Source organism: Erythrolamprus reginae, chromosome 2 (assembly GCF_031021105.1).
Source record: "Erythrolamprus reginae isolate rEryReg1 chromosome 2, rEryReg1.hap1, whole genome shotgun sequence".
Lineage (NCBI taxonomy): Eukaryota > Metazoa > Chordata > Lepidosauria > Squamata > Dipsadidae > Erythrolamprus > Erythrolamprus reginae.
The window spans coordinates 93,389,485-93,511,380 of NC_091951.1; the positions used below are offsets into that span (position 1 = coordinate 93,389,485).

Consider the following 121,896-nt stretch of genomic DNA (forward strand, 5'->3'; position numbering starts at 1 on the left):
GTCGTCCTAGATCATGTAACAGCAGGCTACATTTCGCAGACCAGGAAACATAGTTTGTTCCATCCAACTGGGTTATCAGGGATAATCTAATTGACTGTAGTTGTGCCATCATTAATACAACAAATACAACTTTAACTGTCTGATTATACAAACTGAATATTCTCACTACTAACTATCAATACCTCACTGGAAATACCATTCTGGGAATACCTCACTGGGCCCATAACCAGTGTTAAGAAGTGTGCAGAATGCTTGGGTTATCAAGGACATGCACAAATATGAGTAATTATTCAGTCATACAAAATAGATACATTAAAGTGTATAAAATAGTGTTTGCTTTAGAAATAGCATAGTCAAGTTAAACAGTCTGGTCATACACATTCAAATCATTCAATATCTCTCAATACAATAATAATATTAGAAGCCTGTCTTTGTCTTACATATCAGACATACATTACAGCTTACAAATACCTCATTTAACACAGAGCTTACTCCATCAGTCACAGTGAATCAGCAGAGAGAGAATTATACTTTTTAGCTCCCTCTTATGGAAATTTGCAATACTACCTCTTAAAGCTATACATATAGACATTCATTGTTAGTTTGTTTACATATTTCAAACCCAACTGTTTGTACATAGTACTAATAGATTTCCAGGCCCCTAGAATGAGAAGTATCTTCATAATATAATGGACTTGCTAAGTGTGTTTTATAAAACATTGAAATATTATTGCTAGGCTAACAAAGGCAATATATCCAGGCTACAAAAAAGTAAAATGGTGAAAGGGAGACAGTCCTAGCTGAAAGAACCATATATGGAACTTGGCATGAGGCAGATCAAAGACCAGCTGCGTCTCTGCTGGTTCTATGCCCGGAGGAGGCTGACAGCGAAGAGGAGGGGGCTGGGCAGTCAGAGGGGGGAGAGTACAGTCAGGAATGTGACGAGGAAGAACAGCATGGGAGCCCCGGGGAGGGGCTCTCCCCAGCCAGTAGCTTGGAGTCTTTGGAGTCATTAGGTGACGAAGCACAAGCTGTCATTAACATGCGACAGAGACATTTAGATCAAAGGAAGGATCAATTGAAGAAATATTATCAGCATTGAATAAGGAACACCAGGGCTTGGGTGTGGTCCTCATTAGCAGGGAAGGGTTTATAAGGCAGGCAAGCTCTTGAAGCCATGTGGAGTATTATCAGTTTGGAGTTGCTGTAACCTGCATTGTTTCTCGGCATCTCTGTTCCTGGCTTGTGGCCCAGCAGTCTTGAAGACCCGTGGGAGGTGTATGTCTGTTATCTACAGCCTCGTCTTGGCAGCAAGAATCCTATATTGATGCATGGACAATTGCCTTTGTGTATATATTTAGAGTTCCAGTGTTTTCCTGCTTTGTAAGGACATTTTCTGTTAGCTTTGTTTCTCTTGAACATTATAAAACTGTATTTGAATTTTACCGGTGTGTCTGGCTTATCTTTTTGGGTTGGTCATAGCTTCCGGAGTGACCCAGACAGAACAGCATGTAGGCTTCTTGCAAACTCCTCTTGCAATAATAACTACAGGGCTGGACATGATTGCAAGTCACATAGTCTTTTGCATAGAAAGCACTATTATCTACACCGCAGTTGAAGACACAGGAATACGCCTCTAAGTCACTCCCATGGCTGAAAATATCTTCTCAGAATGCTTTTAGTCAACTTAGCAAACAGAGATGCAGGCGAGGGAGCACTTTGAATGGTGACATAGCCATGAGTTTTCAGTACCGTTAGTTGCTGTTGTTAATTATAATAGTAAATAATAAATCCAATACTATACGGCATTTTCCCACATTCAGAGGAATTCATATGCATTATTTTGGCTGAGACTATATTATTACAGTGGTGCAGAGTGCAGGAAAAAGACTGAAATATTTCTTGCAGTTCAGTCTTTTAGTTACTGCACAATGGCCTTGCTTTGATAAAATATGTGCTACCATTCTGCGATTTCATAAAAGAAAGCCATGGTCATTCTTCTGTCATCATAGTGCTTTCTTATATTAGTTGAATTTCATAATAAATAGTATTGATGGAAAAGTGCTAAGGAAAAACGTAATAATCTTAAACTGTTTAATAAAAATCCATCAATCCATATGCTGTGCAATGAGATTTAAAGTATCATTTCAATTTTGGAATCTGCTGGTGTCTATTTTTGAAGAATTAGGATTTTCTTTGCCAGAGGGATTTGAAAGAAAAATAAAAGCTTACATACTAAAATGACATAAGGAGGATTTATGTTTTAAACTTCCCCTCTCTCTTACAACAGTGTTAAAAGATTTAGTTTTAAATGTTTAAATGTACTGCACACAGACTAAATGCTTCAGGCTTTGATAGCAGACACATTATGAGCCATAAGATGTGGTTAATCCTTGTTTAAAGTGAAAATCTTACCATTAGCACACTTATCATTTCCATAACAGAATTTATTCCAAGCACATCTTCGGTGAAATACAACATGAACAGCCATGCAGAACCAGCAGCCCATCAGTTTGTGGGGGATCCTCTTGCCTAATTGGTGATAGCTGCCTGTCTCAGCTTTCTATAAATTGATCATCCAAACAACTATCAAGAACCTTTATACATACATACATACATAGAAAAAAGCACATTGCAATAATTGAGGGACTCCACTTTCCATAAGAGTTATTCACTTTTTCAGAAAAGGCCAGATTTCAAATAAAATACTTTTCCAATATAGAAACAACAAATGTATTTGATTAAAGTTAAAATGGGATATGTTCTGGCTATTGTTTGTTTGTTTGTTTGATTGATTGATTGATTTCCATCCTTCTTGAAGCGACTCAGGGCAATGTACAACATAATGAAATCTAATTATTGTTTAAAAAATATTTATAAAATCATTAAAAGCCCCATATGCAGTCATTCCCATTCATTTAATTCAATCAACAAACAAACAACGGCCAGGGACAATCTTGTCTCAAATGGCCCGCATTCCCGCCAGAAGAGGTAGGCCTTCAGAGCTTTATGAAAGACCAGGAGGGGGGGGGCGGTACGTATCTCTGGAGAGAGTTCGTCCCAGAGGACTTTCTGTTCTAACCAGGACTGAAAATGTTGTTTTATAGATTTGTTTATCAGTAAGAGATGGAACATGGAATGAAGAAATGTTTATAACTTTAGAGAGGGTGAGGAGTTATCAAATTTGTGTGTGTGTATATATATATATATATATATATATATATATATATATATATATATATATATATATATATAATTGTGGTGAAGTTTGGAAGTCACTTCTTTATATATTTATTTTCTCTTTGTTCTTACTCTTCTCTTTTTCCTTGCACTTTTTTTACTACTTCTCTAATCTCTTTTCTTGCTCTAAATTTAGTGTGTATTAGTTTTTACTTCTGTACTACAGTAAGGGGTATGCATAAATGCACCAGCGTGCCTTGCATCCCCAGTCCTAATGTTTCTTTACATATTTTTACTAGTATCATGTGTATCAATATTTTTTAATTATTTTTTATTTTGATTATAATACAAAGGACAAACAAAACAAGACATATAAACATACTTATATATACAGATTGAATTGCTTAATGTTTAATACTTTACAATTCTGTTTTTATTAGTTCATTTCCTTCCCTTAAATATTAGTTCAATTTTTTATTATTATTTTTTTCTATCCAATTACAGTATATAGCTTCCCCCAAACTGTATAGATTAGATTAGATTAGATTTATTGGATTTATATGCCGCCCCTCTCCGCAAATTCGGGGCGGCTCACAACAATAATAAAAAAAACACAGTACAGTGATCCCCCGATCATTGCGAGGGTTCCGTTCCAGGACCCCTAGCAATGATCGGGTTTTAGCGAAGTAGCGCTGCGGAAATAAAAACACCATCTGCGCATGCGCAGATGGTGTTTTTACTTCCGCCGCAGCAGCGAAGAGCCGAAGATTGGGGTTTCCCCGCCGCCCACGCAAACTCCTCGCTGCTGCCCCGCCCGCCGCTTGTCCACCACCTGCCTGCCCGCGCGCCCTTCGCCCGGCCACCCGCTCTTCGCTCGCTGCTCGCCCGGCCACCCGGGTTCGTTTGGCTTCGGGACATGCCGGCAGCGATGTTTTAAAACAGCCACGCGGCTTCCAAACTGAGTCCCGAAGTCAAAGGCGAACTTCCGCGTTTGGCTTCGGGACATGCCGGCGGCGACGTTTTAAAACAGCCGCGCGGCTTCCAAACTGAGTCCCGAAGTCAAAGGCGAACTTCCGCGTTTGGCTTCGGGACATGCCGGCGGCGACGTTTTAAAACAGCCGCGCGGCTTCCAAACTGAGTCCCGAAGTCAAAGGCGAACTTCCGCGTTTGGCTTCGGGACATGCCGGCGGCGACGTTTTAAAACAGCCGCGCGGCTTCCAAACTGAGTCCCGAAGTCAAAGGCGAACTTCCGCGTTTGGCTTCGGGACTCAGTTGGGAAGCCGTGCGGCTGTTTTAAAACGTCGCCGCCGGCATGTCCCGAAGCCAAACGAACCCGGGTGGCCGGGCGAGCAGCGAGCGAACGGTGGGTGGCCAAGCGAAGGGCGGGCGAGCGGCGAACGGCGGGCGAGCAGCGAGCGAACGGCGGGTGGCCGGGCGAAGGGCGGGCGAGCGGCGAACAGCGGGCGAGCGAACGGCGGGTGGCCGGGCGAACGGCGGGCGAGCAGCAAGCAAACGGCGGGTGGCCGGGCAAAGGGCGGGCGAGCGGCGAAGGGCGGGCGAGTGAACGGCGGGTGGCCGGGCGAAGGGCGGGCGAGCAGCGAGCGAATGGCGGGTGGCCGGGCGAAGGGCGGGCGAACGGCGGGCGAGCCAGGCGAACGGCGGGCGAGCGGGTGCTGGGGGGGGCTCAGCAAGAGGAGACCCAGGGAAGCCGCCCAGCAGCTGATCTGCCCGGCGCCATCTATGCATGCGTGCCCATAGAAAAAAGGGCGCGCATGCGCAGATGGTGTTTTTACTTCCGGGTTGCAAAATCGCCATATAGCCGTTTCGCAATGACCGGGGTCGCAATACCCGGGGGATCACTGTACATAATAACAAATCCAATGCCCACCAATCTAATTACAATTTAAAATTAGTAATTTCATAAAACAATCCCAATATATATAAAAAAACAGGCACACAGTCAATCAATCAAACGGCAAAACAACATGGGCAAGGGGGAGATGTTTTAGTTCCCCCATGCCTGACAGCAAAGGTGGGTCTTAAGGAGTTTATGAAAGGCAGGGAGGGTAGGGGCAATCCTAATCTCAGGGGGGAGCTGATTCCAGAGGGTTGGACCCAGGGAAGGCTCTTCCCCTGGGTCCCGCCAGGTGAAATTGTTTAGTTGACGGGACCCGAAGAAGGCCGACTCTGGGATTCGTATGGCATGAGGCGGTCCCGAAGATATTCTGGTCCGGTGCCATGAAGGGCTTTATAGGTCATAACCAACACTTTGAATTGTGACCGGAAACTGATCGGCAACCAATGCAGACTGCGGAGTGTTGGAGTAATATGGGCATACTTAGAGAAGCCCATAATTGCTCTCACAGCTGCATTCTGCACGATCTGAAGTTTCCGAACACTTTTCAAAGGTAGCCCCATGTAGAGAGCGTTACAGTAGTCGAGCCTCAAGGTGATGAGGGCATGAGTGACTGTGAGTAATGACTCCCGGTCAAAATAGGGCCGCAACTGGCGCACCAGGCGAACCTGGGCAAACGCCCCCCTCGCCACAGCTGAAAGGTGTTTCTCTAATGTGAGCTGTGGATCGAGGAGGACGCCCAAGTTGCGGACCCTCTCTGAGGGGGTCAATAATTCCCCCCCAGGGTAATGGACGGACAGATAGAATTGTCCTTGGGAGGCAAAACCCGCAGCCACTCCGTCTTGTCTGGGTTGAGTTTGTTGACACCCATCCAGGCCCCAACAGCCTCCAGGCACCGGCACATCACTTCCACTGCTTCGTTGACTGGACATGTATAGTATTCCTTATTTTGTTTATTCTGTAATTAATATGTTAATTTACTTAATTTAGCACAGTCTAAGATTTTCCTAATCACCATCTCTTCATTTGGTATATTTTCTTGTTTCCAAGTTTGTGCGAACACCAACCTTGCTGACGTTAATATGTGGGTTATTAAATAGTAATCTTCTTTGCTATGCTGTCCTCTGATTATTCCCAAGAAATACATTTCCAGTTTCGTTTCCAATTGATAATTGAATATTTCCTTCAACCAAATTTGAATCTTGGACCAAAATCTTTCTGCTTCCGGACATAACCACCAAATGTGATAGTACGTTACCATGGCAGATTTGCATTACCAGCACTTATTGCTTATATTTGGATGGTTTTTGGCTTGACGTGCTGGAGCATAATGCCACTGATAAAACATCTTGTGTAAATTCTCTTTATATGATACAGACAATGCCATCTTATAATTAATTTTCCATAATTTTTCCCAATCGTCTAGCTGAATAGAGTAACCAAAATTTGTCATCTATGCTATCATATTAAGTTTGATTATTTCCTCTGTATTTTCATAATTTAGTAAATAATTGTACATTTTGGAAATTTTTTATCTGATCCTGTTAAGGTGTGTATCAGTATTATTATATCTTTACATACCTCCAATATGTACTTGACAAAACAAATAAATAAAATAAAATAAAATAAATACATACTCCTACGTATTTTACAGCTATAAATTCTTAACAAAAATTAGACACCCACAGATACACCCACACAAGTGGTAGTCTGTTGTGAGTGATATGGCACACAGTAAACTTTAGAGTAATCTTTCTCCTGAAATAAACAATGCACAGTTCTTCTGATTGTACATACTGTATATTTTGGTATATAACCCATCTGTTAATGGGTTTTGGTGTTAAATAAGTTATTTAATTTTTAACTTAACAAATATATCTCCTGAAGAGGATGGCTTAAAGGTATCAGATTTAACCGCCAAAATTTTCTCACCCAGCAAGAGCACAGAGTAGTAAATGGTGCAGTGTCATATTGGATTTGCCTCGCCTATGGCATCCTTTTCATGTCGCCACAGGAGAATAGCAGGTAACAAGATAGAAAACTATCTTGGCCCTGTGCTCTTGCTTCTCTTTGAAGACTCTCTTTGTTCCTTCCAGGCTGCATCTTTCCAACACATCACTTTGTAGCTTCGTGCTCGGCTTGCAATTGGCAGCTTGCAATAAATTTGTCCAGCAACCAACTGTAAAATATTGTTTGTAAAATTATCTCTTGTTAGAAATCATCTGAAAATGGAACTATTAGCAGTATACAAAAACATTGTGGAGTTTTTTTTAGAATTTGTTTATCTATAATTATATAAATAGATTCATCTTCATATAAGAAATTGTTAGTGGAAAACACATGATTATGTTTATAGAATATACATGTTTATCCATAATAACATTGCCCATGAAAAGAGTAAAGTGGTCAACTAGAAGCTGTATGGGCATTAGCGTAATAAGTGGAAGAATATTTGGTGCTATAATACCTTTCCAATGATTGTGAAAGTAGTTGTGCAATGGTTTCCCCCAATAGTCTTTCCTGCTAACAGGTTGCCTTTGGTTCAGCGTCTTGAACCCTATTAAGGCCATACTAACAATTTAGAAACATAGAAGACTGACGGCAGAAAAAGACCTCATGATCCATCTAGTCTGCCCTTATACTATTTTCTGTATTTTATCTTAGGATGGATATATGTTTATCCCAGGCATGTTTAAATTCAGTTACTGTGGATTTATCTACCACGTCTGCTGGAAGTTTGTTCCAAGGATCTACTACTCTTTCAGTAAAATAATATTTTCTCATGTTGCTTTTGATCTTTCCCCCAACTAACTTCAGATTGTGTCCCCTTGTTCTTGTGTTCATTTTCCTATTAAAAACACTTCCCTCCTGTACTTTATTTAACCCTTTGACATATTTAAATGTTTCGATCATGTCCCCTAAACAAAATTTGCCTTTTGTTCAGGGACTGCATAGCATATTGGAGCTATACTCCAAAATTGATTGAGGCCAGGATCCATTTTGGATAGATGCAAAAACACCTGTAATAAAGTTTCCATAACACACCCCCCTTTCCATTTTTAAGGAACAAAATGATATCTTATAGTTTGGTTTTCAGTTCCTTGGTTTCATCTTTTAGTTTTCTCCAAGACAAAAGTCACATGTCCTTCAGGACTTACAGGGCAAATTCAGGTGAGGGCTCCTATTTACTGCTGCTATTGGTGTGATGCGCTTGCAGCTTCAAGTCAGCGGATTGTCAGATTTTGCTTCTGCACTGTTGTGAGTGAGCCTAGATCAACTTTGATAATGTCAGATGATGAAGAACATGAACCAGGCCCATCTGAGTACACTCGGCCCATGGCCTTGCCAGCTGATGCAGAGAGTGAACAGGAGATAGACGAGGGTGAAATGAGAACGCAAAGAGAGGAGGCAGATGTGTCAATTTCTGAGTCTGAAGGAGAAGACAAAAGTCACAGACAATGAACCATTGTTAGATCCTAGATTTAGAAGACTTCAGAGTAGACAGAAGAAACTGTACAGGAAAAGGAAGTAATCTGTACTATTGAACTCTAGAGTTGCTGATTCATCACAAGGGGTATAAAAGAATGGGGAGTCTGGGAAATTGTTGGTGGAGTTGCAACTATTCATCATGGTAGCTGATTCCTGGGTTCTCCTATGAATCTGCTCAGAAAATCTTGGCCTTCCACTCTAAAAGGCTCTTCGCCTGAAATGCTGGTATGCCTGGACTTTTGGTAAGCTGCCAGTGCTCATTTGATGTATTGAGGACTTATCTAGTGGGGTCTGCGTCCCTCCCGGAGGCCCACTGGAGACCTGAAACAGCCTATTTCCCGAACTCTGGTGGGCCCAGTAGGGCTGTTTTTCACCCTCCCCAGGCTTCAGAGACAAAAATACCCTCTCCCCCCTCAAAGACAATCTGGAAGTAAAAAATACCCTCCCAGAGTTTCCAGGTAAGCCAAAAATCAGCTGGCTGGCACACACATGCACATTGGAGCTGAATTAGGGTAACAGCTCACGTACCAGCAGATATGGCTCCGAGTGCCACCTGTGGCACCAATGCCATAGGTTTGCCATCATTGATCTATAGTGTCCTCTCCTTCCATTAAAATCAGTTAAAATCAAATTTCACTCAAAACAATTTTTGAGGCATTTGTATTTGTATTTTGTATTTGTATTTATTAGATTTGTATGCCGCCCCTCTCCGAAGACTCGGGGCGGCTAACAACAATACAAAAAGACAATGTAAACAAATCTAATATTAAAAACAATCTAAAAAACTCCAATTTAAAGAACCACTCATACATACAAGCATACCATGTATAAATTCTATAAGCCTAGGGGGAAGGGAAATTTCAATTCCCACATGCCTGACGACAGAGATGGGTTTTAAGGAGCTTGCGAAAGGCAAGGAGGGTGGAGGCAACTCTGATATCTGGGGGGAGCTGGTTCCAGAGGGTCGGGGCCGCCACAGAGAAGGCTCTTCTCCTGGGTCCCGCCAAATGACATTGCTTAGTCGACGGGACCCGGAGAAGGCCAACTCTGTGGGACCTAACCGGTCGCTGGGATTCGTGCGGCAGAAGGCGGTTCTGGAGATATTCTGGTCCGATGCCATGAAGGGCTTTATAGGTCATAACCAACACTTTGAATTGTGACCGGAAATTGATCGGCAACCAATGCAGACTGCGGAGTGTTGGTGTAACATGGGCATACCTTGGGAGGCCCATGATTGCTCTCGCAGCTGCATTCTGCACGATCTGAAGTTTCCGAACACTTTTCAAAGGTAGCCCCATGTAGAGAGCATTACAGTAGTCGAACCTCAAGGTGATGAGGGCATATTGTGGCAGTGCTCTATGTAGGATTTAAAATAAAATTAAGAAGATATTTGCCAGGTCTGTTTTTCCACTGACACATTCTAGTCTAATTTTATGTTTTGAAGAAGCTTCTTCTTTTTTCAGATCTAGTCACTCTTTTCATATTTCAATGATGTGCCCGGCTTTACAGATTGTTTACCCTTTGATCACCGACTGATAAAAAATGAACTTAGAAGGAGCTCTAAGATCAGTAGTCTTGGAGGCATCGGAAAAGACATTTTGGAAGAAACACAGTGAACTCAATGATAAAATGTCCTACCAAGCTGGAACAACAACCGGATGCAGCACAACATCCCTTATTAAAATATAGAAGAGTACTTTTCATATATATTGTTTATGTTAGCAATTAATATAACTGAAAGAGAATGTTTCTCATTAATCTGAACACAGCCAGTATTGAGTTAAAAAAATCCATTTCATAGCCACTCAGGGAACAAGAAAGGTTTGATTGATTTATTCCTTTGACCGCTTAGCCTCCCCTGACCACCAGGCTACAGACAATCTCCATAACAGAATAGCAACACGGGGATTCCTCAGCTACTCCAAATCCTTTACTAAACAGTCTTAAGTAATATTCAGCTGGGCTTGGCAGCCTGCCTCGAGAGAAAAAGGCATCAGCAGTTAACTACACTGCATTTTCTTTTTCTATCCTGCCTAAGGTCACTTATTCACAGGGCTTGGGGTTCAAAATGCTATTGCTTCACATTGGTAGTTCAAGTGTAAATATCTAGGAGAACGGACTTCTTAGACACCAGTAGCAGAGTCCTTGGATAAGGACCACAAGAGGACATGTGCTCCAATCAGGGATGAAATTCAGCAGGTTCTAACAGATTCTAAAGAACCAGTAGTGGAAATTTTAAATTGGCAAATACCACCTCTGACTGGCCCCAGAATGGAGTGAGACTGGGGATTTTGCTATATCCTTCCCCTGTCATAGAAACATAGAAGATTGACGGTAGAAAAAGACCTCATGATCCATCTAGTCTGCCCTTATACTGTTTCCTGTATTTTATCTTAGGATGGATATATGTTTATCCCAGGCATGTTTAAATTCAGTTACTGTGGATTTGCTAACCACGTCTGTTAGAAGTTTGTTCCAAGCATCTACTACTCTTTCAATAAAATATTTTTTTAATTTTTTTATTTTATCCAATACACAATAATACACAATGAAGGTTATAGAGGATACAGTAGAGAAGAAATATGAGATATAGGAGAGACTATAGGATAGGGGACGGAAGGCACTCTAGTGCACTTATGTATGCCCTTACTGACCTCTTAGGAATCTGGAGAAGTCAACTGTGGATAGTCTAAGGGTAAAATGTTGGGGGTTAGGGGGATGATACTATAGAGTCCGGTAAGGAGTTCCACGCTTCGACAACCCGGTTACTAAAGTCATATTTTTTACAGTCAAGTTTGGAGCGGTTAATATTAAGCTTGAATCTGTTGTGTGCTCTTGTGTTGTTGTGGTTGAAGCTGAAGTAGTCTTTGACAGGCAGGACATTGCAGCATATGATCTTGTGGGCAATACTTAGATCATGTTTAAGGCGTCATAGTTCTAATCTTTCAAGACCCAGGATTGTAAGTCTAGTTTTGTAGCGTATTCTGTTTCGAGTGGAGGAATGAAGGGCTCTTCTTGTGAAGTATCTTTGAACATTTTCAAGGGTGTTAATGTCTGAGATGCGATATGGGTTCCAAACAGATGAGCTGTATTCCAGGATGGGTCTGGTGAAAGTTTTGTAAGCTCTGGTAAGTAGTGTGAGATTTCCAGAGCAGAAGTTACGTAGGATTAGATTACCAACAATTTCTCATATTGCTTCTGATCTTTGCCCCAACTGACCTCAGATTGTGCCCCCTTGTTCTTGTGTTCACTTTCCTATTAAAAACACTTCCCTCCTGAACCTTATTTAACCCTTTGTCATATTTAAATGTTTCGATCATGTCCCCCCTTTCCCTTCTGTCCTCCAAACTATACAGATTGAGTTCATTAAATCTTTCCTGATAAATTTTATGCTTAAGACCTTCCACTATTTTTGTAGTCCGTCTTTGGACCCATTCAATTTTATCAATATTTTTATAGGTGAGGTCTCCAGAACTGAACACAGTATTCCAAATGAGGTCTCACCAGCGCTCTATACAGCGGGATTACAATCTCCCTCTTCCTGCTTGTTATACCTCTAGCTATGCAGCCAAGCATTCTACTTGCTTTCCCTATCGTCTGACTACATTATCACGCCCACCAAGCCGCACCCACAGAACTGGTAGGGAAAAATTTTGAATTTCACTCTGGCTCCAATGCAATCCCTACGCCAGGCAGAGGTTCTGCCACTGTAAATGGGGAAACAGAATTATAGGGCTGGAAGGGACCTCGGAGGTATTTTAATCCAATCTGGTGCCCAAGGAATCCTTATACAATTTGCTGTTGATCGTCCACTCTTCACATCCACAAATTTACAGGGCATTGATCGATTGTTCTCTTGTGTCAGAAATTCCTCTTAATTCCCGATTGAATCTCCTTCTGATGGGCTTGCATCCATTGCTTCTGGTGCTACGGAGAATCAATTGACCCCTTCTTCAAGTATGGGAAGATAGCTATCATGTCACCCACTAAGCTTTTATTAGGCTAAACATACCTTGTTCACTTAATTGTTCATTGTATGATTTAACCTCTCTGCACTCCTTCTAGAGCAGTGTTTCTCAACCTTGGCAGTTTGAAGATGTGTGGACTTCAACTCCCAGAATTCCCCAGCCAGCAACGCTGGCTGGGGAATTCTTGGAATTGAAGTCCACACATCTTCAAACTGCCAAGGTTGAGAAACACTGTTCTAGAGCCTCAACACCTTTTTTTAAATTGTGATGACCAGAGCCAGACACAGTGTTCCAAAAGTAGATTTGTTAGTAAAGAGCAGTACTATTACTTCCTTTGGTCTTGATGTTCTCACTCCGTTGATGCAGCCATGACTTTTTTGGCAGCTACAACACACTGCTGACTCATAATTAAGCAGTGATCCACCAGGACAGCTAGATCCCTCTCACAATCAGTACCTTTGAGCCAGGTATTGCCTGTTCTGTACCTATGCATGTGGTTTTCCTGCCTATGTTTAGGACCTTACTTTTCTCATCACTCTCAATGCTCTGTTAAGATCTGAATATTTAATTTATTTTCCAAAGTGTTAGCAGTTCCCTCGTTTGGTGTCATCTGCAAATTTGATTAGTTCTGCCCTTCAATCTCTTCATCTAGAAGAATTCTAGGTCATTTATGAAGATGTTGAACAGCACTTGACCCAAGACAGAACCTTGAGGTATCCCATTGCATGTTTTCCTCTATGTAGATGTACTTCCATTAAGTACGTTTGGTCAGCCAACTGCAAATCCACCCGGTGGTGTGCAGTCTATTCCCACATTGTTTTATCTTACCAAGACGTAGGCTGTAGTCTATTTTATCAGATGCCTTACTGAGTTCTAAATATATTATGCCCACGTTAGTCACTTTATCAAAGAAGGGTTTGCATGGCATGACTTGCATTCAACAAACCCATGCTACCTTCTAGTAATCACCTTGTTAATTTTTAGTTGCTCACAAATCTGTTGCTTCCTTATCTTATACAGTGGTACCTCGACATACGAGTTTAATTCATTCCAGACCTGAGCTCGTAAGTCGATCAACTCGCATCTTGAACGAATGCCTTTAGACTTTGTTTTTCGTGCCGAGATAACCAGAAGCAAGGAGATTCTTGCGCCACCTAGTGGAAGCTCGGCTCGTATCCCGAATTTGAGCTCGGGTGTTGAACAGAAATTTTGCTTGCGTCGCGGCTCGTAACTTGGAATACTCGCATGTGGAGCAGCTCGTATCTAGAGGTACTACTGTACTACCAGAATTTTCCTGATTATTGATTTCAAGCTGATTGGTCTGTAGTTTCCTGGATTCACTTTTTTCTCCTTTTTGAAGATTGGAACCACTTTTCTTTTCTTTTCTATCTCTTTTCTAGTTCTCCCATGCTCCAGAAGCTGAGAAAGATTTAATTAAATGATTCCAAGATAATATCTGCTAGTCCTTCAGTACCTAGGGTTATACACTATCTGTTTCCAGAGATTTGAACTTATCCAAAGTGGATAAGTATTCATGTACCAATTCTTTGCCTATTTTGATGTGCTTTCCTGTTGTATCTGACATGGTGCTGCTTTTGACAGGTTGGACTACTTTTTTTCCTTCTGCATAAAGACAGATGCAAATAAGGAATTAAGTAGTTCTCATTTCTCCCTCTCACCTTCTTGCCATTTTCTCCCATTAGCAGTCCAGCCATTTCCTTGACTTTCTTGTAAAGGGGTAAAATCAGAACAAGCTTCTGGTTTCATAATTTCTTTGTGCCACTCATGCAGATTAAGATATAAGACAGCTATGTGAATATTCAGATTGTGGGTTTTTATTTCCCTATTTCAGCCAATTTTGATCAATTCTTTTCATGCTTGCTGAAAACCTAATATTCCTCCAGGTCACTTTGTATAATTACTGGTTAAAATTCCAAAGGAAATCAAATGTTTGATTGTTTTCTGTATTATTTAACCCAGCTTTCTCTTGTGTGAGAACAATTCTTGTTGGTAATCCTTATAACAGTTATAGTCCTAACATACCTGAAGTCTGCCAGGTTAGGGTATTACATAAGCAGTCAAGATAATTTATTTATTTAATAATCTAATTAATCTAATTTATGTGCTGCCCAACCCCTCAAGAACTCTCAATTTATTTATTTATTTATTAGATTTGTATGCCACCCTTTTCCGAGGACTCGGGGCATATAATAATACAGTACAACAGCAAATCTAATTAAATTTTAAATTACAATCTAAAAATCCAATATTTAAAAACAATCATGCCAATTCAATCATACAACATATGTCTTGTTTCATTGGCCAGGGGCCTGAGATCTAATTGCCCCAAGCCTGGTGACATATCTTAAGATTCTTTTTTCCCCAATATATTTTTTATTGTTTTTTTTTTAAGACAAACAAAAACATACAACATTAAACACTCAAGGAGCTACCATTGCTCCGCTTGTCATAGAAGTCTAACTAATACAAAAAACAAAAACCTAACTGTAGTCAGATCAATACAGAGATATCACACATATATATTACGTACTTGTTAAATTTAACTCAATATTCTTATGTTAATTAAATTTCTTTATCTATAAAATATTTATTCAAAAAATAGAATATAGTAAATAACACATCTAACCTTATCATACTGTTAACAAAAAGAAAAAAAAGTACAAAACTTCTATGTTTATGTTATTTTTAAACTGTTTCGCTCTATCTTACAAAATTTCAAAATAATAAATTCAAATAGTTCTAAATTCTTGTTTCTTTAACTTTTAATACTATTTTTAAAATTCCACCATTCGTATACTTTATCCCATATTTTATAAAATTCTGTTTCAACTTGATTATTCAAGCGTTTTGTCATCATGTCTAATTATGCACATTCCATAATTTTTAAAAATACTTCTACATCCTTTGGTATTTTCTTTTCTTTCCATTTCTGCGCAAATGTAATTCTTGCTGCAACCAATATATGTATTATTAAGTCTTAAGATTCTTACGGAAGGCAAGGAGAGTGGGGGCAGTGCGAATCTCCAGGGGGAGCTGATCCCAGAGGGCCAGGGCCCTCACAGAGAAAGTTCTTCCCCTCGGCCCCGCCAAGCAATGTTGTCTGGCTGATGGGACCTGGAGAAGGCCAACTCTGTGGGACCTAATCAGCTGCTGGAATTTATGCGGCCCAAGGCGGTCCTGCAAGTAATCTGGCCCGATGCCATGTAGGGCTTTATAGGTCATTACCAACACTTTGAATTGTGTCCAGAAACCAATCAGCAACCAATGCAGTCTGTGGAGTGTTGGAGAGATATGGGCATGCCTAGGGAGGCCCATGACCGCTCTTAGGACAGGACAGAGTTGTAATCAACACGGAAACACCTTCTGCACAGTATGGGAAGCTCCAAATATTGGGTTGTAGTTCCTGGAAATCTTTCAGCATGCTTTAGCATGTCCAAGGGCTGACGGGTATTGGAATAGGGCAACCTGTAAGGCCATATATTTTGCCCATCCCTAGCCAGTGATATGTCTGCTGTCCAAAGCCAGTTGTCTTACCTTCTCAATTAATAATATTCAGATTGTGTTGCTATTATGGATTGGTAACATTCTTTTGCCTTTTATGCAGGAGTTGATGTGCCTTTTCTTTTTTTGAAACCCAGAGCATTTGTGTAAAGTAGGTTGAGCTATGACAGGGTAGCATCACTCATCGAGCACTGGAGTGATTTCAAACTGTAGCCTCATTGATTAACCTGCCAGCTGTCTAGCCAGCTTTTTTTCCTCTGACCTTGAGCCTCTCCATCAGTTAACAATACTTCTGATAAGCTTCTAATCCAAATATAGTTTGTTTCTCTCCCCCTGACAGTTCCAATTTAGAAAAGAGAGTCTTTGGAATTTGTAGGTACAGGTAGTCCTTGATGTATGACCACAATTGATCCCAAAATTTATGTTGTTAAGTGAGACATTTGGTCGGTGAGTTTATTGTCACAGCTGTTAAGTGATTTCTTATTAATTGATAAATTATAACCCAGTTGTTGAGAGAGTCTGACTTTCCCATTGACTTTGTTTGTTAGAAGGTCACAAAAGGTGACCATGTGACCTTGGAACAAAGCAATGGTCATAAATGTGACCTAGTTGCCAAGCATCTGATCACATGATCGTGGGAGTGCTACAAAGGTTGTAAATGTGAATAACAGTCATGTCACTTTTTTCAGTAACTGAAAGGTCACTAAATGAACTGATGTAAATTGAGGACTATCTAAATGTACATATTTGACCCTTCCAATACACTTTTTTTTTTTTTTAAAGCAAGAATAGTGATGTGACCAGCATTTCCAACCTGGAGACCCATAGTTTTGCTACCCGCGTCACCTGCTGCTCTTGAGATAACTTTCTTTATTTTATTTTATTTTTTTATTTTGTCAAGTACGTATTGGTGGTATGCAAAGATATAAGCCACCCGGAGTCTGTGGAGAGGGGCGGCATACAAATCTAATATATTATTATTATTATTATTATTATTATTATTATTATTATTATAATATTTATATACATGATACTAGTAAAAGAGAAATATTAGGACAGGGGATGGAAGGCACTCTGATGTACAGTATTCAGTCTGTCATGAAAGCATATAAGACACAGTAAAAGACACACTCTTATAAGGATAGGATAGTTTTTGACCCTTCTTCCCACGTATTGGAAGATGAATTTTAAGGAGATGAATTTTAAGGAGGTTTGGTCAAGATTATATGGGAGCCATGACTTATATCTTTCAATAACCACAAACAGTCAGTAAAAGATTTACTTGTAACTGACATTTCATATGTTTGTTACTAAAACAAAGAATAGAATAGAGTAGAGTGGAGTGGAGCGGAACGGAACGGAACAGAACAGAAGAGAACGGAATATAATTCTTTATTGACCAAGTGTGATTGGATACACAAGGAATTTGTCTTTGGTGCATATGTTCTCAGTGTAGATAAAAGAAAAGATACATTTATCAAGAATCATGAAGTGCAACACTTAACCACTCAACCAACCTGAATCAGTTGAGAAGGGCGGCATAGAAATCAATCAATCAATCAATCAAACAAACAAATACATGTTGTCGTAGGATACAAATAAGCTATCAGGAAACAATCAATATTAATATAAATAGTAAGGATACAAGCAACAAGTTACAGTCATACAATCATAAGTGGGAGGAGATTGGTGATAGAATGACGAGAAGACTAATAGTAATAGTAATTCAGCCTTAGTGAATAGTTTGACAGTGGTGAGGGAATTATTTATTTAGCAGAGTGTCTTCAATGGAAGGCAGGTTGGCAGTAATTGTTTACTGCCAAGAGCAACACTGCTAGGGATAGCTATATGGTTAAAGGCCTAAGGACTAGGGTGGCCCTTTGCAATTGACAGATGGAGATTTTGTCAATTCCGATGGTTTTCAAATGTCCGCTGAGATCCTTTGGCACTGCGCCCAGTGTGCCAAGTACCACTGGGACCACTTTCACTGGCTTATGCCAGAGCCGTTGCAGCTCGATTTTTAGATCTTCGTATTTCACTAATTTCTCTAGCTGCTTCTCCTCAATTCTGCTGTCTCCTGGGATTGCGATGTTGATGATCCATACTTTCTTTTTTTCCACAATCAGGATGTCTGGTGTGTTATGCTTCAGAATTCGGTCAGTCTGAAGTCGGAAGTCCCACAGTAGTTTTGCTTGCTCATTTTTGACCACTTTTTCAGGCTTATGATCCCACTAGCTCTTTGCCACTGGTAAATGGTAGTTCCGGCACAAGTTGTTGTTGTTATTGTTGTTGTTGTTGTTGTTGTTGTTATTATTATTATTATTATTATTACAATACAACACAGCAAACGAGATCACTATGCTGGATTTCGTTTTTCATCACCAGTCGGGCGCTTCCCAAGCACCTAGGACTGCGTGATGTAACGGTGAATTATGTTTGCCGATCCCAGTAAAGCGGCCTTTTGAAATTGACAGATGGAGATTTTGTCAATTCCGATTATTATTATTATTATTATTATTATTATTATTATTATTATTATTATTATTATTATAGTTAGCTGAAAGATGTGCATTTAGGACAGTAACCACTTCGCTATTGCAGCATTTCTTAATCACTGGTGGATGAATAGAAAAAGCAAGGTAGGTGGCAGTAGTCTGGGCAAGGGGGAGGGAGGCTATTGAATGGCTGCTTAGAGAGAGAAAACACAGCAGCAATAGGGAAAAGAAGGATGAGGAATTGGAGGGAGAGAGAGCAAAAGCAGTAGGGGGAACACCACAGTTTGAGTCCTGGAAGCCCTTCAAAGTACGTTGCACAGAGATTCCTCAAACATGGCACTACTGGTATCAAGAAGTAGAAGATAAAGGATTATCCTTCATCCATCCATCCATCCTACCAGAAATCTGTTCTATCTCTAAGATCACTAATTAGTCAATTCACCCACTGGAGATCTGTATTGTGACTGAAAGATTAAAGGTGCTGAGTTAGTTCAGCCTCGGTGTTTCCTAGAAGGCAACTTTACCACCTGCTTGCATGGAAATGTCAGCTCTTATTTTTAATTTATAGAGACCTACGTCTCAAAGGTGGAGTTGGGAGGCAGGGATTTCTGTAACAGCATGCTGAAGGTTTTGTTCTGCAGAAGCTATTTAAAAATTCGAGGTTACAGAGGACACATTTCTTCCAGATGTGCAAAAGGCATCTTTAAAAAAAAATCCTAACTCAGTGGAAGAAGATGGTATCTGAAAACCAGCTTATTTCTCTCACACCTGAAGAAAAAACAAGCCATATTGTTTTTATGCAACCAATCAAAGTTCAGTTGTAACATTGGATTAAAAGGGGAGGGGGAAAATAATTTTGTTCTGAAATGGGGGCAGGATTTTAAACAAACCCAGAGCAGGCAGTATGATTATCTTGTTATTTCAGTCTCTGGACAAGTTAGGAGTTGCTTTTTAATTAGACAGCCAACCCTGGGGCAATAAGGAATTAAGAGAAACCCAATCCCAAGATTGCCTGCTGGGTTTCCTCAATTAAGAGATGAAGAAGCAAGACAGTGGTTTATAATTAATATTAGTCGTTAGTAATAGCACGTCAAGAAAAAGTGTACGCTGTACTGAATGTAAGTTTTATATGTAAGGTAGTTTTTGGAGAAGTGAGCTGCAAAGGAACATTTGGGGAAATGGTGGTTTTGCAAGTAGACCAATGGGAAGGAAATAAGACAGAGAAAGTGTCTTTCTCTGTCTTATTAAGGTTTATTAATAAGGCACAGGAAACATAAACTTCCTTTTAAGATAGCCTTTTTCTGTTGTGGGGCCTTCCAGTTGTTAGGTCAGGAAGTTCAGGTCTAGTTTGTGGAACATTCCATGTTTGTTAGAAATCAACTGGAAAATTTAATTAAAAATGCAGAGTGGATATAGTTGACCTTGAGAATATATACTCAGACTACAGATTGTCCTCATCTTAAAATAATTATTTAATGATTATTTAAAGTTACAGACGCACTGAAAAAAAAGTGACTTACAACCCATCCTCACACTTATCATTGCAGAATCCCTATGTGCTGAAAATTCGGGTGCTTGGCAACCAGCATATATTTACATAAGCTGCAGTGTCCTGGGGTCCTTGATCATCATTTGCAACCTTTCTGGGTGGCTCCCGCTAAGCAAGGTCATTTGGGGACACTGAATTCACTTAAGAAGTGTGTGATGAAAAAAAGTTAATAAAATTGCAACTCGTTTAACAGCCATCTTGCTCAGCCGTGGAAATTCTGGTCCCAGTTGTGACTGTAAATCGAGGACTACCTAAATAGGATTCAGGAAGAAATTTATTTGGTACACTCAGAAGAAAAAAACCTGATAATCTATGGGAAGGAATAGGATGAGCAAACGCAAAGGGAGAGAAGCCCCAACATTTCAAAGAAAATAGAATTTGCAGAATAGGCATAAAAAGAAAGTCAGATAAATGGCAATCTGGAGAGTTAAGTAAAATAGATGGAGAAGTTTTAAGACATATAAATCCTAGTAGAAGGGCAATGGGAAGAAAGTGATTTGTTGCAAGATATTAATGTTTGGCAAAAGAAGGCAAAAATAGATGTTTATGGAATGGTTCATCTGCCTCCTTTATTAGAATAGAAGGGAAATTTACGTAGGTCAAGAAAAACCTAGTAGTTGAATGAAAGGGAAATAGTTTCAAGTTTCAAGTTTTATTGGATTTATATGCCGCCCCTCTCCGAAAACTCGGGGCAGCTAACAACAATCATAAACAATATACAATGATAATCCAATACTAAAAGTGAATTAAAACCCCTTAATATACAAAACCAAACATAAATACAAACATACCATGCATACAATTGTAACGGCCTAGGGGGAGAAGAAGTCTTAATTCCCCCATGCCTGGCGGCAGAGGTGGGTCTTAAGTAGCTTACGAAAGGCAAGGAGGGTGGGGGCAATTCTAATCTCTGGGGGGAGTTGGTTCCAGAGGGCCGGGGCCGCCACAGAGAAGGCTCTTCCCCTGGGTCCCGCCAAGCGGCATTGTTTAGTTGACGGGACCCGGAGAAGACCCACTCTGTGGGACCTAACTGGCCACTGGGATTCATGCGGCAGAAGGCGGTCCCTGAGGTAATCTGGTCCGGTGCCATGAAGGGCTTAAATACTGTATGTACTGTAAGAATAGAATATAGAATAGAATTCTTTATTGGCCAAACAAAGAATTTGTCGTTGGTGCATATGCTCTCAGTGTACATAAAAGAAAAGACACATTGTCAAAAATCATGAGGTACAATACTTAATGATTGTCATAGATTGTCAAAGAAGCTTGTGCAATAAAACATGAAATGATAGGATAAGGAATAAAAATAGGAATAATGAATGTAAGAATGAGAGGAAAAAGATGATCAAGAAATTGATATCTCACACCATCCATTACAACCAATGAAGCTTCCAAGATAGTAAATGGAATATCTTCCTAAAAAAAAATCAGTTCTGTTGCCTTTTCAAAAACAACCACTTTTGATACTACAAAAGATGATAAAAGAAAACATCAAATTACATCAAAACGCTCTAAAGTAAATTGAGCAATAACTACGGGAGACCTCACATTGGTACATTTTACTCCTGCTGCACAGTATGTTGCTGGAGGCTGAAGTGTAGAAATTTGAAGTCCAGATCAAGAAAAATCAAATAAATGTTTTTTATGTTTTTCCAGTGCACCGATGAAGTTGGGGTAGGTGTTAGGAATGTCCCTATAGATGCTATTGCAATAGAATACAGGTTGGGCTGTTTCACTACCCCCCAGGGTCACATGGGCATGGGCTGTGTGTACTTGGTTACTCTGAAGAAGCCACGCACAGTTGCAAATGAAACGTCAGAAAAATCTGCTATGTAGGACCAAAAGTCTATAGAGATTCTCAGTCATCCAGGCCATGGTTGTCCCAAAAATGCTTTTTAAGGAGGCAACTGCAGTTTCTTGTTTTTTTCTTTGAAGATGTTTCACTTCTCACCCAAGAAGCTTCTTCAGTTCTGACTGGATGGTGGGGAATGGAAGGATTTATATTCTGTGAAGAGAGTTGTTGAGGCCACTTGGAGGTGAAAATAGAATAGAATAGAATAGAATGGAATGGAATATAGAATAGAATGGAATAGAATATAGAATGGAATAGAATAGAATGGAATAGAATATAGAATGGAATAGAATAGAATATAGAATAAAATATAGAGTAGAATAGAATGGAATGGAATATAATATAGAATAGAACAGAACGGAATAGAATAGAATATAGAATGGAATAGAATATAGAATAGAATATAGAATAAAATATAGAATAGAATAGAATGGAATAGAATAGAATATAGAATAGAATAGAATATAGAATAGAATACAGAATAGAATAGAATAGAATAGAACAGAGTCTTCGGAGAGGGGCGGCATACAAATCGAATAAATAAATAAATAGCACAGCATAGCATAGCATAGCATAGCATAGCATAGGTCACCTGACTAGTGCAAATGGTTGTGAATCCTTCTTGGCTGCTGGATATTTTCTGCCCTGTGTCCCTCCCTAGTTGAAGACAGGCACAGGCTCTTAGGGATGAGTCTGTGTTGTCTGCATTTTAAATCGAAGGGCAAATAGTTCCCGTAGCCTGCAGTTTTTGTGGAAATCCGTCCATACTCCCATGCCATTCAAAGGGTGTTCATCCTAAAGTGGATGGGTCAAAGTCTATGGAGATTCTCAGTCACCCAGCTCATGGTTGTCTAGGACCAAGGTCACTTAAACCCTAAAGTTGAAACACCACAACAGACAGCAGCTATGAAAGCCTACACCAGTAACTTGTATGGGCCTTGAGGCTTGCTAAATTGGGGACACGACAGTCAGAACTTTACACTGGTTTGAGCGTAGAATTAATAAACAAATTAAATGGCAGGAGCTGGAATACACCACTGCCACACCCCTCCCCATAGAGGTATCAAATCAAAAAATGGTCCTTGGCTGTTGTTTCTCAAGGGCTGGGTGGCATATAGATTCTAGAACAAATAAAGACAATTCTGATCTACAGTGCTATTTATGAGGATATCTCACAGAATATTTCCATCTACAAAATAAAGGCAAACTTGAGGTACAGGAATGCCACGTGTAAAGGGGATTTTAAATTGTGCACATACTGTACTTCTGAATCTTACAGTACCAAAATATCATATATAGTTGATTGACATTTTCTAAAGCTGGCTTTTTCATCTCCTCAAATTTCTTCTAATTCCATTCAGGCCCTGAAATTTTATTTAGATACTTTGCATAGTGTTTACCGGTAACTCTTAACAGACTGATCAGTTTGTACTTAATTCGATCTTCCTTGTTGTTTTCCTTGCAATTAATTCTATTGCTAAAACCTCATTTTTAGTTATTTGCCTTTTTAATCAATAAATGTAAATAGATGCCAGCAAGGGCATCTGCCTGTTGTAATTCAATTTGATCACTTCAGAAAACATAAGATCATTACACAAGGCCACTCCAGACTTAAAATATTCTTATCAATTTGATGACATCTGCTAACTTATCTGGGGACCACTTATCTATAGTGCTGAAATCAAAGTATGCATCATGACAATTATAATTGAGGTCAATATGCAAAGCCTTGTTTCGTTTCCCGAGAATTGATTTACATTGTGATTTAGGGCCAAATAGGATTTGATAATAAGCTTTAGATGAGTGAAATGTATAAACAACATAAGCTGCCCTAAATTTACAGCTTAAGCTGTTGACATTCACGGTCAAATCACTGCTGATCTTTACTATTTGGACAAAGGGAATATTTCCTCTTCACTGTGGGGAAGATTGGCTTGAATTTTCTGACCAACCAATGGTATAGTTTTATCTAGCATTTCTGCAGTTCGTTTGCAGTTTGTCGTGAGAACATTTCTGAAAGTTCTTGAGACTTTCCTCATTCACTTAAAATATTAACCTTTTATTAACCCAGGTTGCAGCACAGCGTTAATTACCTCCAAATTATGGATATAACATATAGTACTTTGTCTCTATTTTCAGCATGTCATTTTGCATCTCATTTTGCACACAAACTGTTTCAAAACGTCGCTACAGAGCACTGCACACCAAGATAACACAAGAACAGTTTTTTTTCTGAACGCCATCACTCTACTAAACAAATAATTCCCTCAACACTGTCGGACTTTCTACTACGTCTGCACTTCTATTTCTACTAGTTTTTTCTCATCGTTGCTATCATCCTTTTCCTTCCACTTATGACTGTATGACTGTAACTTGTTGCTTGTATCCTAAGATTTTTATTAATATTGATTGTTTTATTAATATTGATTGTTTCTTCATTGCTTATTTGACCCCTATGACAATCATTAAGTGTTGTACCACACAATTCTTGGCAAATCTTTTATGTACGCTGAAAGCATATGCACCAAGACAAATTCCTTGTGTGTCCAATCACACTTGGCCAATAAAGAACTCTATTCTATTCTATTCTATTCTATTCTATTATTTGTGTGTTTGATAACAGGGGATCAGGCAGGGGTTGCACTTACTGGCCGTTACCGGTATACTCTCTGGGACCGTTGCCAGCGTGCGTGCATCCAGCACAAGATTTGGCTTCTCACGCGAGGACGCTCTGAGATTTTACCAATTTTGAGTGAGTTTTTTGTTTTCGTGCATGCGCAGAAGCAAAAAACCCGCTGAAAACCGGCAAAATCTCACAATCAAGAATGTCCTCGTGCAATATTTTGCTTGCAGCACATGCGCAGAAGCCAAATCTCACATGGGTGCATGGGTTCACGCATTGAGGTCACAGAGATGCGTATGCATCTCAATTTCTGCTACCGGAACCCCAATCCCAGCCATACTGGGTGCAACCCACTATGCAGGGGATGATAGTTGTTAAATCCTGGCTTATAACCGCCCTGGCTGCTACCTAATTGGTTGAACTTAAACAGCCAGTGCGCAGTTTTTATAGGTTCATTGGTTTATGATGGTTCACTGGTTTATTGGTAAATATAAAATGTTATATATGGGATTTTAGTAGTAATTTTTTAATTAATTAGATTTGTTATTGTGTTGCTTTTGTTTGCAACTTGGGTGTCCTCGATCCACAGCTAACATTAGAGAACCATCTTTCAGCTGTGGCGAGGAGAGTGTTTGCCCAGGTCTGCCTGGTGCACCAGTTGCGGCCCTATTTGGACCAGGAGTCACTGCTCACAGTCACTCACGCCCTCATCACCTCGAGGTTTGACTACTGCAATGCTCTCTACATGGGGCTTCCTTTGAAAAGTTTGGAAACTTCAGATCATGCAGAATGCAGCCGCGAGAGCTATCGTGGGGCTTCCAAGATCTGCCCACATTTCGGCAACACTCCACGGTCTGCACTGGTTGCTGATCAGTTTCCAGTCACAATTCAAAGTGTTGGTAATGACCTATAAAGCCCTACATGGTATTGGACGAGAATACCTCAGGGACCGCCTTCTGCTGCACGAATCCCAGCGGCCAATCAGGTCCCACAGAGTTGGCCTTCTCCGGGTCCCGTCGACTAAACAATGCCGTTTAGCGGAACCCAGGGGAAGAGCCTTCTCTGTGGCGGCCCCGGGCCTCTGGAATCAACTCTGCCCGGAGATTTGAATTGCCCCTTCCCACCTTCCACAAGATGTTAAAGACCTGTCTATGTCGCCAGGCATGGGGGGAATAACTATCTCCCCCCCCACCTTTTTCCTGACTGTAATATATGATAATGGTGTGATTGTGCAGCATGATTGCTTTTAATATCTATGGGTTTTAAATCTCGTTTTTTAACTTTATTGGATTTGTATTCTATGTATTGTATTGTTGTTGTTGTGAGCTGCCCCGAGTCTTTGGAGAGGGACGGCATTACAAATCTAATAAATATTAAATATTAAATATTAAAGACTACCTTCCTCTCATCATTGTCCACAGACACCTGCCTGCCCTGCTCAGCCTCAACTGTTTCCACACGCTTGGTCTGGCTGTGTCTCTGGAATCCACACATGGCCTTCCTGATGTTCTAATTACAGATGATGGACCACAGGTTACTTCCTCTGGATTCAAGGCTTACCTAACTCAGATAGGAATGAGTCACTCTAAAACTTCCCCCATTCACCCTGCCACTAATGGAGTAGTAGAAAGGGCTGTAAAGTCTGCCAAAGATCTTCTCTCATAGAAGATTCAGTGTTGAGCCGATCAGTGTTGTATGTTTTTTCTTGCTCAGGATTTTTAATTGCTACTAGTTGTGTCAAAGATATCCTTCTTAAGTCAAGTTCCTATTCAAAACGTAGCTTGACTTCTAGTTTTGCTGTGGCACAAAGCACTAGCAATGCCTTGCCTAAATTCCTCTAACTTTTAATTATGTCCACCTGCTCATCTCTTGGCAAGACTCCAAATGTCTCAGTTAACCTTGCTTCTTATTCTTCTAAAGGCATCTTACATGCCTTTATGCTCCACTGTTTATTTAAGCACTTTCCTCTCAAGGACTTTAGAAGTTGAATCCCCTGATGGGGGACTGTCACTGGCATATCTTGATTTAAAGAAGTAACACCATCCTAGAGAAAAAAATCCAGCAAAATATCTAGCCTTTCATCATGAAACACTTGGCCTGGGGAAAACTATAAATGAAGGGTTTTATCATAAATAGTACAGTAGGAATGAAAGATTACACATTTTGTGGCCCAATTTGCTTGGCAGTCATTCAGCTTCGAAAAGATCGACAAAATACAGTTCACAGCAAAAGAATCGACTCAAAGAGAGGGTGATGGACTTTTTTGATTTCCCAAAATGCCTATTGCCTATATTCTATCTAGTTATATAGTATTAAAAACTCTTGTTCCTTTAACCTTTAACTGGGTAAAATGCTACTTCATACAGCAGTGATGGCTAAGATTTTTTTTCCTCAGGTGCTGAAAACACACACACGATGTGCCCACATCCATAAGGCCCCTCCACCCCACATACATATGCATGCCCCTGGCCCTCTGTTTATGCACACATGTGCTGTCCTGCACACATGCGCACATGATCCCTCCGCCCTCCATTTTGGGCCTAGCAGGTCTCCCTAAAGCCTGCAGAAGCCGGAAATAGCCCATTTCTGGACTTCCGGTAGGGATGTTTTTCATCCTACCCAGCAGGGGTGGGCTACTGCCTGGACAGGGAGGAACGCAATGGGGTAGTGAAAATGGAGCTCCACCCCAGAGCACCCAATTTGCACTGAAAGATGTTGAAAGTAAATGCAGGGCGTCCTCCATAAGCCACGCCCACAGTGTGGTAGTAAAAATTTTGGTAGCCCTTCACTGCTCCCCAGGCTCTGGAGTCTTTCCAGGAGCTTGGGGAGGGTGAAAACAGCCTGCCCTGGCCCTCAGGAGGCCAGAAACGGCCCATTTCCAGACTTTCGGGAGGCCTGTTTTTTGATCCCTTAAAGCCCCCGCATGAGCCCTGTGCTTACCTGGCCTCCAAACAGGCTGCATAATTACTCCTGGGAGGGAAGGGTAGGGGAAGTGTGGGCAGGGTCAGCCGAAAATCAGCTGGCCACCATGTGCACACATGCACAGTAGAGATGACCTAGGGCAACGGCTCACATGCCTGCAGAGATGGCTCATGTGCCACCTGTGCAACGCATGCTATAGGTTCCCCATTAAGGTCATAGGTCAATTTTTGAACCAAGGAATTTCAAGTGGGCTAATTTATAGAATGTGTCTAAAATCCAGGACCCATGGCTTTGATGGAATTGAAGTTTGGCAAATTTTATAAAATATGACATTAAAAATTATAAAATAGTTTATTTCACAATACAAAGTGTATATGGCCGCCCAACTCATGGTGATTCCAGGTGGCTTGCAAATGTCTGTGTTATAAATATTCCTGGGTTTGTTTGTGTTTTAATTCTTTTATATAATGTTTATACACTGCCTCATCTTTTCCTTTCCTTTCTGCTATGTTATAAAAAATATTGCCTCCTGTTAGTGCCAGCTGTAGCCAAATGTAAACAGCCCAAAAGATACACCTGTCTTTGGCTAACAGGTAAAAGAACATTAGTGTTCTGTCTGGGTTTTCCCAGACCTCAACACCAACTGAAAAAACAGCCAGACACTCTGGTAAAAGCCAAAAGTATTTTATAGCTGGAAAAAATAAGCACAAAGGAAAACCTGTCTTCACAACAGACAGGCTATAATACGTTACAGCAGGGTCCTGATGTCCAGTCAATACCACAAGCTTCTTGCTGGCACACCCCCCCAAGGTTTCAATAGTCCAAGGTACAAACCAGGATTGTAAGCCACCAAAGTTCACAGACAGGTCTCACGAATCTCCAAGATAAAACTCCACAAGCCAGGAAGGGTGGGTCCGCCTTTTATCCTTTCCCAAGAGCACCACACCCAAACCCAGCTGTGACCTCTAATGCTGGAAATACTTAGCCAATTGAGTCCGTCTCTGATTAGCTCTCCTTTGTCGCATATCTATGATGTCTTGAGCATTTTCCCCTAAGGAATCCAGGCTGCTTGCTGGGGAGAGCTCCCCCTGGTGGAACTCTGGCTGTCCTTCTTCTTCAGCCTGGGATTCCTCTTCCTCGTCAGTCTGCACCTCCTGTTCCTCAGCCTCTCCCTCTGAGCTGGAAACCGACAGAAGGTCAGCCATTCCCGGAGGGGTCCCAGACTGAACCACAACAATTAGAAAGCCAAAAATTATTTTTAAAAAGTGTTTTTTTTTTAAATGTTAATAAGTGGAAGTGTAAAATGTAAGAGAAAAAGAAATTACGTAGTTCAAATTAATTCTATTTTTTGAAATAATTTCATTGAAAGTTACATTTTAAAAAAAAAATAAAAGCTAATATCAACTAAAACAGTAAATAAAAATAGAAAGTGCAGAAAAGAAAAAGAATATGGTAAAGAAAAAATAATAATAAAGAAATAATATCCTCCTTTATCACAAGTACCGAGTCTTCGGAGAGGGGCGGCATACAAATCCAAATAATTAATAAATAAATAAATAAATAAATAAATAAATAAATAAATAAATGTGTGTGTGTGTGCCACATGTTTTTGCCGAGTTTGAAAATTAAGGGAGACTAGGATAGATCTATTTCGGCCTTATTTTGGCCTCATCAGTTAGCCATACCCTCACTGGGACTTGAACTTGCAACCTTTATTAAGGGTTACCAGAAGGCAATATCTTTTTTAACTTTGATCAAATAAACCAAACTTATATTCTTTCCCTCTACTTTGACCCATTTTGGTCTTTAATCCCTTCAAGTAATGTCCTACAACTTTATTTCTTTTCCCTTTTTGGTCCCTTCACACAAAATCCTTCAAACATTAACAAGTCTCTTTTGTAAACCAATATAGAAAAATTATCCAACTCATTCTTCCAGTTTGTTTTTGTATATTTTACGTTATATTATTGTTAAGATTTCATATTACTCTTATATTCGGTCATTTTAAAATCCATATTCAAATTAATTTCCTTCAGACACTGAGGATCTTTCTGTTTTGTTTTTTTTTTAACTCCATTCTGGTGTCATCTTCAGTTCCAGCATTCAGTGGATTTTATGAGATTCTCAGAAAAATGAGCTTAAAGAATAAAATGCAGTGCATGTATTGGTTTGTGGATCTGGTAAAAGCAAGAATGATCTCCAAGGTCAGAATGAGAGGTATAGCAAATGATCTGATATAAATTAGACTTGGTTAGATTTCCTTTCATTTTATCTCCTTTTCTTTATTTTGTTTAATACAACTTGCTTTTTCTGCATTCTTTTATAACTTTACTTAGTCTGAAAAGGAATATTGCGATGCGTTCATGTGTGATGAAATATTGCGATGGGCTTATAGGTATATAAGTAGCTTTTGCAATAAGCTATCATAATCAGGAAAGGATGAAAGGCTTGGACAGCAGGGACACAAAGCAACATCAAGCAAAAAGAAATATAATAACAATAATAAAAAGGATGCTTTCAAGAACATCACAGAAATCACAGAAAAATGTACAGGTAATAGTCACAGAATGAATCCAAGAGGCAAATAAGATGAATAGAAGATAGTTAGACTACTGAAACCCTTTGCAGACAGGATTATAGAATGGAAAACATTTGTACGTTGTAAAATTACATATTCAAAGTGATTACAGTAGAAAATAAAGAAGAAACGATATACTGTATCACCTATCAAATAGAAAGGGACCAGGCACAAATAAATTACCCACTGAGCTCTTGATCAACCACTCAGTCATGGCCCAAATAAAGACTGACTGTTCCACTGGAACAATAACAGGAAGAAGCATATTCTTTGGCATCTGGTGTGAATGCATGGTGGACTAGAAACAAATTATTACACTAATGGGCTATAAAAGAAGACAATGGAGGTGAGGGGCCCTTGAGAATTACAAAAAACTAGAATGTTCTCGGAAAGCTGTAATTTTATAGTAAAAGTGGCAAGCATTTGTGTATCCAGTTGCCAGGAATTAAGTTCAATTCAGTGCTACCTTGCTTCATAGCCTAAACAGAAAAATGCTCAACATATATCCAGAACATAGAAGGGGGTTCACATACAGTAAAAGAAATAGTGTTTCAGAAGGAAGTGTTACTAATGAATAGCAAAGGCATCATGTATATTTGAAGAAGAGATATGGCACCTTTTAGAGAAGTTTAAACTTGGAGAACAGATAATCCCATAGCCATGTATCTTTCCAGAAATAAAATGAAAGAAAACCTGGCCCATTTCATAAGCACCTAGGCTTCTTAGAGACTTTAATTTCCTCTGAGGTTATATCCTTTCTAGGAAAATAATTGTTGCATGATTAGTTGGTTTGGGTATTTCTAAGAAATCTTGTGCCTTTGCTACTTGGTAGTAGCAAAGTTACATTTATCACATTTTTTGCCACTCTTGACCAATACAATATTTTCTGATTGTTTTAATTCTAAATCTTATAACTAAGAGCAGTAGCAATTGGTTTTCCTATACTTTGTCTTATAATATTTACTGTGGTCACAGGGAATTTTTACCATATTCATAGAATCGTGGGGATGAAAGAGATCTTGGAGACAGGAGTCCTTATTCCATCCCAGACAGCAACAGCGAAAACATTTAGACTTATATGCTACTTCACAGTGCTTTACAACCCTATCTAAGTGGTTTAGAGCCAGTATAATATGGTCCCCAACAACCTGGATCCTTACTTTACCCACCTTGGAAGGATGGAAGGCTGAGTCAACCTTAAGCCTGGTGGGACTCGAACTGCCAAATTGCAGGCAGCTGGCAAGCAGAAGTAGCCTGTAGTACTGCGCTCTAACCAAACCTGCTGTGATGGGCACTCACCATTCCTGGGGGCAAGCTGTTCTTAACTGTCAGGAAATGCAACCTTAGTTCCAAGATCTCTCTTTATTGAGCTTCCACCTGTTGATTCATGTCCTTCAAATACTTTGGCAAATACATCAACCTCCTCATTTCTGTTTTCCCTTCAGGTACTGGAAGATAGCTATCATATCACCTCTAATTCGCTAGGCTAGACATATACCTAGTTCCTTTAACCATTCATCACGTGATTTACCACTTATCATCTTTGCTTCTCTCCTCTGCACTCTTTCTAGGGCCACAGCATTGGGTTTTTTTGTATTGCATATTATTCCCCATAAGGAATTAAAGAAAGCCTTTTCCTTGAGACCTTGGAAAGGTTTGGCGAGTTTGTTCACTTTTCTCTTGTGATTATGAGGTTTATAATACCTTCATCTTTATCAATTCTGTGTGCTCCTGTTACTCAAATTGTCAGATGTAGTGAAATGTAACTTCACTTAGGACGGAATTAGTCTACATCAAGATTCAATCTGACACTCAAATGAAAGAAAAAGCAAGCAAAGGGGAGGTTGCCAAAAATTATAGTTTTAATTGGCCAAAAACAGCAATAAGATTAGCCAGGAATCCAAAAAGGATCAATAATTCCACTTGGAAGCAAGACTGATTCAGCGAATAATTCCGTGGGCAAAAGCTTTGGAGAGCCACCTAATGTAACTAAAGTTGCCTGTTTGCAACATGTTAAAACTGCATATTTTCCCAGGATCCTGCATCTTGCTTTCCAATATCAAGAAAATTTGTTGCTGTTTTAAGGTGCTGTGCGCAGTGCCACCTTCATGCTCCAAAGCACTTTTTTTTTTTTTTTGGATACTGAATCCAAAGTTCTGCACAGAAGTCAGACCAGCTGTTTTCAGTTATTTGGCACTAGCTCTCTTAGAAATACAGGAAATGTGAAACGTTTTCTGACAGTGAATTATGGCACTTTCATAAATATTGGGTAAATGTGGAGTCTGAATAACCTTAAGAGCAGGTAGGATTGGGGTTTTTGCTTTTTTTAAAAAAGCCTTTTGCTTCGATTTAGACTCATGTGTTAAAAGTATCCTCAATTTTTGCCATAATTTCAGAAATGTTTGTCACTGCCGCCACCTTTAAAAAAAAAAATCCAAATCTACCCTCTAACCCTGGTGATATAAGTACTAACCAGATCTTATTTTTTAAGAGCAGCCAAGGTTGGCTAAGTGCTGCCACCTAATGACTGTTGCTAACTTACAGTTGCTCTAAATTTAGCTAAATTGAATATTAAAACAAATAACATATGGACAAAAATGATGCCTTCAAATTAAGTTCGCTTCACATTCTTTGAAGGGGAGAAGAAGGAAAATCTGTCATCATCCAACTGAAAGTAAAATATCACAAAAGAAGATATCAGCGAGGTCCATTTAAGAAAAAAAATTGATAAAGCACCTTTTTATTAATATTTGCAAAAAGTTAGAATTTCACAAACAGTCTGAAGTCCTTTTAACATCAATTTAATATGCTTGCAAATCAAAGAGAGGCACCTATGTAATTAATAGAAATTAACATCGTTGCAGATTAATCCTTATAATTTTAGAATAAGGACATAATACCAAGTCACCAATATTTTTTTGGTTTAACAGCCACAAATTTTCTTTCTCCATCTCCGATCTCCTGGCTTTGGCAGCAGACTTAGTTCGGAGAATATAAAGAACAGAACAATTCATCTGCAATTATTTATCATCTCGCCATTTTACAAGTACTGTTAGGAAAAGACATCATCTCCCCCCTTGAGCACTCCGACAAACACAGAGGCTATCAAAGGATTTCTCTAACCTGTAGTGAGTGTTAGAAATGAGAAGTAACATAAACAAGCACCTGCTGTTTGTTAGCATCTCAAAAACTGTAGCAGAAATGAAAGCTGAGAGAGAGAGAGAGAGGGCTGGATCAGTTCTCACCTTTTCCCTCGAGGGCCAGGGGCACTTACATGCATGGAAAATTGACACAAGAATATGAATATCCCTTTTCAAAGAAAATGTTTGGACAATGAAATGATTTGAATAAAGATAACTGGTATGTAATGCAGGTTTCACGGGACAAGGCGATTGTGAGATATTGCGTGAAAATACACCCCAGTTTGAGACCTTTAGTGTTTGGCACAGTTGCTTTTCTTGTTGTAAATATCGCCATACTGAAATATCTAAACTCGCTAAAAAATATCCACAAGAATTATGTGAGTGACTTCAATTTTTGTTATCGCACCCACTCAAATCTACAGGGTATTAAGGAATAATATGTGATACGTAAAAAACAATTGTAAGAAATGTGTGTGTGTGTGTGTGTGTGTGAAATTTCAAAACTTCCTCTTTAAAATTAGAAGCACTCATAGCATGTACCCACGTTTTAAACTTTTTACATGTAGACACTACCTGAAAATGTGGTATTTCACAGTTCACTGAGTAGCTAACTAATATCTTATCTCAGGGAAATTTCAATTCCAACCATTTATTTTCTGGTAGCAGTTTCCCAGGATTTCAAATGGAAATTTATCAATGGCTAAATAAAAGGAATATAAATAAAATAAGTGAAGTAGGGCCAATTGGTTTAATAGGTTTTTAAAAGACAACAAGGTAAGAGGGGACAATAATTCCACCCCATCCTCTCTGATGATACCACCATGTCAAACCCAGACCACTGGAAGCTCTTTACTGCTGGAAAAGAATGTAAAAAGTGTGCCCTCTAGCTATACCTTGATAGCTATATCATAGTTCTTTTAGTAAGAAAATCATACTGCATCTGGGATTAGTTTCCTTCGGAACTGAATAATATTTTAGCTAAAATCTTTGCACAAAGTTGTGGATGCTGACATAGCCAATGATATTTTGGTTGATTAATGATATATATTAATATCTGATATTTAATTTAAACAGTTGAAAAAAAATATGTGATAAAAATAAATTAGGGCCTATATGTAAACAAGGAAATGGAACATCTAAATTAATGTAGATAATAAAAATGTAGCAACTGCACTCATACCTGTTTTTCTATGTGGATTCTACAAGGCAGCCAGCAGACGTTTCCTCTGGCTGAAAAAAATGTGTGCCTGATTTACATATGACTAACTTCACCTACATGATCTGAATGGAAGAATGGAAGCAAGCTTGTAATAATCCCTTAAACCTTAGATTGTAAATATTTCCTAAAGACTAAAAAGCAATGCTTCCTTATACAGATGGACAGTGTATAAAATAAGAGCATTAACCTAATAAGAACATTAAATACAATAGAAATGAACAATGAAAATCAAACAAAAAACTTACTTTTCATAACTTTATGATTGCTTCTTGTAATAACCTGATTTTTTTACTTCTTTGCTTTATGCATGGTTTAATCTATTTCTCTTGAATGGACTCAGCATAATCCAGTCTAAATTAAGCACATTTATGTCCTTATGAATTCATCTGAGAGTTAAGCAGATGGATGCTCTTAATTGCTTTATATGAAAAAAAGGATTTAGAATTGCTTGTTGTGGCTGTGCTTTTGTAAGCACTGAACCCGCATTACCACAAGAAATATTTATTTACCCAAACTTCACTGATATTCTAAGGTTTGCTGCAACTCCTTATGCAAAGTATACTAAAACGTAATAGAATGATTAACAAAATTCTTTGTAGAAAAAGGCCCAGTTGCGTTGAAATAAAAAGTTCTCATCACCCATGTTCATTTTTCAGTTATGTATCCTTTGTGTGGTGATTTCAGTTCAACTAATTATTTCATTTCATTTCTCTCATCTTTATTGGTTGTTACAGCCAGCTGATGCTGTTGAGGTGCCTCCTTGTTTCTGTTTCTTACGCCGTTTGTTGAGGAGTCGATTGTTGGATGCTTTCAAATCTTTAATTTTTACCTGATCGTAGTCTACTCTCATGGTCGCCAAAGCACTAGTCATTTCCTCCTGAAATACACAAGAAGTAATAGTGAATTTTATTATGTCTACAGAAAGGAGGATTTCAGGAAAGAGTAGAGTCCCCCATGAAGGTTATATACCAGATGTAGTAGATTGTAATGAATAAAACAATTCATATGTAGCATTAAACATTATACATTAGGGACAAAAAGACCTGAGATCCAAATTAATCAAATACCGTATATACTCGAGTATAAGCCGAGTTTTTTAGCCCCAAAATGGGCTGAAAAACACAGCCTCGGCTTATACTCGGGTCATTGACAAAGTCACCACACGAGGGCGCCATTGCTTGAGCCAGAGCGAGGAGGCACCAGCTTTTGTCCCCTCTGGCACACTGTAGTTCCTCTCCCTAGCTCAAGCAAAGAAGGCAGCCATTTGCAATGGTGAGTCGGATTAAAAAGGCCCCCTGCTGTCAGATTCTCCTCCCCCTCCTTTGAAAGGATTTAAACTGTTTAAAAAATGGTATTTTGTGGTAGTTGCTGTCCTTGCTTGGATAGGATCTAATAATGTGTTATGAGGCAGAGCTAGACAGGAATTCTTTTTCTATCTGTCTATCTTTCTATCTATCTATTTTTCTATCTATCTATTTTTCTATCTATCTATCTATCTGTATCTATTTCTTTCTATCTATCTATCTATCTATCTATCTATTTTTCTATCTGTCTGTCTATCTTTATATCTATCTGTCTATCTATCTATCATCTATCTATCTATCTATTTGGTTTTCTATGCTGATAACCTCACAGCAGCTAATGCTGAAGCTCTTCTTTGGATACACTTATTTGTTTGTTTGTTTGTTTGTTTGTTTATTTAATTGGATTTGTATGCAATCCCTCTCCAAGGACTCAGGGTGGCTCACAGCATATATAAAAACAGAACAATAATGTAAATCCAATTAATGATGAGAAGGAATCCAGTTTTGAAGGATTTTAACTCTTAGGTTTTAGCTTTGTTCCTGATCGAGCTACTTTTTTTACTTTTTAATTTATTGTTAATATTGTTAATTTGTTTACCCTCTTTTAAATTTACAGAGCTAGTTTACTGGTTTTCTTTAAAATAAATATTCTAAAACATGTCTCAATTAATGTAATTTTATTGTTTTCCATTTTTATAAGTTACCAGTAGCCACTGCATTTTCTAACCTCGGCTTATACTCGGGTCAATACGTTTTCCCAGTTTTTGTGGCAAAAATTGGTGCCTCGGCTTATACTCGGGTCGGCTTATACTCGAGTATATACGGTAATTAACCTTATGATTCTTGACGAACGTATGTTTTATGTACACTAAGAGCATGTGCATCAAGACAAATTCCTTGTGTGTCCAATCACTCTTGGCCAATAAAAAATTCTGTTCTATTCGGTTCTGTAAGGAACATTCGGTGAAGTAGTATAACTTTAATGCTGTCTATGTGTATCTGGAATGTAATGTTTTCCTTTGTCAAAGGCAACCTGGCATTAGGAAAACTTCTAGAAAACACTAGTAGCAAAATGAAGTGGATATTTAAAATTCAGAACATCTGAAAGTCCAAGCTGCCTATTCTTGTTGGATCTGCCTCAATCAGGATGGACACCTCACAAAGCACATTATATATGGTATTTTTGGTAGACCCCAGAACTTTTGAAGAAACATCAAAACATTTCATTGTTTTTCAAAGAAAAGATGGTTAAAAAAAAGAATATAAGTATTTGGACAGATCTAGCACATTTATTTAAAACAAAAAACCTCCAAACTTCCTACTCCAAAAGGCATAGTAAAGAAAGATTAAAGTAAAAATTCTGGCCGTTGCAGACTTTTTTTCTTTTTTTTTGCTAAAGTCTATTTTAAAATATAAACACCTACACTACCACTAAAACCCTCCTTGTCTTTCTATGTCTAATTGTAGTAATTCTCTCAATCTATTATCTCCAAGTCTTTGGAGAAGGGCGGCATACAAATCTAATAAATAAATAAATAAAATAATTATCTGCATGTGTTTTAGCAACTATTGTGCTATTTTACACTACTTGGGGGTTATAAATAATTAGAGAGAACATTGTTTTCCAACATTCCATACAAAGGAAGCTTTCCACCCAACTCTGCACATGCACAAAGATTACCTTCACTTCGTCCCAGTGGTCTTTATCTTCTTGCAGGACTCGAGTAGTGTGAAGAGGGGTTGGTGGCACCACCATGGATTGCTAAGAGAGGCAATCAATAGAGTTAATTTTCTTGTGACAGACTGCAGACACACTAACCATTAACTGCTCTTAAAAGAAAGAAGTTGTGTTAAAAATGTAGAAACTTGTCTCCTAAGCTATGTGAGAAAGAGTGTAGGCGGCTGCATTTTTGGAGACAGTTGTATTTTTCATAATCACAAAATTGCATAACTTCCATAAGACTGTGGCAATTAACTCGGTAAAAACTAGAGGAGAAAAACCATATTTGAGCTGTTCCCGCTTCCCCCAGCAAATGTTTGTCAAAGGAGGAAAAAACCCTAACATTTCCCTTTTTGCTTCTCAGCTTCCAAATCGACCTTTCCCCCTCATTGTTAGGCTCAAAGCCATATTCTTCATAAAATAATTTAGTTTACCCCTCTATCTCGGTGTGAAATTCCGCAGCTCTTAACATCAAGTATAACAGACTGTCAGGAAGATAAGATGTAAAAACAAAAGCTCTTAACACAGGTACACTTGCATTTGAGTTTGTAAATTCTGCTTAAAGCCCACAATGACACAATACTTGAATTCGAAGGCCAAGCTTACACTTATTCTTGATTAACTGACATCCCCATGTCCAAATTAATCAGTTCTGCACTGTGGTCTATGTCAGAGTTTCCAAGTGTGGTTGACCTATCCAGATTCCTAAGAGGTCAGTAAGGGGCGAGTACAAGTGCACTAGAGTGCCTTCCGTCCCCTGTCCTATTGCTCTCCTATATCTCCTATACCTTTCTTCTATTTCTATATCTCTTCTTCTATTCTTTCATTGATATGTTCTATTACTATATCTTCTTTTCTATTCTTTCTTAGATATATTTTACTATGAGTATCTCCTCTATAGCCTTCATCATGTATTTTACTATGTGTATATAGATATATACCCACGAAAACCCTCAAATAAATAAATAAATAAATAAATAAATAAATAAATAAATAAAAATAAATAAAATCTAGGTTTCTGGCTCAAAGGAATGGCGGATGCTAGAACAGAGTTTCTGTAATAGAGATACGGATTCCAAGTCTCTCCAGAATTGTTTATATCAGAAATTTAAATTTTAAAACTTGATACATCAGTTTTAATTTTGGTGACCGGAAAGAAAGCAGGACTTTCTCCTCACAGACATGTTCAACTCACTTGTCTGCTTAATTTTGAGCCTTTTTTTTTTTTTACTGAGACGGAGATCCCTTTTGAGCCTACGTTTCCTCTGGGCTGACAGTTAGCTCCCTATTTAACCATTTGATCTATGGAGCACGCAAATTGCTCCCTTGGACTTGGTCTCCTTTAAGAGAAAGAGTTCAGAAGGCATTTAATCTCTTTAGATTGATTTTTCCTGGCAACGACATAAATCCATTTTTAAAGCAGCTATTTGAAGTGCGTTGATAGATGTGAGAATCCGGTACAGAAAAGGTTGGTGTCTTTTGCCTGGCAGTATGCAGATGCGAAACGCAAGGCTTCGGCGGCAGCTTGTTCTCTCTCTCTCTCTTCCACTACTTCAACGCTCCCAGAGCCTTTTAGTTAGTTGGCATCTCCATCAGAAACAACTCTGGCGTGATTTTCTGAGAGAGCTGCTGCGTTTAAGCCTCCCCCTTCCCTATTTAGAGTTTTCCTAGTTCTCTGCCAAAATCTGAGAACGCCCCCAAAGCAGGAGGTCTCTATTCATATCAACACTGTGTAGCACGATGGTGCCATGGAGGTCTAATAATAAGTCCTACGTTGATGAGGTAATGTAGCTTTTTATAAATAAGAGAAAGAGAGTGTGTGCGCTGCAATGAAAGCTAAATCTAGCTGAGAGCAGTTGGGTTGGGGGTGTAATGTCCTTGACTGCCACTCACTGAGAGGTTTCCCCCCCACCCTCTACCCTCCAAGACTTCCCTCATACTGTGAGGGAGAAATTATATTCGTTTTTGCAGAAAGAGCCTTAGTTCAATTAGTAATACGCTAAATCGTCTCAGTAGGCTGCCTAGTACCCACACGAAGACACAAGCAGACCATTGTGAAGGACTCACATTAATCCAGGGATGATTCATAAATTGAAAAATGGTCATCCTCTCCGTTGGGTCAGTTTTCAGCAACAGACGAATGAGCTGCTTGGCTAGAAAAAAAATACACATGGAAACATAACTTACTGTAGGCAGTAAGAGCTTGTAAATTTATACAAGAAAAATATTGTAGAATATCCATGCACTCAAGTCAGTTTTCCTCTTCTGTCAGGTTAGAAAAAATGGCACATAACTATCTGCAGAATGAATGTGTCATGTTCATATTCTTATATTTAAGAACTATCTTATCCCATTTATATCCTGCCTTTCACTCAGAAGCACAAGACCACGCATAGAGATTTTCCATCTAAAGTTGGCAGCCACAAAAGGTTTACAGTGTACCCTCGATTTTCGCGGCAGATGCGTTCCGAGACTGCCCGCGAAAGTCGAATTTCCGCGAAGTAGAGATGCGGAAGTAAATACACTATTTTTGGCTATGAACAGTATCACAAGCCTTCCCTTAACACTTTAAATCCCTAAATTGCAATTCCCCATTCCCTTAGCAACCATTTAGATTGTTACTCACCATGTTTATTTATTAAAGTTTATTAAAAATATTTATTAAAGGCAGACGAAAGTTTGGTGATGACATATGACGTCATCGGGGGGGGGGGGAAACCGTGGTATAGGGAAAAAACCTGCAAAGTATTTTTTAATTAATATTTTTGAAAAACCGTGGTATAGACTTTCCGCGAAGTTCGAACCCACGAAAATCGAGGGAACACTGTATTACCAAATGAATCTTCATGGCTTATTAAAGTTTTTAAATGTTTTTAATTATATAATAATAATTGTTTTACTAATTGTTAATTTAATTGTTTTTAGCTTTATGATGTACCTCCTAGAGTTATTTGTTTGTGAGAAGGGCATATAAATTTGACAAATAAATCCAGTTCTCTTCAGTTTTACACCAACACACTAAGTGCTGCAATATTTTAATTTTACAGGGAGGAGAGAAAACTGAAAGGGAAGGAAAAACATGATGTGGACTTGGAGAGCTCTATAAACTGAAATCGCTATATCCTCCAATCTGGTTCTCTCATCACTTCTCTGATTTCTTACAATAGAGAATCTATGGCTCTCCAAATGTTGTTGGACTTCAGTTTCAGACAGCATAACCAATGTCCGAAAGACCAAAGATTTCTTGCTCCTAAATGAACCATTTCCCATTGGTTAGGGCACGTGTCATCCCACTGCAGCTAAGTCTGGAACAGTTCAGAAATTTGGCCCCTAAAATATGACTAGATTTGCTAGCCCAGATGAGGCAAACTTGGCTCCAAGCAGGAAAAATGATTTTAGGATGATGCATTTTTGAGTAATTTACAAATGTTGAACATGTCCATATAATATTAGTTGTTATATGAGATCTCATATCTGGAAACAGCAACTGTTGCTGATACTCTAGTACTTAATCTATAAGTAAACAAGCTGTGATATCCCAGATGTTACTGAGCTCTTAGTTTTTAGAAAGCATGGGAAATGGTGACAGTTGCTGGTAATGGTCAGGCAGCCATTTCCAGAATGCCATATGTTGCCTATTCCTGCTCCAGAGAAACATACTGATGCTAATTACAAAGAAAATCAGATATTAAGAAGCATACTGGTCGAGCAATGTGATATTTGTTACCTGGAATACATTTGTGCTTATTTTCTATTGGCCCAGAACATTTAAATTTCTCTCTAATGTTAAAATGACATTTGTAAAAGTGGCATTTAATTCAATTTGTCTATTTTGGGGTTTTTTTGAACATTCTTTTAAAGTGTTTATGATTTAGGCATGTGCATTCATGAAAATTGCCATATTTTATTTGTTTCTATCCCTCCTTTATTATTTTTACAAATAACTATCAGTGGCAAACATCCAGCACAGATTTGTTTCCTATTCCCCCCCCCACCTCCCCCCCCCCAACAATCCCGAGACATGAGTTGGGCTGAGAGTCACCCAGCTGGCTTTCATGGCTAAGGCAGGACTAGAACTCACAGTCTCCGGCTTTCTAGCCAGATGCTTTAACCACCAGACAACCTTGTATCTTGAAGGTCTCACATAGGTTACCCAATCAAAAGTTGCAATTTTTAAAACCCATCAGTGATGAAGTTTTATTTGAAATATACATAAGACTCATTTACCTTCGTCAGATACCTCTGACCATTCAGGATTAGGAAATCCATACTGCCCCATCCGAATTCTTCTTTTCATTCCTGGGGAAATGGCTTGGCCAGTATTGGAATAGAATGGAGGGAACCCACACAAACTGCAAAAGAAAGACATATATAGATGATCTTCTGATAACTAAGAGATTACTATATTTATTTATTTATTTTATTCAATTTTTTAATGCCGCCCTTCTCCTTAGACTCAGAGCGGCTTACAACATGTTAGCAATAGAACTTTTTTAACAGAGCTAGGCTATTGCCCCCACAATCCGGGTCCTCTATATATTCTCTCCATGATCCCATGTAGAGTCACAGATGGCTGCTGACAGAATGAGTAATGATCTAGTGACTAATTTTTCTGATTTGCTAGTGGCGTTACGGTAACAAGGAGCTAATGTGTGACATATCAGAATTCTGGTTTTTAATCTAGATTTTACACTTACAGAATATACATGATGACACCAAGAGACCACATATCACAGGATTTGTCATATTTCTCAGGACCAAGTACTTCTGGGGCTGAAGGAGAGAAAAAAAGAATTGTGAATTTTAATTTTTCAGATATTGGTTATATACTAACTAGTATTTATTCTTTCTTTCTTAATAAATAAGCAGTTAGAATATAACTGAATGTAGGTACTTTAATCTAATCAGCGGGAACAAATACTTTATATAGTTTATTTATGTAAACTAGTGTACATGAATGTATACATATGTGGGGAGTGTCAGAAACAAACATCCCAAGCTTTATTTCCAGTGCCATCAAAAATGGCAAATGATCCTAACCCATAAGAAATCTAGAACATTGAGCAATTTTGCTTTGCTTGCATGATCTCAGCTCATACCATCCTTACAGTATAATCTGTAGATGTAACAGAAGCCTTTCCCCCCTCCTACAAGTCCCATAAAGCTCTATTTTTTACGCTATTAATTGCATGTATTCATAGGTTAGAACTCAACTGTCTGGTAATTGACTTTTTACTTCTGACAGCAAGGGCTAAGTTCATTTATAAAAGTGTAATAATTTCATGATTTCCAGAATGAATAAATCAGAAGATAGGACAAAGCCAAACTCACCCACATAGTAAGGAGTGTAACAAGGAGTCTGCAGTGCGTTCTGTATGGTTGTCTCTTTAGCAAATCCAAAATCTGTGAGCTTAAGCAGTGACTCTTTTTCTTTGGATGTATAAAGAAGGTTTTCTGGCTGGAATTATATACATACATAAAAGAACATAAATAAAGATGAACAGGATAATTTTTGCTACTAATTTCTTCCAAATTTTTAATTCTGTTTGGTTTGTCGCTAGAGTCAAATTCACTTTTAAATATCAGTACATTTTAATCTTGTGGGTCAGTTTTAAACTGACATTAAGACATCTTTGGACCTTATTTAAATGGCCTGACTTTAAAGATTTAAAGCTTTAAAAAGACTTTTTAAGACCTTTAAAAGATACTTGGATTCCTGCCCAAGACTGTGACTTAAATGTTTGATTCAAGCTGTTTCTCTCAGTGTTGAAACAGGTCTGTGCAAATCAACTGTTTAGTTGTGTTACTTGATTCACATAGTTTGAAGACATTTATAGTAGTTCTTACCTTGACATCTCTATGAGCTATGTTCATCCCATGAAGATGCTGGATGGCTGTTCCAATGTCTCTCATTATTTCAGAGGCTTCTAGAAATGTTAGTTTACAGAAAGGTCACATTAGCATTCTTGATGTAACTCAGAGATATACAGTGTTTCTAACTAGCAACCAGTTTGTTTATGTCAGGGGAAAACATAAAATTAGCCCTAAGACTTGTGTTTTGCTTTGAGAATGACTATTAATGGAATAATTAATCAATGACATTTCTGCTCCTCAGTCCTTTGGTAATACCACTGATATGAAACTTGTATGTTACATACTTGCAATACACTGAACAATTTTTTTAAATAGGCGTTGATTGCTTACCTGAACGCCTCTTCTCGTACGGTGAGCGGGTACAGCAGTCACATGGGTTGCTCATGTCCAATCCGGTGGAACTGAGCCTAGTGTTAAAAAAGCTTGCCGGATCCGCCCCTTCCCCAGAATTCGCGAATCCATAGACTAGGCTCAGCTGTGAAGCTCTGTAGTGTTCAACTCTTATTGTTAGAGGAAAAAAGGATAATAGGAAGGTAAGGAAGACACATACAAGGGCGGGAAGTGACTGCTGTACCCGCTCACCGTACGAGAAGAGGCGTTCAGGTAAGCAATCAACGCCTATTCTCCGTACTGAAGGAGCGGGTCCAGCAGTCACATGGGACATACCCAATAGATGGTCCCTAGGGTGGGATTAGATTGCTATCGTGTGAGATAACGGATTGGAGTACCCTTCTGCCAAAGGCAGCGTCCGCTGAAGCGTAAGCATCAATCTTGTAGTGCCTGATGAAGGAATTTGGCGAGGCCCAAGTGGCTGCTTTGCAGACCTCCTCCAACGGGGCTTGAGTCGCCCAAGCGGCCGAGGTGGCTGCGCTTCTGGTGGAATGCGCTGTGATGTTCCTTGGAACTGAGAGGGAGGCCGATTCATAGGCCTTAGATATAGTCCCTCTGATCCAACGGCCTATTACTGTTGAAGACACTTTGGTCCCCATGACTCTGGGGTGATAGGCTATAAACAGTGCTTCTGACCTCCGAAAGGGTCCTGTGCGTTGGATATAGATTCTCAGCGCTCTAATAAGATCCAGAGTGTGCCATCTAATTGCCAAGGGATGGTCTCGTTGGAGGCAGAAGGAAGGTAGGACAATATCCTGAGTTCTGTGGAACATGGAACTGACCTTGGGTAAGAAGGTAGGGTCCAGTCGCAAGACTACCTTGTCCTGATGGAACTGACAAAGGTCCTGCCTGATTGAGAGGGCAGCCAGCTCCGAAATGCGTCGAGCAGAGGTAATAGCCACCAGGAATGCTACCTTAAAGGATAAGTACCTTAGGGACGCTGATTTTAGGGGTTCGTATGGTGCCTGCGTGAGGGAATGGAGAACCCGAGGCAAATCCCAAGATGGATACCTGTGGACCTTGGAAGGTCTGAGGTTGGCTATGCCCTTGAGAAATTCCTGAACCTCTGGAAAGGATCGGAGAGGCTGTCTGTGGGGGCCCCCTAGGACAGATGAAATGGCTGCCAGATGACGCCGGAGGGTGCTGGTAGAAAGTCCTTTATGGAAGCCTTGCATAAGGAAGGAGATGATTCTGTGTATGGGAATGCACAGAGGGGAGAGGCCTTCCTGTAGGCACCACTGGTGAAACTTGGACCACGTGTGGTCGTAGATTCGATTGGTCGAACTCCTTCTGGCCCTTAAAATGACCTCCGCTGTATCGGGGTCATGACCACGCAGTTCTAAGTCTCTCCTGATAACAGCCAGGCGGTGAGGTGGAACCACTCCGGGTCTGGATGGAATGAGGCCCCCTGCCGCAGCATATCCCCCGAAACGGGGAGTCGCCAGGGGTCCTGAACGGACAGCTGTTGGAGATCCGCGAACCAGGGTCGACGGGGCCAATGCGGGGCGATTAAGATCAATCGGGCCCTCTCGGTGAGGACCTTGTGAATCACGTCCGGAAGAATTGGAATTGGAGGAAAGGCGTAAAGTAGGCCTGGTGGCCATGGGCTCCGGAGGGCATTGATTGCTTCCGCTCCCGGGGATGGAAATCTGGAAAAGAAGCGAGGGAGTTGGGCGTTCGCATTGGTCGCGAAGAGATCCAGAATAGGTAGGCCGAATCTGAGGCAGATCTGATGGAACAGGTCCTGATGGAGGTTCCACTCTCCTGGGTCTATCGTTGCTCGAGATAGCCAATCCGTCTGGACGTTGAGGCTCCCCGAGATGTGGTGGGCTAGGAGCGACCGAAGATGTTTTTCCGCCCAAAGGCCTAACTTGAGGGCCTCCCTCATGAGAGCCTTGGATCTCGTGCCCCCCTGTCTGCAGATATGGCTTTTTGTGGCAATGTTGTCGGTGAGAATGAGAACGTGCCGGTTGGGAATGCGAGGAGAGAAATGTTTCAGAGCCAGAGAAACGGCTCTTAATTCTAGCCAATTGATTGGCCTGGAAGCTTCCTCCGGGGACCACGTGCCCTGGGCTATCATCCCCTGGGCGTGGGCGCCCCATCCCGATAGACTGGCATCTGTGGTGATGACAAATTGATCCGGGCACCTGAACGGGGATCCTTTGTCCATGGCCGGAGACTTCCACCACTTGAAGGATCTGCGAACACTTGGTGGTGCTGTGCCCCGATCTCTGAAAGGGTAATAGGAGCCACTGAAGTTCCCTAGCATGAAGGCGAGCCCAGGGAATGATGCCTATGCATGACACCATCTTCCCCAAAAGGGAAGACAGAGTTACTATGGATACTGAAGGTTTGGATAAAATGTTGGAAATTAACTCCCCTATACTGAATTTTCTCTCGGGAGAGAGAAAAACCTGGGAGGATTCTGAATTAATAATGGAACCCAGGTGTAAAATGGATGTGGAAGGTTGGAGATGACTTTTATCAAAGTTGATGGAAAATCCATGGTCCTGAAGGACTGACATGGTGACAGACAGGTCTGAAATCACTTTCTCTAGGGAGTTCCCATGAATCAAAATATCATCAAGATAACATAAAATGTGGATGGGAGACGCCCGGATATAGGCCGCCAGGGACCCCAAGAGCTTTGTAAAGACCCGAGGGGCCGAGGAAAGGCCAAATGGCATTGCCCTATACTGGAAATGCCTACCTTGAAAGGAAAAACGTAAAAACTTTCTGTGGCACTTGGCTATAGGAATGTGAAGGTAGGCCTCAGTGAGGTCTAAAGAGACCATGAAATCTCCCGTGTGGATGGCGGCCAAAATAGAAGATAAGGAGTGCATCTTAAACTTCCTATATTTGATGAATAGGTTCAGCTTCTTTAAATCCAAAATAGCTCTCCAACCTCCGGAGGACTTTGGCACCATAAATAGGATGGAGTAAAATCCTAGGCCCTTCTGACCGGAAGGGACCGGTTGAATGGCTCTGATTGACAATAAATGAGAAATGGCCTCCTCCATACGGTTACAATCTGAGGATGACCTGGGAGAAGGGCAGGAAATAAAACGTTTCGGGGGAGGAGAAACAAATTCTAATAGAAGGCCTGTTTGAACGGTGTCAATGACCCAGGGGTCCTTGGAGGTGAGACGCCAATTAGAGGCGAAATGGGCTAGGCGACCCCCTATGGGAATTGAGGAAAAATTACCATCTAGGTTTTTTTGAAGCCCTGTTAGAGGACGCTCCCCTTTGGAAGCGAAAACCTCTGCCCCTGGAGTTCCTACCTTGGGAACGAAAGCGGGGGGAATACTGACCTGGAGATCTCTGATAGGAAGCCGCTTGATCTGGCTGGCGCCCTGGGCGACGAAAGGACTGTATTTTGGTAGCCTTTTTGGTAGTTGGGCCCAAGACTTTCTTCTTGTCCGTGGTTTCCGTGAGGAGTGGATCCAGAAGATCACCGAAAAGAAGATCGCGCTTTAAGGGACCCTGGGATAACTGCCACTTCTGGCGTACTCCCGCTTGCCAAGGGCGAATCCATAGGAGTCTTCTTGCCGTTGTAGAAGCTGCAATAGACTTAGCAGAAAATCTAGTAGATTGCAAGGTGGCATCAGCCACGTACTGGGCAGCTGCAAAGACCTTGTTGAAGTCTTGTTGACCTCTCAAGTCATCGGGAGGAATATGCTGTTGTAGTTGGCGAAGCCACAGAAGCATGGCTCTGGAGAAAAAGGAAGCCGCTGCAGAACTTTTAATGGCCCAGGAATCTGCGGTGAATCCTCTTTTGAGCATTTGTTCAATCCGCTTGTCCTCTGGGCGGAGGACTTCCTCTGCTTCGCCTGGCACAGCCGCTGCCGAGTGAAGGATCTTGACAGGTTCATCCGGTTTAGGAAAGGAGAGGAGCTCTTCATAGGAAGAGGAAAGTTTGTACAATTTTCTGTCCTTGGTGGAGGGATTAAGGCCAGAGGCTGGGAAATCCCACTGTTTAAGTAGGGCATCTTTAAACAATTTAGGCATAGGAATTACCTCGTTATCCTCCTGTTCCTCTGTGAAGTAAGGTAAGTTCTCCTCCGGGGGATCAGTGGAAGTAGAGGCTTGTTTCTCCTGGGCCGCTAATCCCGTAGAAATTCTAGCTTTGAGGAGGAGAGATTTGAACAATTGAGAAGGAAAAATAGTAATTGGAGAAGGAACCTTTATTTGGGATTCCTCATCATCTGAGAGACCTTGAAAGGGATCCTCATCATCCTCCAAATCCTCATATTCGTCCTGAGAGGAATCTGAATCCTCCTGAATAGGAGCTCTAACCGCTGGGGAGGAACCCAAGGGGCGGGAGGGACGAGGAGGAGGAGGAAGTACGGAAAGCTCATTGATGGAGGAGAGTTTGGCATCAATGGCCTTGGACAACACAGAAAAAATAGATTGGAACTCAGGAGGTAAACTAGAAATATCAGCAGGAATGGCAGAAGAATCCCTAAAGGCCTGGGAGGATCCTGGCTGGGGGGAATCTTCAATAATATCTGGTTCCTCTGGACCTATGCCCCATAGATTAGGTTGGGGTCTGTCTAGGTTAGGCTCATCCAGAGATAACACAGGGACCCCAGAAGGAGGTAGACTAGAAGCCTCTGGAGGGTCTTGACTACTGAGTACTTGGGCCTGTACTTTCAAACGTTTTGCTGATTTATCATGGATTCTTTGTAGGGCTAGGTCCCTTCTCTTCTCGGCCCTGGTGACCTTGGTCGAGGGGCGGGCCCCTGGAGAAGAGGAGGAAGAGGCCTGGGGGATACTAGTAATTTCATCGCCTGTAGGCCTGGCCTCTCTGGGACCTTTAGTTGTGCCTCTCTTGGGAAAAGTAGCCATAGTCTGACAATTAACAGAAGACAAGGCTGAGCCAATAACTGAATAATTAAGGAGAAGAATTTCAAGTACTTCCCAAGAGGAATGGATCCTGTTTCGAGGCCTCGAAGCTGCTGAGACTTGAGGGCAATCTGGGCAAACCCAGAGTTCGTGTCCCCAGATCCAGCGGGGCCCAGCCTCCCTAAACTTTTTAATTAAGTAAACCAAGGCACTCTGGTTGGAGGCTTAGCCGGTGGAGAATTAAGCCTGGGCGTCCCAAGGCCCGCTCCGGGATCCACGCGGTGGACTGAGGCCTACGCGGCTGGCAGAAGGCCAACACGAGAGGCCTAAATTTAAAAATGGGCGCGAAGGCCTTCGCGCCGAAAATCGCTCCGAGATAGGATTTTTAAAGGGGAAGCGATCGACTAAGTCCAGGAGACTGGAAAGGCGTCTCACTCCGCAGGAGGTATATTAAAGCCCTTTAATCATATTACAATAATGAATAAATAAATCAATACTTGCACCGAGACCTCCAGGCCAAGGGATTAAAGGAATCCACAAGCGGCCGCGGGAATCGTATACGGCAAAACCGCCGGGGGAAAACGAAACCGCAACTTCTCCAAAGGAAAAAAGCCGAGCCTCAAACGGCTGGCGCTATCCGTGCAAGTAAATAATAATGGTAAAACAATTCTTACTACTTTTGAAGGAAAAGATCGAAGGGAAGGTGTTAGAATGTTGAACGAGCTATCACAATACAACCGCAGGATATGCGAACTGAGCGAATTCTGGGGAAGGGGCGGATCCGGCAAGCTTTTTTAACACTAGGCTCAGTTCCACCGGATTGGACATGAGCAACCCATGTGACTGCTGGACCCGCTCCTTCAGTACGGAGAAATGACTAAACTAACACCTTTTCTCTATGTTTATTTTGAAATAAACACTGCAGCATTTGATGAAACTTCAATCCATAAAGTAAAAGCCTCATTATTTTAATTTGGATACTTTTTCATGAAAAAGAATGTACACGATCCCTAATGAATATTTCTTTGAGTTCTCAGGTATTTAGAAATAAAAATAATCAGAACAGAAGTTTTGAAAGAGTTACCAATTTTGATTTGATTAGACTTCCCTTAAAATAGTAAGAAATAAAGAGTTTACCTAAGTACAGGTAGTCCTCGACTTATGACCACAATTGAATCTAAAATTACTGTTGTTAAGTGAAACATTTGTTAAGTGAGTTTTACCCCATTTTATAACCTTACTTGCCACAGTTGTTAAGTGAATCGCTGTACTTGGCAAGCTAGTAACCTGACTGTTAAGTGAATCTAACTTCCCCATTAACTTTGCTGGTCAAGAGGTTGCAAAAGGTGATTACATGACCTTGGGACACAACAACGGCCATAAGTATGAACCAGTTCCCTGCCATCTGAATTTTGATCATATAATCATGGGGTTGCTTCAAAGGTTGTAACTGTGAAAAACAGTCACAAGTCACTTTTTTCAGCGCCATTGCAACTTTGATTGGTCACTAAATGAACCATCGAAGTCGAGAATTACCTGTGCTAACTTCCAAAAATGTGTTCATAAAAACCTTTGATGTTCTACCTTTTTCTGTGAAAGCTTGGTCTCCTCGCTCCTGGATTCGAGTGAAGAGTTCCCCTCCCTCCAAGCTGTTGTGAACAAGATATAGATTATTCAAAATGTAAGCACAGAAGGGGAGCCTATTTTCAGTTCTTATGGATAACACTATTTCTCCATTTCATTTTCTCTGCTGTGTGTTTCTCGAACCAGTCTGACATAAGAAGCCCAAAGCTGCTGCTCTAACCTTATAACATACGTAAAGATCTGAAATCATGTTGCCACATGTTTACACCTTGCTTAAAGGTTTCCAAAGGATTTGCTATGCCTGTCTGCTTTTGTAGTCTGTGGATCACCTGCTTCTAATTCATCCGGTTTTCCTGCTTACAAAGAAGTGGATGGATCTCTGGAAAGTATGTCCTCCACGCTAGCCTTCTACAGGCATGTCAAATTACTAAGAATATTATTATGATATCATCCAGGAACTATGTTTAGATGTGTTGGAAAAGTTGAAGAGCAGGTGGGGCTGCTCTACAACTTTCTTCCCTTGAAGCACAAAACAAAGGTGAATCTTCTCAAACTCTGTACATTAAACTATACCTTGTCTGTACTTGCCCGTTCTTTAAAAATACTGCAGGAGAGGGTGGTACTGCTAATCCCTGGTCTACTGCCGCGTGCTTGATGTAATTTCCTATTCAATGTACAGCAATGCACAAAGGAAGTATCTCTACATTTGGAGGTGATGAAAAATATACTGCTCAAAAAAATAAAAGGGAACACTTAAACAATAGAATATATCTCCAAGTAAATCAAACGTCTGTAAAATCAAACTGTCCACTTAGGAAGCAACACTGATTGACAATTAATTTCACATGTTGTCAACTTTGTACAGAACAAAGTATTCAATGAGAAGGACCGTTGAACTTACCTGAACGGTCTTCTCGATGCACTGCGAGGAGAGTCCAACGTGGGTGATACTTCAGCCTGATTGGTTAGGGACTGAGTTAAATTAGAATATTAATTAGCTCCACCCTGTAGACCCTCCCTTGTAGCTCAGTCAATAAAAATGAAGGAGTAGTGAAATCAACAGAACTTTATTAACTTAACTAGAACTGTAACTGAGCCCCTGGGCCCCAAGGTCGGGTTGGGTTTGGACTCTCCTCGCAGTGCATCGAGAAGACCGTTAAGGTAAGTTCAACGGTCCTTCTCCAATGCACTGCTGCGGAGAGTCCAACGTGGGATATGCCCAAGACTAAGACAACAGGGTGGGAAACGACTGGACCAGGGGCGTATGTGACCCACACACCCTCTGTAATACCCTACGGCCAAAGGCCGCTTCTGCAGATGCAAATGAGTCCAGTTTGTAATGTCTAATGAACGTGTCCGGAGTGGCCCACATTGCTGCTCGGCAGATGTCTTCCAGAGGCGCCTGGGTGGCCCACGCCGCTGAAGTTGCGGCGCTCCTCGTGGAGTGTGCCGTAATGTTGCCTGGTACAGTCCTTCCTTGGGAAGTGTATGCTGTAGCGATGCATGATGTTATCCAGGGACTAAGCGTTGTCGGGGATACTCTGGTCCCCTGTGTAGGAAGTCCAAAGGATATAAACAAGGCTTCCGTCTTTCGGAACGGAGCCGTCTGCCGAATGTAGATTTTGACGGCCCTGCGTATGTCCAGTTTATGCCAGCGCAGTTCGAGTGGATGACTCCCCTGTGCGCAGAAATCCGGAATGATGATGTCGTTAGGCCTATGAAACAGGGTATTTACCTTCGGTAAGAATGTCGGGTCGAGCCGCAGGACCACCCGATTCTGATGAAAGATGCATAAGTCCGATCTCACCGATAGGGCCGCCAGTTCGGACACCCTTCTAGCTGATGTGATAGCCACTAAAAAGGCTGTTTTAAGTGACAGCAATCGAAAAGAGATGGTGCGTAGTGGCTCAAATGGTGGAGCGGTTAACGCGTTTAGCACTAGTGGGAGATCCCATGAGGGGAATCTGTGCACCGCTTGCGGGCGGAGAGCCTCAGGAAGTCTCTCACCCATGGGTGAGCCTCAGGAAGTCTCTCACCCATGGGTGATGAGAGATGGATCTCCAGTTGTCTAGCTTAATCAGTGTGGAGATGGCTGCTACCTGTCTTCGTAAGGTGTTAGGGGCAAGCCCCTTATCCAGTCCAGATTGTAAGAACGACAAAATGTGTTGTATCGATGCAGATTGTGGTTCTACCTCTTGGTTTGCGCAGAATTGATGGAATGCTGCCCAGGTGGCCTGGTAGATCCTGGTGGTGGACGGTCTGCGGGCCGCTTGGATGGTGGAAATTACGTCCTGTGATAGTGATGCTGCCTTCATTCTGTCTCCCTCAAGTGCCACGCGGCAAGCTGCCACCAGTGGGGGTCTGGATGGTACACTGACCCCTGGCTGAGGGAGACCAGGTTGAGTGGAATCCGCCAGGGTGGTGATATCAATAGGTCCATTAGGTTCGCGAACCACGGGCGGCGAGGCCAGTATGGTGCTATGAACAGGACCTCGGCCCCCTCTCTGATTAATTTGGCGATTGTCTTGTGTATCAGACATATCGGTGGGAAGGCGTATAGCAGGCCGTCCGGCCATGGGCTCCTGAGGGCGTTGACCCTCTCGGTCCCTGGTGCAGGAAAGCAGGAGAAGAAGCGACTCAGGCGGGTGTTGTCCGGGGTGGCGAACAGGTCCACCAGTGGTGTGCCGAATCTGTCCGTCACCACTTGGAATGTCTCCTGTCCCAGGCTCCACTCGGATGGGTTGAGAGTGGTCCTGCTGAGCCAGTCTGCTTGCGTGTTGCTGACTCCCGAGATGTGTTCTGCCCTGATCGATAGAAGGTTGGTCTCTGCCCATGCCATCAGGATGTCTGCCTGTTGCATAAGCCTTCCTGACCTCGTTCCCCCTTGGTGATTTATATGGGAACGGATGGCCACATTGTCAGTGAATATCATGATATGGTTGCCCTGACACTCTGTCCGGAAGGCCAATAGGGCCAGAAACACTGCCCTCAACTCCAGCAGGTTTATGTTGACATCTGTCAGGTCCGCTGGGGTCCACAGTCCCTGTGCGACCTGGGTCTCGGAGTGGGCTCCCCAACCTGTGAGGCTTGCGTCTGTGGTAATGACTACCTCCTCCTGTTTCAGAAAGGGGGAACCCCGGATGATGGCGGATGAGAGCCACCACGTGAGGGAACGCCTGACCATCCTTGGTAATGTGACTAGGCGGTGGGAGTGGCTGAGCCGTCGCCGTTGGTAAGGCAGGAGAAACCACTGAAGGGGCCTGGGCCCAGGGTACGATATCGATGCAGGACACGAAATTTCCTAGAAGTTGGGATAGGAATGCCAGTGATACCTGCCGCCGATGACAGAGGAATTGGACTAAGTCCCGTATTCGTTGTCGACGTTCGTCTGACAGGAATACTTCGCCAATCTGAGAGTCTATGGTGGTTCCCAAGTGAAGAATGCGCTTGGTAGGTGTCAGATGGCTTTTGGGAAGATTCACAGTGAAACCATGTTCCTGCAAGGTCTGCATGGTTAGAAGTAAGTCCTGTCTCGCCCTCTGAGGATCCCTTGACAATATGACGATGTCGTCCAGATACGCCATGAGGCGTATCGAGCGGGATCTGAGGGAAGCTGTTAGAATGTCCAAGAGTTTTGTGAAAGTCCTTGGTGCTGAGGACAAGCCGAATGGCATTGCTCAGTACTGGAAGTGGTTGTTGTTGATACAAAATCTGAGGTATCTGCGGTGGTCTGCGTGCACTGGCACGTGCAGATATGCCTCCTTCAAATCCACTGAAGTCATCCAGTCGCCTCTTCTTATGCAGGAGAGGATGGTGCGGAGGGAATGCATCTTGAACCTGACGTATCTGACATACAGATTGAGTTGCTTCAGGTTCAATATGAGCCTGCATCCCCCCGAAGCTTTCGGCACCAGAAATACCACAGAGTAGTATCCCAGTCCCTGTTGGCTGACTGGTACTGGTTCTATTGCCCCTATGTCCAGTAGGTGGAGGATCTCCTGGGTTAGGAGTTTCCTCTTGTGAGCGCACTTGGTCCAGGGGCACTGAATGAAGCGCTGGTGCGGGGGGTAAAGGAAGTCCAACTTGAGGCCCTGGGAGATTGTGTTGCGGGCCCAAGTATCCGTGGTGGTGTCGTGCCAGGTCTCGGTAAATGCCTGGAGCCGACCCCCTATGGGAATATGTCCCGTCCCGTCATTTATGTCCTCGGAATCCCCTCTGGTTGGAATTCCGGTAGGTCTTCCTGGTGTTCTGGTATTGTCGCCCTCTGCCTCCGTATCCGCCTCTATCGGATCGAAAGGTATTCTGGGCATATCCCGTGGAGTATGGTCTTGTAGCCTGCGTGCCCGCCGCAGCAGGCTCCTGTCGAAAGGGCTGTCTGCGAAAAAATGGGGCCTGGCGCCGTTCAGTGCGTCTGGCTGACTTTGGGAGTACCTTTCGCTTCTCCTTGTCCTCGATAAGGACCTTATCCAGAGATTGGCCAAAGAGTTCCGACCCGTGGAAGGGTGCTGAGGCCAGGCGCCACTTGGATTTAGCATCCACTTGCCATGATCTTAACCAGAGCAGTCGGCGAGAAGCCAAGGTAGCTGCCATTGCTCTGGAGGCAAATTTTGACGCATTCAGTGTGGCATCCGCTGAAAACTCTGATGCCAGGATCAGCTTACTTAGGTCCTGTCTAAGGCACCCATCCTCTGGCCCCACTCTGGTTTGCATGTCCTGGAGCCAGAGTATGCAAGCTCTGTTGAAGTACGAGGCCGCTGATGTTGCTCTCAAAGCCCATGATGCCATTTGATGGGTCTTTCGAATCAAGGTTTCGGCCCTCCTGTCCTCCGGTTTCAGGCTTTCAGCCAATTCTGATGGAACCACTGCATTGGAGACAAGGCTCGCTACTGGCTCATCGATTGTTGGAAAGACCAGTAAATTCTCAATTTCCGGATCGAAGGTGTAAAACTTACGATCCATCATGGACGGTCCCTGGGCCGCCGCTGGATTTTGCCAAGGGCGTTTGACACTGTCCATAAAAATCTTTGAAGATGGAATGTGATAAGATTCCGGTTGCGGTTCCGTGAATAGGCGTTCTGCTGGTTGCAGTCCCACTGCTGCTTCAGCAGGCTTAGAAGTGAATGTCACCGTGGTGACCTGCTTGGCCTTTCTGAGCATGACGTCGAAGAGGGCAGGTTTAAACAGCATAGCTGATATGGGTCTCTCGGGTGGAGGACCCTCATCCTCAGATAGCTCGCACTCGTTGTCTGTATCCATCTCACCCTCATCCATCTCTGATTCCTGTGGAAATGAGGAATCCATAGGTACTGACCAAAGGTCCCTTCTGACCGGTCTGGTCTGGGTGGTTGGTTTTTGCTGCGCACCAATGGACACTCCCTGCATATAGACATTCGTGATCATCTCCTGTAATGCCTGAGGCATGGATTGCCAAGTGTCATTGGTTCGCAATCCGGCTGCTGAAGGGGTGAATGTTGCTGATGGAATCTGGGCTGTATAGCTCTGTTGTGGGAGCTGGAACCAGGCACTAGGCTGAGGCAGTGGAAGCTCAGGCCTTTGTCTCAGCAGGTGGATATGCTTGTCTCTCAGGGGATAGCTCTGCGCTGTGCCCTGACATCATTGATCCCCTTGGTCCTGGGGAGCCCATGGGTGGCCATTGGGCTGGGCCTTGAAAGACAGCTGTGCTTTGGGCTGGAGGCGAAGGAATCAGCAATGCCTGCCTTTGGGCGGCCTCTAGCTGCACCTCTAATGCTTTAATTTTCTTCTCTGCCTCTTTAAGGGTAGAGGAGGACTTTGCCTTAGAGCGAGAGGGGTGTGACTTGGCACTTGATTTTGGTGCCTCATCCCTCCCGGTTGGGGCTTCTGCAGGGGCAATGGATGCTTGCTCAGCCATCCTGGTACTCACAGGTTATTGTATAAAGCAGTAACCTTGTTGGAACTGTTAGCTGAATGTCTGAAGCCGGTAGAAAAACCTTCTGCCGCTTATGGGTGCGATGCAATGCAATCTCATTCAAAATGGCGCTGCCCTGCTGCCCTGGGTTTGTCCAGTTTCCGGATCTGGTTCAAATGGCAGGTGCCGGATTTTGGCGCCCAAACATGGCAGCCGCCTAAATTTGGTGCTCAAACATGGCGGCCGCTCAATTTTTGCGCCCAGAAATGGCGGGCGCAACCGTCGCGCTCCTTCCCAAGCTTCCCTGAGAGTGGACTGCAGTCTCAACTCTCTTGCGGGGCTTTCGGCTCTCGCTCTCTGTTTGCAGCCTGGCCTCCGACGCCTCCGCTGCTATCAGCTGGGCATCGGGCTCCTGCTGGGCGTGCCGCCGCAGAATCGGCGGCTTTCCGGCGATCTGCAGGGAATAGACAGCGTTTTCGGCTTGCCGCTCTCGGTGGTGCTTTGAACCTGCCGATCCTCCCGGGAACGAACTCAAAGGTTCTCTTGGAGTAGGGGGGGGGGTAGCCTCTGGGGCTGCTGTACCTTCGCCCCTCTAGACTGCTTAAGGTTTGGCCACGGAGGCTAGGGACCATCAGTCTATTCACAGCTCCACATCCAGTCACTAGGCATAGAGAGGGGGTCTGGCCACGGAGGTCAGGGACCCAGCCTAGGGGAGCTATACCTCTGGGCTATGCCCACGGGGGGCAAAAAGCCTTAGGAGGTATGTGGGTGCAGGTTTTGCCCACGGGGGGTATCAACCTGAAGGTCCTCTGTCTTCTGTCCTCTTTAGATTCCTGTATAAAGGAAAGAAAGACAAGGGAAAAAAGATAATATATTAGTCAAACTTTATTAAAACATTCATTAACCTAAGAAAGGTAGAGAGAAAAAAACTCTAGTCCCTATCACTACGACTGAGTTTTTAAAACTGAGCTACAAGGGAGGGTCTACAGGGTGGAGCTAATTAATATTCTAATTTAACTCAGTCCCTAACCAATCAGGCTGAAGTATCACCCACGTTGGACTCTCCGCAGCAGTGCATTGGAGAATATTTCATTCATTCAGATCTAGGATGTGTTCTTTGAGTGTTCCCTTTATTTTTTTTGAGCAGTGTATATAGTCAAGAAAGTGGCAGGGGGGGGGGGAGGATTCATGGCTTTTCACTTTTAGAAATGGCTGGAAGACCTTAATCTGGACTACTGTAATACTATGTTTATTTATCCACTAACTACATTTTATAAGTAACAACTTACATCCTCCAGTAATGGCTAACCATAATTCCCAGAATGTATTTTCATGAGCTAAGAATCATAAAAATGCTAGGAAATAAAGTTCAGTATCTGGAGTCACACAGTTGTCTGGAGTATATCTCGTAAATATTTTTAAATATGTTATTTGTCATGCATGCAGACTACTTAAATCCTGCTGTCTTTAATAGGATTTTAAATGTTTAACAGCAAGACCATTGCTGCAATAAATAACCCACTTGTGACTAGATGGCTGTAAATTGCTGCTCATCCTTGTGCCTCCCTGATAGATTTGATAACAAAGAAACCAAGTGAACGCACAATTTAGTTTTAAAGCTTGATGTTTAATATATATATGAGCTTTCAGAGAAAGCTGAATCACTACTATTATTACCTGACCTTACTGGAAATGAGCATAACAGATAGTAAGTACTGCAGGATGGCTAAAAGTAATCTCTCTAGTTTTGATGCGATCAGAATTCTGGATACAGAAAATAAAACAGCAACAGCAACTGAAAGGTTGGAGAGTATTTGAAGAGAAATACTAAATTGGTCCAATATAGATTCTAAAAAGAAAACTCTTATGGAGGAAAAGCATAATTTCAGCAGATGTATATAGAGTTCAGAAAAAGATACATAAGCCTTAAAATGAGGATGAGAGGGATTTGATTAGTCTTTGTCACTGATTCTGACTCAACCCTGATCTTTCCCTCCATACCAGTTCTAGAAATAGCAATAGCACGTAGACTTATATGATGCTTTACAGCCCTCTCTAAGCATAAATGAGAATAGCTACAAATTCGTTTGCATATACAGTGGTACCTCATCTTACGAACGCCTCTTCTAACGAACTTTTCAAGATACGAACCTGGTGTTTAAGATTTTTTTTGCCTCTTCTTCCGAACTATTTTCACCTTACGAACCCAAGCAGCTGCTGCTGGGATGAAGGGGTTTCTTTCCCCCCCCTTTTTTGAAGAAAGAAAAGGGAGGGGCAGCTTGGAGGGGGAAAGATTTTGCATGCTTGCAAAAGCACTGAAACGGTGTCTTTTTAAGAAAGAAAAGGGAGGGGCAGCTTGGAGGAGCAAAGATTTTGCATGCTTGCAAAAGCACTGAAACGGTGTCTTTTTAAGAAAGAAAAGGGAGGGGCAGCTTGGAGTAGGAAAGATTTTGCAGAGAACAACGTGCTTGCAAAGGCACTGAAACTGTGTCTTTTGAAAAAAGAAAAGGGAGGGGCGCCCCCCTTGCCTTTCTTCCTTCCCACTCACCCTTTAGCCTAGCCTTGCTTCTTCCACCTGCCCACTTTAGCTGCTCCTACCTGCCCTCTGTTCGCCTCCCTTCTAAAGTTTGGGATTTTTCTAAAGGATTTGCACGCATTATTTGCTTTTACATTGATTCCTATGGGAAACATTGTTTCATCTTACGAACTTTTCACCTTATGAACCTCCTCCTGGAACCAATTAAGTTCGTATGATGAGGTACCAGTGTAATCTTGTCTTCTGCAACTTTTTCAATTTCTGGACAGGACAGCCAGCTAATAGTATCAGATGTATTAATTAGTTCACCATCTCTCGTCATATCCATACAAGGCTTTTCAGAAAGTATTAGGCAAGTTTTCTCTCCATACATAGCATGCAAAAAGTACTCGACTGCTTTGAAACTCATCAAATTTGTTACTCAATACATCAAGACAAAAGAAATCTTGGCTTGGTATTCATTGTTTGTTTGGTTCTTGATGTGCAAGCTAGAATTTGTTGGTGTTGGCTTCCTTATGACTTGGAGCCCTTTTCAGAGGAAATAAAGGGTCACACATTAGTCGCGGGGTTTGTTTGGTACTTTCGTTTGTAGTACTCATCACGGCTCCCAGAACCAATTGAGGATTGAGGTATCATTGTACTGTAGTCATATTCATGATGCAAGAATAAGACTACAGAATATATTCCTAAGAGCATTTGTTCTAATGTATACAGCATTGTCTTGAATAAAAGATTTATAATGCTTGTGGCTTTTACAGTTTTGTACAGAAATTTCAAATACCTTTCCTTGTGTCTTCACCCAAGCTAAGGGAAATAATCCCTTTCTCAAAAAGCCTTACAGCAATTTCCTCAGGGCAACACATCCCATTCTCTCTAGCCATGGAGACAACTCTAATCAGCTATTCTAATATTAGTTAAGGATTATGAATACATTAATTATACTTTAAACAGATCAGATAGTATCCCTCTCTATTGAGAAGCTTCCCAGAAGATGCCATTATCCTCATCTCTTGTAAAGAGCTATTCACAAATCATAAAACCAGCTACTGAGGAAAATGGGATGATGAACTTGATAAACCCTCAAAGGAATTCTGATAAGTATGGCTGAACTATGGAAAAATAAACAGGGAACTCTTCATATAAATGTTTCTACTGCCACTCCAACTACAGACTAGCTGATCAATGACAACATTAGATGGGGAGAGTGGAATTTAATTTGCAGTAAGCTATTTGGACTGATTTAGATGATTACTTTCCAATGAATCATTAGTCACTCACAGAATCAATGTTAAAAGAAAAAATAATAATATACAAGTAGTCCTCAATTTACAACCACAATTGAAGCTAGAATTTATGTTGCTCAGTGAGAAATTTGTTTGTGTGTTTTGCTCCATTTTACTGGTCTCATTTGTTAAGTGAATCACTGCAGTTGTTAAATTAGCAACACAGTTGTTAATAATAATAATAATAATAATAATAATAATAATAATTATTATTATTATTATTATTTATTAGATTTGTATGCCATCCCTCTCCGCAGACTCGGGGCGGCATACAAATAAGTGAGTCTAGCTTCTCTACTGACTTTGTTGGAAGTTTGCAAAAGATGATCACAGGGATATTGCACCCATCATAAACATGAAGTAGTTGTCAAGCATCCAAATGTAAATTATATGATCATGATGCTGCAATGAAAATAGGTCACTTTTTTCAGTGATGTTGCAACGGGAGGATGAAATATTTCTAGCAGGACTACTAGATCCTGTAACAGCTTTGTTCCCTATGTCATTCATTTGGCAAACTTACAAGATTTGTTCCTCTTGCTATGTACATCTGAACTAGATTGTGTTGTTTCTCCATGTCATATATTTGGGTATATGAATAATTGTGTAGGTATATATGTATGTATGTATGTATTTTAATTAATTGATTAATTAATTAATTAATTATGTAGTGTATCTTACAAGTGGAACCTCATTTTAATGTATTCTGATTAGTGTACATTCAAAATGACAATAAAGTTAGATAATTATTGATATTGTTGGAATGTTACAAGATTTGTGTAATTATTATCTTTAAAGGTCTCTATATAAGATTTTATAATTTGCAAATGGGATTTTTTTTTGGTGTGGAGATTGTAGAATGTTATTAACCGATGGATGGAAGAGTAGAGTTAAGACTAGAATCTTTTTTAAGGAAAACAAAGTTGGAAAGGAGATACAAAATGGGGAAAGATATTAGAAATTTAGGGCATTTAGAAATGGCAGAATAAAAATAAGTAAAAAATAGTTAAGATATAAATTGAGGAAAGGGAGTATGGCCAAAAATTAAGAATTACAAGAGACAGTGAGTAAGTTTGGAAGATAAGCAATAGCAAATAATTAGAAAAAAAATGAAAACTAAAGGTGGCAGACTCAGGTGACAAAAATAGAAGTTAAGGAGGCAGCATTAAACAATAGTAGATATACAGTGCCTAGAATAATATATTACAGTCTATATTTAAAACTGGATAAAATGAAGTTGCAAGTGTAAGAATATCACTGATGTTGGAATGAAGTGAGGGTTTTGCATTGCTCATCTGTTAACTGCCTAATGGATTCGGATGAAAAGAATTCAGGGTAGGACAAGAGAGAGGAAAAGGAAGTAGAAAGGAATGGAAGAAAGATAGGAGGGAAGTAGGTAAGAGAGAGAGGAGAAAGACGGTAGAGGGAAGAGAGGGAGGGGAGTAATATGAAATATAGAAGGAAAACATAATGGAGATAAAAGTATAAAAGGTACAAATTTAGAATTTGCTGATGACATTTTAAAAAAATGTATAAGTATGTAATGTTTTAATATATAGAGATAGATAGATAGATATAAAGTTTGTGAAAAATATAAAAGAATATTTAAAAAATAAAAAAGTGACAATAAAGTTGTTGTAAGTCAAGGACTACCTGTACAGTACTACCTGTACAGGACTACCTGTACAGGACTACCTGTACAGGACTACCTGTACAGTAGGAACCCAACTCCTTCCACAAAAGTTTCAAGTATTTAAAACAAAAATTAAAAATTCCAAATAGCTTTGAACACTCTTGGAAATTATGGACAACTCACCACTGTTTTCTATACTAACGAGATTGTATGACTGAGATCTAATCATCATCTTGAAGATTCCAAATATAAAACCAGTGAGGGAAATGCTTACCACTCCATGACGATTAGAAGGCATCTCTTCCCATGGTGTATATTCTCGTAAACTTCCAAGATATGGACAATATGGGGACAGCCTGAAGCTCGCCAGTGATGATCCACTTCCTGTCGTGCTTTCGGACTGTCGTACAAGAGCTGTAAAGAGACAGGAAGGAGTAACAATTAAGCTACCTTTTTTAAACTTACCATCTAAATTTACTGCCCTTAAAACTCTAACATAGTGGTTTCTCAACCTGGAGGTCGGGACCCCTTTGGGGGTCAAATGACCATCGCCTAAGACAACGGGAAAAGACAAATTTCCCATGGTGTTAGGAACTAAAGCTTCTATTCTGGAGCCTTGGAACATATTTTTACAATCTGACCAATCAGGCGTTTAGAGTGGGGGTGTCCCTCTGACCTTCCTGCCAATCAGCTTAAAGCTCTGTTGGGAGAATTGGGATTAGACCTATGGTTGGGGGTCACCAATGTGTCGCGACATTAGAAAGGTTGACAACCATTGCGTCTAATGGGAATGAAAGTTGGAGTCCTTTGTTACTCCTAATTTTTCTCCCAAAATTATGGGTACCAGATTAGGCAGATGCTCTACACTTGTAAACAAAGAGCTTTTAAAGCACTGCCCCTAGTACCATAGAATGAAATATAGATAGTCCTCAAGTTACAACCACAATGGAGCCCGAAATTTATGTTGCTAAGTGAAACATTTGTGAAGTGATTTTTTTCCGCCATAGTTATTAAGTGAATTGTTGCATTTAGTAACATGGTTGTTAAGTGAATCTTGACTCCCCATTAACTTCGCTGGTCAGAAGCTCATAAAAGGGGATGCAGGACCTTGGGACACAGCAACAGTCAGAAATGCATGCCAGTTGCCAGGCATCTGAATATTAATCATGTGACCATGAGGATGCTGTAATGGTTGTTAAGTGTGAAAAGCAGTCATAAGTCACTTTTTTCAGTGCCATTGTAACTTTGAACGGTCAGTAAATGAACTGTTGTAAATCGAGGACCTGTAATCTTAACCTGTTGGTCTTAATCTGCTGCTCTTCCAAATGGAAATTAAATGTATTTTGAGATCATGTATCCTTTTCCAATTTGAAGTATGTATTGAAATGGTTAAGTTGATAGCCAGTATATATTTAATAGATATGTGGGGAGAAAAATATTACAAATTAATTAATTAATTAATTAATTAATTAAATTTATAGGCCACCCTTCTCCAATGGACTCATGGCCGTACAGAATAAAACAAAGATACAAAATATAAAACCCCAAATATTAAAAAACATTAAAAGACATTCATCCATCACTCATTCATCACTATTTCTTATATTTGTACATAAAAATAACCTTTGTCAATTACGTATACTACTCTAAAAAAATAAAGGGAATACTCAAATAACACATCCTAGATCTGAATGAATGAAATATTCTCATTGAATACTTTGTTCTGTACAAAGTTGAATGTGCACAACAGCATGTGAAATTGATTATCAATCAGTGTTGCTTCCTATGTGGACAGTTTGATTTCACAGAATTTAATTTACTTGGAGTTATATTGTGTTGTTTAAGTGTTCCCTTTATTTTTTTGAGCACTGTATGTATTCTAGCCCTAAAATAGGTTTACAGTGATCCCTCGATTAGCACGGTCTCGATTAGTGCGAAACGCTACAACACGGTTTTTCAAAAAATATTAATTAAAAAATACTCCACGGTTTTTTTTGCTATACCACGGTTTTTCCCACCCGATGACGTCATACATCATCACCAAGAGTCACTTCTCTGTCTCTTTCTCTTTCTTTCCTGTCATTCTCTGCTTCAATCATTTTCTCATTTCTCTTTTTTTCTCCCCTTTTTTCTATCATTTCTCTCTCTCTTTCTTCCTCTCTCACACTCTCTTCCTCCCTTCTCTCTCCCCCCCTCCACTTGCCCACGAGAAGAAAAAAAGCAACCTCTGCCGGGCAGCTCCCCTTGTGCCCCCGCTTTGTGCCTGCCTCTTTTGGGGATTTTTTTTCTTTTCTTTTTTGCGCTGGCGGCGGGAGCTGTTGGGGAGGGCTCTGCCGGGAAGGGCTGTGTCAGCGGCGAGGAGGACAAAGGAGTGAACGTAGCTACTGCCCCACACCGGTAACAGGGAGAGAAAGAGAGAGAGCGGAGGGCACCTTGCCGGTCCACGCCCCCCTAGATGAGCGGCTCCGCATGGCCCCAGCGCCGCCCAGGCAAAGGGGAAACCCCAAGATCGCTTGCTGCTTGCCGCTTGCCGTATTGCAGCGAAGGAGGCGAAGCAAGGCTCCAAGCTACAATATGGCAAGCGGCAAGCGATCTTGGGGTTTCCCCTTTGCCTGGGCGGTGGGAAGACCCAGGGAAGGTTCCTTCAGCCACCCAACACCTGATCCGGCAGCAGCGAGGAGCCGAAGATGGGGTTTCCCCTTTGCCTGGGCAACGGGGAAACCCCATCTTCGGCTCCTCGCTGCTTCCGCGCTGCGGAGCAGATCAGCTGTTGGGCGGCCGAAGGAACCTTCCCTTGGTCTTCCCCGCCGCCCACACGCAAACTCCACCATCTGTGCATGTGCGGCCATGAAAAAAATGGCGCGCATGCGCAGATGGTGTTTTTACTTCCACACCACTATAACGCGGAAATCGATTAGCGCGGGAGGTCTTGGAACGTAACCCCCGCGCTAATCGAGGGATCACTGCATAAGTAATAACAATAGTGAAGTCAAAAGAATACAGATAATCTTTGAACCTCAAAAAAGAGGACTTACAACATAGATTCTAAGTTTTTATGCCTGCTCCCCATCCCTCCCATCCTCCGCCCGGAGTCATGTAAGGGCATTCTAGATGCTTAGCAACTAACCCTCATTTATGGCTGTTTGCAGGGATGCAATTTATGGAGGGTTTTTTTCCAGCTTCTGGCAAAAAACACCCCATAATGAGCAATAGATTCACTTAACAACCATGCCGTTTGCTTCCTGGATGCTGCAGTCTTACAATGACCACTGCAAAAAAACAGTTGTACTATTGGACATGGTCGCAAGATGATCTGCTTTATGACCACCACTACAGTAAATTGCAAGCTCAAATATGGTCATAACTACCTATATTATGTTTGAAGCAATTTATAGTTTGAGGTCTCACCTGTCTGAGCGTGTTAAAAAAGATTTACTTCTCTTTCTCTTTATCTTACTCAATGCTTGGCAATTGGGAAGTGCATTACAGGATCTTTAAGTAAATAAGGGTTGTTAAATACATTGCTGACTATAAGACTATGCTTCCTAAATGGTAATTTAACCTTTTATTTCCAAGGGTCACTGCCTTCATTCTGATACTTTAGTCCCTAGTACATGTTCTCAAACCTCTTTATGAAGCATCCATAAATTTGCTATCAGAATAATTTATATTCATTGTATATATTCATCATCACAAAATATAGTTTATAGATGTGTGTGTGTGTGTAATGAAAGAGAGACACAGAAAATCACAAAAGAGATGGCTGATTATAGTAGCATAGAATAGCAACCAATAAATATGTCTTACTGTGTCCTAAATGGAAAGGAAAGGAAAAAATCCCCAAAGCTCAGGGAGACCATAAATTCTCCCCACTTACTCAGACTGACTATAATCCTTAGATTTGGAGCTTTAAAACATGAAGGTGTAGTCATTCTACAAATCAAGATATAACTCTACCGCTATTAATTTTCTTTTTTATATGCCTGTTCTAAATTCTCAGTATTTCAAAGAAAATGACTTTTAATTAGGGGGGAAAGTCCTAATAGAAAATGATAGATGTATCTGTAAAACATTCCAGGATTTTAACGCATCTATGTAATAAAAGTAAATGATAGTTCTGCTTCCTCTGTATGTCCAGAGATGTAACACCAACTTTAACCCTCTACCCTGTAACAGATGTACTATAAATAGTAGTAATTGTTTTTCATTTTCTCCCTTTTCCTCTTCCTCTCTCTTTTACAATATTAACATGCATTTTCCTATGCATGCTTATTTGGAAGAAATTTCTAAAGTGGCCAATCAGTTCATTCTACAGTAACTACATATGTATGTTTGTAGCCTTATTCCCATTAGAGGTATCAGAGTTTTTTGATATTTAAAGAGGGGAAGAACAGAGTTTAAAAAAATGATCTTTGGTGATCCTATTCTTAATAAATACGAAACAGTTGATATTCCCTTTATCTTTCAAAAGAGCAGACTTTTTCTGAGAAAGATGAACATAAACATGTTCTGGTACAATTCAAAGATATAAGTTGCTTAATTTTTTTTCTTGTTACATTTTGTTCTAATGCTATGTTATTGCGTGGACAAATGTCTAGTATTTCTGCTTTTATTGGCCAAAGAAAAAAAGTGCATCTTATAACCTTTCCTGCAGGAAAGCACAGACAGACATGATTCTATATAGATTTTTTAAACTGCTTAGCGAAGCACTTTTACAAGTATCAATCAATTCAGTAGCATTTCCATGGAGCTGGAGGATCATGTAAGTGTTGTAGAATTTTTGCCATTTTGCATTTTCAAAACCACTGTAAACATAATTGTAATCTACAAGATCTCAATTCTTACACTTGGCATGTATTATAAGTATCCTTTTATAATTAAATGTACCGGTACCTACTATATTCAGGCAACTCTCTTATAGGCATAAATATATTTCTATTACTGTTAGGCAGAGAGGTGCGGGGCTTGGTGTCTTAAAAGATGCTGGAGAACAGTGGTGGGTTGCTACTGCTTCACCCCGGTTCGGTCAAATCAGTAAAGGCAGCAGCGGGAAGCTCCGCCCACCCACCTGGACGTCATCACGAACGACCCGAGCACGAGCAGAAGCGCCGCAAGTGAAGCAAGTCTGCATGTTCACAGTTCAAAACTAGTAGCAAAGGTAAGTGAAACCCACTACTGCTGGAGAAGGTCTATATTTCTACAACTGTGCAACGGGGTCAGCTCTCATCATGGGCCTCTTGCCAACATAGCAGTTCAGACCCATGTAAATGCACGTAGATAAATAGGTACCACTTTAGTGGGAAGGTAATATTAAGAAAGTTACGATATTTATGTAGTCATTTACCAAGCACATCTAAATTATATTAAAGTAACCAAAATATCTTTATAATCCCCAAGGCATGTCACAATTTTGAGCACCCCTAATATTTGGAAATTGAAAGTTGAAAAATTTGACACACCCTAAATGAGCATTATGTCATGGTAGCCACATGACCATGGAAATGTCTTCAGATAGCACTGCATCAATGGCTTAAAGAAGTGGAGATGAACCTATCCCTAAAATTGGCTATGACTAGCAGAGTAAAAATCCTAGCAGAGTAAAATTCTTTATTGTTAGGCAGAATATTAATATTAAGGGTCCACAGAACTCAATCTAGAATTTCATAATGATGCTTCTGATTATCCGGGATATGTGAGATTGAGTGGCAGTGCTAACATTTTCAAAGTTAGTTTAAATAAATTCATCTTGAACTCAAATGAAAATATGTACTGTGTTGAAGGAGTAGGTGGAATACGAGAGGCAGCAGCTTACAGCATTTTTACTCTGAAATATATTTCAAAATATTATTAGCACTGAGAACTGCAACATCCAGGGAACTGCAATATCCTAAGGCTAATAATTTTCCACTCCACATGGTACTTTGGAATGTGCAAATAAAGGCCTTTTTTATTGGGAATTAGCAGAGGACAAGCTTTTTAAGCATAAATTTAATTTTTTTTAATAATCTGAGGCATTATATTAAATCTTCTCTTCATTAATTATTGAAAAAATAACTTATTCAAGCAAGTTCTTTTCTTCTATACTCTAGAAAGCTGCAGTACTTGGACAATTTGCAGTGAAGCTTAAGAAAGCTAATGTGGAGGTGAAGGGAGGGAGGAAGTGTTCTTAGTCCTTCTCCTCCACTGATTTCTTTTAATAATTCTCTCCATCTCTGGCTTAGAAGCATCAATTAAATGTTCAGAAAAGAAAGATATTTTGAATTAAACTTTAATGACCTAGTAGGAATCAGAAGCAGCATCACTAAAAAAAGAAACTATTCTCTTGCTTTTCCCACATTGCTTTCTGAAAGGCCTGGATTTTTATGGTAATGGAAAATCACCAGAGTACCTTGTTCAGATGGATGTAAGTTGAATAAATAAATAAAATTGGACGCATATATTTAGATTCAGTTCAACGCTGACAGTCTTCACTGACAATTATGTAGATTTGGGAGTTGTTTGTTTAATGAGTCAGGACAGTGACAGCTATCGTATTTTTCGGACTATAAGACGCACCAGTGTATAAGTCCTCGGAGAGGGGCGGCATATAAATCCGATTAATAAATAAATAAGATGAACCAATATTTCAAAGAGGTAAGTAAGGAAAAAAAGATTTTGTCCTCTCGGGCCCCCAGGAGCACTCTACAAGCCTCCCAAACCCTCTGTGTGCCATTTTTTTGCAAAAACGGGGGTGTTTTTGCCTTCCCCCAGCCCCCAGAAGCACTCTGCAGGCCTCCAATCCCTCTTCACACCCTGTTTTTTTTTTTGCAAAACCAGACCCGTTTTTCATCCATTTTTGCAACTTTGTATTTGAAATGGAAAAAAAATGAAACTTTAATTTTGGGTTATGCCAATTAGATAAATAGAGGGTTAATTTAAAATATGTAAAAATAAAAATACAAGGTTTGATCTTATTATTTTATTATCGTATTCTACTGCACATGAGGGAGTTGGAAATCAATGTTTTTTTCTTTCTTCCCCCCCTTTTCCCTACACTTTTCCTTCCCCTTCTCCCTCCCATTATTTCCTTTTGTATTTTTGCATTTTTATATTACAAACTAATAAATTAAATAAATAATTTTTGCTTTAAAAATGCAAGGAAATAAGCACTGCCATACTGGTCCAGCTGATTATTCTCACAGTGGCCAACCTACTGTACAAGGAAGCCAGTAATCTCTTAGCAGATGGCTTTGGAGGTAATCACTGCCCTCAAAACTGCTGATCCCCCATGAAGCCATCCAAACTGACAGACAGCAGCCTAGGTTGTGTCTATTTTCAATATTGTTTCTTATTATCTTGAATGTACTTTTGGCCTTTTAACACTGTATTGACACCTTCACTGAACTATTTACCATTAACCCAGCATCCTCTGTTAGCTGTGTTTTTTGTGTTTTGGGAGAAGGAAAGATGGGCGCAGTTCTTATATATATAGAAAGGTTTCTATGTCATGATGCAGGGAAAAGCAAAGCTATGGTCTTTCTAAGCTATGATCTTTCTAAGTCACAAGGTGATTGAATGGTGCTTATTTCTCTTTTTACATTAAAATATATAGTATATGCTCATAGGAATGGAAGACTCAACTCCTGTAATTTTCAAGTCAATAATATTTTTTATGAAAAGGTCAGATGATCACCCAATATTGTATAAATGAAGAGAAAAACAAACAGGTGTCTATCCTTATAGAATCATTTCCTGGGTCACGAGTCATTTATTTGGTACCATGGAATAATTTTTAAAAGTCAAAGCTATTCAACTCATATTTTAATCCAGTATTTTCTAATAAAAAAGTCTGTATAATAGGAAACTGCAAAGAGTGAAAGGGCACAATTGAAACTTGAGATTGACATGTCATATCCAAGAAATGCATGTTTACTTTGAACCAATTTAGCTCTATTGAAGACCAGATGGATTGCATTCTAGCCTATGGAAGGAACTGCAAATGAAAATGATGATATGTCAAGTCTTTGTCTTCAAAAAATAAAAGAGGGCATGGGGAGGAAAAGCTGTGAACACACAGACAGTGTCACATAGATGTCTGAGAAGATTCATAAATAGATCATAAAGGGACTGATTCATAAACATATTTCAAAAGTGCGGCGTTTATTATTTTTATATATTACCATAATCAAAAGATTGACTCACAGTCTTTTTACACAATCGGTATGGATTTATAAAAAACAAGTCAAGCCACTAATCTCATTTTTTGACTGGGTGGGTGATTTACTGGATTGCCAGAATAATGGAGACATAATGCATCTTGATTTCAACATGATTTGATAAAATAGCTTCTAACAATCTGATTAGCACTACACTCAACAGCTAACTATAAAATATAGTACTTAGCTGGATACATAGTTGTAAAATCATACCCTAAGAAACGGCTATACCACGGTTTTTCAAAAAATATTAATTAAAAAATACTCCACGGTTTTTTTTTCTATACCACGGTTTTTCCCACCTGATGACATCATACGTCATCACCAAGAGTCACTTCTCTCTCTCTTTCTCTCCTGTCATTCTCTGCTTCAATCATTTTCTCATTTCTCTTTTTTTCTCCCTTTTTCTATCATTTCTCTCTCTCTACCTTCCACTCTCCCCCTCTTGCTCTCTCTCTCTTTCTTCCTCTCTCTCTCCCTCTCTGTGAGAACGCCTGCCCCACCTCTCCTGCAGCCCCCTCGCTGATAGCTTGGACGAAAGCGCTCTCAGCTAAGGGACTGTGAGAGGGGCGAGGCAGGCATTCTCAAAGCGCTCAGAGCGGCTACCGGCCAAATGAGGAGGATGAGAAGCCGTAGCCGCCAGCGCTGCTGCAGGAAGACCCGTGTCCCAAGAAAGCCGGTGAGAGGGGTGGATCGGGCGGGTGGGCAGTAGGGGCGAGGGGGCCGGAGGCGCTGGGGGGGGCGGGGGCAGCCGACATTCAAAACAATCTTTGCTGGCCTCCGCACTTTCGTCGCTCCCCGCCCCCAACTTCAAGCCCGGCTCCTTGCGCTGCCTTGAAAAAGAGTGCGTGGGGGTAGTTTTGGGCTGTCCATAGCAAAAAATGTTGTTTTTACTTCCGCACCGCTATTTCGCGGAAATTCGACTTTCGCGGGCGGTCCTGGAACGCAACCCCCGCGAAAATCGAGGGAACACTGTACTCAGAATTCTCCAAACAGCATAATAGTTACATACTAGCTACAAGGTTGGGAAGAATTCGCTTAGAGAAGGAAGGGTCTTGCTCGGCAGAGGAGCTCTGTCTGCTGGGACCTCCGAGCAGCACGAGTCCTGGCCATCCATTGTCGCCTGGTGGAGAATGGTGGGCCACTGGGCTGGGCCTCTGGCGCTGTGCTCCCGAAGGCCACACTCACTCAGGGCGCCATCACCACGCTGAGAGATGCCTGTGGCGTGGGAAAGCACAGAGCAGGAAACACAGAGCTCGGTTGCTGCTGGCTGAGGTTCTGCCACTCTAGGCACCGTGGCGAGATTCAGTTGCTGTGCATGTGCAGCAACTGAAATCTTGTACGAATTTGGCGGAATCAGGAGGCAAATCTTGCGCCAATTGCATGTGCCCAGCTGCTGGTCAGCTGGAGTTGCACATGTAGCTCCATTTCCACTACCTAGACGGCGCCCCCCCCTGTCCGGGCAGCTGCCCATTAGTATTTTCTTTATTCTTGTAGTAAATATCGCAATAAATATTTTAAAGTCTGAATTCAGGAGAGATTTGGATCTGTAATTCTGAATTTTTTCATGGTCTGTCTCTGCTTTGGGTATTAAAGATATCAACGTGTTCGACCAGGATGGTGGTATTTTTGCTTCTGGAACCACTTTATTAAAGATTCCTAATATATTTTCTTCAATGATTTTTATTTCTCGTTTGTATAATTCGGCTGGTAAACCGTCAGGGCTAGATGCTTTATTATTTTTTTGTTGTTTAATTGTTGATTGTAGCTCTGTAATTGTTATTGGTCTGTTTAATAATTGTTCTTGTTCCTCTGTTAACGGATTGATATTTACTGAATTCAGGAACTTTTTAATTTTTTCATCCTCAACTTCTTTATATGCATAGTGTTTTTTAAAGAACTGCAATATAATTTCCCCCCCCTCTTCTCTACCATATTGTATCTTGCCTTCTTTATCAATTAACTTGTCTATGGTTTTTGCCTCTTTTTGTTTTCTTAGTCTGTAAGCCAGCCAGCTACTTGCTTTATTTGCCTGTTCAAAGTGGTTCTGCTTGACCATTCTGATTTTGTCTGCAATTTTGTTCTTGTATAATTAAATTTATTCTATGTTTTGTCAAATCCTTTTTTTTCTTTAATATTTTTATTTTGTGGGTAACTCTGTAGGTCTGTTTCAGTTTTTTAAAAATTCTTGTTCAAGATGGTCAAGTTGTGTTCTCTTTTCCTTCTTTTTTTTGTTATGTAGCAAATTGTTAAACCACTGATATAGGCTTTGGTTGTATCCCACAGAATTTGCGGTGTTGTTTCTTCAGTTTTATTTATTTTTAAAAAGATTTCTAACACTTGCTCCAGCATTTGTGTATATTGTTCTTCTTTTAAGATCATACGATTCATAGCCCATTTTCTTTTTTTTTTCCTTTTTTTTTTTCAATTTTTTTTATTATTTTTTTCATAAAAACAAACAAATACATACAAACAATAAACATAAAGTGGGGGTATATTTCCCCCGCTTCTTTTGAAAGTATACATTCAAATATAGAAAAAGAATACATAGTTAAATATATGTTAACTATTATAGTAAAAAAAAGTTAATAAATTTAAGTTAAAGTTTTACAAATCTTGATATGAGTATTAAGTAGGGTTAGTATAACATAATTACCAAAAAATACCTTTAATATAATCTTAATTACTATAGTAAAATAATGTCAAACCTTCAATTCAAGCAATAAAGCTAAATTCAACTATTATACATCTTGGTATATTGCTTATACTTATACATACATACACTACTATATCATAATCGTCAAAAAGTCCTTTTAAACTAATATTAGTATTATTATCACCTAGGTAAAAACTAATACAAAAAAAAAAAAACAACTAAAGATATATCTTATTTTTTCTTATCTATCCATTTATAGACATTGTTCCATGTTTCATAAAATTTAGTATCCTCTTGATCGTTTAATCTTCTTGTCATCATATCCATTTCAGCGCAATCTTGTATAATTAAATTTATTCTATGTTTTGTCAAATCCTTTTTTTTCTTTAATATTTTTATTTTGTGGGTAACTCTGTAGGTCTGTTTCAGTTTTTTAAAAATTCTTGTTCAAGATGGTCAAGTTGTGTTCTCTTTTCCTTCTTTTTTTTGTTATGTAGCAAATTGTTAAACCACTGATATAGGCTTTGGTTGTATCCCACAGAATTTGCGGTGTTGTTTCTTCAGTTTTATTTATTTTTAAAAAGATTTCTAACACTTGCTCCAGCATTTGTGTATATTGTTCTTCTTTTAAGATCATACGATTCATAGCCCATTTTCTTATCTTCTTTTAAATAGTAGAAAATAACTATACTTCCAGAAATCAATTTTAACAGCATCTGTACAACTATAGTCTGAAATGTAATAGTGCCCTGCTTAGAGTAGATCTATTTAAATAATTGGGAGCAGTTAGTGTGATTACATCTAAGAAAACTTTCTGGGATTAATATACTGTACTGCCATACTGCCATAATGTACATTTCTCCAATTCTTTGCTATTTCTGTGGTTCAGGCACACATGCATAGAAATACACAGCAAATATGTATATCATCTATGCTGTTTGGCAAATTTCTGGGAAGCCGAGGCAGATTTCTCCCCCCCTTGTTCCCCCCCCCCCAAACTAAGGTGTGTCTTATACTCCGGTGCGTCTTATACTCCAAAAATATGGTACATCATTGTGATATATATTCACACCATCATCAACTATATATATCTAAACCAGCAACTGGCTCAATAAACCTAACTCGGTGAGCACTCATAGCACGTCCTCTAATGCAGTGTTTCCCAACCTTGGCAACTTGAAGATATTTGGACTTCAACTCCCAGAATTCCCCAGCAAGCGAATGCTGGGGAAACACTGCTCTAATGTACACTTTCTCGTCTGTTTGATAATAGAGTCATAGGTGAAGACTCTACAGTACCTATTTGGAACACATAATGTTCTTCTTTTAAGTTCCAAATGAGCTCGTAAAGCTGAAAACTAGCATAACCAACAAATGCATGATGACAAAAACTATCAGTATATCATATAAACATAAAAGTATATGATATAAGGTGGACAACAAGAGAAGCATCTACTGCATATATTGTAGTATTCTCTTTAATAAAGTTGCATGAAACTATGCTTCCTACAAGAGACTCTGATTTGCAATGACTAAGCAGTGAAATCTCCTGGATTGAGTAATACAACTTTAGAAATAGAGGAAGAGCCGATTGATTTATTCTCTAAGTGCTGCAGTTCCCAACAGAGGATCCTATTTAACATTACTGCTTATTTTGAACATGATAATTTTTCTGACCTTGAATATAAGATAATCTGCTGGGGGACTCAAGTATCAGATATATGATATTTCAATCATTCTATTATTGGGACACTTTTCAAATGGGAGAAGAGTAGAATATCAGAACATAAGCTGTGGGGATAAAACCTCATCTGTCTTCTATTTTCCTCTTGCAGATTTGGAAGAGATATGGAAAAATACTAGGAAGGGAGAAATCAAGATGATTGGGAGAAAAGAAGATTGATGACCCAAAGTCCACTATTGCTGGATATTTTAAGCATGTTTTTTCCCTTCTAAAATATCTCCTGACGCTGATTAATTCATTCCCACATAGATGAGTAACCAGTTAAACATTCAAAATGAATTTATGATTAACTGCCCAATGCTAAACATGTTTATTTGCATGACTTTGGGAGCGCTTGTTATGCTCAAGAATGAAGCCTAAACATTTTTGTTGATCACCACTGAAGCAGTAGTGGGCATGTGGGCATGCATGTGCATATGGGCCATCTAAAAAGAAGATAAATTATTCTTGGTGACTGTGCAAAGTTTCAAGTGGAAGGATAATGTCAGTCATGAAATCAGCTACTGCAATGAAGCAAAAGGTAGTATACACAATGCAACTCCTTACTCAAACCAGGATTATTTTTTAAGGATAATTTTAAGTAGACGTGGATAAGCTGTTCCCAGGTTTCCAATTCATATTTAATGAAGGTTTAGTTGAATCCCAGAATGTTTTTTGCTCATATTAGCAGAAAAGAAACTGGTGCATTACACTATTTAGTGGAATTTTTTTTACAATAGCATCTTTAAGTAGTACTGACTTAAATTTGTAGGAAAAGAGAGGTTGAAATTAATTTATAATGTTTTCTAGTAGGCATAAAAGTATCAAAATCTTAAAACAGCATTCTAAAACTGTTCTATACAACATATTAACAAGAAAATCTTCCTATCTTCTGTATTTCATGGACAGTTCAGTTCACCAATATCAGTGACGGCATACCTATGGCATGGGTGCCACATCTGCTGGCACGCAAGCTGTTGCCCTAGCCTGGCTCCAATGTGCATATGTGTGCCAGCCAGCTGATTTTTGGCTCACACAGAGGCTCTGGGAGGCTTCCAGAGAGCCTCGGGGCGGGGATGGGGGGAGGATGTTTTTATCCTCCCCCAACTCCAGGAAAGCCTTTAGAGCCTGGGAAGGGTAAAACAAGAGCCTACTGGGGCCACCAGAAGTTGCGGAAAAGTCTTTTTCTGGCTTCCAGAGGGTAGCTGTTTTTGCCGTCCCCAGGCATTGAATAATGGGAATGCATGATAGTGTGCGCTCACACTCTTTCAGCACTCGAGGGAAAAAAGGTTCGCCATCACTGACCTATATGTTTGAATAAGGTTATTAATCTCTGCAACAAAAACTTTAATAAAACAATTTGTTATAAACGAAAACAGCAAAACCTGTAGAATGCCTCCAGTGATGCTGACATGTTTAACAAAAGTTACCTAATGTGATCTCAACTTTGTTTGATGAAGTTTGTATTCTGACATATGTGATAGATTCTAGCAAAAACTTTGCTACAGGTGCTTCTAAACAGTAAATATAAAACAGCAAGGATTACAAAAGCCTATATCAAATTCTTCTACCATCCAGAAACATTAGCTAGAAAAGAAAGAAGGCCGTCTTGATATAAAACGATATAACACTGCAACAATGCACGATCTCCATGTCTCTCGTACCCTATGGTCATATGAATATCAAGTGTACAGGGACAAAAACAAACAATCTGCTTTCAACTAAAGCTGATGGGAAGATATTAAACTATACTGGTGATGGCAACCCTTTTCCCCCTCGGGTGCTGAAAGTGTGTGCGAATGCACCGGTGCGTGTATGTGAGTGACCACATACATAATGCAATGCCACTCCCACACATCCCGCCATTTGCACATGTGCACACAACCAGTGATGGGCAGCAGTTGGTGCGGTTAGGTGCTCTGTCCCAGTAGGAAATTCCGGGACACGCATGCATGTCCCTGTGCGAGATTTGACTTCTGCGCATGTTCAGCAAGCGGAATCTTGCATGAAGACACTTGCACAAGTGCAATTTCAGTAATTTTTGCCAATGTTTTGCTTCTGCACATGCGCGGAAGCAAAAATATCACCGAAAGTAACCGAAATCTCGCTCACGCACATGTCCTCATGTGAGATTTCACTTGCTGTGCATGTGCAGAAGCCAAATCTCATGCCGATGGATGTGCACGTGTCTGCCAGATGCGCACACGCCTGCGATGAACCCAATAGCATTAAAGATGAGCAGCCCTTCATTGTGCACAACCCATCATACATACATGTGCGACCCCACCCCTTTTTGGCCTCCCATCACGAAACAGCAGTGGGAGAGGGGAAAAGCTTCCCATCCCCAAACAGAGCTGGCAGGAGGGATAAAGCCTCTTTCCCCAAAGGGAACTGGGAAGGGGAAATGCCTCCCATACCCAAAAAGAGCTGGGAGGGGGAAACAGTCTCTTTCCCCAAATGCAGCTGGGAGGGGAGGGAAGCCTTGCCTGTCTAAACAGCACTGGGGTGGAATTTCCGGAGATCTGGGAAGGCATGGACCACAGAAAGTGAGGAGAAAGTTGTGAGCTTGTCTGACCCGAAAATCAGCTGGCCGGTGGGAGGCACTCCCATATACCCAGTAGAGCTGAGCTGGTCACACTCACGTGCCTGTAGAGATGGCTCCGTGTGCCACTTGTGGCACGCGTACCATAGGTCCGCCATCACAGCACTTAGCAGTTTAAAAGGCCTAATTAGCGACAAAAATGTTTTTTAAAAATGACCCTGTTTGGCCTCCTTAAGTTACCAAGTGGATTTTCAAAGATTGTATTAATTATTAAATCTAAATACATCAATTTACTAATTCAAATATAGAATAGAATAGAATTTTATTGGCTGAGTGTGATTGGACACACAAGGAATTTGTCTTGGTGCAGATGCTCTCAGCGTACATAAAAGAAAAAGATACATTTGTCAAGAATCATGTGGTACAACACTTAATGATTGTCATAGGGGTCAAATAAGCAATGAAGAAGCAATCAATATTTATAAAAATCTTAGGATACAAGCAACAAGTTATAATCATACAGTCCTAAATGAGAGAAAAAGGATGATGGGAATGATGAGAAAAACTGATAGTGTTGAGGGAAATATTTGTTTAGTAGAGTGATGGTGTTTGGGAAAAAACTGTTCTTGTTTCTAGTTGTCTTGGTGTGCAGTGCTCTGTAGCAACATTTTGAGGGTAGGAGTGGAAACAGTTTTTGTCCAGGATGGGAGGGGTCAGTAAATATTGATGTAATGTGAAGACAAAATTACATTACAATCTAGTATCCTACTTCTATGAACTGTGAGCCCAGGGGAAGGGGAAGTCAACTCACAACGTAATAAAGGCAAAGAGGGCAATATAAGATTTAGCAAAGAATTCCCTCATGCACTTTTAGCATGACAGTTTAAATTATTATTGAAATATAAAATAAATAAATCTATTATTATTGAGTTTTGAAATAGGGTAAGTAAAACAAATCACCTTGCCAAGGAAAACAGCCAGAGGACTTTGACTGAACAACGTATCTTCCCTATTTCTGTCAAAAATCTTAGTGTTCTCAAAGGAGATCATACAGTTAGTACATGTAAACCTTCTATTTCTGTCTTTATTGACAAAGTTCTTGTATTTAATAATATATATTAAAAATTTCTTCTGTTTGTATTGGATTGGATTGTAAGCTGCCTAGTTAGCAAGCCTAGCAAGATGAGCAACATATAATTAAATCAATAAAAAATCCCAAAAGAAAATACCATTTCCTCACCATTTTTCACACACCAGGTATTTCAATACATGAGGGACAATATGTCTCTCGTACCACAAAGAAAATGTAAGGATTATTCTGAGAGTTTTGGCTCACAGAACAGAAGAAATGCAAACCTATTAGTATAGATAAGATTCAGCATAATTCTTCCAGAATTCCATTTGGACCGAAAGTGTTTACTAGCCTGCTTAGACAAGAAATGGACAAACAACTGTACTATCGCTACTTTATAAAATACAGTAATACTTCGTCTTACGAACTTAATTGGTTCCCGGGGGAGGTTCGTAAGGCGAAAAGTTCATAGGACGAAACATTGTTTCCCATAGGAAAAAATGTAAAATGAATTAATCCGTGCAACGAAAAAAACCCGCAAAAAACCGCCGCCGCCCGGTTGTCACCTTTTGAAACAGCCGGGCACTTCTCAGCATTCTCCCAATGCCGAACCCGGAAGTTCGGCTAAAGTTCGGGTGGCCGCTGAGAAGCCCCGCTACCCAGCTGTCACCTTTTGAAACAGCCAGGGGGGCTTCTCGGCGGCCTCCTGAACGCCGAACCCGGAAGTTCGGGTTTGGCGTTCGGGTTCAGGAGGACGCTGAGAAGCCCCCTGGCTGTTTCAAAAAGCAACAGCCGGGCGGCGGCGCTTCTCGGCGGCGGCAGGTTCGTAAGAAGGAAAAAGTTCGTAAGAAGAGGCAAAAAAATTCTGAACCCCGGGTTCGTATCTCGGGTTGTTCATATGGCGAGGGGTTCATATCATGAGGTACCACTGTACACAGTTAAATGCAGCTTGCTATGAAAAGATATGAAATTACCCATCAACTGGATTGTTTTAAACAAATGTAGACACACTTATGGATATAAAATTGTAATGCATATTAGTTATTATGATTATATGCTCCCCTGGGGAAAACTCTGAATGCCAGTTACTGGAGACAGCAGTAGAGATCTACTGCCTTCATGGCTTACTTGTGATCTTTCCAGTGGCAATTGGCTGGCCATTCTGGTAAGAGGATGCTGGACTAAACAGGCAATTGGTTTCATCCAAAGGTCTTATGAGAAGAAGCTATGTCAGAAACCTGAAAGGGGTGACAACACAAATTGAAGAAAAATACAAATTCATTATGAGAATCTGTAAGAGATTTCAAAGAGCAGGCAAGCTATCAAAGAGCAAAGTTCAATTTTTTAATATAAGTTATAAACAGTTGGGTAACGAGGAGTGAAAAAGCTCGGAGAGGCATTATAGCAACAAGTCTAGCACTTTGTCATTTTTCCTCTTTTAGTTTACAGTTTACAAATTTACATACAGTACCCTAGAAAGAAGAGTTGCTTTGAAATGAGATGGGTGGCAAATAAATTTAATAATGAATTAATTAATTTAAAAATACTGGCCTTTTAAAATAGTAAATGGACTAGAAATGCCAGCTTCCACACATGACCAAACCCCATCCCTCCTTAAGTATTCAGATGTAAAAATATACACTGCTCAAAAAAATAAAAGGAAACACTTAAACAATAGAATATATCTCCAAGTAAATAAAACTTCTGTGAAATCAAACTGTCCACTTAGGAAGCAAAACTGATTGACAATCAATTTCACATGCTGTTGTGCACATTCAACTTTGTACAGAACAAAGTATTCAATGAGAATATTTCATTCATTCAGATCTAGGATGTGTTATTTGAGTGTTCCCTTTATTTTTTTAAAGCAATATACTGTATATTGCAGTGTAATTCATATTATGCAATTTCTACACCATCTGTTTTTGGGAAACCTGGATCAAAATATATTAACCACCTGGTCTAGGTTCACGATCAGGACTTATTTTAACATCTTTCTCACATTTTATCTTTCTATGAAGCCATATTTTAAAAAAGGAATACTTTTCCAAAATATTCTTTATTTCATTTTCAAATTTGCCAGAAATGAATTACCTTAAAAGGGTAAAAAATGAACTGGGCAAGCGACTGTGGGGAGGGGGACACACATTTTTTTGCGCAGATCAAAAACACAGATATTGATTGCTCAGCAATCTCAACATTATTACTTTGCATATTCTAGAAAGGTGGTCTTCAACTTATGACCACAACTGAGCCCAAACTTTCTGTTGCTAAATGAGACAGATATTAAGTGAATCTGGCTTTCCCATTGAATCTGCTTGTGGGAAGTCTGCAAAAATTCCCCTGACCCCAGGACATTGCAAAAGTCATAAATATGAATCAGTTGCCAAGCGTCTGGTTCTAGATCACATGACCATGAGAATGCTGCAACAGTCATAAGAGTGAAACACAGAAGTCACTTTCTTCAATGACATTGTTAACTTTGAACGGTCACTCACCAAACTGTTGTAAGTCAAGGACTACCTGTACTATACATATTCATATATGATCTCAATGTTCTTTAAAAATGACACTGGTGAAATATTACAACCCAATATTGAAAGCAGGCAACCTAATCTGAAGGTCTGATGTTATTATCCTGAAAGCACCTAGAATGTTCATTAAATGAGATCTGAAGCAGTGATTAAATGAACGTTGGCTTACCTGAACATTCACTCTATGTGCGCTGCAGGAGAGTCCAAGTAGAGGTTATTTTCTCATCAGATTAGCCAGGGACTGAGTTTGGCCACACCTCTTTCTCCGGCCAAGCTCGTTTTTCAACGAAGACCCAGATCTGGAGATGTAGATCATCCAATATAGCAACTACTCTTGGTGCCAGAAATATCAGAATAAGGGTGGAATTGGACTCTCCTGCAGCGCACATAGAATGAATGTTCAGGTAAACCAATGTTCATTCTGCTGTGCTCTCCTAGGGAGAGTCCAAGTGTGGGATATAACCAAACTAAGTCGATGTCAGATGGGAAACAGATTGGCCCAGGGTCCCCTCAGCTGGTAGAACCCGTTGCAACACTCGGCTCCTAAATGCCACATTTACCAACGCAAACATATCCAGTTTGTAATTCCTCACAAACGACATGCCTGCTCTGTAAATCTTGAGGATAGATGTCTATGTTGCCCATGCCGCCATGGTGGCTGCACTCCTGGTTGAATACGCTGTGATGTGGCAAGGAGGTGGTCTTCCTGATGCTCATATGTCAATGCAATGCAGGCCCTCAACCAGCGACCGATGGTAGATGGTGATGTGGGCCAGGACAGCATCAATTACCATGGCAATGGTATTTAGAATAGCAACCCCAGGACTGGACTTGGAGCTCAGATGATCTGAGTCCAGCAGCAGTGGGCGTAAAGGTGGCAGCAGGGGCAGATGGTCTGACTGCCACCCCTGAGATCTAATAGCTGAATGACCAGAGGCTAGAGCCTCTTCCTCCCTGATAGAAACTAGGGGAACTGGTTTGAGGCGCAGGTAAAACATTAGGAGACCATGGCAATTGTTCTGCTGTTTGAAACTGTGAGGAAGGATCCAAAATCACTAGGTTATCAGCTGCAGGTTTGCAAACTGCTTCTCCACGCTCTTTGTCTTTTGAGGACATCTTTGTCAGAAGCAGATGATTTGGATTTGGACCTAGTAGAGGGCCCTTCTACCTCCAGTCTAGCCCTTGTGGGCTGGGAAGATCCCTCCATCCTGTGAGAAGTGGAAGAATCAGCAGAAGCTCTTCATTCAGCCACGATAACAACAGCAGCAATTTCAAAATGAGCACTGCTCTAATGCCAATTACAAAAAGGAATGCTATCCCAGGGGAATCAGAAGTAATCACTGTGCTTCACAAGAATAGGGAAAGAGCAAACAGTAGCAGCAGAATAGCAGCAACAGCAGAAAACAATGAAACTGAAAGTAGTACGTAAACCCTCAATAGAACACTAACTGCCTCATGTCTGCCAGCGGGCGATTCGGCCACTTGCGTGGGATAGGCTGGGATCTGTCAAAAAGCCTCTCTCCGGTAAGGCTTTCCTTTTACCAAGCTCCTTTGAAACACCCGTTACGCCCTTCCTGGGCTCCGTGCTGGACGGAGCAAAAAAATGCCCACAAAATGGCCACTGCCAGATATCCCATGCGAATGAGCCTTCTCCCGCACGGAGATTTAACAAGGCAGCCGATTGAGAAACTTGAAGCCAAAAGTAGCTCAGCGGTCTCTTCGCAAGCATGCGGCAATGGCGATTAGGCAATGATCCAAACGCTGCACTAGGCACAAAGGCTGTAAGCCTCCCACAATGCTGCTGGCCATTCCACAGCCAAATTTCAAATTTCCCTCTCTTTTAAGATTTTTTTTTTTAAAAAAAATTCCAATGAATTAAACAAATTACTGAAATTAATCAGGAGCAACTCGATTTGCGTCCCTTCAGGCTGACTGAGTTGAAAATACTGGAGCTCAGCCAGAGGGAGAGGCGTGGCCAAAGAATTTGCAACGTAGTTCCTGGCCAATCAGATGAGGAAATAGCCATACTTGGACTCTATAGTAGCGCATAGGAGAAAGATGTAATTATGGTAGTTTGCACACAAGTTCTCCAACAGGTGGGGGGGGCGGGGTTTGCTTCCTTTCTGGTGTACAATCTACAAGGAGATTATTATTATTATTATTTATTAGATTTGTATGCTGCCCTTCTCCGTAGACTCGGGGAAGCTCACAACAACAATAAAACAATATACAACAAATCTAATAATTTAAAAGTCAGTTACAGTACAGAGACTAGCCTCTCATGATAAAAGAAGTTCTCCTCAGATTGGTAATCAGATCAATCCTAAAAATAACTCCGTTTGCTGTAATTCCCAGGGCTGTTGTAAACTGCTTAATTTGAACTCTATGAAAATGCTGAATAGATGCAGTTGCTACGAAGTTAAAAAGAGACATCTGTAGAATGAGGATGTGAGAAGGGTAGAAATATGAAGTAGCACACTCAGATGGTTTGGAATATTTAGATAGCACTTTAGGGAAAACAAAGTAAGGACATAATTTTAAGGAGAAGTTTGGGAGAAAATAGAGATTGAAAGAGAGCGTAGAGTTTGATTTCTTATACAGTGGTCCCTTGACATTCGTGGATCCGACTTTCGCGGAAAGGCTATACCACGGGTTTTGAAAAAAATCCTTTTAAAAATTGCGGGTTTTTTGAACATTTGAACGCTTTCCCGCGGCCACCCGATGTACAATACTGTGCGTGTTAACTCTTCTCCCCCCCCCAAGCCATCCTGCTTCTTTAAATAAAAGCTCCGCTTCCACCCCAGCCTCCCAATCCCTCCCCTTTAATTCTCGGAGCGTTGGTACACTCCACTTGAAGCCGAGCCTTACTGCTGCCCGCCACAGCCTCTTCTTCCCCCACCCACCTAAGCCGTCTCCCTTAGTGGTTCTCTGGAGGCTATAAGCAGCCCATTTTCTGACTTCTGGTGAGTCAAGTAGGCCAATTATTCACCCTCCCCAGGCTCCAGAGGCTTCCCTGAAGTCTGGGGAAGGCAAAAATGTCTTCCTCTGCCCCTTGGAAGCCAAAAACAGCCTCCCAGAGCCTCCGTGCTAGCCGAAAATCAGCTGGCTATAGTGCACATGTGTGCTGGAGATGAGCTAGGGCAACAGCTCATGTGCCAGCAGATATGGCTCTGCGTGCCACCTGTGGCACGCATGCCATAAGTTCACCATCACTGGTCAATGTGTTGCCAGTTAACATTAACATCATAGCCCACAATCAATCAATCAATCAATCTTGCCATAAAACATTGCCAGTATAAAGAACAAAGACTGGCCACTCTGCTTATTGCATGAATCACCTTTACTGGATTCCTGATCAGTGCAAATACCACTGGGAACAGTAGGGAATAGGCGTTGATTGCTTACCTGAACGCCTCTTCTCGTACGGTGAGCGGGTACAGCAGTCACATGGGTTGCTCATGTCCAATCCGGTGGAACTGAGCCTAGTGTTAAAAAAGCTTGCTGGATCCGCTGAGGCGTAAGAGTCAATCTTGTAGTGCCTGATGAAGGAATTTGGCGAGGCCCAAGTGGCTGCTTTGCAGACCTCCTCCAACGGGGCTTGAGTCGCCCAAGCGGCCGAGGTGGCTGCGCTCCTGGTGGAATGCGCTGTGATGTTCTTTGGAACTGAGAGGGAGGCCGACTCGTAGGCCTTAGAGATAGTCCCTCTGATCCAACGGCCTATCACTGTTGAAGACACTTTGGCACCCATGACTCTGGGGTGATAGGCTATAAAAAGTGCTTCCGACCTCCGAAAGGGTCCTGTGCGTTGGATATAGATCCTCAGCGCTCTAATGAGGTCCAGGGTGTGCCATCTAATTGCCAAGGGATGGTCCCGTTGGAGGCAGAAGGAAGGTAAGACAATATCCTGGGTTCTGTGGAACATGGAACTGACCTTGGGTAAGAAGGTGGGGTCCAGTCGTAAGACTACCTTGTCCTGATGAAATTGGCAGAGGTCCTGCCTGATTGAAAGGGCAGCCAACTCCAAAATGCGTCGGGCAGAGGTAATTGCCACCAGGAATGCTACCTTAAAGGATAGGTACCTGAGGGACGCAGATTTTAGGGGTTCGTAGGGTGCCTGCGTGAGGGAATGGAGAACCCGTGGCAAATCCCAGGATGGATATCTGTGGACTTTAGAAGGTCTGAGGTTGGCTATACCCTTGAGGAATTCCTGAACTTCTGGAAAGGAACGGAGAGGCTGTCTGCGGGGCCCTGCTAGGACAGATGAAATGGCCGCCAGATGACGACGGAGAGTACTGGTGGAAAGGCCTTGATGGAAACCTTGCATAAGGAAGGAAATGATCCTGTGTATGGGAATGCACAGGGGAGAGAGACCCTCCTGTAGACACCACTGGTGAAACTTGGACCATGTATGGTCGTAGATTCGATTGGTCGAACCTCTTCTGGCCTTTAAGATGACCTCCACTGTGTCGGGGTCGTGGCCACGCAGTTCTAAGTCTCTCCTGATAACAGCCAGGCGGTGAGGTGGAACCACTCCGGGTCTGGATGGAATGAGGCCCCCTGCCGTAGCATATCCCCCGAAACGGGGAGTCGCCAGGGGTCCTGGACGGACAGCTGTTGGAGATCCGCGAACCAGGGCCGGCGGGGCCAATGAGGGGCGATTAGGATTACTCGGGCCCTCTCGGTGAGGACCTTGTGAATCACGTCCGGGAGAATTGGAATTGGAGGGAATGCATACAGGAGTCCTGGGGGCCAGGGGCTCCTGAGGGCATTGGTTGCTTCTGCTCCCGGGGATGGGAACCTGGAGAAGAATCGAGGGAGTTGGGCATTCGCTTCGGTCGCAAAGAGATCCAGCACTGGAAGGCCGAATCTGAGGCTGATTTGATGGAACAGGTCTTGATGTAGATTCCACTCTCCTGGATCTATCGTTGCTCGAGAGAGCCAATCCGCCTGGACGTTGAGGCTCCCCGAGATGTGATCGGCTAGGAGCAACTGAAGGTGTTTTTCTGCCCAAAGGCCTAACTTGAGGGCCTCCCTCATGAGAGCCTTGGATCTCGTGCCCCCCTGTCTGCAGATGTGGCTTTTTGTGGCTATGTTGTCGGTGAGTATGAGAACGTGCCGGTTGGGGATGCGAGGCTTGAACTGTTTTAGAGCCAGGGAGACGGCTCTTAACTCTAGCCAATTGATTGGCCTGGAAGCTTCCTCCGGTGACCACGTGCCCTGGGCTATCATCCCCTGGGCATGGGCGCCCCATCCTGATAGACTGGCATCTGTGGTAATGACGAATTGGTCCGGGGACCTGAAAGGGGATCCTTTGTCCATGGCCGGAGACATCCACCACCTGAGAGATCTGCGAACCATCGATGGAATGGCAATGCGACGACTTGAGTTGCTGAGCCCCGATCTCTGAAAGGGTAATAGAAGCCACTGTAGTTCCCTGGCATGGAGACGAGCCCAGGGAATGATGCCTATGCACGACACCATTTTACCCAGAAGGGAGGACAAGGTGACTATGGAGACTGATTGCAGGGGTAAAATGTGAGAAATCAACTCCCCTATATTATGTTTCCTCTCAGGAGAAAGGAAAACTTGGGATGATTCTGAATTAATGATAGATCCCAGATGCAATATGGAAGTAGAAGGCTGAAGGTGGCTTTTATCAAAGTTAATAGAAAAGCCATGGGTCTGTAAAACTGACATGGTGACAGAAAGGTTTACCTTTACTTCCTCTAGAGAATTTCCATGAACTAAAATGTCATCTAAATAACATAAAATGTGGATGGGCTTGGCCCGGATATAGGCCGCCAAGGACCCCAAAAGCTTTGTGAAGACTCTAGGGGCCGAGGAGAGACCAAATGGCATAGCCCTATACTGGAAATGTCTGCCCTGGAAGGAGAAACGTAAGAATTTTCTGTGGCATTTGGCAATGGGGATATGGAGGTAGGCCTCAGTGAGGTCTAAGGAAGCCATGAAGTCCCCCGGATGAATAGCTGCTAAAATAGATGAAAGGGAATGCATCTTGAACTTTCTATATTTGATGAATAAATTCAGCCTTTTGAGGTCCAAGATAGCTCTCCAACCTCCGGAGGTCTTAGGGACCATAAAGAGGATGGAGTAAAAACCCCGGCCTCTCTGACCGGAGGGGACCGGCTGGATGGCTCTAATGGATAATAAATGGGAGATGGCTTCCTCCATCCGGGAATGAGCAGAGGGAGAACTGGGAGAAGGGCAGGAAATAAAACGTTTGGGGGGGGAGAGAAATAAACTCTAAAAGGAGACCTTTTTGAACTGTATCAATGACCCAGGGGTCCTTGGAAGATTGGCGCCAGCTAGAGGAGAAGTAGGCCAGGCGCCCCCCTATGGGGACCGAAGGGGAATTACCATCTGGGCTTTTTAGAAGCCCTGTTAGAGGACGCTCCTCTCTGGTAGCGGTATCCCTTACCCCTGGGGTTCCTACCTTGGGAACGAAAACGAGGGGAGTACTGACCTGGATTCCTCTGGTAAGTGGGCGCCTGATCTTGTTGGCGCCCCGGACGACGAAAGGACTGCGTTTTAGTGGTCTTTTTGGTAGTCGGGCCCAATACTTTTTTCTTGTCCGTGGTTTCAGTTAGGAGTGGGTCTAGGAGATCTCCAAATAGGAGGTCGCGTTTTAATGGACCTAAAGCTAGCTGCCACTTCTGACGTACTCCTGCCTGCCATGGGCGAAGCCATAGGAGTCTTCTGGCCGTTGTGGAGGCCGCAATGGACTTGGCTGCGAATCTGGTGGATTGCAGTGTGGCATCAGCCACGTATTGGGCGGCCGCAAATACCTTGTTGAAGTCCTGTTGACCTCTTAAGTCATCGGGAGGAATATGTTGTTGAAGTTGACGAAGCCATAGAAGCATGGCTCTAGAAAAAAAGGAAGCAGATGCGGAGCTTTTAATAGCCCAGGAATCTGCGGTGAACCCTCTCTTGAGCATCTGTTCAATCCTCTTGTCCTCTGGACGAAGAACCTCTTCTGCTTCGCCTGGAACTGCAGCCGCAGAGTGTAGGGTTTTTACCGGTTCATCAGGCTTAGGGCAGGATAAGAGATCCTCATAAGAGGGGGATAATTTATACAATCTTTTGTCTTTGGTGGTGGGGTTAAGCCCTGATGCTGGAAACTCCCACTGTTTAAGCAAAGCATCTTTAAACAATTTTGGCATAGGGATTACCTCGTTATCCTCTTGTTCCTCTGTGAAGTAGGGTAAGTTCTCCTCCGGAGGGTCAGTGGAGGTAGTGGCCTGCTTCTCTTGTGCCGCTAGCCCTGTGGAAACTCTAGCCTTGAGAAGGAGAGATTTGAACAATTGAGAGGGAAAAATAGTAACTGGAGAAGGAACCTTGATTTGGGATTCCTCATCGTCCGAGAGGCCTTGACATGGATCCTCATCCTCTTCCATATCCTGATCATAATCATCCTGAGAAGAATCTGATTCTTCCTGAATAGGAGCTCTGACTGTTGAAGGAGAATTCAAGGGACGGAGGGGACGAGGAGGAGGAAGAGGTAAAGAGGGCACATTGATGGCAGAGAGCTTGGCATCAATGGCTTTGGACAACACAGAGAAAATGGATTGGAACTCTGGAGGGAGGCTAGAAATATCAGCAGGAATGACAGAAGAATCTCTGATGGCCTGAGAGGATCCTGGCTGGGAAGATTCTTCAACGATATCTGGTTCCTCTGGACCTAAGCCCCATAGATTAGGTTGGGGTCTGTCTAGGTTTGGCTCATCCAGAGACAACACAGTGACACCAGAGAGAGGCAGGATAGGAGCCTCTGGGGGGTCAAGACTGCTGAGCACTTGGGCCTGCACTTTCAAGCGTTTAGCAGATTTATCATGAATTTTTTGTAGGGCTTGGTCCCTTCTCTTCTCAGCCTTGGTGGTTCTGGTCAAGGGACGGGCTATGGCAGAAGAGGGGGCCGAGGCCTGGGGGATACTGGTTATCTCATCACCTGTAGGCCTGGCCTCTCTGGGACCCTGAGTGGTGCCTCTCTTGGGAAAGGAAGCCATAGTCTGACAATTTACAGAAGACAAGGCTAGAGCCAAAAGAAATCTGATTTATAAGGGGGAGAAGAATTCCAAGCTTTCCCAAGAGGAGTGGGATCTTGCTCCTAGGCCTCGGAGCTGCTGCGACTTGAGAGCAATCTGGGCAAACCCAGAGTTCGTGTTCCCAAATACAGCGTGGCCAGCCTCCCTAAACTTCAATTAAAGTAACCAAGGCACCCTGGTTGGAGGACTGGCCGGTGGAGAATTAAGCCTTCGCGTCTCAAAGCCCACTCCAAAGATCCGGGCGGTGGACTGAAGCACCAACGGCCGGCAGGAGGCCAACACGAGGTACTAAATTACAGGGCGCGAAGGCCTTCGCGCCAAAAACGAAACCGTTCCGTAAAAGTTTTAAAGGAAACGGCCGGCTAAGTCCAGGAGACTGAGAGGGAGGCGTCTCACACCGCGGGAGGTAAAGCCCTTAAAAGATAATAAATAGACTTGCCTAATGACCTCCAGGCCGAAGGATTGTAAATAACCCAAAACGGCAGCAGGAATAGCCAGCGGCGAGAGGAGCCGCGGGAGGCTAAACCGCTACTTCTCCCCTGAGAGAAAAGCCGAGCCGCCGATGGCTGGCGTTAATTAGCAAGTCTCGAAATTCAATAGAAAGGATTTCTTACTGTTTGGAAGGATAGAATCGAAGGGAAGGTGTTAGTGATGAACGAGCTATTCACATATGCTCCGCTGGATGCGAGAACTGAGCGAATTCTGGGGAAGGGGCGGATCCAGCAAGCTTTTTTAACACTAGGCTCAGTTCCACCGGATTGGACATGAGCAACCCATGTGACTGCTGGACCCGCTCCTTCAGTACGGAGAATTCCTTTTCTTAAATGACAAAAAGGGCTGCAAATCAAAAGTGAAAGAAACTTTAGCTACAGCTGCTTTTGATAATTTAGGATGATCAAAAGCCATTTAAAAATAAGAATAAGGAATTTTTAAAAAAACACCAACCCCCAGATGAAAAAAAACCAAATTCCAGTCCAGAGTCAGAGAATATCCTAATATTTCTTACCTAAATATTGTCAAATTGACTTAACATAAAAAATATTTAGTTGGAAGATAGATGTTGAAAACTTCCATTTTCCATCCTCCAGGAAGCTATGTCTGGTATTCTTCATAAACAAGAACACAGACGCAGTCATGCTCTATTTTTCCTGTCAGAATTGAAGCCTATAATTTCTGCAACCTTGCTAAAATATCCACCCTATTTCCAATTCCATTCTAAAGTTTTTCATTAAGTGGGGGATGAAAGGCTTTTTTTTCTTCCTTCAGATGAATCCAATTTTCCAAGCATTAGTGACAAAACAATCTGTTTACTTCACCATGCCTTCTGGATTACAAGAGTACAGAAGGGCAGTTAATCATATGAGAAGAAAGAAAAGCAAAGCAATTGATGCAAGCCGAACGTTCATTCTTCTCCATAAGATAGCATGCTCAAATCCAGCTCTTCTTTAATACTTATCTATTGATGTACAGTATATGATTTGTAAGTCTGGCCATATCATAGAAACATAGAAACATAGAAGTCTGACGGCAGAAAAAGACCTCCTGGTCCATCTAGTCTGCCCTTATACTATTTTCTGTATTTTATCTTAGGATGGATATATGTTTATCCCAGGCATGTTTAAATTCAGTTACTGTGGATTTATCTACCACGTCTGCTGGAAGTTTGTTCCAAGGATCTACTACTCTTTCAGTAAAATAATATTTTCTCATGTTGCTTTTGATCTTTCCCCCAACTAACTTCAGATTGTGTCCCCTTGTTCTTGTGTTCACTTTCCTATTAAAAACACTTCCCTCCTGGACCTTATTTAACCCTTTAATATATTTAAATGTTTCGATCATGTCCCCCCTTTTCCTTCTGTCCTCCAGACTATACAGATTGAGTTCATTAAGTCTTTCTTGATACGTTTTATGCTTAAGACCTATCATTTCTGCAATTCTGGATGGATAATTATGATTCAAGATTCTAGTTGTCGCCTTTAAAGTGCTATATAGTTTAAGTCCTCAGTTATCTTCAGGACTGACTGCTTCCAGTAATATCTGCACACTCTACATAATCAGGAAGAGGGGATGGTGTTTTTTAGCTTTCCTATTCAAGTTTCAAGTTTAATTGGATTTGCATGCTGCCCCTCTCCGAGGACTTGGGGCGGCTCACAGCATATAAAAGAGACAGTAGTAAACAATCCAATTAATAAACATTAAAAAAATCCCTTAAAAATTCTAATTTTACCTATTACCACTAGGGCCCCCAAAGTAGTCCTCCTCTGTTGCAACCCCCTTCTTATGGCACGGTGTTTCCATCCAGGATTCAAGCAGTTCCTCTAGCCTTGGGTGTTTGCTTGCAAACATTTCGTTACCCAACAGGTAACATCATCAGTGTAGTATCCAAATAGCCTTTGGTTGATCCAAGAAGTCTTGGAAGATTAAAGCGCATATGGCCCTCTGGAGGTTGTGATTATCTATACTGGAGAGTCTTTTGCCGGTGCAATAAAGTTAATGATGATTGAATACACATAGTCCCCGACTTACAACAGTTCATTTAGTGATCGTTCAAAGTTACAATGTTAAAAAAGATACTTGTGACCATTTTTCACACTACCGTTACAGTAGCCCCATAGTCATGATTAAAATTCAGATGCTTGGCAACTGGTTTGTTTTTATGAGGGTTGCAGTGTCCTGGTATCATTTAATCAACTTTTGTGACTTTTTGACATGCAAAATCAATGGGAAAGCCAGCTTCACTTAACAACCACATTACTAACTTAACTGCAGCAATTCATTTATAACAACTATGGCAAGAAAAGTCATAAATTCATTTAACAAATGTCTTACTCAGCAACAGAAATTATGGGCTCAATTGTGTCCCTAAGTCAAGGACTATGTGTATTGCTGTAGCATATTTAAACCCAATTATGATTGGAGTATAGCCATGTGAAAAAATATACCCCATTGATTTTCTCTTACTTTTACAGCATATTTCAACAGACAAATATCTTATCTTCTTTTCAACAAATATTATGCTTTATTTACACTTTGTAATCCATGTTATAATTTAAATAAACATACATGCAAATTTCTCATGTGGGAAAAGTAACCACAACCCTACATTTATCCTTACCTCAAGTAGCTAAAAACAGAATCATGTGCACCACACCAGAATCAGGTGTGAATGCTAAGAACATTGTTAAAGAGTACCCTGAAGAAACCCATCTTATTTACTCAAGGTTGACTCAGCCTTCCATCCTCCCAAGGTGGGTAAAATGAGGACCCGGATTGTGGGGGCAATATGCCGGCTCTGTTAAAAAAGTGCTATTGCTAACATGTTGTAAGCCACCTTGAGTCTAAGAAGAAGGGCGGCATAAAAAAAATTGAATAAATAAATAAAATCAATAAACCTCAGCCATTTAATTTGATTTCACCTTCATCGTTGAAGAGTGTGCTATCAGTATGCCTAGATTAAACACAGGTTTTTGGAAGGAACATTTATATAACCCTATGAAAAGCATCTAAAATGGGAAGGGATTTTAAAAGATGGCCAAATAGTTGGACATCAATCATTTTACTGTCTGAAAGATATATATGCAGGGGGAGAAGTTTTCAAACGATTTCTACCTTGCACAGGCCAAGTCATCACAGCAAGTTCAGTTCAAAAGCAGGATACAAGCTGCTGAAACAGGTCTCAGAGACTCCCAGAATTATGTCACATGCTCAACAGGTAATTCTTGCCACTATTGATACCAGAGTGCATGAGTTTACCATTAAAAAGAGGTTGCACAAATTAGATCTACATGGGAGATATGCCAGGAGGAACTGTCCAAAAAGAACATCAGGACAAGACTAACATTTGCTCATAAGCAAAGACAGGACTTCTGGAACAATATGATCTGGACAAAAGAAGCAAATAATTATTTGGCTGTAGTACCGTACAATATGTTCGGCAAAAGCTAAAGAAAGCATTTCACCAGGAGAACCTGATATTAATTATAAAGCAGGGTGGTGGGAATGTTATGTTTGAGGCTGCTTTGCCACATTAGGGCCTGGGAACAGAATTTACTATGATTTTTTGATTGTACCAGATGGTGCCTACGGATAGTATAATAAGACTTTCTGTCAGAAAACTGAAGTTCAACTAAAACTGTAGCTTGCAACATGACAACAGCATTAAACATTGGCCAAAGAATGGCTAGGGGGGGAAATGGTTATCTTTATATTTTTTTGAATGAACATAAAATGTATTTGTCCACCTAGATTAGATTTTTTTTTTTAGATGGGAGTGTGCTTAATTTTTCACATGGACTGTATGTTCTGCTCAAAGTCAGTTGCGAGTGAACTAGTTTATATAAATAATGAATACATACATTTTACTCTTTAAAGTACAGTTTGAAATAAAAACTTCTATAAATGTGAATTAAGGTAAAAACATTATTGAGCATTCTGCTGGCATTGTCAAACGAATAGCAACCACTTACACAAATAATAACTTTCTGAATGTACAGCCTTCTACTGAAAAAGCCACATTAAGCCATTTGGTGTCATTATCCAGAACATGATGTGCTGGTAGACTGATAAACATGACTCCATCTTTACCTGCACAAAGAGGGTTTGTCTAAGATATGCAGCTGCAGTTCCCTATCAGATTCAATTAATGTTTCAATACGATTACTTAAGAACAGAGAAATACAGTAAGAAACATAATAAAATATAATAACAAATTTTAATAAAAACTTCACATAAAAATCCAACATTTCAACCACATTTGCTATTATTCATTTAAAAATTAAAATAAATGATTCGTGCAACCATATGGAAAACGCAAATTAACTATATGGTCCAAATACCTCACCTTTGGGTGATACAGAATAATTCAACAACTACACAGTCTGTCCTCAACTCAGTTCTTAACATCTAATCCAGCTGACAGAAAAAAACATAATAGATTTTATGTAGATGACATCTGTGTCATAATAAAGAGGGCCAACTATAGAAAACCCATATAACTATCAACATCTTCAAAATTCTCAAGGGAAAAAGAAAACAACAATACGGGTAGTCCTCAACTTATGAGCACAGCTGAGCCCAAAATATCTGTTGTTAAGTGAAGCATTAGTTAAGTGAATTTTGCCCCATTTTACATTCTTTCTTGGTTAAGCTGTTCAGTGAATTACTGTAGTTGATAAGTTAATAACCTAGCTGTTAAGTGAACCTTAAGTGAAACATTGAATTTTCTTGCCAACAGGTGATCATATGATCTCAGAACACAGCAACAATCATAAATATGAACCAGTTGCCAAACATCTACTTTTGATCACATATTCATGAGGATGCTGGAAAGGTTGTAAATATAAAATAAAAATAACCTTTTTAGTGTCATTGTAACTTTGAACAGTCATTAAATAAACTTCTGTAAATCAAGAACTACCTGTTCTTATGGCAAATTAGAAATATAAGATTACTGAAAAACCACCCATGGCAACCAAGACTACCAAATAACAACCCAAACTCCCACAAGTGAAGCTGTGTAAGAACATTCTTTACATGAGCACAAATATATTGCAGCAACCCTGAACATCAGAAAAAGGAAACAGATCGTTGTTGTAATCATAGATTTATAAGCACTGGAATTTGGAAATAAAATATTACTGGAGAGTGATGTTTTAAGCTAAATTATATGCTGATTAAAATCTTAATTCTTCCTCTATGGAAAGGCAGCCCAGGCTGAGCAAGCATTCTGCAGAATCATGACCATGTATGGAAAGCGTTTAAAGAAAACATATAGAACTTCCATATAAGGATGCATTACTGACATTCCTTTGCAATCACACAATCATGGGAAAAAAGCAAGGAATGCAGCTTCTGAGAAGCTTGCCTTATAAGGTACAAAAGTAAATAGTAGCTGGAGGATGGCTTAATGTATGTGGCTTTGCCGAATTGGTTATTCTGTACCACATGTCAGAACTGTGAAAACACAATAAATAGGAGACACCTTGATCTATTTGGGGTCGTCCTCCCATTGAGAAAACATTCTCTCTGTCATTTCATTCTGATGTGACAATTCATGGCATGCTGTGCCTTCCCCGAGGGCGACCCACTGAAGGAGGGCTGCATGCCTTCAGATCGTCTCTACAGTATCTTCTGACTAAGTGAATATCAATGGAACTTTATCACAAAGTGTTTCATCACTCAACCTACTATAGCACAATCAACACAAGCTGTGAAAAGGGTAACATTGTCATATATCAAAAACATCTCAGAAACTACCAACAGACTATTACAACCACATGGCATCAGCATAGTACACAAACCAACTAAAGCCCACCAAAATATTCTAAGAAAACCAAAAGACAAAAGAGGAGTCATCTAAAACATAGCTACTATGTAGAACAAAACAGGTAGAAGAATAGCTGAGAGTATCCATGAACACCAACTACGATAGCAGTCCGAAGACATGATGAAAACTCCTTCATTTCAAAACACATGGACAGACTTAACTATAGTTTCAACTGGGGAACTGTGAGCATATTAGATTAAGCCAAGTCCCAAAGTGACAGAGAATTCCTGGAAGTCTGGCACTCAGACAAATCAACAGGCACATAGAGATAAAGAACATCTACATACCACTCAAAAATGACAACCAAAAAACCCAAACAAGAAACAAGATTAACCCTTCCTACAGCAATCAACATCCATTGATTAATACTAGATCAACAATCAGAAGTAAACAATATTCCAATTAAGGACCAGTGCAAGAAAACAAGCTAACAGTTAACAATAGTTAATTATTGTTAAAAGAATTTTAACAATAGAAGGCCACGATTTACAAATTGGTTGGCATAACTTTACCTGGGAAGCCAAACATCAGACCCATAAGTACTTTCAGCAACATTACATCAGAGGAATATTACTGGACAACTGGTTAAAAATCAAGAACAAATAGTACAATCAGATTCCTAAATGGATATCTCCAATGAAAGCCGTAATCTAGCAATAGCAATAGTATTTAGACTTATATCATAGTGCTTTTGCAGCCCTCTCTAAGTGGTTTACAGAATCAGCTTATTGCCCCCAACAATGTGGGTCCTCATTTTACCACCTCGGAAGGATGGAAGCCTGAGTCAACCTTGAGCCGGTGGTGAAATCTGAACGGCTGAACTACAGCTAGCAGTTAGCTGAAGTAGCTGCAAGAAAACCACCAAGAGAGCACCAAGGACCCCAGAGTTATCCTGAGTTACAGATATTCTCCTCTTACATATTTTATTTACTTTTGTGAAACATGAGAGCCACGGATACACTACTGGTACTTTATAATTCTTTTGAGGAAAAAATTAAAGAAAATTGAAGAGTTTAAGATAGAGGATTGGCTTATTCTTGTAGATCTGTCATAATAACATGACATGTTGCTTTCTATTTATGGCCTGAGAAATAGTACTAAGTCTTTCAGGCAAATGATTGGATGAGAATGATTTTATCACTATTTTTCATTCTGTGGGGAAGGAATGTATTATCCATATACTATATAATAGATTTAATGCCCAATTCTGATATCTTACAGTTTTTAATGAATTACTTTCATTGGCTACAGAAAGATAGCTATAGTGAAAGATTTGTAGGGGCTGGAAAGAACTCTAGAACCGTGATGGCGAACCTATGGAATGCGTGCCAGTGCTCTCTCTGTGGGCACATACACCGTTGTCAGCTGCTCTTCTAGTGTCCAGCATGCACATGTGCGCCGGCCAGCTGATCTTTGTGAGAACTAGAGTGCTAGAAAACAAACCGAAAAATGGCCCCAAACCAGGCATGCACATGCCAGCCAGCTGGTCTTCGGGTTTGCGGTCCTCTGGTGTGCATGAAGACCAACTGGCTGGTGCGCATGTGCCTACTGGAAACCCAAAGGCCAGATGGCCAGTGTGTGCATGCGCACCAGCCAGCTGGGCTATGGGTTTCTGGAGCTGCAGCATGCACACATGCATGGGTATTCTGATTTGGACACTCAGTGCCAAAAAGGTTCACCATCACTGCTCTAGAATATGTAGTCTTGTCTATTGGAAGACATTTAGTAATATTTCATCAATAAAATCCATTAATAATAAATTATAATTGTTATCCTCCTATATGACAAGATAGTTATACTCCTTTAACAAAGAAAAGTACTTTAATAATAACCATGTGGCTTCAAATGCACCTGCTAAATTCATAAAACAGATTAATGTTTTCCAGCTACTCCAAGTAATTTCCTTCTTTATTCCATGTTTCACACTTAGTAATATAATACCGAATACCTTAGCAACAAGAGAAAAGATTATAGTACTCAGACAGCAAAGGAAATTTCCACTCCATACTGAACCATCATAGTTTCTAAATGAATTCTCATCATCTTTTCCTATCTTCCTATCTTTCTCAAAGTGCTTTTGGAAACCGTGTGGAATGACATTGTGTCATTTTCCAAATTAAGTAAGCTTCCAGTGAAATCCAACCCATTTACTATTTTTAACAAGCTTACCTGGTACAATAAATTTTGGAAGGACAAAAAGTTATGTCCCATTGTGCTAGACCTTTATCATTAACAATTGGAGGGTCTGGTGGAATTCATGATGCCTATTCTAAAATGTTTTATAATACAGAATTAAATCCAACTTCAACAGTCTCAGTATTTTCAGGGAATTATGTATACATTTGAGGATGATTTTGGGATTTGAAATATTACATTAAAATCTTCAAACAGTTTATGTAGGTCACAGTTTCAAACCAGAATTGTGTTAGAAAAAATGTAATTTAGGAATATTACATTATTACATGCAAAATGAACTGAACTGAAGAAGCCTCTTGGATGAGAAGCAAAATTTTTCAAAGAAAAAAGGAAAGTCCAATTGCGTTTTTGAAAAAGCACTTTTGGAACAACCATGATGGTTAAGAATCTCCATAGACATGCAAAACAAAAGTTCATAACAATGAAGTCAACTGATAAAATATCAAGATTTCTAGTTAGCAAGAATAATAAGTACTAATCAGTTTGATTTTGATGGCCACCCATTCAATGATTTATGGTATTTCTAGGAAATCTGAATATATATCCTATTGCTACCATATAATGTACAATGGTATACTTATATAATGTATATTTAAATGTAATTTAAATGTATATTTCACCAGGGGTGGCATCTGAGTGGAGCCTCACGCTCCCTTCGACCACTCACAGGCATGAGCAAACCAGGAGCATTTCACCCCTGGTCTATCTACTGGTGCAAGTTGCAATTTTTAAAACTTTTTGGGGGGTTTTAGGCAAATCCCTATGATTTGCAAAGGGTCTCAACTGTTTATGTTTTCCTTTGGATCTTTTTAGATTTCCACGTCAATCATTTAAAACCATTTGAAAGGAGAATTATAAATTTATAAAATCCTAATGGTTTCTTCTTATAAACGTAAATACTATAAACTTTGCCTGCATGTACATACATATACATAACCAGGAAAATCATTTAGACAAATTTTATTATTTATGAGTTTTATTTGAATTGCTCATCAATCACACTTTTGGCAGTGCTCATACATAATAAAAATAGAATAATAGAATATAGAACAAAAATATGTAAATGTTTGACAAAACATATGATTTATAGTAATAACAGTTGTGGTACATTAGTAAATAAGATCTTACTAAATGTTTATGAAAATACAAATGTCTTCGCTTGAAATGAAAAGAACTTTAAATGTAGGTAACAAACAAGCTTTTCTGGAGATGATGATTCAGAAACAGGATGCCATTTCTGAAAAGAACATTTCTTTTGTTGGCACTCTTCATAACCCATAGTGTGGGAAAAACTGAAGAAGTGTTTTTGATGAAAGCCTTATTCATCTAGATTTGAAAATATGGGAAGAGATGCTTCCACAGATTACTTGCTCTAAGCCTTTTGTGATGACAGAAAAAGCTTAAACTCTTGACACTGAAGGAGTGCATAAAAATTATTTCCCAAATTAGTGTTAATATTTGCACACTATCAAAAAAGTACATAACTTCTAGAAGTAGAATTTCCAGCTAGCAGAATTTGTTTCCACATATTGTATTTGTCATAACAATAATTCCGGTTAGAGCTGTGTTTATCATCTTAACCCATTAGGAATAAATGCCTACAGAATTGTTACACATTAATTTTATTATGTGACATAAAGTTTAAGAGTTAAGTTTTTAAACGGCTCTATGAAATTCATCTCCATAGCAGTTTGTCTTTATAGTTGCAAAAAAGTTAATAATAGATCATTTTATTTTATCTACTGTGAAATCCTTTAGCTTACCAAAATTGCTTACGTGAGCCCTGGGAAAAATGCCATTGGAAAAAAAATTCACAGCATACATAAATCATGTATTTTTAAAAGTTGCATTTCACTTTTTAAAGCATTTTTAAAAGCTTTTATCATCATGTTTTATACCAACTTCTATACAGTAATATTTTAAACTTTACTCCAATGATATATTTTGTGTCATATATTTAATGAATTATTTTTCCTCAAATTCCTTTTCCTTTATAGATAGTAGTATGATTCCTGAGCTCTTGAACCAAATGAAACTTAGCATACCGTATATAATTTTACATAAATTTTCAATATTAATATTTGTTGAAATAATGTTGTTGCATTCAATGGAACCTATTTGCTGCTGAGGTTATTCAGGACTTCAGCCTCAAATTTCATTTTTTATTTTATTGTTTACTTCTGTTTCATTGGATTTGTAATGGACAATAAAAGTGGTTTCAGACTGCATATGCTATAATGGTTAACCTCTATTATATGAATTACCATAACAGATTATGCTTTTAATGTTTGTCGTTTAATGAACACGTTGCTGTCCAGTACTTTTGCATTCTGATCCATTTTTATCTATTAAATGCATTATAACAATTGCTATTTTATAATTTTTCCTGCATGTTTAATCCAGAACTGTATTTTGACATGGACACTAAGCATTATAATAGCATTATAACTAAATCTACCCAGCTTCCTGATGTCTAAGTATCCAATGCTGGTTGAAAATGTTTGAATTAGAATCCAAAACAAGGTTTCACACATAGATTTAGAGACTGAAGGAAAAGGAATGAATAAACAGAATCACTTTTCTCTTTTCTGCTTCTTCAGTGCTATTTTCCTAAATTTTTCATTGAAACAATACCTATTTAGGAATCCTTTGGTTCCCCAAATCTTGCTTTAATACATTCACTGATTTTTCAAATTGCTTCCCATTTAGCAGCAACATTTCTGCACAGAAGAAAGTGGTCCAGATCAGCACTTTGATATGCTACATAGCTTCCATCTAACTTTTTTATTCTTCCCCAGTTCCTACAATAATAGGGAAGCTTCCTCTCTACATTTAGATGATACATCTTTGTTTGGAATACATTTCTTAGGAATACATTTAAATTTTGCAGTATCAGCAAGGATTGCACTTTGCCATTATTCAACATTTTTATTAATGATTTGGATAAGAGGATTGATAGGTTGCTTATCAAATTTTGTGGAGAACAAAATTGGGAGATCTGGCCAGCATACGAGTTGACAAAACAAGTTTGGATAGATTGGGGGAAACAAGATATTTTTCAATTGTCTGAACCTAAAGTACTATGTTTAGGAAAGGAAACTAAATTAGAATACATAGACAAAATGGTTGATTTGTGGCTTGGAAGCAGTACACTGGAGCAAGGCTTGGAGAGGGGCGGCATACAAATCTAAGTAATAAATAAATAAATAAATAAATAAGGCTTAGCTAGGTGTCATCACTGACAAGCTGAACACAGGGAATTGAGACAGCTGCTGAAAGGGACAATATAGTTCTGGGTTGCATTATAAGAAGCATTGTATCAAATATGTGTAAAGTTCTTATTCCTTTTTATGCTGCACTGGTGAGACCACACTTGGAGTACTAAGTACAGTACAGTGGTACCTCGAGATACGAGTTTAATTCGTTCCGGACCTGGGCTCTTAAGTCGAGCAGCTCTTATCTCGAATGACTTTTCCCCATAGGAATTAATGTAAATAATTTTAATTGGTTCCAGCCCTCAAAAAACTCACAAAGTTAGTCTAAATTATGCAGAAAGACATGTTTTTAATGAAGAAATGTACATGTACATATAAATGAATAATGAAGTTTCTTTCACTTAACTTGTAAACTTTCTTAAACTTTTAAATTTACATATGTTCAACTTCTCTGCCACCCAATCCTGTAGGACAGAGGTCCCCAACCCTTTTTGCACCAGGGACCGGCTTTAAGCGATCAAGAGAGGAATGGGTGAATGAATGGACGGAGGGTGGGAAGGAAGGAAGGAAAGAGGGAAGGGACAGGAACAGAGGAAGGAAGCAAGGAAACTTATGAAAGCGGAGAGTAAGAGAGGAATGAGTGAAGGGAGGGAGGGAGGGAAGAAGGTGGGAAGGAGAAAGAAAAGAAGAAATAGAGGAAGGGAAGGTAAAAGAGAGAAAGAAAAAGAGCAAGAAAGAAAGAAAGAAAGAAAGAAAGAAAGGGGGAAGGGACAGGAACAGATGAAGGAAGCAAGGAAACTTATGAAAGGGGAGAGTAAGAGAGGAATGAGTGAAGGGAGGGAGGGAGGGAAGAAGGTGGGAAGAAGAAAGAAAAGAAGAAATAGAGGAAGGGAAGGTAAAAGAGAGAAAGAAAAAGAGCAAGAAAGAAAGAAAGAAAGAAAGAAGGGGAAGGGACAGGAACAGAGGAAGGAAGCAAGGAAACTTATGAAAGGGGAGAGTAAGAGAGGAAGGAGTGAAAGAAGGGAATGAGGGAGGAAAAAAGGGAGGAAGGAAAAGGAAAGCAAGAAATGGAGGGAGGAAAGGAAGGAAGGAAGGAAGGAGAGAAAACAAGAGAAAGAAAGAAAGAGAAAGAAAGAAAGCAAGAGAAAGAAAGAAGAATGAAAGAGCAAGAGAGCAAGAGAGAAAAATAAAGAGAGAAAGAAAGAAAGGCAACTTCAAAGAAAGGCTCACTGAGCATCTCTCACTCTCTCTCTCTTTCTCTCCCCCCTCTCCCTCTCTCTTTCCCTCCCTTCCTTCCCTTCTTTCTCTCTCTCCATCCCTCACCCTCTGACTTCCCTCCCTTGCTGCTGAAGGGACGAGTGCGGGCTTTTTCCCCCCCGCCTCTGGCAGCGAAAGTGCTCCAGGTTTTTTTTTGCTTTTTTCCCCCCTCTTCCACAGCGAAATTGCTCCGGTTTTTTTTGCTTTTCCCCCATCTCTTCCACAGCGAAATTGCTCCGGTTTTTTTTTGCTTTTCCCCCATCTCTTCCACAGCGAAATTGCTCCGTTTTTTTTTTATTTTCCCCCACCTCTTCCACAGCGAAATTGCTCCGGTTTTTTTTTTATTTTCCCCCACCTCTTCCACAGCGAAATTGCTCCGGTGTTTTTTTTGCTTTTCCCCCACCTCTTCCACAGCAAAATTGCTCCGGTGTTTTTTTTGCTTTTCCCCCACCTCTTCCACAGCGAAATTGCTCCGGTTTTTTTTTTATTTTCCCCCACCTCTTCCACAGCGAAATTGCTCCGGTTTTTTTTTTATTTTCCCCCACCTCTTCCACAGCGAAATTGCTCCGGTGTTTTTTTTGCTTTTCCCCCACCTCTTCCACAGCAAAATTGCTCCGGTGTTTTTTTTGCTTTTCCCCCACCTCTTCCACAGCGAAATTGCTCCGTTTTTTTTGCTTTTCCCCCACCTCTTCCACAGCGAAATTGCTCCGTTTTTTTGCTTTTCCCCCACCTCTTCCACAGCGAAATTGCTCCGTTTTTTTTGCTTTTCCCCCACCTCTTCCACAGCGAAATTGCTCCGTTTTTTTTTGCTTTTCCCCCACCTCTTCCACAGCGAAATTGCTCCGTTTTTTTTGCTTTTCCCCCACCTCTTCCACAGCGAAATTGCTCCGGTTTTTTTTGCTTTTCCCCCACCTCTTCCACAGCGAAATTGCTCCGTTTTTTTTGCTTTTCCCCCACCTCTTCCACAGCGAAATTGCTCCGTTTTTTTTGCTTTTTCCCCCACCTCTTCCACAGCGAAATTGCTCCGTTTTTTTTGCTTTTCCCCCACCTCTTCCACAGCGAAATTGCTCCGTTTTTTTTGCTTTTCCCCCACCTCTTCCACAGCGAAATTGCTCCGGTTTTTTTGCTTTTCCCCCACCTCTTCCACAGCGAAATTGCTCTGTTTTTTTTTTGCTTTTCCCCCACCTCTTCCACAGCGAAATTGCTCCGTTTTTTTTTGCTTTTCCCCCACCTCTTCCACAGCGAAATTGCTCTGGTTTTTTTTGCTTTTCCCCCCTCTTCCACAGCGAAATTGCTCCGGGTTTTTTTGCTTTTCCCCCACCTCTTCCACAGCGAAATTGCTCCGTTTTTTTTGCTTTTCCCCCACCTCTTCCACAGCGAAATTGCTCCGGTTTTTTTTGCTTTTCCCCCCACCTCTTCCACAGCGAAATTGCTCCGGTTTTTTTTGCTTTTCCCCCCACCTCTTCCACAGCGAAATTGCTCCGGTTTTTTTTGCTTTTCCCCCACCTCTTCCACAGCGAAATTGCTCCGTTTTTTTTTGCTTTCCCCCCACCTCTTCCACAGCGAAATTGCTCCGTTTTTTTTGCTTCCCCCCCACCTCTTCCACAGCGAAATTGCTCCGGTTTTTTTTTGCTTTTCCCCCACCTTTTCCACAGCGAAATTGCTCCATTTTTTTTGCTTTCCCCCCACCTCTTCCACAGCGAAATTGCTCCGGTTTTTTTTGCTTCCCCCCCACCTCTTCCACAGCGAAATTGCTCCGTTTTTTTTTTGCTTCTGCACCCCCAGCAGAAGCCAAGGACTCACCAAGAGCTGGATACGAGCTGAGAAGAGCCGGGCTGCTGGCTTGCTTTGCTTCCTTCCCGAGCTGATGCAGAGCCGAATAAAGCGTCACGCCCCCCTGACGCTTTTGGCGGCAAAAGAGCCCAGCGTCGCTTCGGAAGCCGCCGAAAGCGTCAGGGGGGCGTGACGCTTTATTCGGCTCTGCATCAGCTCGGGAAGGAAGCAAAGCAAGCCAGCAGCCCGGCTCTTCTCGGCTCGTATCCCGGATTTGAGCTCGGGAGTCGAGCAAAAATGTCTCTCCTCTCCCAGCTCGTATCTCGGAATCCTCGTAAGTAGAGCACCTCGTATGTCGGGGTTCCACTGTACTAGGAATCACATTTCTCCAAAAAATATTGTCAGTCAGAATGTATTCATAGAACAAAAAAGATGATACAGAAAGTAAGTTGGGAAGTTCAGTCTGGCGAAACAGACTGAGAAAAAGTGTGATATCAGCATTCAGAAATTTTAAAGGATGCCAGTGAAAATAGTCAGGAATAGTTTTCCACAGGTAAAGAAACTGGACCAGAGATAGTAAACATATATTGCAGCTATCAAGATTTCATAAGGAAAAAGTTCCTGAAGGTAGGAAGAGGTGTACAATTTGTTTGCATTTTTACCACAAGCTGCTGCTTTTGCTGCTGAAGTTTGCTTCAACTCTTAAATTGCTAATTTTATATCCATAAAGTAAAAAACAGAACACAGAACAGGCTTCTGCCTGAAACTCTACAGATAAGTTTGAAAACAGAATAGCATGTACTTTACCAGGGTACGTGTATAAATAGCCTGATTTAGCACAATGCAAATTTTATATTCCTAAACTAAGAACTTCTATAACAGAAACTACAAACCAAAGTTGAGCAATGAAACAAAGTTCCTTAGCTGACAGTGTATGCTTTCTGATATGTCAGGAAATATTTTTTTAACTTATTTTATATATGGAAACACTACTACCAACAAACTTAATACTCTGCAGAATAAATGAAAATAAATGGGAAGGGTAAGAATAGTTGCTGCAAAAACTGAGAATTTAGATGCTGAAGAGGATGTTTTTGTATGGTAAAGGTGAATATTGCAAGGCTAGCCAGTTGTATTTTTCCCATGTTATCAGTCCTTCCTTACCTGCATACTCCAGATTAATCTGCATAATCTTTTACCAGGCCCAGTAAGGCTGTTCTGTATTTCAGAAAAGCTAAAATGTAGCCACAATCTAAATGCATGGGCATTCCTGCTTTAATAATAGTACACATTTAGCAGGGCAGACAGTTGTATACAATTATATTTAATACCATTTGAATTTGACCTGCCCAAGAAAATCTCCAGACCTCTTAGCATGCTGAGCTTTATACATTAACTCCATCTCAGTAAAAAAGGATGCCTCTCCTCCAGAATCCTTCCAAGCAAGATTATAAACTGATTTAAAATGAAAGGGAAGAAATGCCCATAAAGACTTTTTACTTTGCTGCAGCCCATGGGTACCTTGTAATACAGCATGGAGGTAGTGGAAGCTTTTGCTGAAGCTAGAGAGAAAAAACCAACCACCCACTCACTTCAAGCCATGACATCTTTGGTATTAACAGATGAGTTGCTGTGGCAACCAGATTCTTTTTTTGTAAAGCCACACTAACTGTCTGAAAGCAACATGTGGGAAACTAGAATTTCGAAAGCCTTCTGAAAAATGGATCTCAAAAGAAAATTAGGATTAAAATGCAAATCTTAGAATCAGGACTGGACAGTGGAGGAACCCAGTTAAAGCATCTGCAACCTCATTGGTTCCATAGTCAAAGTGTCCTGTCTATGAGGTTTTTCTGGAACTTATTAATTTATATTTCAAATTCTAGGCCACCCAACTCTAATGATTCTGGGTAGCATCACAGGTAACAAAAGCCAGATTTTTCTGCCTTCTTGTAAGTTTCCTTCATGTGTTTGAAGAATATCTCCCTTCAGTCATTCTCAAGATCAGAAAATCCCAGATCTTTCAATCACTATTCATAACATCATTTCAGCAGAGGGTTGCTCCCAGTTTGGACTAGATCTTAGAATCTGTAGTGGCAGCAGTGGGAGACTCCGCTCACTCACCCAAGAAGCTTCTGCACATGTTTGTTTGCTGTGCTGTTTTTTGCACTCTGGAGCTTCAGGAAGCTTCCATGAACCCTCCGGACTGCAAAAAGCAGCACAACAGCAAATCAGAAAGGCATTTTCCTGAATTTCCGGTTTGCCTCTTTGGGCATTTTTTTTCCAAGTACCAGAGGCTTCAGTAATGCCTGTGCAAATGCACGGGAGCAGTATATGGGGGGGGCGCATGTATGGGGGGAGGGAAGGGGTATGTGCACATGCACACATGCTAGCACACTCACACACACCCTTTTGGCATGCGAACCAAAAAAAGGTTCACCATCACTGCTCTATGCCCATTCTGGATCTACCAAGCTAGAAACATTTGTGATGTTTCTAAAATCAGGAAGAATTAGTAGTAAGGGCTTACTACTTCATACAATATTAATTTGTGCAACAAACAACACAACAAGCATATTCTACATAAACATATATATAAGGCCGAAATAGATTTATCCTAGTCTCCCTTAATTTTCAAATTCAGCAAAAAAAACATGTGACATATATGTGTGTGTGTGTGTGTGTGTGTGTGACATGTTTTTGTTTTTTTTGCTGAATTTGAAAATTAAGGGAGACTAGGATAGATCTATTTTGGCCTTATTTTGGCCTCATCAGCTAGGATGGGACTTGAACCTGCAACCTTTTGCCTTGTAAGGCAGAGAATTATCCTCTAGGGCTGGCTACAGTATCCAATCCCTTCAGCTCTGCACCAGGGAAGAGTTACATATTTTTGTGTCCAATCACTCTGGTGTCTGATTTGCTACATTTTGTAACTCAAACAGTAGGATGCTCTAATGTCCTGGCATATATTCAACAAGTCTGCATCTGAACTGAAAATCTTTTATAGATTATGACTCACAGATGTGGAAGTGTTCTCAGTTGCTTTTTTATACATTTAAATAGGTTTGAGGCAAGTTCATATGGCAAAAACACTATTCTCAGACATATTACTGAAAGCTTCTGGATAAATTTCCTTTTGGAATATATACAAAATCTCCTGTTATATTTAAAAGGAAGCTTTATATTTTCTGTGTGAAAGATATCGGTAAACTGCAGATGCCTATATATTTCTTCCCATGGATAAAATGGCATAAGGAAAGAGTCAGATCTATCCAGATTTACTTTCTAATCAAATTAGCAAACCCACCTGAAATTGCACTTAATATAACAAACAAATCATTTTAACAGGAGCATCAACAAATAGGATTAGAGTTAATATTAACCCTAACCCTGACCCTGACCCTAACCACCACAACTGTATACAGAGTCAACAAGCAAAATGTAATTCAATGCTTTTAAAAATTGCCTCCAAGCCATAAAATAATTTTGCAATCTTTAATGAGATTTTATGCCATAAATCTAGACAGACTTGTTTTCAGATTGTTGGCAGTTTGTAAATGACTCAGCAAAGGGAGCAGTACTAACCCAGCTTGTATTACAAAGATGCATTATGATTATGCTATACTTTCCTCCCCTTTTTTCTAATTCCTGAATTTCCACTTACTAGATTTTGATAAATTAGCCTTCACTTACTTACATGTTTCTTCTTTAACAAGAATTACATTTTAAAATGTCAACCAAACAGAAACACAACCAAACAGAAACACAACCACTATCGTTTAAAAGAATAACCAAAGAAACCATTCAAGTGATCTCTTGAACAAGCCAGTGTTCATTATAAGAGGAAAAATTAAAATGGGATTGGTGATTTTAGATATGAAGAATAGTGTCCATAAGATAACATTTTAAAATCTGTATAGATATTGCCTGCATTGTAAGCCTTACCTCATCAGTAAAATATTAATATAGTGGTACCTCTACTTAAGAACACCTCTACTTAAGAACTTTTCTAGATAAGAACCAGGTATTCAAGATTTTTTTGTCTCTTCTTAAGAACCATTTTCTACTTAAGAACCCGAGCCCACAAAAATTTCCCAGGAAATTTGAGAGCGGCACGAAGGCCCGGCCAGTTTCCTGCCATTCCCCCTTTAATCCTGGCCATCACAGGCTTTTCTGGGCTGCCAAAGGAGCCTTTCAGTGGCACCTAAGGAGGCTTTGGCAGTCCAGAGCAAACAAAGCATTTTCCTTTCTCTGGGCGCTTGGAGAGGGAATAAACCACTTCGCTGTGGTGACTCCCTCGTGTTGCATCCCACACACTTGGCGCGAGGTTGCCTCCTGAAACGTCTGGGCATGGGAAGGCAAAAGGGGGCGCTTCACCCCAGCCGAATCAATTCGGCTTCAGCCAAACTGAGGAGTCATCACAGTGAAGGAAAGGTGCTGGCTACAAAGTGAGCGAGCGAGAGGGGAGCCCTTCAGCATGGGAAGGAAGAGGAAGCAGGTAGCAACAGCCACCTTTCGGTCAAAGGAGTGGGTGGTTCCCCTCTCTTGCCCACCTGGGTTTCTCTCTCTGGTGCAGTTTATGGGAGGCAGCCTCGTGCCAGATGTATGGGAGGCGCGTGCGCCTCCTCGCCGCCTCAGAGTCCCTCTTTTTTTTTTAAGCCTTACAAGTTTTGGATTTTTTTTATTCCCCTCACCTCACCTTCTTCCTTCGGCAGCGACTGTCCTCCTCCTCTTCTTCCTCTTCCTCCTCCTCCTACCCAAATTCTGAGCTTTTATTTCTTTCCTAATAGGTTTGCACGCATTATTTGCTTTTACATTGATTCCTATGGGAAAAATTGCTTCTACTTACAAACCTTTCTACTTAAGAACCTGGTGACGAAATGAATTAAGTTCTTAAGTAGAGGTACCACTGTAAATTAATTTACTCCATCAGCAGTAAAACTATGGTAGAACAGAAGATACAAAAACTATCCTTTTAACGCACATGAAATATACTATGTACTGTACACTATTTACCTATCATTATAACAGAGACACTTAAAAGCTTCTTTATATGATTATATCTCTACAGTATATGCATATAATTACTTTATTTAGCAGGGGATTTAATTTCTGAAGTCTTCTTCACACATCAAAGTAAACATGTATTTCCCAATATATTATTGGACAACGACATATGAATTATACCATATGATATTGTTTTCAACAGACTGAAAAGCACACATTTCCAGTCAGAGTTTCTAAATACGCTGCAATCTTTTCACTAGTTAAACTAGAGGGGAATATTTGTGGCTCAAGGTTAAGATGAGGGGGTCTCTGATGCCCTCTGAACTTGGTGTTTTCTTGAAGATGTTTCATTATCCAATCTAGGTAACATAATCAAAGCTAGTAGAAAGTGGGATTTGCTCTCATTCTGGTGGGTTGCCTTTCAGTGTTGTTGGGAGTGGTCTTGCTGGTTCTTTGGTTTATGGTTAGCTTGTTTGGTCCTTGGCGTATTTTTTGCTTCTTGATTGTTAGTCTAAAATTAATCTTGGTGTTAATCGTTGCTCATTTGAGTGCGGATTGCTGGTGAGGTGATGTTTTAGTCTTTTTATTCCCTTTTTGGCATGTTGATGGTCTTTTTTTGGATGGTAGGTAGATGTTGTTTTTATTTATGTGCTGTTGGTGGCCACTTTGTCCAGGAACTATCTAGCATTTTTGGACTTGAGTTGGCAAGGATGGTTCCCCATTGAAACCTATGATTAAGTCTGTCAAGGTTGTGAAATGATGGAGTTTTCATTTTGTCTTCTAACTGCTGGGGTTCATGGATGTGCTTTGCTAGTCTTCTGCCTTTTTGTTTTCCATAGTGACTGTTGCAGTCTTTATACTATATGTTGTGTTTTTCTTCTGTCTGCTGAGTCTTTTGGTTTACTTAAAATGTTTTGAAGGGCTTTATTTGATTTGTATGCTGATGCTGTATGATTGTGATTGTTTGTTGGTGATTTCTGAGATGTTTTTGATGCATGGCAACATTATTCTTTCCACAGCTTAATCTGTTTTTCTACATTAGGTTGAGTGCTCAGGATTTTTTTTGATGAAGTTGTGTGGATATTTGTTTGGTTGGAAGATGTTATACAGATTATCTTTTCCTTTTTCTGATGTTTCAGGTTGCTGCGTCCTATTTGTACGAATCTAAATAATATTCTTGTTTATTCAAGAGACAACCAACAAGCCAAAAGGGGAACAAAGAAACACCCAAATAAGCAGAGATTAGCATCGAAATGAACATTAGACGAACAATCGAGAAGCAAACAATACTCCAATCAAAGAATTGCGAAAGAAGCTAACAATGAATAGCTCTCCAAGATCATTTTCACCAATACTGATAGGGCAAACCCCATTCATTACTAGCACTGATGATGTTAGCTAGTTGGGTAGTCAAAGCTCTGCAAGAAAACAACCAAGCCAAGAGAGCATCAAGGATCCCTAATTTAAATTAGATTTTACTCCATACTTTATATATTAAAATTGTGGGAATTTTTAGTATGTAATGTAAAGCAACTGAAAGTTCACTCTTGATTTCAATAATAACTCAACAAGATCAGAATAAAACTAGTCAGAACAAAGTATCTTCTGTTACAAGTAATTATCTCACAATAAATTAACTTTCTGAAAGGGAGCAAGTTTTGATCTCATAAAATTAAAGTAGACTTCAGGCATTCAAGAAAACTACCATCATCAATTCTAAAAAAATTTTGTGCTGAGATAAATTATAATTTGGAATATACACATGCTTTCTTCAAATTTATTTAATCATCATATGGTATTAAAAATAATAGAAAAATAGTTTTTCTGAAAAACATACAATTTGTAAATAAAACTTGTATTTCTGCAAAGTGTCTTTAGAATATTAAAAGTATTATTGGGCATTCAATGAAAAGGCTCAAAGAAAGAAGAGAATAATTTGATTGGAGATTAATCCAATTTCATTATTTTGTTTGTGCCACATTTTTTAACTCCAAGAATATTTAAAGACTAAATTATTTGTTATTAATAGGAAATCCATGACGATTCCATGTAACTGGAAAAGAAATTGGGGCAATTTTCCCAATCCCCTAGCCACCAATCTCCCGAATCCTCTAGCGAAACTGCTAATAGTTGTGGGACACTTTAAACAGAATGGTGTAATATAAACAGTTTTGATAAGAGGAAATTTTAGTGCTTCAGCTTAAGTGAACAAACATGCTTTGTACTAAGGCAAAGCAACCATTTGATATAACACATTATTTGGGTCGACTAAAAAGAAATAAACTGAACACCCAAAATCTCATTTTGATGCATAGCTTCTCCCTTTCAGTAAATTAAATTCAGTTTATTCAGTATCAACTATACTACACATATCAGCTGTTCCACTATATTTCTCCAGTTATAAAAGAGGATGAGGGGAGAGATGGGCAATTTATATGCATTCTAATTACATTCTCAAGAACAAAATCAATGGTATTAAAATTAACAAAAGTAAACTAAAAAAGCAAGAATGATTCCTGACATATTATCACATCAGCTAACATTTTTCTGCCCTTTTTAATTTGAGCATTCTCGCCATCGGAAGCAATGCCTTTCAAATAATCTGGCTTAAAACCAAATGCCCAGTTTTAACTCATAGCAATTTAAACACTTTGGGAAAATAACTAAAGCAACTATTGAAGCTCCTACACTGTTTTTAGAGATACCGCGTTCACATTTCCAGACAAAAGTGACTAGCCAAAATGCTGAGTAGTTCCATTAATAATAATTATTGGACATGACAGAGACTTTCCAGTTACTATGCAGTTTGAAAGAGTAACATATGGCTCTGCGAGTAAATGTTCCTAAACTTTTTTTGAAGAATCTTAAAATCACATACTTATAACTACAGTGATCCCTCGAGTTTTGCGATCTCGATCTTCGCGAAACGCTATATCGCGATTAAAAAAAAATTAATTAAAAAAAACCTACTTCCGCGTTTGGCTTCGGGAGTCAGCTGGGAAGCGGCGTGGCTGTTTTAAAAGGTCGCAGCCGGCCTGGGGGGCTTCCCAGCACCCTCCCGAACCCCCAACCCGGGTTCGGGGGGTGCTGGGAAGCCCCCCAGGCCGGCTGTGACCTTTTAAAACAGCCGCGCCGCTTCCCAGCTGAGTCCTGAAGCCAAACGCCAAAGGCAAACTTCCGCGTTTGGCTTCAGGACTCAGCTGGGAAGCGGCGCGGCTGTTTTAAAAGGTCGCAGCCGGCCTAGGGGGCTTCCCAGCACCCCCCCGAACCCCCAACCTGGGTCTTCCTGGCTGCCCACGCAAAGGGGAAACCCCGGCTCCTCGCTGATGCCCACCGCTCGCCCGCCCACCAGCAAGAGGGGGAAGACCCAGGGAAGGTTCCTTTGGCCGCCCAGCAGCTGATCTGCTCGGTAGCGCAGCAGCAGCGAGGAGCCGAATCGGGGTTTCCCCTTTGCGTGGGTGGCGGGGAACGCAAACTCCACCATCTACGCATGCGCGGCCATAGAAAAAAGGGCACGCATGCGCAGATGGTGTTTTTACTTCCGCAACCCTACATCGCGAAAAATCGATTATCGCGAGGGGTCTTGGAACGGAACCCTCGCGATAATAGAGGGATCACTGTATACCTTTCCCTTGAGTCATCTGTCCAGTTCCAGACTGCTCTAATTTTGTTCACATAGTAGACAAAAGGTTTTTGGTAAAAAGCCATCAGTCAAGAACACAAAAGCTTGGGTGGGGAAAACTATATGAGGTTGGGACTCTGTTATGTCTCAACTTTCTCAAAAAAGAGATCACCTGAGATAACAGAACACTTAACAGAATCTCAGCACAGTTATGCAGTCACATTTTTTTTTACAAGTAGACTTCAGTTAACATAGTACAGTAATTGGGACCATAATATCCATCACTAAGCAATGTGGTATAAAGTGGTAAATCACTTGGCCCTCCTACTTAACAATGGCTGTTCCAGTAGTCTACCAATTATCATCATTAACAAAGGACTGGGCAGGTCATTAAAATGAGGACCTCATGCAATTGTAACTTCTGATCTCTTGCTGGCTTCAACACTGACTTTGCTTGTGAGACGCTGGCAGGAGAGACTGCAAATCATGAAAGTGAAAATATGCAATAGAGACTGATTCTTTTATTCAGAAGGAATACCAGTTAAGAATTCAAGTCTTTATTATAAATATATATACAGTATCAAGATTTTTTTAAAAACCTAAAATAAAGTTGTAGGGCACCAAAAGAGAAAGGGGGAAAAGGAGATGAGATAAATAGTTGCTTCTGGGAAGACCATTCAATTGCTTCTTTATCCTAGGATTTCACTCATCACAGAAAGAGATTGAGATTAAGAAAAAAATTAAAACAAAGCCACAGGGACCCACATTCCACATGAGTCTAGTTTCATTGATCCTAATGGGTAGTATAAAAACTCCATCTCTGTTGGAAGATATTTAAGGAATGGTGCTTCTTTTCTTACCTGATTTTCAGCTGGTTTACAGGGAAAAGAAGCTCTTAACTCTTCGTACCAGAGATTAGACTAAAGACAAAATAAAGATTATACCTTTCTCTTTAAAAACAAAACTGTCAAATAGAATGGGGAACTGTCATTCTTAGTTGGTTCCTTAGCATTTGATTTTCTTCAGCATCAATTGCCAAGTTTTTGTTTGACTCTTTCTATGTTTGAACCTCTAGGAATGAAATGTCATCCATTTAGTACAACAATATTTCTGTTCTTGATTTCTTGAGTGTTTCCTCAATAATTGCAATCATTATTGTTTATGTTCACTTTTTGATGACACAGAATGGCTACCAGAGATTTTGATTAGTCTGCTTTCAAAGAAAAGAATGTAGGGTATCAAAGTTAGCGAATATATAATTTACAGATAGTTGGGGTCAAAATAACTGGAAATTCTGAACATTGAAGTATAATCATCAAGGCTCTAGGACATAGACAGTTGTCTAGCAGAAAATGTAACTGAGAAAGCTTATTAATTATATGTGTGGTTGGCTCATGCAATTAACTGATATTTACTGATAAAGATAAAAGTGAAAATTTGAAATTTTTCATAAAAGTGAAAATTTGTGGTATATGAATACTAGTCACTATAATTGTTATTTTTTCTTTACTTTTCGTTGAACAGTAATTAACAAACATCAGCATCAAGCAACTTATCAAGTAACATAAATACATGATGCATAGAGGAAAATAGGCTGAAAAGTAAATATAGACACAAACAATAAAACATTAATATTCATCATATATCCTAAATGTGGTTGTTGGTAGATGGTACAGTTAAGATAATATATAAAGTCCACTTCAATTTTACATAATTGTAGTTTTGCCTCTCACCTTTCCCATTTCACTTTATTTAAAATTTAGAAATGGAAGTTAAGCCTACAGTCTATTTTGTAATGTTTATATTATAACTTAGAAATCTATTGTCTTCCTTTTACATTATCCATTGTGAGAATTCTTCAAGTTTTATGTACTAATGATTTTTCTATGAATTAATAAAAAGAATCTATGTTCTAATTAGAAAAGGATTATTATACAACAGTGACTTATACAGCGATGGCCCTTACCTAAGTCTAATGAAATAAAGATGGCATAAGATACTATTGTGTGATTAATGTATCCAATTAAGTACAATAAAATTTATGAACAAATTAACATAAGTGGATTAGAACCAATAGCTTTTCTGTATTGCAAATATACTGCAAAATGCAATTGTTCACATCACCACCTGGTGCTGTTGTTGATTCCATTCCACAATGCTTCAAGGTGAAATATAGCCTATAAAGCTACAATGGTCTACATCTGGGATGCTGTAAAAAAGTACTCTACTTTCAGCAACATCATCACAAACAAGATATCCAAAATTGACCAAAATATTTAGTGATTCGGTCTGTTCAATTTATTTCTATAGGGCCAAAGGAAGTAGCTGCAATTATACTGGAAAAAGAGGATTTTCCCACATTCAGTGTTTGTCATTCCTTTTGCCATTTATATCAGTTTGTATTTTATTGTATGATGCAGAAACTTATTATAAAAAAGGAAATTTCCTACTTTCTCCATAGTGAGTGGAGATATCATCCAGTGTGGGTTGACCTTGTCCATTAGCCAATGAGGACTGAGCCTGTTTAGTGAATACGCAGAGGCACACAGAATGCTCTTACCTTCCCACTGAAATGGTATTATTATTATTATTATTATTATTATTATTATTATTATTATTTATTAGATTTGTATGTTGCCCCTCTCCGTAGACTCAAATAGGTAGCTATTTATCTACTTGCATTTGCATGTTTTTGAATTACTGTACTAGGTAGACAGAAGCTGGGGCAAGTGATGGCAGCTCACCCCATCACATGGTGGTTGACAGTGGTGAAATCCAATTTTCTTTAACTACCAGTGGCTTGGTGGTCATGGCAAGGGAAGGATACTGTAAAATCTCCATTCCCATTCTATTCCAAGGGAAGGATACTGCAAAATCTTCATTCCCTCCCCACGCCCTTATAAAGATCTTAAAATGGCTCTGATTGAATAGTTGCATTCACTTTGCAAAGGTGAGTTCCTCTATTGTTACTTCACAATTTATTAAGATGTGTCCCAACCAAAACTTCCTGGAAATTGAAGAAAATTCAGCTCAACATCAATATATCATAATCACCAATTCCATTTTTTTCACAGATCAATCAGGTTTGAAGATTGAGATAAGATGGCCAGCTTCAATTCACGATTCATTTGTGAATAAATGTAACAATTCCCTACCATACTATTCCTGTGAATCTAAGAGATCCTATTTGATGGTGATCAGTTGATGATAATGTTAAGTACAAGTGGTCCTCATTTAACAACCAGTCATTCAACAACTGTTGAAACTTGCAATGATATAAAAAAATAGTAATTACAAGTACAGTAGTCCTCAAAGTTTTAGCCATCATATAATGCAATCTGCCATTCAACAAACAAACAAAATTTTGATCATGCAACCTGATTTGCAAGCTTCCCTTCTGGCTTCCCAAAAGCAAACTCAATGAGGAAGCTAGCAGGAACTCAGAAGATCTCATGAGGTCCTTGATTATCAATGGTAATTGGGAAGTGACATAACTGATACTGCTAAGCCATGTGGTCATGTCAGATAGAACTTTATGAGTACATCACTTAGCAACAAAAAATCCTGTCCCAATTACTATTGTTAAATTAGTCTATCTATACTTTTAAACCTTCATAAAGACGCTTACATGCTAAATGGCAACTATAAGTATCGAATCTATAGCCTGTCACAAATACAGCCAGATATTCACTGACGTACTGATGCTTGACATACATGAAATCTGGGTCCTAAACCTCCCAAGGTAAGAAACAGTGTAAATTTTAAATCCTACCTACAGTCAGATTACAGTGAATGGTATCAAAACAATCTCTCGTAGTTTAATCAAGGAAATACTTGAGTGTTTGATAGGATTGGAAGTATATCAATAGAACCTGCTTCATTGTTCTATCATTAGGCAAATCAACTCAAATACTGGAGATTATCAAGATTAAGTAATACAGTAAGGAAAAGGATTCATGATACAATGATACACGCTTGTCTACCAGATATACATACAGTTGGTCATAAAAGCACAACATGTAATAAATTACATCTCTTCATGACTTGCTTTATCCCATTTTCTTCAAAGCCTTAAACTTCAAATAGGGTTACTTATAAGACAACATGTAAATTCCCACTCTATTCATCCTGCTTTATATTTCAGTACAATTGTAACTTATGTTTGCATATAGGTACTTAACAACTGAAAGACATTTTATTTATAATTAAGTTTCATAAAAGTGTAATGTGCATTTTCTCAGATTTCACTCCCATTATACTTAACTATCACAAAGGATAGTTTACTTCAATGTCAGTTGTCCATGTATAATAATACCATGCAGCATGATATTTAGTATCTCAATATACTGTAAAAGTAACTATTCTAACCAAAATACCAGAAAATATTTAATAACTACAACCAAATCTTATTCCAAACAAATGTTATAGGTATCAAAAAAAACCTATTACATTTCTTTGATTTTGCTTCTCTAAAAGTGGTTTCAATTATTTTCTATTTCTTAACATGGGTTAATTTAATACAGTGGTACTTCTATTAATTAAGAACTTAATTCGTTCGTCCAGGTTCTTAAGTAGAAAAGTTTGTAGGTAGAAGCAATTTTTCCCATAGGAATCAGTGTAAAAGAAAATAATGCGTGCACACCCATTAGGAAAGAAATAAAAGCTTGGAATTTTGCTGAAGGAAGAAGGTGAAGTGAGGGGAATAAAAAAAATCCAAAACTTTAAGGCTTAAAAAAAAAGGGGGGGACTCTGAGGTGGCAAGGAGGAGCAAGCGCCTCCCATACACCCGGCATGAGGCTACCTCCCATACACTGCGCCAGAGAGAGAAACCCAGGAGGAATGGCAGGAAACTGGCCAGGCCTTTGTGCCGCTCTCAAATTTCCTGGGAAATTTTTCCGGGCTCGGGTTCTTAAGTAAAAAATGGTTCTTAAGAAGAGGCAAAAAAATCTTGAACACCCGGTTCTTATCATGAAAAGTTCTTAAGTAGAAGCGTTCTTAGGTAGAGGTACCAATGTATACAGATTTTCAAAATTAATTCCTCCACAGGAAATTACTGGCATTTTAATTATCACAGAAAAAAGCAAGCAACCGCATTTGTTTTACTGTGGGCTTTGGGCTTAGTCCTAATTTTTTGGGCTTAGTTCTATTTTTTTTATTTTAAAGATGCTGATCTGAAGGAATATCTGGAATCTGAATATTCCGTTGCTTTTGCTATCAACCCACATCCCAGTTAAAGTAACCTCTGACTCTACTGGATATAAATTATGGCTGTGCTTGTTGTGAATTCTAACACCTCTATAAAGAACAAAGCTGGGAAAGGCAATTTAGAATTTCTAATATGAATACTTTATTACCCAGGCCTCAACAATTGCTTTTAGCCTAGACATCAAATAAGGAAAATTAACAGCTATATCAAGATGAATCATCTGCTACATACCTTTAAAGCACATTTCCGTCCTGTCACTTTGTGAAAACATTCCAATACTTTTCCATTAATACCAAGGCCCAAAACTCGTTTAGAGATTTTATAGTCATCTGTAATTGCATGTTTCTTTATTTCCCCTTTGACAGCAGCAGCCAGGGTAGCCACAAGTCTTGTGTTGCTTTTACTTTCATCTTGAATCTCTGATGAGGATCCTTGTTGATTCTCACTTTGTTCCATAGCAGATAGAAGCTCAATTTTTTAAAAAAAATGCTGTCCCAATCTTCAGAAAGACTCTTCCATTAGGCTGTTGAAGCAAACATTGGAAAGAGTCCAGATCCATTTCCTAGGATTTCACAGAACATCCCCCTTTAAAAAAGAAATGTTAACTGTAAGGCACAGATTGGACTATTTACTAAATTTTCTTTCTTGGTTTTATGCTATCAATTTATAGGATGGTAAGGAACATAATTCACTCAATAATCTTGTGATATACCAAGAGCGCAGCATTATGATTTACTGATCACAATTGTATTTTCTATGAAAATCGTATTTTCATGGGAAAAGGTGCCCGTGTCTCTAAAAGTTATACAACATTAAACAATTTAACACACTAAGCACTGACAGATATTCTGTTCCATGTAAGAAACTGGGTGGTTAATGACTTTAGATTTGAAAACAAAAAGGTGCTTTGGAGCCTGGAAGTTGTATGAGCGTAACACCTATCTGCCCTCTTTAAAGTAGTTACATCTTTTCTCAGGATTCGGTGACTGTCCTCTGTTGTATGACCCCAAGAAAGCACACATTTGGTTTAAAAAGGTGTAAATAGGGATTACATTCATGTCTCTATGGACTCAGAAGCCTCTTCTTGCTTTAAAGCCAAGGAGCTTGCTGCATAGTTATAGTAAGAAATGATGCAACAAAGAATTTCTGACATTGGGCACTTGTTTGATAGGAAAAAAATGGCAGTCCTGGATTGAAAACTTTAAAAAAAGCACTGATAATTTAAAATCATGTTTCTTATTTTTTAAAATAAAAATACAATGTTAACATTTGTAAGAAGGTTCTTTTAAGCAATATTCAGTTCACCTACCTAGGAATAATTATGTACTAAGAACTAGTAAATCATCCCCATAAGCAAAACCCTTACAAATGAAATTGCTTCCAGTGTTTGCAAGAACTAAGAACTAAATTAATGAAATAAATCACTGTATTTAACACCTTGTATAATAGCTGTATACTGATAGGCTGTTTTTAAGCTATCCTGAGTAACCAGCAAATAAAGACAAGGTGTATATAATACTGATCACTTGGAAGCACATGATTAGTAGCTAAACTGGTAATTTTTCATCAAAACAAAATTAAAATTGGTAACAAAACAATGAGGCTCCATTCCAATCATTGTGATTCCAAATTAAAAATCCTAGCAAATAAACTTTTAATACGTTCCTGCTCAATTCCCCACATTAGTGCTAAATGCAGCTCAAAATTACTTCAATAATGTTGAATAGGTCTCATGTGAATTACAAGCACCACAGCAAAGGCAAAGAAAGACCACAGCTCATGGATACACCCCCACAATCCTTATTTGACCTATAACTTTCTTTTTAATTTGACAAGTTGTGTCGCCTGCAGAACTAAATTGCGGGGCTATAAATCTTGATAATACAGGTTGTTTTTTACCTACAAATATAATTGGGCCTGGAATTTCCATGGCTAAACAATGCAATCATTAAAAGTGACTTGCATCCAATGTTATGTCCTTTCTGCAGTGTGCCTTCCATCCCCTGTCCTAATGTTTCCCTTTTTAACTGGTATCATGTATATAAATGTTATTATAACTTTGTATACCACGAAATACATACTTGACAAAACGAACAAATAATAAATCCAGCTAGTCCCATTGACGTAGCTTTCTGGGAAGCTCACAAATGGTGAACAGGCAATGTGGGAACACAGCAATCATTGTAAATACATGTTGGCAAGCACCCAAATTTTGATGTGACTAAGGTGACACCGTGACAATCAAAGTGCAAGACCAGCTATAAATTACTTTTTTTTCAGTGCAATCATAACTCTGAAGTTATTAAACAAATGATCATAAGTTGAGGACTGACTGTATTTGTAAGATATTTTGAGACTCCTTTTCAGCCATGAGTCTGCCTACTCCTATTTGCCATGAACCCAAGATGTAATTTCATGGTCAGAACAAGCTTTTGAAAGAAAAAAAAAGGATAGCTACCATTTATATTTTAAGGGTACTCATGAAATTATATTAGACATGAGCCAGCTTACCTGGATTGGCAAAACAGTGGGATACAGTCTATTTTTCAAAGAAAAAAAAATCTTTCTCAAAGAAAAATACTCTGCAACAAAAACAGCAATTGCTTCCTGAGGCAGAACACCTTCCCTTTAAGGAAAGAAAGACACCCAACAGGTCAGTCTACCTGCTCTTCTACAGCACCTGTGACCTCCATCCCTTCTGGCAAAGCAAATGAATAGGCAGAAATTTACAGCTAACGTTTGCTCCACTTGGACCATCACGGATGTAGAAAATGAGGGGTGTGTTTCTCCTCCCCCCCCCCAAGGCCGTTTTCTTTTGAAGGGCACTTGGTTGAGTCCTCCCTTCCCTGGGCAACTCTTGGTCTAACTCTGAACTGGCCAAAGAGGTGAATTGTTTTAGAAAGAGAAGGGTTGCCCCGCTTCAAGGCTGGCCACAGGCTAGCAGAACCCTTTCACACAACCCAGAACGACCCCATCCATTCGCGCGCACCGTCTCATGGCAGCAACATTTGGGGGTGGTGTTGCGGGGGGGAATAAAGAAAACCCAGCGTCAGAGCCGCGGAGGCTTCCACGAGGGAGGTTACCTTCGTTGCGCGCATGCTCCTCACAGGTGGTCGTTCCGCCGCTGCTCCCTCAAAACCTGTGGCTAACCAGGGGGAGGGGAGGAGGGAGGAATTGGCGGCCATGGGAAGCCTCGCCCCCGCCCAGGCCCAGCCGAAGCTCTTCTTCGCCAACCGAGCGGGACAAGCTGAGGCAGGCCGCCCATGTGACTCCCCGGCCGGCCCAACCCGGTCCCGCCAGAGACAAATTGCCAACATGGAGGGCGGGGCATTATAGGCGGGAGGGCACGTGCTCTCGGGCGCATGGTTTTACCCGGCGCGGGAGTTGCGTGGTACCTCCCGGCTCCGCGGCCACTGCCTGCTCTGGTCCAGCTGGCGATTCTCACAAAGTTATATTAGTCGTCCGAAGCTATAAAAGGAACTGGAAGAGGAAATAAGCGAGGCGGGGCAGAGCCGCTGAAACGAAGGGCGAGCAGCGGCCCTCAATAAGTTACAAATTACTACAGTGAAAGGCGACATCTCGCCTGTCTGGGGTGGGTGATAATAGCTGAGGTGATATTAGGTCGTTTTGCGATGAACGTCCAGTCCGAAATACCTCACGGTCTCTCTCTGGAACGCCCCGGCCTTTCTTTTCGCGCCCCTCGGCCTCTTTCCCAGACAAGCGAAGCTTGTGCTGAGAACAAAGGGAGCCGTAGGGGGTGGGGAAGGCTGGGAACCACCGCCTTTCGCCGGAGCCCCAAAGACTGGAAAACAACGAAGAATCTTTACATGGGAGACCATTGAGGCCGTTCGACGATAAAATACTTTATTGTCGTTGTGTGTATGTGCACAGTATACCCATACAACGAAATTCACATGACGCCTAAAGACAAGCCCCAACACGCGTAACGCTCCCAAAACACATGCCCAAACAACACAAATTCCTTACTCATATCACCCAAATGTTTTGAATATTAGTAGTATATTCACAGTAAAGAACGCGTGTAAACTTATTACAGGAAACGAATCTGGCCGCGACGGTTGCATAGATTAGGATTTCGGAAATGCGGTTGTTTTCTCAATTACAATCTGGTATCAGGGCAACACCTACTGGTGGAAGGCAGGTTGGATCGACAAGACGGGCTGCGTGCGGGAGCAATGTTCCTTTCCATTGCTTCCAATGCTTCCCCGACACGTGGGTGCCTGTCTTCTCATGAATAATCGATCGATTAGAATCTCTTAATTCTAAAGAATCAATAAAAGATGAGCGCACCTTGGAAGCCGTTGATTTTTAAAGCCAGATGCGGAGACTCAAGTTCAGTATTTTGTAAAGCGTGGTGGATGTGTTCATGGCTTGAGGAATCCAAAGGTGCTTTTTCAAGAGGCAACTGGACGATCTGGTTTTGTTTTGCTTTGAAGACGTTTGGCTTCTCATCTGAAGAAGCTTCTGGGATGAGAAGCATAACGGCTCCCCCCCCAAAAAAAAATAAAAGAAGGAAAGAAAGAAACACCAGAAAGTTCAGTTGCCTCTTGAAAAAGCACCGTTGGGACAACCATGACCTGGATGACTGAAAATCTCCATAGAATTTGGATTGGGGAATGTAAATTTGAGAGGCCTTGGATGCTCTTTGCTTATTCTAAAACGTTAAACATGGCACCAATGACAGCTTCACAGTCAGAGTCATCATAAGCCTCAGTTCACCTGAACAGCCTTTCCTGCAGTAATGTATAGCAACACTGAATGTTATTTACAAAATACAGTTTTCTATCAATAGAAAATAATATTTGTAGCTCAGGGTTAAATTGTGGGGTCTTTGGTGGTCTCAGCTTGGGGGTTTTCTTGCAGGCGTTTCATTACCAAACTAAGTAACATTATCATGCTAATAGTGAGTGGGGTTTGCTCTGAATTTATATTAAGCGTGCCCTGTCAGTGGAAATGGTCTTGGTGGTTCTTTGGTTGGGCTATTTATTGCTACTTGTTTGGCTTTCTCTAATAGCAGTTGCTGGATTCTGGGCATGTTACG

General features: G+C 40.5%; 1 protein-coding gene across 3 annotated transcripts; it reads right to left on the bottom strand.

Annotated features, from left to right (window-relative positions):
* Window positions 1-32,743: 32,743 nt before the first annotated feature.
* On the bottom strand, window positions 32,744-120,258 carry MAPKAPK3 (MAPK activated protein kinase 3). 3 transcript variants are annotated; one of them, XM_070738717.1, is made up of 12 exons: window positions 119,918-120,129; window positions 117,066-117,419; window positions 78,768-78,877; window positions 61,726-61,865; window positions 50,113-50,177; window positions 43,267-43,346; window positions 42,751-42,877; window positions 42,117-42,192; window positions 41,647-41,771; window positions 39,487-39,572; window positions 37,381-37,461; window positions 32,744-35,272 (listed from the first exon to the last, which is right to left on the bottom strand). In XM_070738717.1, the coding sequence occupies exons 3-12, from the start codon at window positions 78,840-78,842 to the stop codon at window positions 35,114-35,116; spliced, it is 1,014 nt and encodes a 337-aa protein (XP_070594818.1). In that variant the 5' UTR covers window positions 78,843-78,877; window positions 117,066-117,419; window positions 119,918-120,129; the 3' UTR covers window positions 32,744-35,113. The 3 variants fall into 3 exon arrangements, with proteins under 3 accessions (XP_070594818.1, XP_070594816.1, XP_070594817.1); XM_070738715.1 differs by lacking the exon at window positions 78,768-78,877 and having other exon boundaries at window positions 119,918-120,258; XM_070738716.1 differs by lacking the exons at window positions 78,768-78,877; window positions 119,918-120,129 and adding an exon at window positions 119,346-119,885.
* Between the last annotated feature and the right edge of the window lie 1,638 nt (window positions 120,259-121,896).

Excerpts from the sequence above, each read along its gene's own strand:
- MAPKAPK3 (XM_070738715.1), bottom strand. The coding sequence starts at position 117,290 with ATGGAACAAAGTGAGAATCAACAAGGATCCTCATCAGAGATTCAAGAT. Across the intron at positions 50,178-61,725 it reads CTTCTAATCGTCATGGAGTG|CTTGGAGGGAGGGGAACTCT; the intron begins GTAAGCATTTCC and ends TGTTCACAACAG. Across the intron at positions 42,193-42,750 it reads TTACACTCCTTACTATGTGG|CCCCAGAAGTACTTGGTCCT; the intron begins GTGAGTTTGGCT and ends TCTCTCCTTCAG.